At 43.7% G+C, this 119,422-nt stretch overlaps 1 protein-coding gene and 3 pseudogenes across 1 annotated transcript; 1 reads left to right on the top strand and 3 right to left on the bottom strand.

The window, feature by feature from the left end:
- Positions 1–17,278: 17,278 nt before the first annotated feature.
- LOC134968330 (5S ribosomal RNA) lies at positions 17,279–17,396 on the bottom strand (annotated as a pseudogene).
- Positions 17,397–17,545: 149 nt separating this feature from the next.
- LOC134968322 (5S ribosomal RNA) lies at positions 17,546–17,663 on the bottom strand (annotated as a pseudogene).
- Positions 17,664–21,220: 3,557 nt separating this feature from the next.
- LOC134968239 (5S ribosomal RNA) lies at positions 21,221–21,338 on the top strand (annotated as a pseudogene).
- A 1,240-nt stretch (positions 21,339–22,578) lies between these two features.
- On the bottom strand, positions 22,579–81,898 carry LOC134965341 (indolethylamine N-methyltransferase-like). The gene is made up of 3 exons (XM_063941812.1): positions 81,748–81,898; positions 47,943–48,150; positions 22,579–23,002 (listed from the first exon to the last, which is right to left on the bottom strand). Exons 1-3 carry the CDS (start codon positions 81,896–81,898, stop codon positions 22,579–22,581), a joined length of 783 nt encoding a protein of 260 aa, XP_063797882.1.
- Positions 81,899–119,422: the final 37,524 nt, after the last annotated feature.

The following is a 119,422-nucleotide window of genomic DNA, read 5'->3' as shown; positions in this document are numbered from 1 at the left end:
GTCCTATGGCCCCATTTATTTCATACCCTAGAAAAATTTGGCTTTCCTCCCCATTTTATTAATATTTTACGTACGTTATATTCTTCCCCAAAATCACAAATAGCATGTAATGGGCTCTTGTCGTCTGCTTTCACCTTAGAGAGGGGGACCCGTCAAGGGTGTCCCCTATCACCTCTCCTTTTCGCTATTGCTATAGAGCCCCTTGCTGTAGCTATACGTACTTCTCCCCTGATTCATGGGATTAAAATTGGAGAGGAGGAGCTGAAGATTGGACTATTTGCGGATGACACTCTTTTATTTATTTCTAATCCTACCCACTCTTTGCCTTCTCTGTTGCATTTACTTGATTCCTTTGGGGTGGTTTCCGGTTTCAAAATTAATAGATCCAAGTCGGAGGTTCTACTGCTGGGAAATGCTAGTCCGGACTTTTTGAGATCTGTACACTTACCGTTTTCTATAGCGCCATCACGGTTTAAATATTTAGGGGTCCATATATGTTCGGATTTATCCCAACTATATTCAACAAACTATTCTACTACAATCACAAAAATTGCTACAAAACTTGAGTCATGGAGGGATCTACCTCTCTCTTTATTGGGACGCTTAGCTATAATTCGGTCTATTGTCTTTCCGAAAATATTTTATTATATGCAGCAACTGCCGGTTGCTATACTTAAATCCGATATAAAGAGATTAGAGGCATTATTTTCTAAATTTATCTGGCAAAATAAGCGCCCGAGAATTGCAAGGGTTAAATTAATTACTCCTAAAAATAAAGGTGGTCTGGGATATCCTGATTTGGAGGCATACACTCAGGCAGTTTTTTTCCGCTATATAAGCGCTTGGCTACTTAATAAGGACCAATACATAGATTTATCTTTGGATTTAGCAGTTTTTTCCCCATACTCCCCAAGTGCACTTTTACAAACCAAATGGCTCTCTATTCCACTACATATTCGGAATCATATTTTGTTTACAGATACATGTAAGGCATGGCTTGGGTTAAATAAGAGATGTAACTCCAATCCCTATGTTACCCCCTTTATTCCTTTATGGGGGAATCCATCATTTCCCCCCTCGCTTTCAAATTCATTATTTGATGGTTGGAGAGCAAAGGGGTTGGATGTATCATGCAAGGTTTTTGATCCAGGAGGCTCTTTGTATACCTTTCAGGAGTTATGTCTCAAATTTTCGATACCAAGCTCACAGAGGTTTATGTATTTTCAAATGCGACACTTTTTATTTTCTATTAATGCACCTAAACTCCCTACCAAGATCCAAAAGTTTAATGTGGCTCAGATTAAATCTATTGATGCATTGTTATACTTTCTCCTTGCGAAGGATTATAAAGTGAAATATTTGTACAATATTTTAGTTGCTTCTGTGGAACATGTACAATGGCAGACACTGTTAAAAAAATGGACTCAGGATATCCCATTATTAACTGAGATTCATGATTTAACTGGATTATACTCTTATTCATTGAAAGTATTACAATCAGCTTATTTACAAGAGGTTTATATCCGAATATTGCATAGAGCATATATAACTCCATATCAAAGAAGGCATATGGTCAAGGAGGAGTTGGGACATTGTATAAAGTGCGGAACGGTAGTTGCTGATTTTTACCACTGTATTTGGGACTGCTTTAAGTTACGTAAATTTTGGTATAAGATACTGAATTTTATTAATACTTTATTTGGTCTTGACTTACAACCTGATCCTTTGGCTTGCTTGGGGTTCAGTTTTAAAAATTGGACTCTACTAGGAAATAAAAAACGTACTCTTCCATTGTTGATCACAATATTAACGGTATGTAAAAAATGTATTTTGTGTCATTGGATCAAGAAATCTGTACCTAGTGTTATGGAAGTTAAACAAAAATTACTTCAAATACTTTATTATGAGCGGAAATATGCAGATGTTGACTTACTTTTAGGGGCTCAAAAGTTTTACTGTAAATGGGCTCCATTTATTAATATTTTGGAAAGAGAGACCCGATTACATATATATAAATCTTTTGAAAATTTTAACTTCGAAGAGCATAAGGTATTATATAATACATGACTTGGTATTGGGTGTGTTCTGAGTATTGGGTGTGTTCTGAGAGTCAGTTAATTTATGCCTTTTTGCTTTAGAATTTAGATACTGTGCAAAAAGTACATTATGAATATTATGTATATTCTCCTTCCTATTCCCTTCTTTCCTTACCTCCCTCCTTTGTCTATGTCTTTTGTCTTCGTTAGTGTTTTAAGCTTGTATTGATATCCCTGTATTACTTCAACCTGTGGTTTTGTTGCTCTCTCCTTGGGGAGATTAAGTACATGCATAGTACTAACTATGTTGTAATATTTGGGATTACTGTGCTATTGCCTTATTGTATGATGTCTTTATTTCCTTTTTGTATGTGGAAAATCGTTAATAAATATATATATAAAAAAAAAAAATAATAGCGCATTAAGAAACCTGCATCAACATATATATATATATATATATATATATATATATATATATATATATATAGATAGAGAGAGAGAGAGGGCTATCTCCTGCATGTTCCTTTGTGTTCAGCTTCAGCTGCAGCATAATGAGGAGTTTTGTCTGTGTGTGTAGCTGAACAGGCGCATTGAGTCTCCTCATCAGAGGGTCTGGTCTCCCTGGCTGCCCTGATTGGGTATTGCCTCCAATATATGTGTTTCCTGTCCCTCATTCCATGGTGGTCATATGAATTGATTGCTCGCTAGAAACTTTTTGCAGCCGTGCAAACCAGTGATGTGCGGTGACGTCAATGGCTGGGGAGGCACTGGGATGGGAGGCACTGGCTTCTCAAGTACATCTCCAGTCGCACAAGAACACAAACCTCAGCTCACTTTTATATAAAAGCAAATACATTAGAGTAAATGGGGGGTGGGCTGGTACTGCAGCAGCTGTGTATATACTGTAATTACAGAACAGATCCCAAGGTACCCAGACAGCAGCCAGGGCTGGGTCCAAAACTTCTGGCACTCTGAGCAAGTTGTTTTGAAGCACCCCCTCTCCCTCAGTGTGCACAATGAAGGCGCACATACTCCTAGGAAAGTGGGAATAGCCTTGCAATTATAAATTGTTATCAAAATTTAAATATATACATACCGTCTTATCACCACCACCTACACACACAATTGGCAGTCTTACACATAATACCCATAGTAGTGCGCCCTACACTTAATGCCCACAGTATAGTGTCAGTTACACCTAATGCCCCAGTATAGTGCCAGTTACACGTAATGCCTCCAGTATAGTGCCAGTTACACGTGATGCCTCCAGTATAGTGCCAGTTACACGTGATGCCTCCAGTATAGTACCAGTTACACGTAATGCCTCCAGTATAGTACCAGTTAAACATGATGCCTCCAGTATAGTGCCAGTTACACATGATGCCTACAGTATACTGCCAGTTAAATGTAATGCTCCAAGTATAGTGCCAGTTGCACGTAATGCTCCAAGTATAGTGCCAGTTACACGTGATGCCTCCAGTATAGTGCCAGTTAAATGTAATGCTCCAATTATAGTGCCAGTTATACGTAATGCTCCAAGTATAGTGCCAGTTACACGTAATGCCTCCAGTATAGTGCCAGTTACATGTAATGCCCCAGCATAGTATCAGATACATTTAATGCCCCAGTACAGTGCCAGATACACTATATGCCCCCACAGTGCCATAAACACATTATATGCCCCCACAGTGCAATAAACACATTATATGCCCCCACAGTGCCATAAACACATGCCTCAGTAGTGCTGCTGACTTTGATGTGCTGTTGCCACTGACCTCTCCATCAGTTGCAGTGATGAGAGTGCTGAACAGAAATGAGCTGCTCCTATAATAGAATAACAGTGCTGCCACTATACCGGGGACACCCCCGCACAGAGTTTATGTGTTGCAGTTTTCCTCTATGTTTCATATATTATACACTATGGGATATGAGGCTCCTGCACACCTGGTAAAAATATACTGAGGTGGGATGATACAGCAATGCAGTTAGTCAAAGTTGTAGCTAATGCCAGCTCTTATTAAATGAACATTTACACAATTAATTTGACATCAATTGATGTAACATGATAATAAAATATTGGAATTGAAATAATCCCATACAAACAGTCATAATAAATTTGTAAATTCACTTAGAGTATCCCTAAGTAATAGGAACTGTACGTTGTTTGTTTACAATGTAATTCATTATATACTAAACTAATACTAATATACAGTGTATTGATCCTGACCTCTGTGTGGTGATGCTATACATGGCACTGCAGACTCCTGCACATCTAAACTCAGTGACCTGTGGAACCGCACCCACCGCCGGGAGCCCTGTGTACTTACTCCCCATGGAAATCGTGATTCTCCCAAACTTCTGCCTCGTGAATCCACAGCCAGCAGCAGCCACTGGGATATGGCATGGACCCTGTGAAGAGAGGAAGTCTCTGTGCTGCGCTGGCCGCTATGGGTACTGATCAGAGTGTTGGTGGGATGATAATTAGGAGTGACAGGCAGGCCGGTTCCCGGCTGTGTGAAGTGTTTGCACCGCAGCCTCCTCCGTCCTCCTGTGAAAAACCCTGCCTGGATTGGCCCTACTTCTAGCTGTAGATCACCAGGTTCTGGCCGATGCGGTCATGGGGATGAAGAGAGGGGAGCTCTGAGTCCCTTCCTTGTCCTGCCGCTGCGTATTGGTGATTGGGCCAGCGGATCCAGCACTGGATCCGCTGTCCAATCACATGTGCCTTGCTAGCAGGGGCATGCTTTCCCTGCCAGCGAGACACTTGTAGAAGTGCCACTTTCACAGTTTTTTTGTCATGGGCTTTTACAGCCCAGCGCTTGGCCCCGCCCCCAGCTTTATCACCATTCCCACTGCCTATGGGAGGCACTAGCTATCAGTGCCTCCCAAACTAGTTTAATACACTAAAATGATTAGAATAATATAAAGAGGATACATATGACATAATATGTGTCATATGTATCTTCTTTGTATTATTTTAATCATTAATGATAGGGAAGGCACTGCCTCCCCTGACTGCACATCCCTGGTGCAAATGCATAGCCGCCGCCCACATGGGAGTGTATTTTAGCTTTGCAAGTGTGCGAACGCCTGTGCAGCCGAGCACCACAAAAACAGTTTGTGCAGTTTCTGAGTAGGATTGAACTTACTCAGCCGCTGCGATCACTTCAGCCTGTCCGGTCCCGGAATTGATGTCAGTCACCCGCCCTGTACACGCCTGGACATGCCTGTGTTTTTCCAACCACTGTCAATCTTCTTGCGATCAACTGTGCGAATAGATTCTTCGTTAAATCCATCGCCCAGCAATGATCTGCTTTGCACCTGTATGACGCACCTGCACATTGCGGTGCATAAGCATGCGCAGTGTTGCCGAGTTTTGACCTGATCACAGCACTGCAAAAAGTTGCTAGCGAGCGATCAACTCGGTATGACCCCCATAGTTCCTGGTTGTTGCTGGAGCCCTCATCATTGTGTTCCAGTCATCGACTGCCGAAATCTCACCAGCCTCCCAGCTCTCACTTACAATGTCAGCTCTAGTGTCCAGCCTCAGCTTCGTACCAGCTTACTATAGAAAAATCCTGCAGTATATTTACCCTTTGTCTTTAAGTATTAGTTACTACTCGCTGTTAGTGTTAGTACTGCTCCTCCGAGCCCGGAGGTTATCTCCAGTTAAGGATATCTTTTGTGCTAATCTCCTTAGTATTTCCTCTCCCTGGCCTGGCAGTCCCTTATCCTCTCAGTACTTTAGTTCTAGCTATTTAGCCATTGTTTGCCTTCCCTTCTTCCTGTTCATCTCTGCTGTCCACTAGTTATTTTAGGATTCAGTTCCTGCCGGCTTTGATTCTGGTCACCCAGGGGTTGAGCTCATACTACCACCAGTGGCATAAGTCCTGGTGGGCATCCCCGTACCGGTAGACGCATACAGCCTTATGGGAAAAGCTGATCTTATAGGCGAGAAGACCTGCTGTGTGCATTCCATAAGTCTCAACCTTGGGTGTACAGGGGTCACTGCCTGAAGACTTTCAAGCAACTCTGAATCCTGTATGAAAAACTCCATTCCATTGTAACAATATATATATATATATATATATATAATTATTTCAGTAGGGGAGCCAAAAATGTGGTATTTTGAATTTTGGATAAGGGATACTCAACCTGTACTTTGTAGTGGAACCACAACTATCTCCCTGACTATTCTTTCTATACTCTGTAGTAGGACTCCATAGATTGACTCTGCATATAAATGATCACTTAAAAGTTCATGTGTGGTTTGCAGGTTCTTGTGTTGTGACAAGGTTGTCAAGTTCACAAGCAAAGCACACACAGTGCTACCATCCCGGGCACTCTCTCTCCTATCCTGCTCCAAATTTTTTCAATTAAAAATGTTATGAAGTTACCATAAAGTAAACCATGAACAATTATAACTATACCTCTTTTTATCTGTGTGTCAGGTTTCTGATTTTGGGGGTCATTCTTAGTTGTTCGCTCGTTGCCGATTTTCACAATGGAGCGATTAAGGCAAAAATGTGCATGCGCATGGTACGCAGTGCGCATGCGCTAAGTATTTTAGCACAAAACTTAGTAGATTTACTCACGCTTGAACAAAGAATTTTCATCATTGAAGTGATCGGAGTGTGATTGACAGGAAGGGGGTGTTTCTGGGCGGAAACTGGCCATTTTCTGGGAGAGTGCGGAAAAATGCAGGCGTGTCAGGGAAAAACGCGGGAGTGTCTGGAGAAACGGGGGAGTGGCTGGCCGAATGCTGGGCGTGTGTGTGACGTCAAACCAGGACGAAACGGCCTGAGCTGATCGCAATCTGTGAGTAAGTCTCAAGCTACTCAGAAACTGCTAAGAAATTTCTATTTGCAATTCTTCTAATCTTTTGTTCGCAATTCTGCTAAACTAAGATACACTCCCAGAAGGTGGCGGCTTAGCGTGTGCAATGCTGCTAAAAGCAGCTAGCGAGCGAACAACTCGGAATGACCCCCTTTGTCTGTTCCCAGAGGGGGCACTAAGTGGGTCAGTGTTGGTATGATATATAAAATGTGGAGGCAGAATAAAAGTCGTGCGCTGATGTTTCACACATACAGAGGTCACAGAGCAAGGATGTAATAACAGGTGGTACTCAGCATCGGTAATGACAGTAATGGAATAATAAACGGTAACTAAATCCAAAGTAACAGTCTCTGGCAACACAATATATATTGAGGAGAACTTGATAGTTGAATGCAGAAGGTTTAAAGCAATAAAAGTCTCTGATAACAAAACATGGAATAACTTGATGAATGAATTCAAATGACTTAGGAAACAGAACTCCGGTAATACTTGTAAAGCACACAGTCTCTGAAAACAAAACGTGGAATAATTTGATAAATGGATGCAAATGATTTAGAAGGCAGAACTCCAGTAATATTTGCAAAGCACACAGTCGCTGTATAGTTCAGTTCTTATTAACACACAGGGACACAAGCAGGAAATAGCCCCAATACAACAAGCTTTGTATGCGCTGATATGAAGCTAATGAGGTGCACAGGTAAAGCAATGGAATAAGCACTTGAGGAGAGTCTCTTACTGCTGATGAACTGCGGCTGGCTGTGGCTGGAGTCTGTAACTGAATGGAGGAAGTGCAGGAAGATGAAGTGAAGTGAGGAGAAGAATCACAGGAAACCTCTGGAGAGAGGAACATGAGAACCGGGAGAACTTGAGACACCAATGTGACTCGTTGTCCGAGGCGATGTGACTGAGCCACATACTGGAACTTATATCCCTTGCTCTGCGGTGATTGGTGGTTCAACCTCTGGGGGCAAGCACAGCGCTGGATTGGATGCCTGGGTCATCTGAGTGCAGGTATCATGGCGGCACCCATGCAAGCCGGACACCGGCACACAGCAAGACGCAAATGATGCTCGACTCAGGGGTACTCAGCGACACTGGAGATGACGCACGCAGTCAGCGCATCCACGCAGCCACGACTGGGGCCATGACCTCTGGAGGCCTTCACACCAGCGCACTGGTAAGTAAGACGCTGCTGAATGCCAATTCCTGACAGTACCCCCTCCTTCATGGGTGGACACCGAACACCCACGAGGCTTGGCAGGGATAAGTCTATGGAAAGACTGCACCAACCATGGAGCGTGGACATCTGAAGCGTTGATCCAACTTCTCTCCTCAGGGCCATGTCCGGACCACTCAAACAGATATTGCAAACGACCGTAATGATGCCGGGAGTCCAGGATCTTTTCCAACTCATACTCCACACCCCGATGAGTCTGCACCTTTGGACCTGCCGAAAGAACTCTCTGGAAACGATTGAGAATTAATGGTCTAAGGAGAGAAATATGAAATGAGATAGGAACTTTCAAAATAAGAAGGCAGTTTTAACTTATAGGTCACTGGATTGATAACACACTCTACTGGAAATGGCCCAATAAACCGTGGAGCAAATTTCATTGAAGGAACTCTAAGACAGAGATTCCGGGTAGACAACCAGACTTTGTTGCCTGGTTTTAAGCTAGGAACTGCTCGTCTTTTCCGGTCAGCAAAGACTTTGTGCCTACGGGAAACTGTCTTAAGAAATAAATGAATCTTCTTTCAAATTTGAGTAAACTGTTGGAGAACTGAGGAAACCGCAGGCACATTAACAACGGGCAAATCCTGAAAATCCGGCACTCTAGGATGTTGACCGTAGACTGCGGAAAAAGGAGTAGTGTCTGTAGAAGTATGATAGCGAAACGTACGTCTTCTTCCGGTAAGCCGGGTCTGACTTCTGGTTGCGGACCCTGGACGCCGGAGGCTTCCCAGCGCGCGCGGACCATCAGATGCCTGTTATTGGTACCACACCAGCACTTTTACCCACAGATAAGTAGTGCCAGACACTGCATGGCAGCATTATAGCCAGCAGTAATTTTAGTCCGGTGCACCACATTTATACTATATATTTTCACATCAATGTGGGTACAGTACAGATTTTATGGTAGATTCCACCTTATGTCCTACATTTGTGTATTGGATATTGTGTGGTAAATACAAACACTGCACGGGAGTATTGTAGCAAATAGCTATTTCAGACTGGTGCACCACAGGTACCACATATTTTCAGATAAACATTGTCACAGTATATTTTCTGTTCCAAACTCTACAACTCAGTAGTATAAACACGGTTTATCAGCCATTTCCCTATATTTTAACATAGAGAGACTTGTAGAATCATTTTCATCTTATTTAGCTCTCTGTTCATCTTATTTATATAGGTACTCACTCTCTCATTCCAGCAGCCGGGCTACTCTGCAATGTCATGTAGCAACAGAGGGCTCTGAGCAGCAATATTGGAAAAGCAGAAGTGAGACCTCTACTTTTCTTATTTCATACCGAGGTAAAGGGAACGGGCCCCTCTCATCCAGATTTTCGATGCTAGTAGCAGATATTGGGACAGTAGAAGGTCTTACCCTTCAAATACCCCGGTACTAATCCTTTTTTCTACCTAAAATTAATAACTGTGTGATTTCTTTTCTATGCATGCACTCTCTCATTCCAACAGCCGGGCTACTCTGCAATGTTTTAGCAACAGAGAGCTCTGAGCAGCGAGATTGGAAAAGCAGAAGTGTATACCTCTATTTCTCCTATTCAATACCGTGGTGAAGATGACAGGCCTCTCTCATCCTGACATTCGATGCTTTAAGCAGATGTTGAGACAGTTGAAGGTCTGTACCTTCCAAATACTCTGGTATTCTTCTCTATCTTATTCAAAAATTCTGTGAATCATTTTAAATGCTGAATCTAAAATATTGATATAGGGTATTAAAAACTGTGCATTATTTCCTGCTGAGTTGTACTTTCCATGAAGGAAGTTTATTGTTTCACTGATTTTCAATTGTGGTTTGAAGCACATACAAACTCTACAGAGTGATGAAATTAATTATGAATGACATGCGATGCTATTCATTTTCTCATATTGTGGTGTACAGATTGATATGAACTCTGAATTGAAATTAATGATGAATGACATGTAGTGCTTTCTAACTACACAGTAATGAAATCAATCATGAATGACATGTAATGCTATCCATTTATTTATATTGTGGTGTATAGATCGATATGAATTCTGAACTGAAATTGATTATTAATGACATGTAGCACTTTCTATTTATCTACAATATACTATGCAGATGGATACAAATTCTGAATGACGGTCTGAAGTACATAAAAACCCTACACAAACAATAAAGTGTGCATTATTTTCTGTAGAGCTGCATTCTCCATGAAGGAGGCCTATGGCTCTATTTATTCACAATTGGGGTTTGAAGTATATAGATTTCAACCTCACCTGCATTCATGATATGTGGCATATATGAATTGTGTGTGGATGTTTTTGAAATCATATCTGGTGGTTTGGAATCGCGCACATTGAAGCCTGCTCTCTTCATTATTGTGGCAATTTGGTTATAGACCATGGGAGAGAATAGAATTCAAACATTGGTGCTCACCAATTTTTGTGGTAAACCAGCACACCTATACATGGTATCACAGATATGTGCTATGGGCGTTTTAACCACATGAAAACTTAGAGCATTATTACCGACTAATATTTTTGCTCATGGCAGAGAAAGGTCTGCCACATTAATTAGTATTTACCTTCCAATATATTTCTATGAATGGTCTTGTGGCCTAATATTTATGTATTAATATTGCCTTATACTATCACCTAGTGATTTTGTGTAACTTACAGTTTTATCAAGTAATAATAAAAGTTACATTTTAAATCTATAGATACAGAAAGCGTGCTCCGGGTCAGACTTTTAGTCTTCTTTTGTCCTGCTCCCTTGCAGGTCTACCCTTTTCAGTTTGTCGTACTAATTTCCTGGAAGCACCACCAACCCAGTGCCATAGGTATCACACTAATTGAGCCTTTATGTTGGTTTAGACATTATTGAGTAACTCCTAGAGAGTTGAAATTATCTGTGGTTACTTTCCACAGGTCTAGTGCAGTTTCGAAATCCTTTGTTAAACTCCGTCCAATTAAATAAATCTACCCAGTCATCTTGTGAGGACGAAATATAAAGTCTTAAATAGGTATCAAGCTCTTGATTCACCCTCTCCATCTTACCATTTGTTTAAGGATGATAGGCCGTGGAGAATTTAAGTTTAACTTGCAACGCAGAACACAGAGCTCTCCAAAACTTTGCCACAAACTGTACTCCTCGGTCAGATATTATTTGTGTTGGAAGTCCATGTAATCTAAAGATTTCATGAAGAAATAACTGTGCTAATTTTGGAGCAGAAGGCAACCAAGAACAAAGTGAGCCATTTTTTAAAATCTGTCGACTACTACCCAGATGGTATCATACCCCTTGGAGGGAGGGAGATCTGAAATAAAGTCCATTGACTGATGAGACCAAGGACAACTTGGAATGGAATTTGGTAGCAATTGGCCTGCAGGAGCTTGACGAGGAACTTTGTGTTGAGCACACTTAGGACAGGACACTATAAATTCTTGAATATCTGTTTTCATGTGAGGCCACCAGTAGGTCTGGGATAAGAACTTAATAGTCTTTAAGACTCCTGGGTGACCGGTAAATTTGGATTTATGAGCCCAGGACAAAAGATTTGGTCAAAGCTCAGGAGCAACAAACATCTTGCCTGGAGGTGGATCTTGAGACACACTTGTAGCTGCAAACACCACAGGATTAAGTACTGGTCGAGAAGTTTGTTCTGCTGGTTCCTCACTTGAGCACATAGAGTGAGATAATGCATCTGCCTAAACATTTTGTGAGCCAGGTCTAAACATTAACTTAAAGTCAAATCGAGAGAAAAATAAGTCCCACCTTGCTTGCCGAGGATTCAAACACTGCGCTGCTTTCAAGTAAAGGAGGTTCTTGTGGTACGTGTAGATGGAAATAGGGAATCTCGCACCCTCCAACATATACCTCCATTCTTCAAGAGCCAATTTGATTGCTAACAACTCCTGGTCTCCAACGGCGTAGTTCATTTCAGCGGGCAAGAATCTACGAGAGTAAAAACCTACAAGGGCGAGTCTTACCATCAGTGCCCACCTGGAACAAGACTGCGCCCACGTCAACCGTTGAGGCGTCCACTTCCAAAACGAAGGGCTTGTTGACATCTGGCTGTTGTAACACAGGAGCTGAAATAAAAGCCTGTTTAATTTTATGAAAGGCAGACAGTGCTTCTTTAGACCACTGAGAAGGATTTCCCCCCTTCTGAGTAAGGCAGGTAATTGGAGCTATTGATGTAGAGAAACCTTTTATTAAACTTTCTGTAGTAATTGGCAAAGCCAATAAAATGCTGAACTGACTTGGGAGTTGTTGGGAGAGACCAATTCTCTATAACTTCTAATTTAGCTGGATCCATTTGAAGGTCAGTTCCTGAAATAATATATCCTAGGAAAGAAATTGAAGATGCTTCAAACGTGCACTTAGACAATTTACCGTACAGATGATTCTGTCGAAGACGTCAAAGAACTTCTTTCACCTGCTGATGGTGGAAAACCAGGTTACAAGAAAATATTAGGATGTCATTGAGGTAAACTACCACACACTTATACAGGAGATCTCCAGACACCTCATTAACAAAGTTCTGGAACACATCCGGGGCATTACTCAAACCGAAGGGCATCACTAGATATTCGTAGTGGCCATCACGAGTATTGAAGGCGGTTTTCCACTCATCGTCACTTTGGATCCTGATGAGATTATAAGCCCCACAGAGATCTAATTTTGTGAAGATGCAAGCACCTCTGACTCTGTCGAACAATTCTGTAATAAAGTGCAATGGGTAGCTGTTTTTAATCGTTATGTCATTTAAACCCCGATAATTGATGCAGTGGTGTAATCCTCCATCTTTCTTCTTAACAAAGAAGAATCCTGCACCGGCTGGAGTGGAAGACGGATGGATAAACCCCTTCTGTAGATTCTCCTTTATATATTCACTCATTGCTTAAATCTCAGGGACTGAGATAGGGTAAGTGCGCCCTCTAGGTGGCTTGCTGCCTGGAACCAAATCACTAGGGCAAACCCACTCTCGATGAGGAGGCAGGATATCTGTGGCTTTTTCACTGAAGACGTCAGCAAATTCCTGGTAGGCCTCTGGAAGACCAGACTGAAGTTTTACACTTGATGATCTCCTTGGCTGTACTGAAGCTAGACATGAATGAAAACAAGAAGAACTCCATGCTGTTAACTGTAATGTAGACCAGTCAAATTGTGGGTTTTGCAATTGGAGCCAAGGCATACCCAGCACGATTTCATATGTAGCTTTTGGTATAACCAGGAACTCAATGAGCTCGGAATGAAGAAATCCTACCCCCCAACAATACAGGCTCGGTTTGCTGAGTGATGGAACTTTCAGCAATACGACTTCCATCCTCGGCAGTAAGAAAAACTGGACAAGACAGCTTTAGGACTGGAAGACGAAATCTATCCACTGTAGCTTGCGTGATAAAGTTCCCAGCAGCTCCACAATCCACTAAAGCAGATAGAGACTGGAGACCATTCTGCATTTCTAGAGTAACAGACAATATCAGATCTTGAGATGAAGGACTTTATCTAAGGCCCCTAACTTGACTCCTCCTTTACAAGTTAGGACCTGGCGTTTCCCAAACAAGCAGGACAGGATCCAATCAGATGACCAGCAGCAGCACAATATAGACACAGCCTTTTCCTTAGCCGTATTGACCGCTCCTCAGGTGTTAAGCGAAACTTATTTACCTGCATGGGTTCATCAGCAATAATGGAAAAGACTGTACAAGAGGCATAACTCGATGCTTGCGAAGATCACCTCAGGAGCGTTCACTGGCCTGCTCATGAAAACGTAAGTCCAACTTAACACATAAGGAAATCAAAGCCTCCAGTTGCTCTGGGAGATCTCAAGTAACCAACTCATCCTTTATGCGATCAGAAAGACCAAGCCAGAAGGCGGCAACCAGCACCTGGTTATTCCGCTTCACCTCTGTTGCCAATGTCTGGAACTGGATGACATACTGACCGACAGTACGCGTTCCCTGGCGGATCTGCAGGAGGTTGTACGCCTAGGTTCATCAAACATGCATCAAAATGCGGCAACAAATTTTGTGTATTCAGCAATGTGTCTGCTAGCTCCCATAGTGGGGAGACCTAATTCAGGGCAGGGCCAGACAACAAGGAAACAATGTATGCAACCTTCGCCCTGGGTGTTGGAAAATTCTGTGGCAGCAATTCAAAGTGGACTTCACATTGATTCAGGAATTCACAACACATTTTAGGATTACCGTCAAATTTACTTGGCGTAGGTAGATGAATGTGAGACATTGAAGCAGGAGCAACTGGAGAACTGAAGACTGGAATGGAAACTGGAGTTGACACTGGAGAAACAGAAGTAGAAAAGGACTGTTGCAAAGTGTCCAAACGGGAAGACATTCCTTGTAGAAATTGTATTATCTGCTGCTGTACAGCCTCTTGACCATCTAGTCAGGACACTAGATCTTGGAGCGCCTCTGACCCCACACTCTGACCACCGTCCGGGTTCATGGTCCTCGGAAAAACTGTCAGGTTTCTGATTTTGTCTGTTCCCAGAGGGGGCACTAAGTGGGTCAGTGTTGGTACGATATATAAAACGTGGAGGCAGAATAAAAGTCCTGTGCATATGCGCTGATGTTTAATACATACAGAGGTCACAGAGCAAGGATGTAATAACAGGTGGTACTGAGCATCGGTAATGACAGTAATGGAATATTGGGGGTAATTCTGAGTTGATCGCAGCAGGAGTTTTGTTAGCAGTTGGGCAAAACCATGTGCACTGCAGGGGAGGAAGATATAACATGTGCAAAGAGAGTTAGATTTGGGTGTGGTGTGTTCAATCTGCAATCTAAATTGCAGTGTAAAAATAAAACAGCCAGTATTTACCCTGCACAGAAACAAAATAACCCACCCAAATCGAACTCTCTCTGCACATGTTATATCTGCCTCCCCTACAGTGCACATGGTTTTGCCCAACTGCTAACAAAATTCCTGCTGCGATCAACTCAGATTTACTCCCAATAAATGGTAACTAAATCTAAAGTAACAGTCTCTGGCAACACAATATATATTGAGGAGACCTTAATAGTTGAATGCAGAAGGTTTAAAGCAATAAAAGTCTCTGATAACAAAACATGGAATAACTTGATGAATGAATGCAAATGACTTAGGAAACAGAACTCCGGTAATACTTGTAAAGCACACAGTCACTGATAACAAAACGTGGAATAATTTGATAAATGGATGCAAAGATTTAGAAGGCAGAACTCCAGTAATATTTGCAAAGCACACAGTCCCTGTATAGTTCAGTTCTTTTTACCACACAGAGCCCAAGCAGGAGATAGTCCCAATACAACAAGCTTTGTATGCACTGGTATGAAGCTAACGAGGTGCACAGGTAAAGCAATGGAACAAACACTTGAGGAGAGTCTCTTACTGCTGATGAACTGTGGCTGGCTGTGGCTGTAGTCTATAGCTTAATGAAGGAAGTGCAGGAAGATGAAGTGAAGCAATGAGAAGAATCCCAGGGAACCTCTGGAGACAGGAACACAAGAACCAGGAGAACTTGAGACACCAATGTGACTCGTTGTCCGAGGCGATGTGACTGAGCCACGGACTGGAACTTATAGGTGTCATGGCGGCGCCCATGCAAGCCGGATGCCGGCACACAGTAAGACGCAAATGATACTCAACTCAGGGGTACTCAGCAACACAGGAGATGACGCTCGCGTTCAGCGCACCCACGCAGCTGCAACTGGGGCCATGACCTCCTGAGGCTTTCACACCAGCGCGCTGGTAAGTGAGACGCTGCTGAACGCCGATTCCTGACAGTGTGGCATCAACTCTCATATTATCCTTATACTTATGTCAAATAAAAAAAATCAGTGGGATGATAAAATATGTGGGATGTTGTCAGTGACGGAACTTGTGAGTGGTTGGCCCAGGTGCAAATGTATAATTTGGGGCCCCCGTCCTAAACCCCAACCAAAGGTCACAATATGCCACACATCACTAAGTGACAGGGATATACAGAGAGAGTCAGAGATTGACACAGAGAGGCAGGAGGTGGCAATGGAAAGCAATGGGACGCAGAGAGTGACAGCAAAAGGCAGGGGGGGGGCAGAGGGTGACATGGGGAGGCAGAGGGTGACATGGGGTGGCAGAGGGTGACAAGGAGAGATAGTGGGTGACAGGGGTACAAGCACAATGTCTTGTGTGGTGTGGAGAACAGGGGGCATGTACTGTACCATGGTGGAGGCAGGAACACATCAGCCTCTGGTCTGTCTGTGACAGGGGACCCCACCTCTTGTGCTTTCCTCAGTTTGGCCCTTAGTCAAACAGACTCTGACAGGGCATGTTACACCGGGTGTGAATTGCCTGTAATTTACAGGCAGCAGTGAATAAGAATTTTTTTTACAGCTGTCTGTTAGAGGCTGTGATTATTAGCACTGATGGGTGGCAGGACTCCTCTATCAGTCCGGCACACAGAAGGTCAACCTTGTCTACCCTAGTTAAGAAGCATATCTCTGAGACAGTGGTGCCCACATTGCTCTCTGCACTGGGCCATTTACCCGATTTTGGGGATAACTCATTGCTGGTCTGGTCAGCTGTAGGCTCCTTAGTTTTCAGGGGCCCCAGTGCAATGCAAGAATGTATTTAGTGTGGAACCACACTAGTCTGACAATCTTAGCGAAGTATAGAAATGACATCAAAGATGAAATACCAATATACATGCAGTTAACAAGTAAATCTTAAACTGCTAATGATTGGCGGTGCTCCCAGGAATTTTGCAGATTAGACTACAATTGGAGAGGAGAGAAAAGACAAAAAAACCTTGTTTGGAAGCACTCATTTGTAATAATGGATATGATATATATGAAACAAAAATGATGAAATAAAATAAAACTTAACCTTTAATTGTTTCTTGAATAAAAGAACAAGTGGAAAATAAATTTGAGACTCGTGTCTGCTGTTTTGACTAATAAAACTTGTTTAACCGTTTTAGCAAATGAGGTACAAGATAATTGAAAAAGGTGAAAATATCAGAAAAAATATTTGTGGAAGCCATATGGTTCTATTGAAATCAAGGTATCCAGAAGAATCACTGTACATGCCTTGGAATGTAGGTTTGACTGGTAGCGTAATGTAGTAACAATGATAGTCTAAAGATTTAGGTATCAAAGAAGATAGAGGAAAGATCAACTGGATGTGTTGAAAGTTTTCCTTTAGAAAAAAGCCCCACTGCACCTGGTATTCTCAGGAGGTTTCCCTTCCTAATACTGACCAGGCCATGCCTGCTTAGCTTCCGAGATCGGACAAGATCGGGCATATTCAGGGTAGTATGGCCGTGGGCCGTTAATTAAGGAAGAAGAGAGAAAAAAGGGGGAGAGGAAATTCACTCCTATTATCTGTACTGTACATATATCAGAACCATGAATAGTCCGAGAAGGTTTTTACAGAAGCAGGAGTGTGAAAAATTTATGATAATGCATTTCCTTAAAAGTCCCACTGCACCTGGTCTTCTCAGGAGGTTCTCCTTCCTAGTACTGACCAGGCCATGCCTGCTTAGCATCCGAGATCGGACAGGATCGGGTGTATTCAGGGTAGCATGGCCGTGGGCCGATGTAAAGGAAATATGAATGAAATGGAGAGACACACACTCTCTTCTTTCTGTACTTCGCATTCAATCAAGGCTACAGTCTGAAATGGTATTTCCAGATAAGGGTGTGTCAGAGTAATTAAGGGTGTCTGAAGAAATGTGAAAAGATTTAAATCTTTTTAGTGAGACACTATAATAAATATGTTAGCAATGAATGTAGAATATTACAGATAATATGCTCACAGGAGAATAATGGAAAGATTGTGTACTGCATATGCAAATCTACTCCTTAGATAAAGAGACATCAATTGATAGATGAATTAAGAGCTCAAGGCTGGCTCATGGATGGTTAAATGACAATTGAAACTCTGATTGCTCGTTCCCTGAAAGGGAGCCAGATTTATGAATAATCGTATGTTAGTTTAGAGCTCAAGGCTGGCTCGCATATAATACATAAAGTCTTATAGTATACTTTTAGAGAAGACAAAAAAATATAAATAAAGAAAAATAGAAATAACATTGAAATCAAATTCTACCATACACACACTTATATAACGATATCAAGGTTAAATAACTTAATCTAGTATTTGAACATTAGGGCATGAGCGGGGAAATAGTACAGTAAAAATAATTTGTAGTCCTGTTAGGACAATGCTGTACAGGTTATTTCTGCAGGTATAATATAGTTGCTGCGGAAATTGACAATGTTCTAAGAGAGAGGAAAACACAGTGAAACCCTGGTGGTCTAGTGTCTGTTACCACTGCCACAGGGTATGCGGTCAATACTTAACAAAAGATAAACACAAGTTAAACCCTGGTGGTCTAGTGTCAGTTACCACAACACAGTAAAACCCTGGTGGTCTAGTGTCAGTTACCGCAGCCACAAGGTATGCGGCCAATGCTTGACAAAAGATAAACTCGGATTAAACCCTGGTGGTCTAGTGTCAGTTGCCGCAGCACAGTTGAACCCTGGTGGTCTAGTGTCAGTTACCGCAGCCGCAAGGTATGTGGCCAATGCTGTCCTGGTCTCCTCTTCCGAAGTCCCGCTACAGTGGTGATCGCGGCCGCCCGCTTCCGGACTGGGCGTTGCCGCGATGACGTCACGGTGGACGTTCTCTTGACATACGTTTCACCTGATTAGGCTTGGTCACGAGAGCCTCTCTCTGCTGCTCTCCTGTGGCCAGTATTTGAGTATTAAGATGACCTATCATGTTGCCGCTTGGTTTGACGGACTGGTAACTAAACCTATTAGATCACAGTTGGATTGATTATAGGAACCATATTGAAAGAGGGAAAGGGAAACAGGAATGAAAGGAAATGGATAAAAGTAGAAAAAGGGTGAAAAACGTATTAATAATGGAAGAATAATGTATAAATAATTAAATAAAAAAGGTTACAGAAATGAAAGAAAAGGAAGGGAGGAAAGGGGGGAAAGGTTGGAGTAGTGTGCAGCAGAGTGGTGAGGAAAAGGATGTGAATGTTGATTAAAGGTTGGTGAGAATGAGAGGGTTATAAAGTGAGTGTGAGGAATGGAAGTGGAGGAAAGGAAAGAAATGTAAAAGAAGTGATGTATGGGAATGGTAAATGATATAATAAATGCTCTGTTTGATATGAGTGTTAATTAATGAAGGGATAAATAAGAGATGTGGATGAATGTGGTGCTGTGGGCGATAGGATTTGAATTGTTTATAATGGTGTGGTGTGTGAACGGGAGGTGTGAAAGATGATATTATAGTAAATGACTTGAGTGAACAGATGTCAGGGGAGGGGCTGGAAGGGAAGGGAAAGGATTTTGGGAGGGAGGGAAAGGATGAAAAAAAGGGGGCGGTGAGAAGGGTTAAATGTATTTTAAAGGGCAGGAAGGAAAAAAGAAAAAGAATGAACAGAAAGGGGGAAAGAATGGAAGAGGGAAGGGAGAGGAAGAAAATTTATTAATTGAAAGGGGTGAGGACAGAAAAAGGAGTAGCAGAAAAAAAGGGGGGTAGTGGAAGAAGGAAAGGAGGTGAAGGGGGTGAAGGAGGAGGTGAGCTGGAATAATGATTATCATGGGGGGGCAGAGAAAGAAAGGAATTAATAAATCTTATAATTAAGTGGGTAGAAAAATGCTGTAGCTGATGTATTCATTTAAGCCTTTAGGCATAAGAGTGTCCAGTTTGAAGATCCATTCGGATTCCTTTTTCTGGAGTGCCATGCTGTAGTCTCCTCCTCTCAATTCCATTTTTATGTGTTCCAGGCCTGAAAAATTTAAATCTTCTATTCGGCTGTCGTGAAAACGTAAAAATGTCTGGCAACTGTAGTGAGCTTCTTGAACTGAGCTGAGTGATTTGGCATTCCTCACTGTACTGATGTGTTCAAGTGCCCTCTCATGACCAAGCCTAATCAGGTGAAACGTACGTCGAGAGAACGTCCACAGTGACGACATCGCTGCAACGCCCAGTCCGGAAGCGGGCGGCCGCGCTCACCACTGTAGCGGGACTTCGGAAGAGGAGACCAGGACAGCATTGGCCGCATACCTTGCAGCTGCGGTAACTGACACTAGACCACCAGGGTTCAACGGTGCTGCGGCAACTGACACTAGACCACCAGGGTTTAATCCGAGTTTATCTTTTGTCAAGCATTGGCCGCATACCTTGTGGCTGCGGTAACTGACACTAGACCACCAGGGTTTTACTGTGTTGTGGTAACTGACACTAGACCACCAGGGTTTAACTTGTGTTTATCTTTTGTTAAGTATTGACCGCATACCCTGTGGCAGTGGTAACAGACACTAGACCACCAGGGTTTCACTGTGTTTTCCTCTCTCTTAGAACATTGTCAATTCCTGCAGCAACTATATTATACCTGCAGAAATAACCTGTACAGCATTGTCCTAACAGGACTACAAATTATTTTTACTGTACTATTTCCCCGCTCATGCCCTAATGTTCAAATACTAGATTAAGGTTTTTAACCTTGATATCGTTATATAAGTGTGTGTATGGTAGCATTTGATTTTAATGTTATTTCTATTTTTCTTTATTTACATTTTTGTGTCTTCTCTAAAAGGATACTATAAGACTTTATGTATTATATGCGAGCCAGCCATGAGCTCTAAACTAACATACGATTATTCATAAATCTGGCTTCCTTTCAGGGAACGAGCAATCAGAGTTTCAATTGTCATTTAACCATCCATGAGCCAGCCTTGAGCTCTTAATTCATCTATCAATTGATGTCTCTTTATCTAAGGAGTAGATGTGTAAATGCAGTACACAATCTTTCCATTATTCTCCTGTGAGCATATTATCTGTAATATTCTACATTCATTGCTAACATATTTATTATAGTGTCTCACTAAAAAGATTTAAATCTTTTCACATTTCTTCAGACACCCTTAATTACTCTGACACACCCTTATCTGGAAATACCATTTCAGACTATTTATAGCCTTGATTGAGATTGAGAACCTCCTGAGAAGACCAGGTGCAGTGGGCCTTTCAAGGAAAAGCAGACTATTCATGGTTCTGATTTATGTACAGTACAGATAATAGGAGTGGATTCCCCCCCCCCCTTTTTTCTCTCTTCTACATTAATTAACGGCCCACGGCCAAACTACCCTGAATATGCCCGATCTTGTCCGATCTCGGAAGCTAAGCAGGCATGGCCTGGTCAGTATTAGGAAGGGAAACCTCCTGAGAATACCAGGTGCAGTGGGCCTTTTTTCTAAAGGAAAGCTTTCAACACATCCAGTTGATCTTTCCTCTATCTTCTTTGATACCTAAATCTTTAGACTAACATTATTACTACATTACGCTACCAGTCAAACCTACATTCCAAGGCATGTACAGTGATTCTTCTGGATACCTTGATTTCAATAGAACCATATGGCATCCACAAATATTTTTTCTGATATTTTCACCTTTTTTAATTATCTTGTACCTCATTTGCTAAAAAGGTTAAACAAGTTTTATTAGTCAAAACCCCAGACACGAGTCTAAAATGTATTTTCCACTTGTTCTTTCATTCAAGAAATAATTAAAGGTTAAGTTTTATTTTATTTCATCATTTTCTTTTCATATATATCATATCCATTATTACAAATGAGTGCTACCAAACAAGGCTTTTTTTTGTCTTTTCTCTCCTCTCCAATTGTAGCCCCAGTGCAATGCACCTGCTGCACCAATGGTAGTTCCACCTCTGGATGTTGTAGTAACTGAGTTTTCTGAGCGAATTAAAGCAATGATCCTTGGTGGACTGACAGAACTACACACAGATCACAAAGGAATCTGAGGCTCTTTAATCAAAACGTAAGCTGCAAACATTGATTCATTACTTTATGTTGACCAGGTCTTAACATCAATAAGGTCAACAAATTTACAGTTATATATTGGAATTATTTTTGGTAAGGTTTAACACTTGAATAATTGATAGGAAGATCTGTTACAGTTGTTTCATGTGTTTGTAATTCTGTGAGCTGTGATAAGAAAAATACTTTATATATTCTCCTGCATGTATGCATCTAAAATTAGTACTGCGGACCTGTATACCCACAATCAGGTTGTGTGTGCGCAATTTAGATGCATGCACAGGAAAAAACAAATTGCTCAGCTGCACCACCCAACATCAACATAGCATGCAACTCAGAACCAGGGGGTAATTCCAAGTTGATCGCAGCAGGAATTTTGTTAGCAGTTGGGAAAAACCATGTGCACTGCAGGGGAGGCAGATGTAACATGTGCAGAGAGAGTTCGATTTGGGTGTGGTGTGTTCAATCTGCAATCTGATTGCAGTGTAAAAATAAAGCAGCCAGTATTTACCCTGCACAGAAATAAAATAACCTACCCAAATCTAACTATTTCTGCACATGTTATATCTGCCTCCCCTGCAGTGCAAATGGTTTTGCCCAACTGTTAACAAAATTCCTGCTGCGATCAACTTGGAATTACCCCCCAGGCCCCTAAATGTTTCCGTGAGCTGTAATATATAAAACTGCATCATAGTCAATACGGTCACTCACTGGAGATCTTTTCTGGGATGCCCAGCAATCAATAACAAACCCTTCATTATTGAGAACTTGTTTAACAAAGTTCTCATCATATTTGAACACATGTATCTTTTCCTGCCCAACCATCATATAAGTTGTATTCAGAAGCCCAATTATTATCAGGTTTCCTTTAGGTTTCAGTAGCTTCACAATTTTCCTGAAATTCTTTCTATAATCATCTTGGTCTTTGCTGATGAGATCCAGCAGCCACACAGTGATCACACAGTCTGCTAATGGTAGCACCTCCGGGTCTGTCAGATTTTCTTTTTCAAAGTCACATTTCTTGATGTCTGCAATTGCTGTCTTTAACGTAATATCTTCGCCCTGAAACAGGTCACTGAAATATACAAACACAGTAAGGTTCATTTGGATGCGTTATTAGCTATGCATGCACACAAGAAATAACATACAGTAGTTTTGTGTAGACTGGATTTTCAACTGAGATTCAATTGGTGGGAAGGTAACATTTAGGGAGGCATTATCTGGTTTCTGGAAGGGTTCCTTAAAGGTGGTAGAGAGTCAGTTGTTTTTGGAACTTTCAGTGAGACACCCCTTTCATCTTCTGTGTGCATATTATGGCAGTAGTGGCCATTGGGTACCTTTTTTCGTGACACTAAGCTTCTTACAACTTTATTCTATTGCTCAGACTTTTTCTCTGCTTAAAACTAGAGATATTTTGTTTAGAGATGAGCGCCTGAAATTTTTCGGGTTTTGTGTTTTGGTTTTGGGTTCGGTTCCGCGGCCGTGTTTTGGGTTCGAACGCGTTTTGGCAAAACCTCACCGAATTATTTTTGTCGGATTCGGGTGTGTTTTGGATTCGGGTGTTTTTTTCAAAAAACCCTAAAAAACAGCTTAAATCATAGAATTTGGGGGTAATTTTGATCCCAAAGTATTATTAACCTCAAAAAACATAATTTACACTCATTTTCAGCCTATTCTGAACACATCACACCTCACAATATTATTTTTAGTCCTAAAATTTGCACCGAGGTCGCTGTGTGAGTAAGATAAGCGACCCTAGTGGCCGACACAAACACCGGGCCCATCTAGGAGTGGCACTGCAGTGTCACGCAGGATGTCCCTTCCAAAAAACCCTCCCCAAACAGCACATGACGCAAAGAAAAAAAGAGGCGCAATGAGGTAGCTGTGTGAGTAAGATTAGCGACCCTAGTGGCCGACACAAACACCGGGCCCATCTAGGAGTGGCACTGCAGTGTCACGCAGGATGTCCCTTCCAAAAAAACCTCCCCAAACAGCACATGACGCAAAGAAAAAAAGAGGCGCAATGAGGTAGCTGACTGTGTGAGAAAGATAAGCGACCCTAGTGGCCGACACAAACACCGGGCCCATCTAGGAGTGGCACTGCAGTGTCACGCAGGATGGCCCTTCCAAAAAACCCTCCCCAAACAGCACATGACGCAAAGAAAAAAAGAGGCGCAATGAGGTAGCTGACTGTGTGAGTAAGATTAGCGACCCTAGTGGCCGACACAAACACCGGGCACATCTAGGAGTGGCACTGCAGTGTCACGCAGGATGTCCCTTCCAAAAAACCCTCCCCAAACAGCACATGACGCAAAGAAAAAAAGAGGCGCAATGAGGTAGCTGTGTGAGTAAGATTAGCGACCCTAGTGGCCGACACAAACACCGGGCCCATCTAGGAGTGGCACTGCAGTGTCACGCAGGATGTCCCTTCCAAAAAACCCTCCCCAATCAGCACATGATGCAAAGAAAAAGAAAAGAAAAAAGAGGTGCAAGATGGAATTATCCTTGGGCCCTCCCACCCACCCTTATGTTGTATAAACAAAACAGGACATGCACACTTTAACCAACCCATCATTTCAGTGACAGGGTCTGCCACACAACTGTGACTGAAATGACGGGTTGGTTTGGACCCCCCCCAAAAAAGAAGCAATTAATCTCTCCTTGCACAAACTGGCTCTACAGAGGCAAGATGTCCACCTCATCTTCACCCTCCGATATATCACCGTGTACATCCCCCTCCTCACAGATTATCAATTCGTCCCCACTGGAATCCACCATCTCAGCTCCCTGTGTACTTTGTGGAGGCAATTGCTGCTGGTCAATGTCTCCGCGGAGGAATTGATTATAATTCATTTTAATGAACATCATCTTCTCCACATTTTCTGGATGTAACCTCGTACGCCGATTGCTGACAAGGTGAGCGGCGGCACTAAACACTCTTTCGGAGTACACACTTGTGGGAGGGCAACTTAGGTAGAATAAAGCCAGTTTGTGCAAGGGCCTCCAAATTGCCTCTTTTTCCTGCCAGTATAAGTACGGACTGTGTGACGTGCCTACTTGGATGCGGTCACTCATATAATCCTCCACCATTCTATCAATGTTGAGAGAATCATATGCAGTGACAGTAGACGACATGTCCGTAATCGTTGTCAGGTCCTTCAGTCCGGACCAGATGTCAGCATCAGCAGTCGCTCCAGACTGCCCTGCATCACCGCCAGCGGGTGGGCTCGGAATTCTGAGCCTTTTCCTCGCACCCCCAGTTGCGGGAGAATGTGAAGGAGGAGATGTTGACAGGTCGCGTTCCGCTTGACTTGACAATTTTGTCACCAGCAGGTCTTTCAACCCCAGCAGACCTGTGTCTGCCAGAAAGAGAGATCCAAGGTAGGCTTTAAATCTAGGATCGAGCACGGTGGCCAAAATGTAGTGCTCTGATTTCAACAGATTGACCACCCGTGAATCCTTGTTAAGCGAATTAAGGGCTGCATCCACAAGTCCCACATGCCTAGCGGAATCGCTCCGTGTTAGCTCCTTCTTCAATGCCTCCAGCTTCTTCTGCAAAAGCCTGATGAGGGGAATGACCTGACTCAGGCTGGCAGTGTCTGAACTGACTTCACGTGTGGCAAGTTCAAAGGGCATCAGAACCTTGCACAACGTTGAAATCATTCTCCACTGCACTTGAGACAGGTGCATTCCACCTACTATATCGTGCTCAATTGTATAGGCTTGAATGGCCTTTTGCTGCTCCTCCAACCTCTGAAGCATATAGAGGGTTGAATTCCACCTCGTTACCACTTCTTGCTTCAGATGATGGCAGGGCAGGTTCAGTAGTTTTTGGTGGTGCTCCAGTTTTCTGTACGTGGTGCCTGTACGCCGAAAGTGTCCCGCAATTCTTCTGGCCACCGACAGCATCTCTTGCACGCCCCTGTCGTTTTTTAAAAAATTCTGCACCACCAAATTCAAGGTATGTGCAAAACATGGGACGTGCTGGAATTGGCCCAGATTTAATGCACACACAATATTGCTGGCGTTGTCCGATGCCACAAATCCACAGGAGAGTCCAATTGGGGTAAGCCATTCCGCGATGATCTTCCTCAGTTGCCGTAAGAGGTTTTCAGCTGTGTGCGTATTCTGGAAAGCGGTGATACAAAGCGTAGCCTGCCTAGGAAAGAGTTGGCGTTTGCGAGATGCTGCTACTGGTGCCGCCGCTGCTGTTCTTGCGGCGGGAGTCCATACATCTACCCAGTGGGCTGTCACAGTCATATAGTCCTGACCCTGCCCTGCTCCACTTGTCCACATGTCCGTGGTTAAGTGGACATTGGGTACAGCTGCATTTTTTAGGACACTGGTGACTCTTTTTCTGAGGTCTGTGTACATTTTCGGTATCGCCTGCCTAGAGAAATGGAACCTAGATGGTATTTGGTACCGGGGACACAGTACCTCCAACAAGTCTCTAGTTGGCTCTGCAGTAATGATGGATACCGGAACCACGTTTCTCACCACCCAGGATGCCAAGGCCTCAGTTATCCGCTTTGCAGTAGGATGACTGCTGTGATATTTCATCTTCCTCGCAAAGGACTGTTGAACAGTCAATTGCTTACTGGAAGTAGTACAAGTGGGCTTACGACTTCCCCTCTGGGATGACCATCGACTCCCAGCGGCAACAACAGCAGCGCCAGCAGCAGTAGGCGTTACACGCAAGGATGCATCGGAGGAATCCCAGGCAGGAGAGGACTCGTCAGACTTGCCAGTGACATGGCCTGCAGGACTATTGGCATTCCTGGGGAAGGAGGAAATTGACACTGAGGGAGTTGGTGGGGTGGTTTGCGTGAGCTTGGTTACAAGAGGAAGGGATTTACTGGTCAGTGGACTGCTTCCGCTGTCACCCAAAGTTTTTGAACTTGTCACTGACTTATTATGAATGCGCTGCAGGTGACGTATAAGGGAGGATGTTCCGAGGTGGTTAACGTCCTTACCCCTACTTATTACAGCTTGACAAAGGGAACACACGGCTTGACACCTGTTGTCCGCATTTCTGGTGAAATACCTCCACACCGAAGAGCTGATTTTTTTGGTATTTTCACCTGGCATGTCAACGGCCATATTCCTCCCACGGACAACAGGTGTCTCCCCGGGTGCCTGACTTAAACAAACCACCTCACCATCAGAATCCTCCTGGTCAATTTCCTCCCCAGCGCCAGCAACACCCATATCCTCCTCATCCTGGTGTACTTCAACACTGACATCTTCAATCTGACTATCAGGAACTGGACTGCGGGTGCTCCTTCCAGCACTTGCAGGGGGCGTGCAAATGGTGGAAGGCGCATGCTCTTCACCTCCAGTGTTGGGAAGGTCAGGCATCGCAACCGACACAATTGGACTCTCCTTGTGGATTTGGGATTTCGAAGAACGCACAGTTCTTTGCGGTGCTTTTGCCAGCTTGAGTCTTTTCAGTTTTCTAGCGAGAGGCTGAGTGCTTCCATCCTCATGTGAAGCTGAACCACTAGCCATGAACATAGGCCAGGGCCTCAGCCGTTCCTTGCCACTCCGTGTGGTAAATGGCATATTGGCAAGTTTACGCTTCTCCTCCGACAATTTTATTTTAGGTTTTGGAGTCCTTTTTTTTCTGATATTTGGTGTTTTGGATTTGACATGCTCTGTACTATGACATTGGGCATCGGCCTTGGCAGACGACGTTGCTGGCATTTCATCGTCTCGGCCATGACTAGTGGCAGCAGCTTCAGCACGAGGTGGAAGTGGATCTTGATCTTTCCCTAATTTTGGAACCTCAACTTTTTTGTTCTCCATATTTTATAGGCAGAACTAAAAGGCACCTCAGGTAAACAATGGAGATGGATGGATTGGATACTAGTATTGGATACCTGCCGACTGCCGACACAGAGGTAGCCACAGCCGTGAACTACCGCACTGTACACTGGTTGATAAAGAGATAGTAGTATACTCGTAACAACTAGTATGACACTATGACGACGGTATAAAGAAAGAAAAAAAAATACCACAGTTAGGTGGTATATATTATAATAATAATACAATTATGGATGGACGGACTGCCTGCCGACTGCCGACACAGAGGTAGCCACAGCCGTGAACTACCGCACTGTACACTGGTTGATAAAGAGATAGTAGTATACTCGTAACAACTAGTATGACACTATGACGACGGTATAAAGAATGAAAAAAAAACCACGGTTAGGTGGTATATATTATAATAATAATACAATTATGGATGGACGGACTGCCTGCCGACTGCCGACACAGAGGTAGCCACAGCCGTGAACTACCGCACTGTACACTGGTTGATAAAGAGATAGTAGTATACTCGTAACAACTAGTATGACACTATGACGACGGTATAAAGAATGAAAAAAAAACCACGGTTAGGTGGTATATATTATAATAATAATACAATTATGGATGGACGGACTGCCTGCCGACTGCCGACACAGAGGTAGCCACAGCCGTGAACTACCGCACTGTACACTGGTTGATAAAGAGATAGTAGTATACTCGTAACAACTAGTATGACACTATGACGACGGTATAAAGAATGAAAAAAAAACCACGGTTAGGTGGTATATATTATAATAATAATACAATTATGGATGGACGGACTGCCTGCCGACTGCCGACACAGAGGTAGCCACAGCCGTGAACTACCGCACTGTACACTGGTTGATAAAGAGATAGTAGTATACTCGTAACAACTAGTATGACACTATGACGACGGTATAAAGAATGAAAAAAAAACCACGGTTAGGTGGTATATATTATAATAATAATACAATTATGGATGGACGGACTGCCTGCCGACTGCCGACACAGAGGTAGCCACAGCCGTGAACTACCGCACTGTACACTGGTTGATAAAGAGATAGTAGTATACTCGTAACAACTAGTATGACACTATGACGACGGTATAAAGAATGAAAAAAAAAACACGGTTAGGTGGTATATATTATAATAATAATACAATTATGGATGGACGGACTGCCTGCCGACTGCCGACACAGAGGTAGCCACAGCCGTGAACTACCGCACTGTACACTGGTTGATAAAGAGATAGTAGTATACTCGTAACAACTAGTATGACACTATGACGACGGTATAAAGAATGAAAAAAAAACCACGGTTAGGTGGTATATATTATAATAATAATAATACAATTATGGATGGACGGACTGCCTGCCGACTGCCGACACAGAGGTAGCCACAGCCGTGAACTACCGCACTGTACACTGGTTGATAAAGAGATAGTAGTATACTCGTAACAACTAGTATGACACTATGACGGTATAAAGAATGAAAAAAAAACCACGGTTAGGTGGTATATATTATAATAATAATACAATTATGGATGGACGGACTGCCTGCTGACTGCCGACACAGAGGTAGCCACAGCCGTGAACTACCGCACTGTACACTGGTTGATAAAGAGATAGTAGTATACTCGTAACAACTAGTATGACACTATGACGACGGTATAAAGAAAGAAAAAAAAATACCACGGTTAGGTGGTATATATTGTAATACAATTATGGATGGACGGACTGCCTGCCGAGTTCCGACTGCCGACACAGAGGTAGCCACAGCCGTGAACTACCGCACTGTACTGTGTCTGCTGCTAATATAGACTGGTTGATAAAGAGATAGTATACAATACATACAACAATATACTACTATACTGGTGGTCAGGCACTGGTCACCACTAGTCACACTGGCAGTGGCACTCCTGCAGCAAAAGTGTGCACTGTTTAATTTTAAATTAATATAATATTATGTACTCCTGGGGGCTCCTGCTATAACAACCTGCAGTGCTCCCCAGTCTCCCCCACAATTATTATAAGCTTTGCCTTTTATACATTGATGTGCAGCACACTGGGCTGAGCTGAGTGCACACAGACTGAGTCACACTGTGTGACTGGCTGCTGCTGTGTATCGTTTTTTTTCAGGCAGAGAACGGATATAGCAGAGAACGGATATATTATATTAAAATAAATAAAAGTTAACTAACAACAACTGCACTGGTCACTGTGGTAAACTCTGTCTGACTCTGCACAATCTCTCTCTCTCTTCTAATCTAATTTCTAATGGAGAGGACGCCAGCCACGTCCTCTCCCTATCAATCTCAATGCACGTGTGAAAATGGCGGCGACGCGCGGCTCCTTATATAGAATCCGAGTCTCGCGAGAATCCGACAGCGTCATGATGACGTTCGGGCGCGCTCGGGTTAACCGAGCAAGGCGGGAGGATCCGAGTCTGCTCGGACCCGTGAAAAAAACATGAAGTTCGTGCGGGTTCGGTTTCAGAGAAACCGAACCCGCTCATCTCTAATTTTGTTTTGGTTTTGGCAAAACCACTCAAGTGTTTTGGTTTTGACTTTAAAAATTTATAATTAATTAGAGATGTGTGGTGGACAATTTTCGGGTTTTGTGTTTTGGTTTTGGATCTGGATCCCTGCTTGTGTTTTGGATCTGAATTGTTTTTGCCAAAACCACCCTTTTGGGTTTTGGTTTTGGATCTGGATAATTTTTGAATTTTTTTTAAAACAGCTAAAATCGCTGAATTTGGGGGTAATTTTGATCTTATGGTATTATTAACCACAATAACATTCATTTCCACTCATTTCCAGTCTATTCTGAACACCTCACACCTCACAATATAGTTTTTAAGCCAAAGGTTTGCATCAAGGTCACTGGAAGAGTAATATGTTGTATAAACAAGACATGCACAGTTTAATAAACCCATAATTTCAGTGACAAGTGGTCCCCCTGGATAAAGCTTACCAAGATCTCCGAATCATAGCTAGCTACAAACATACCACCTCATTCTTTGATGACTTTTCACATTATGAGAAGAGGCAAGAGCAAGAGAACAGTGTCAAGGAGGTGATTAAAAATGAGAGAGGCACACGCAATCAGGAACAGCACACAGGCTTTCATTTCCACTCCTATATTGGTATGGTACAGAAACGTCTTCAACCAAGCAAATATATAATTATTAATTACCACATTACTGGACAAACTGAAAAACTAGGGGCCAAAGCCTCCAAATTTGTACCCCCTTCTCCATGTTCAGGGATTAAGATAATCTCGGATTTAATGCTGGGATACAAATAAACTTGAGTATACCACAGGATCATGATTTGATATTTTCCCCTCCATGGAGTCTGGAGACTTATTTTGTGAAAATCTTGTGGGTTTCTTTTCTTCCTTTTTTTTAATTGCATTTTTATTTACATATCTTGTGGCAGATGCCTTATTTTTGTTTTTCACAGCTCCCAGTTACATGCATGTGAGCATACTTGTGTGTCCCAGTTACACGCATGTGAGCATACCTGTGTGTCTTGTTTATTTTATCCATAAAATATTTTTCAATAAAGTAGCCCCTTAGATGTTTTAGAAGCCCCTCCTGAGCACCCACAGCAGCCCTGGATGGGGCAAGTTAAGTCCAGGTGGGTTCAGTAAAGTACATGACTGTGTAGTGAATTTTTTTGTTATTGAGCCCCTGCTCTAGTGGAGCTTACCACTCTACTGTCGAAACTCATTTCATACTATAAGTAGGACTGTGGGAGGAAACAATGCTAACCTCTGTGCCCACAGCATGCCTAACATGAAATAATTGAGAAGAACCTCTCTCTAATGCTCTGGCAGAAATTCTCACTTTTACCTCTCCAGTAGTTATGATGAATTAAGATTCAGTCTCTTCTATGTCACACTGATGTTGGCCACAAATGTGATCTCTACCCACTTTATTTAAAAACACTTCGTCAACATAGCAATTTCCATTTCCACCTTTGCGGCTATGTTTTCACAAATCTGTTTGTGCTGTTGAAGCTTGTTTCATATCTGCTCTAGGCTTTCATTTAAACCTAGGATCAAGTACAGCAGCACCCCTGGAATTATACGGCAACACTCCTGGACTTAAATAGCATAGGCAGCACCTCTGGAGAATTACACAGCACAGCAGAGAGACAACAGCACCCCTAGACTTAAACAATAGTGGGGCAGCACCCCTGGACTGATAGGGCAGAGGGGAAGCACCCCATATAGGGCAGTACCCCTGGAATGATGTGGAAAAGAAAAGACGTGCAAGATGGAATTGTCCTTGGGCCCTCCTACCCACCGTTATGTTGTATAAACAGGCCATGCACACTTTAACAAATCAATCATTTCAGTGACAGGGTCTGCCACACGACTGTGGCTGAAATGATTGGTTTGTGTGGGCCCCCACCAAAAAAGAAGCAATTAATCTCTCCTTGCACAAACTGGCTCTACAGTGACAAGATGTCGTCCTCATGCTCAGATCCCTGCCCCTTCAGTGTTTACATCCTCATCCTCACAGAGACATAATATTCAAACCAACCACACCATTAAGGTGTCAGTGGAATGCTTATGCTATTACCCAAAGTTTCTGAACTTGGCAATGACTTATGATGAATGCGCTACAGGTAATGTATAAGGGAGGATGTTCCTAGGTGATTAACGTCCTTATCCCTACTAAACATGGGTTGACAAAGGCAACAGATGGCTTGACTCCCAAAGGGGTGGCTTTTTTATTTTTTTGCCTAGGCATGACAATGAGATTTTTCATCCATGGCCAACAACTGTCTCCCCTGGTGCCTTATTCAAAAAAACCACATCACCATCAGAATCCTCATCATCAACTTCCTCCTCAGCACCAGCTACACCCATATCCTCCTCATCCTGGTGTACTTCTACAGTGACATCCTCAATCTCAATATCAGCAAATGGACTGGTGTTACTCCTCCCAGTACTTACAGAGGGCGTGCAAATGGTTGTAGTAGCCTACACTTCCCATACTGTGTTGTGAAGGGGAGGCCCAGACATCGCAACCGTGGACAGTGCCAGCACCTCTGTATTTTCACAACACCCCTGTAATTTTACAGCATACAAGACAAGGCCATTGTACATTTATTTTCACTGCACCCCTGTATTTTTACATCATACAGGACCAGTGTACTTTTATTTTAACTACAGCACCCCTTTATTTTTACAGCATACAGGACCAGTGTATGTTTATTTTAACAGCAGCACCCCTGTATTGTTACAGCATACAGGACCAGTGTACCTTTATTTTAACAGCAGCTCCCCTGTATTTTTACAGCATACAGGACCAGTGTACTTTTTTTTAACAGCAACACCCCTGTATTTTTACAGCGTACAGGACCAGTGTACTTTTATTTTAACAGCAGCACCCCTATATTTTTAAAGCATACATGACCAGTGTACACTGATTTTCAATGCACTCCAGAAATTTTACAGCATACAGGACCAGTGTACTTTTATTTTAACAGCAGCACCCCTATATTTTTTAAAGCATACATGACCAGTGTACACTGATTTTCAATGCACCCCAGAAATTTTACAGCATAAAATAGAGGGCCAGTGTACATTTATTTTTACTGCACCGCAGAATTAATACAGCATACAAGACAGGGCCAGTGTACATTTATTTTACTGCACTTCTGAATTATTACAGCATACAAGACAGGGCCAGTGTATATTTATTTTACTGCATCCCAGAATTTTTGCTGTATACAAGACCAGGCATTTATTTTACTGCACCCTAGAATTATTACAGCATACAACACAGAGCCAGTGTACATTTATATTCACTGCATTCCATAATTTTTGCAGCATACAAAACAGGGCCAGTGTACATTTATTTTAACAACGGCACCCCTTAATTTTTACAGCATACAAGACAGGGCAAGAACCCCCTGTCTTTTCACTGCATACTGGAGGACAGGTGCCCCTGCCCCCTGTACAACACAGTGACAGCCAGGACAGCAGCAACACCCATGTACAGCTGCAGCACCCCTAACAGCACATGAAACACCAGTGACAGCCAGGACAGCACCCTTAACATCACAGTTACAGGACAGCACCCCTAGAGAGCACATGCCACACCACCACCCACATAAAGAGTCAGAGGTCTGTATCCCTCACTCTCCAAGTCTGGAGTGAAAATGGAGGTGATGCGCAGCTGTTTATATGGAATCCAAAACCTGCAAGAATCTGACAGTGGGATGATAACATTTTGCCTCGTTCTTGTTTCTGAGTCTGGCGGGAAGTCCCGAGATGGACTCGAAAACTGGCTCAGAACGGGATGTTTCTGAGCCGGCTCTCTGAGAACTGAACCCGCTCATCTCTAATAATTATTGATAAATATGTATATAAACAGCTAAAATCATGTATGTTTTGCAATCCAGTTAAAATCAGAATTCCAAACAGTTGGAAGATCCCCAACAGACCTTGGATCAGATCAGATCTCCTAAGGAAATCCATATCAGGTTTTGGTTCAAATCCATAAAATGTATCTGGATTTGGATTTCTGAAGAATACAGATAGAATAAATTATAAAGTGGAGGTTTAGACTGAACATGATCAGAGCATCAGATATCTTTATTGCTAAACCGCTTTCTTAGAGTGTAAGGAATATAATTGGGCTCTCTTAGCATTTTTGGCACTTTTGGGTTAGTGGGAGATTTTAGTGGCATTAACAATTATGATTGGCATGTGGGGGAATTTTTGGGCGAGTTTAGTGTCTGAGTTGAACAGGGCCGCTTAGGATCCTCATGGGCCTATTGCTGAAAATGATCAAGGGCCTATTGTGAGAAGTTGAGGAGGTGTGGCCAGTGACATATGAGCATATACACTCCTTACACTATAATCCCCAATGTCTCCCAAAATAAGTAAAAGTAGAAAAACAAAATCACTTTGTGAGGAAATTAGAATTAGAATTTAAATTCTTATTTATGGAAACCATGTGACCAACTGGACAGTTTATCATTATCAGTCTGGAATGTTGATGGGCCTATTTTAATCTCAGGAGAAAGCTGTAGCTCTATTCACTCCAATGTTAATCTGGCCCTGGAGTTGAATATGGAAGCTATAGCAGCATATGGTTGATATGTGATGAGGAAGTCACCTGGGAATTTTTATTTTATTTTATATCTGAGATTAAGTGCATCATTAAGGATAAAGCACAGCCCCTGCAGAGCCGTCTTAACAGCAGTGTAGGCCCCTTGGCACGGCAATGCACTGGGGCCCCTACCCATCCTCCATCAGTATAGGTAGGGGGTGCTGTCAGCAGCAGCTTTGATGTCCCGCAGTGGTTTGGGGGTGCTCTATCTTCCACTCAGCATGTAGGACCTGGAGAAATAATTTCTGCTAATTACTCCTTTACTGCACAGATGGGGCAGGAAGGAAAACACTAAACTGTAGAATGGGCATTGGGCTGAATGAAGGGGCCCTGGTACATGACTTCCAGGGTGGTAGGGGGTGTTTAATATGTAGGGGAGGGGTCAATAGTGGAGTGGGCATAATATTCATTATTTTCTGGTGGCAGGGCAGCTTGCTTTACGGCAGATATCTCCGGTTCCTGGAAATAGATTTCTTACCTTTAATGGGATTTAAAAAAAACTAGAGAGTCCCACCTTTCAGGAGGTACTGGGGACACCTTTCAGGAGGTGCTGGGGACTTGGGGATCAGAGTGCAGGAGCCAGAGCAATCCACCAACAAAAATATAAAACTGCATGCCAGGTGTGTGGGGCTGGAGCAGGGACCAGTTGCTGGAAGGCTGATATCTCTGGTTCTGGGCATAGTAGAGACAAGCTGCCAGTGTCCACTGAAAGGGGATAGTCCCAGATTTTGGAGAATACCCCCAGAAAAACTTTAAGTCAGACAGAACCTGAGATCTCTGGCTGGAAAGAACAATTAAAAGGCTTCGATGGGGACCACTGCTTTCAAGTCAGATATCTCTGGCTCCCCAGGGCCGATTTTCAAATATCTGGTACCCCTAGAAAGAGGGGACCCTCAGCTATCATCCTAGGACCCTGTTATTCCTGGGGCCCTTGGGCAAGAGCCCATTGAGCCCATACAAAAAGACAGCCCTGAGCACCTGCAAAGTGTTTTTACAAGAAGACATAATTACTGTATACACTAAATTAAACCAATGATGTCACAAGATTTAACAGAGAAACACATTGCTAGTGATATTGCCAAATTATGATTTCTGCATTTTGGAAATTACTGGCATCCAAAGTCTAAAAATAAGGAGGGTCCTGACACAAAATGACTGTGGATCACTAAATAAATACCTGGGAGAAGTAAGAACTCATGCCCATTTATATGATTCACTATTAGACAGATAGGGACAGTTATTTATTGGAATTAGTACCCTAATTACAGGTTGAGTATCCCTTATCCAAAATGCTTGGGACCAGAAGTATTTCGGATATCGGATTTTTCCATATTTTGGAATAATTGCATACCATAATGAGATATCACGGCGATGGGACCTAAGTCTAAGCACAGAAGGCATTTATGTTTCACATATACCTTTGTGACATCTACAGATTTTATAATGCTAATTATTATTATCCACATAGCATTAGCTTTAATTTTGTATGTTGCTAATGTTACATAATGCAATCATATATTTTACTTATATATTGATATGAAAATGTCTTTGAAAATTTAGCATGTTTGTGAATTTACTATTGATCTTCCTCTGGTGTTTGTCTGAATATATTTGCTAAATTGGTGTGTTCCCACACTAGTAGACAATAAATCTGAGAAAATAAATATAAATATTCGTTACATTATTGTGACTATGCATCTCTATTTAGTCTGTTGGTGGTGCACTAAGGGTTCAGTAATGTCTTACTGAATGTGCATATACAAGAAAAAGAAAGAAAAACCCTTATCAGGCACACTCATTGAAGGAAAAATAAAAATGGAATGAAAGTTTAATTAAAATGTAGCTTTTATTGGTGTAATTAAAATGAAGGACCCCTGAGAGACAGACAAATCACAATTAAAGCTAAAATAATAAGATAAGCTGAAGGCTGCATAAGCCTGAGGCCATATAAGAGATCAACTTTTTGTGATTGGTTGTTTAATGTCTAAGCAGTTGCTAGGCAGATCAGTTTTTCCCTGTGGTTTTTTCCTATTGGATTAGAAGGTTGTACATCAGGCTTAAGAGGTGGGTCTTGGGATAGTATATAGGGCAGGGCCATTTTCCTAGACTTCCTCTTGCCATTCATTGCATGGCCCAGGAAGGATAAGTACCTGTCACAGCACTTGATTTGATTCCTGTTATACTCTCCTTGCTGTTTCTGCACCCTCTCCCCCCTCCATTGTTTCCCACTGCTGCATAATTTGTTTCCCACTGCTGCATAAATTTTATATTTATCCGCGGTTCACCCCCCCCTATGATGCCGCGTCCACGCCGCTCTGCCCCTCCACCCAGCCGCCTCATGGAGGCTGTGGGCACCCCCCGCTCCCGCAGTGCTCCCCCCCGGAGGTTGCCTACAACGGCGGCTGGCATGCGGCGGGGTCGGGCCGCGACGGCCCGCTACCCTGCCAGCGGGAGACCGGCGGCCTCCCGCCACGTGGCGTCGGGACGCGCGGCTCGACCGGGCCTCGGTCGCCGGCGCCCCCTGCACCCTCGGTTGCTCCTGCGGCTCCCTTGCCCGGCGCTTTAGGCAGCGGCGGCTCTTCCCCACCTTCCCCGCCAGCGGCTCTCGTTGGCGGCTCGAGCTCCCACGTGGTGCCGGGCGGCCGCGGCGGGAGTGCGGAGGGGGATGGAGGGACTGGCTCAACAGGGGGTGATATGGTTCTGGGGCAGCGGGGTGAGGTGCCCGCTGTCCCCAGTCCGGCTTTGATTGGGCATGTACCCCTCCCTGCGGAGGGGCCGGTGGCGCCCAGGTATAGAATAGTGCATGGGGTGTCAGGGGCGATGTCGGGGTTTCCCGCGGCGGGGGGCGGGGCTGGGGCTGTTGCCGCGTACGCTCCTCCTGCAGTTCCATGGCAGGCTTGCCCAGAAGGGAATCCCGCAGCGGGGGCATTTTGGCTGGGCCCTCGGTCGCCCGTTGTGCGGCTGCCCGTGGCGGCGTCCCCGTACGTCAGGTTTCAGGGCCCCCCCCCCCCCCCCCCCCGGCCCGGCGGGGGCATTGCAGATGGTGGCAACTCAGTCGTCCATTGCGGCGACTTACCACCTACCCGGCCCTGCTCCCTCGTTTGCCACACCGCAAGGCTTCGCCGGGGCCATTTTGTCTCTGGTGGCCTTCCTTGGCCCCTGGCGGCGGCGTTCCCGGCAGCTGCCGGGGCGTCCTCCATGGGCCTAACCGTAGCGCCCGCTCCGCAATTTTTCCCGTACTTTTCCGGCTCGGGCGCAGGCGTCCAGACCACATGGTCGGTCTGAGGCCCCCGGGTTACGGTTCCTCTCCCTGCTTTTGCGGGCTCGCAGCACAGGCCGTCCCTGTCTGGAGCGAATCAGTTGGCGCACATTTTGCCGCCCCTCCCTGCCCCTACGGGGTCCCTCCCGGTATCGGCCGGACTTGCGGGGGCGGGCGATTACACGCCGCATGCGTCATGGCGGCCTGCTTACTCCATGGGGGTCGATTCGGGGGTCGGGGCTGTTTTTCCCCACGCCGTTACGTACCCCTCAGGCGGGGGTCCTCCCCTGCAGCTTCCCGCCGGCCCTCCGCCACAGGGCGTATGGGCTTGGCCTCCTCCCCCGCAAGTTCACCCCATTGCGAATGATGCGCTGGTTTCCCCCGCGCCTGTTGTTCCCTCTGTTTCTCCCTCACAGGTGCTGGCTGCTTTCGGGACTACGTCACGTCGGGGAGGAAGGCCGCAGGGGGCCACGGCTGCGGCATCGACGGGAGAAGTTAGGCCGCCAACGGAGTCGGGTGCACCGGACGACGCGGTTCCTGGGCCTTCTAACGCTGGTGAGCATGCCCTTCCTTTACACAGTTCATCCTGTAGTTCTTCCTCATCTAGCAGTGTTTCGTCAGGTTCGCCACGGCGCCCGCGTAAATTAGCTAGACTTATTGCGCGGCGCATGGCGAAGGAAGCGCAGAAAGTGACAACGCCAGCGTCAGCAGTTCCCCTGGACCCCCCCGTTATGCGGAGATGGTGCATTGCGCCAACACAGCGGTGTCGCGGGGGGTTCGTAAGCGTATGCAGGAAAAAATCCGCAAGGGGAAGTACGTTGACATTTTCACCCTTACGGATGAGATGCGTCAGGGTTTTGAGGCAGCCAAGAAACCGGGTGGCATGGGTGAAAAGGCTTTCCGCAATTTCCACCAGTGGTTGCGAGGTTTTTTGGTTTTTACTGCTTGCTACACGGAATCGCGTCCTGCGGAGTATCCCAACTTAGTAAAGTATTTGTTTTTAGTACATAACATGTACTTAAAGTCCAAGGGTTCCGCTTGGCGGGATTACGATGAGAAATTCCGTCGCAATCAGGATGGAAACCCCATCCTGCCCGCGGGTTTTAAGGATGTCGAGGTGTGGTTGGAGGTCACGCAGCAGTTTAAGCCCACCCAGGACGTCTCGGTCAAGAAGCCCGGGGCGGCCGGGGCTCCGGGTTCCCGCTTGATAGGGAAGGGGAAGTGTTTTGCCTACAACGAAGGCAAATGCGTCAAAGGGGCGAATTGTCGTTTTCGCCACTCGTGTAAGTTGTGCGGGGCAAGTCACCCGGCCAAGGATTGCACCGCCGCAACAAGCGGTAAGCCCTCCGCTCCGGCGGAGGCCGGGGGAGTTGGCAAGTAAGGCCTTCTCCCCGATTCTAGTTCCCGAGTTGCGGAGCTGGCTTAGCTTATACCCCGACGAGTCGGCCGCGTCGTTCCTTTTGGAGGGTTTTCGGCACGGGTTTCGTTTGCCCATTTCGGATTCGGGGCACGTGGTGGCGCGCCAGAATTTGAGATCGGCTCGCGAATTACCGCAGGAGGTCCGTCGGAAAGTGGACGGGGAGATCAGCCTGGGGCACATGGCGGGGCCCTACGCCTTTCCCCCGTTGCCCTCCTTGTGCATTTCCCCAGTAGGGGTGGTGCCCAAGAAGGCCGTGGGCAAGTTTCGCTTGATACAGCACTTGTCGCACCCTCCGGCTTTGTCGGTCAACGATGCTATTCTGGAGGCAGAGTGCAGGGTACGTTATCAGTCTTTTGATGACGCTCTGCGCTTGGTGCGAGATTGTGGTCCGGGGGGTCTGTTGGCAAAATTGGACGTGGAGTTGGCCTTTCGGCTACTCCCGCTTCACCCGGATTCCCTACGGTTTCTGGGCTTCAAACTAGGGGGCAAATTTTACGTAGATCGGTGTCTCCCCATGGGTTGTTCGGTCTCCTGTGCCTACTTTGAGAGTTTTAGCACATTTTTGCACTGGTGCGTCCAGACCGCCTCCGGCCAGCGGGGGGTGGCTCACTACCTGGACGACTTTCTCTTTGTGGGGCCGGGGGACAGTTCGATCTGTGGGGATATTCTGTCGGTAGCTAGATCATTATTTGACGATTTAGGGGTGCCGGTCGCGCAGGACAAGTGTGAGGGCCCTTGCACTTGTCTTAGCTATCTAGGTATCGAAATAGACACGGTGGGGGGTTGCTGTCGCCTACCCGAGGATAAAGTGCGTAAGCTTTTGGGTTTAATTACGGACTGTTTAGGCAAACGCAGGGTGCGACTTAAGCAGGTGCAGTCTTTGCTGGGTTCTTTCAATTTTGCGTGCCGGATTATCCCCATGGGTAGGATTTTCTGTCGCAAACTTGAACGGGCCACGGCGGGGACGGTCCGGCAGCATCACACAGTGTACCTTTCCCGCGAGATCAGAGATAATTTGCGTATTTGAGTCTCTTTCCTGGTGTCCTTCAACAGGGAGGTTTTGTGGCCGGCGCCTTGTTGTTCCAGTAAGCAGCTGCAATTGTTCACGGATGCCTCGGGCAGTCAAGGTTTTGGCGCGTTTTTTGCTGGGGCATGGTGCGCTGCTGCTTGGCCGGCCTCGTGGGTGACGCGTGGGTTTACCAAGAATCTCCTGTTGCTGGAATTGTTCCCGATCATAGTGGCACTTGAATTATGGGCCTGCCAGTTCGCAAATAGGGACATCTCGTTTCGTTGCGACAACTTGGGGGTGGTACATGCGATTAATAATCAGCGTTCCTCCTTGCCGCAGGCTCTGAGGCTGCTCCGGCATCTAGTGTTAGTTTGCTTGCGGCACAATATTAATTTCAGTGCCCGCTACGTTCCCGGAATTGACAATGGAATTGCGGATGCATTGTCGCGGTTCCAATTTGACAAATTCAGGGCGCTGGTTCCGGGAGCGGCGGCAGAGGGGTTACAGTGCCCGCCTTCTGTCTGGCAGATTGTCGAGTCGGGTTAGCTGCTTTAGCCAGGTGTGCTCTGGCTCCCTCCACTCTCAGAGCGTATGATGCAGCCTGGCGGGATTGGTCGGTCTTTCAGCATAGGTACGGGGTAGCAGGTGAGTCCTCAGCCGACACCCTGATGACCTTTGTTTGGGAACATTACCAAAACGGTAGGTCAAAAGCGGCCATGGCATCTGCCCTTGCGGGCATTTCTTTTCACTCGCGGCTCCACGGGATGACGGACCCCACGGGGTTTTTTGTCCTTTCCAGAGCGCTGAAAGGTTGGGCTAGGTTGCGCCCGGCGCCCGCGGACTCACGTAGACCCATGACGTTGCAGCTACTAGCAGAGTTACTGCGTGTGCTGCCCCAAATTGCGACCTCAGATTTCGAAGTGGCGTTGTTTAGTTGTGCGTATGCCCTGGCCTTTTTTGGGGCTTTCCGGGTGAGCGAGTTGGTGGCATGCAGCAAGGCGTCACGGGAGTCGGGTTTGCTTTACGAAAATGTGCGCTTGCAGGAGGGCCTGTTGCTCTGTAGGATTGTGCGATCCAAGACAGATCAAACAGGTCGGGGTCGCTGGGTGTCCTTGGAGGCTCAGGGGGAAACGGGTGTTTTCCCGCTGCGGTTGACGCAGGAGTATATACGGTTGAGGCCTCCGGGGGGCGACCAGTTGCTGGTGCACGCGCAGGTTGACCCGCTGACAAAGTTTCAATTTGCTGCTGTGTTTAAAAAATGTTTGGCGGCATTGGGCTTGCAGGGGGCGGACTTCGGTACCCATTCCTTTCGGATTGAATCGAGGGTGTGAAATGAATTTTTTAATTTTTTCCTCTGAGGGGGCCTAATTTCAATTGGCTGTTCTATCAAGGTTCACGGGAGGTTTTTTGATTTTTCTCCTTCACTTGGGTTCTTGTTAAGTTGTGCTTTATATATGTATTATGTTCACAATTCTGATGTTAGGATGTTTTCTTTTACAGCTATCGACAATTTTGGGGAACATGTATGGCTGGTTGGCCATTCCTATATTTTTTGGGCGGCAAAGCATCCCATGGCGCTTAGGGCAGCTGAGGTTTTTGGGTCCAGGCAATTGCGATGGTTAGGTGTTAGAGGTATGTTGTGGGGTGATTTGTTGCGGCTCCTTTTTTCTCGGGAGCGCCGCTGGGGTCGCCCTAGTTGTATCGTCCTTCATTTAGGTGGTAATGATCTAGGTTGAGTGAAGGGCATAGATTTGATCTTGTCCGTTAAGGCGGATTTGGTGGCGATCCGTTGTCACTGGCCGGTAGTCTGCATTGTTTGGTCGGAAATAGTGCCCCGTTTTCATTGGCGTGGTGCGGTGCGTTTCTCGGCGCTGGAGAAGGCACGCAAGAAGGTGAACTCGGCGGTGTCTCTTTTTGTCAGGGCCATAGGTGGAGTAGCGATCAGGCATCCTCTACTTATGCTAAGGAATAGGCAGTTCTACAAGGAGGATGGGGTTCATCTTTCTCCGGAAGTAGTGCAGATGTTCCTGGAGGATATTTTTGGTCCTTTGCGGTAGGGCTATTTAGTTGTTCTTAGGTGGTTATTGTTGCTGGTTGCGGATGGCGGTGGCGGTTTTTTGTAAACCTTGGTGGCGGGAAGTTGCTACCAACCAGCTGTCACACAGGCATAAGTGGTCATTGTGGGGCTCCCTCTTTAGAAGGACGGCAGGTGTGTCCTTCTCTTGCGGTTGGACATTTAGACGTTCCCCTGCGGGAACCGAACGTTTGCCAGAGAAAAGAGGGGTGAGGCCAGCACAATGCATGTTATGCGGGAAGGAGGCGGGGTCAGGATACTCCCCTCCTTGGTTTGGTGGTTTTTCATCTAGGTGACTGGTGCTGGTGTTTGGTAGCGACTTTCTGTTTGCCATCCTCCAAACTAAATTTAAATCTATATTCTAAATCAATTCTAATTCGATCACAATTATAGTTTAAAGAGTTGGTCAGCGATCAATAAACATTGTCTGACCTTTAACTCCAGCTACCGTGACCGTGTCTTTATTTCAGTGTGTGGTGTTGTTTATTTTAGTGATAAGCTAGCTTAAAGAAAAGGTTTATGTAATCACAATAAAGTTATGAGCGCCTTAGATAAGCTGAAGGCTGCATAAGCCTGAGGCCATATAAAAGATCAACTTTTTGTGATTGGTTGTTTAATGTCTAAGCAGTTGCTAGGCAGATCAGTTTTTCCCTGTGGTTTTTTCCTATTGGATTAGAAGGTTGTACATCAGGCTTAAGAGGTGGGTCTTGGGATAGTATATAGGGCAGGGCCATTTTCCTAGACTTCCTCTTGCCATTCATTGCATGCCCGCCCGGCCTCCCGGACTGCATCTAGGGGTTTTGTTCCTGCAGTTGGCTATTGAAAGTCAGATTGGCGGGAAGTCGCTACCAACCAGCTGTCACACAGGCATAAGTGGTCATTGTGGGGCTCCCTCTTTAGAAGGACGGTAGGTGTGTCCTTCTCTTGCGGTTGGACATTTAGACTTTCCCCTGCGGGAACCGAACGTTTGCCAGAGAAAAGAGGGGTGAGGCCAGCACAATGCGGGTTATGCGGGAAGGAGGCGGGGTCGGGATACTCCCCTCCTTGGTTTGGTGGTTTTTCATCTAGGTGACTGGTGCTGGTGTTTGGTAGCGACTTTCTGTTTGCCATCCTCCAAGCTAAATTTAAATCTATATTCTAAATCAATTCTAATTCGATCACAATTATAGTTTAAAGAGTTGGTCAGCGATCAATAAACATCGTCTGACCTTTAACTCCAGCTACCGTGTCCGTGTCTTTATTTCAGTGTGTGGTGTTGTTTATTTTAGTGATAAGCTAGCTTAAAGAAAAGGTTTATGTAATCACAATAAAGTTATGAGCGCCTTATAGAGCCTCATGGCACTGTTAGAAATGTTACAGTTTTAATATTTTTACTCCCAACTTGGGTAATAGGCAGCGGAAAAATTAATTCATAATTGATCCTAGATTGGATTAAACAACAGAGTCCCCTGATGGACAATTCTTAAAATAATGTATAGAGGTAATTGAACAGATTAAATATTGACATCTGGAACTCCAGTGTAGACTCAGCATATAATTAGTAACAATATATCATTAGGTTGATCGTACAAATTTCTGATTTCTAAGCAAATCTAAAAATATTACTGAAAAATGCAGTAACAGATACTGTCAAAAGATTGCAAAAATAGACAGAAAAGATGGTAGTGATTCTGCTTTCAACGTTAGGGTGTGTACACACGGTGAGATTTTTTCTTAAGATTTTGACTATATAGTCAAAATCGTAAGAAAAGTTAGTGCAGATCGTAAGGTGAAAGTCACCTTGCGATCCCGATGCGCGGTCCTGGTCGGCATCGCAAGAAAAGATAGACTGTGCAGGCAAGTCAATCCTTGCTAGATCTGTGTACTATCTAGTTCATCTCAAATGTCAATGACATCTCACATAAGCCAAAATCTCACATAAGCCAAAATCGTAAGCACACATAGTACAGATCTCAAGAAAAGTTAGTCAAAATCTGTCCTATCTGGCCTCCGGGGAGTTCAAAGGAAATCGCAAGTAAAAATAGGACATAGCAAGGATCTCACCGTGTGTACACACCCTTAGACTTGAATAATTCCGTTAGCCTTAACCTACTACTTTGGGGATTCCCCTCCAGGTACTGACCTGGCACTACACGTCATAGCTTCCTAGATCGGACGAGATTGGGCAAGGACTGGCATACCCACTCTTAGCTTCTCTGCATGCTGTAATACTGACACTATTTCTTTTAATGCCACTATCTTGCACCATTGCTCAAACCATCACCACTTGCATGAACCTCATGGTAGGTGCAGGTTCTCTGCCTGACCATGGCCTCCTATGGTTGCGGCTGTGTGTCTATAAATGTGGCCGGTTGCATTGACACAGGCAACTACCATAACAACCCCTAAGGCAATTACTATACTTAATGTTTTAAATACAGATAGGACTGTTATACCTGTCCATGTGTTCATTTCTGTTCTTATGGCTCGTTTAAAATATTTTATGGTATTGTTCTTTTGTGGTATTTATATTTTTGTGGTATTTGTATTTGCTTACATCCAAATTTCATTGATTGTTCATATGTTGAATATTTAATTACAATAATCCCAAATCAACTAAACCAAAGAGATTAACTTTTTTGTGTGCACTTCTAGCCATCTCCCAATTACTGACCATCACTTGCTCTGTGTCTAGTCTGGTATCCAGTCTCTAGGTCAAAAAGACTTAGGTTGACAGTGTTTAGGTTGACCACTATTGGTCCACAGTAACTAGGTCGACATGATTTCTAGGTGGACAGGGTCTCTAAGTCGATGTGTTCTATGTTGACAGGTCAAAAGGTCGACATGGGTTTTTTACTTTTTTTACTTTCTTTTAACTTTTTCATACTTTACGATTCACGTGGACTATGATAGGGAATGGTAACCTGTGCCGAGTGCAGCGGTAGTGGAGCGAGGCACCTTGCCCAAAGCATGGCGAGTGAAGCGAGCCATGCGAGGGGACGTGATGCACTAATTGGGGTGATGCACTAACTGGGATTTCCAGTCACTATACGGTGAAAACGACACCAAAAAAGAATAAAAAACTCATGTCGACCTTTTGACCTGTCGACCTAGAATCTCTGTCAACCTAGTTACTGTCAACCAATAGTAGTTGACCTAGACACTATCGACCTTCAATACCACACCCGTCTGGGCTTGGAGTATATACATATTCTTTGATGCAACAAAGTATTTCTGATAAAAATATACAGGGAAACAGACATTTTAATTTATGTTCTGTGCAGATAATTAGGCCATGTTTTCCTACATTCTCAGTGCATTTCATATTCCTGCAGGTTTTGTGTGTGTGTGTGTGTGTGTGTGTGTGTGTGTGTGTGTGTGTGTGTGTGTCTGAACAGATCCTCATCAGAGGGCCTAGTCTTCCTGGCTGCTCCGATTGGCAATTGCTCCTAATATTACCCAGCCAGCACTGAATCTGACGCCGGTTATAGCTTAAAGCTTATGATTCCTGATAGTTCCTGTGTCCGGTCCCTGTTCCTTGGTGAATCTAGAATCTGTACAGTCATGCTATTAGATCACTGGTGATACCCAGTTCAGTTAGAATCATGTATACTCAGTTCTGCCAGAATCCTGAGTTCATTACATGTCACCTGAGTTCCTGATTGTGCATGTGAGACCAAGCCTGGAAGTACTTTCAGACAGCTCCAGCCTACCTTGCCTTGTCTTGCTTTGTCCTGCCTTGCCTGGAATCCAGGGGTCTCATACAACTAAGTAATCTTGTTATCTGTACCTTGCCTTGTTCTGCCAAGCTCTTTTAGGAACTCACTGCTGAATTATTTAAGATTATATTCCAACCTGTTGCACTCATATGCATTTGTTTATTTCTGTGTGTAGTGCAGCGGCATCTAGATAGGGTTCAGTGTACGCCTCACCGTACTGCAACTTACTCTTGCCCAGCCTCCAATAGTCGCCTTGTCTATACATAAAACCTGGGGGAATCTGAGTATGGGGTGGACCTAATCTGTCCTGGAATGGCAGCTGCTATAGGTGGTCTTTGGCTGCAGGAGGCTAAAAGACTGCTGGGCAAGGGTAATTGTGTGAGCATCACCAAGAACCATCAGATAGCCCATAGCACACTGTAGTCTGCATAACATGCAGCCGATGCATTTGCATCCAGCAGCTGCACCAATCGGGTCTCCACATGCGCACTGGCGATGGTACACCTGTGCGAGCCTTCACCATGCGGCCCCTTTCACAGAAGGATGCGGCCGCAAGGTGGTTAATGTGGCATCATTTCCTGGGCGTGGTGCTGCCAATGCAGGCGAGTCTGAACCATTTTTGGGGCAGCTGATGGCACACGCAGCTGCTCCAAGACAGAAAATGGTGTCGGACCGCTGCCAGTGGATCAAGGCTGCGCAGTCAGGGCTTGACCCCATATCGATGCATTCACAATTAAATTGAAAATGCATCACGGGATGGTGCCTCACACATGCTGGGCGGCCTTGCCCTGTGCTGGGTGGACCTCAGCATTTAAGTAGATTGATGCAGATCTTAGTAGATTGATGACAAAGCAAGATCTAAGTCCATCTCTGAATAACCCCCTAAGGCTGGACGTACTACAGTCAAAATGTGCCCACAACTCTGGATGCCTATGGGCTTCTTTTCACAGTATTCCCTGGGAGGGATCCAATAGAATCCATCAGTGTCCCCATGACTCACACGTCAGAAGGCGCATGCCCAGTAGAACTCCAACATCATAACCCCCAGAAGTCCTGTATTTGCAGAAGACAGCTTTTTTCAGAACAGCTGTCCTTTGTGATTTTAATCATACTTGTACAGATTGAGCCACGCTAATCGTGGCTCCGTCTGTGCCTGGGCGCACCCGCCTAGGTGTGCCTATCATCGTGTCTGGGACGCGTGCACTTCCAAGATGCGCATGCACCCCATTCACTTTAAAGGGAGTATCTCTGTGCACTCCCATTGCGGGGCTAGGCGCCGAATTACCTAGTTCCACCTGGAGTGCACACCTGCGATGAAGTCGCACTAGATGAGTTCATCTCCATCTGTACATTATACTGGCATTACTGATAAGTAGCGGAACATATTGTGTCCAGTATGCAAATCTTGAGAATAACACCCTCAAACAGTAGAGGATTTAGTAGTATTAGCTAAGTATGCTGAACTACATATACCAGCAGACTACGACATGTACTGTACAGCGGGGGGTATTTTGTGTGTAGAGCATTTGGAAAAGCTTTGTGGGTACTAACAATGGGTTTTCTCCTGATAGATGTTTGTGCAGATCCATTACCTTTTTCCTTCTAGGGCTTTAATATGTAAAAATGTGTGAGACCAATCAAATGCTCCTGTATGTTTGTGAATCCATCTGTTCAGTTCCATGATGCATTTATCAGCACACTTCAGCACGCAGATCTGTTTGAAACATCCACTGGCTGAATAGAGATGATGAATGATGGATCCACCACTGACGTCAATCAAAAGGTCGCCCTTAATGAAACCTGCAGGCAAAGATAACAGTAATTACAAAAAGTAAAATGCCATGTAACATCTATTCTATGCAACATAATTTACTGTCATGTCATTGTAAGCAGGTGCCTCCCAACACTACTGTTACAGCTATAGAGTACTACATGAGGGATGGAAATACTTAGCATACAATAAATTAAGGTAAATCTGAAAGTTTCACAAAGTACACCGATCAAAGATTTTTTTTGTTTCAATAATTTTTTGCTTTATTGAATCATAAATAATGTACAGAAGTTACATCCACAAGAAGAGCTGTGTAGCATTACTGCAGCAACAATGAGAGAGGACACATACAGTACATAGACTTCACATGAGAAAAAAATGCACACATGGCACTCTCCTTGGCAGCTTCATTCACCTTAATGTTTTAGTATACATCTGAATAAACAATGGGGTGTTGGTTTATGAATTGTACAATGCATGTAAGCTTGCGGCCCACGCCATGGGACCCCATTTCACTGCAAGTCCTACTCTATCACAAACTTTCACATAGATTTTTTAGGGACCTGGCTACTGCTGTCTCAAAGGGGAAAATGTGCTTACCTGGTTTAAAGCTTACTTGCCACACTTATGTTTTTTCAAAAGATAAGACAGTCCCCAACACAACTACACAAGTGTGCTTACCTGGTTTAAAGCTAACCTGCCAACTGACTTCTTCGCTTTCAAAGTGAGACAGTCACAAACACACCTAAACAGCAGCTGACCCAGGTTAAAAGTAAATGAGCTTAGGGGTGCATGAGAAAGAGATGATCACAAGTGGACCAATTCAAAATTAACCCTATTATACAAATACGAGGATCCACTGCACTCTCCATTCCCAGGTGAGGGGTGCACTCATGTACTCCCCACCCCTAGGTTACATGCATTGTACAATTCATAAACCAAAACCCCATTGTTTTTTCAGATGTACAGTATACTAAAGCATTAAGGTGAATGAAGCTGCTAAGGAGAGTGCAGGGTTCTGTATATTTATATTTGAGTTTGGTGGTCGCAGCCCATTGCACTGCAACCTAGGGGTGGGGAGTACATGAGTGCACTCATTTGGCTATGAAGCATTCTTTATTACCCAAATTAATTATCATTAGTCAATAGATTGTTCTAGATGTTTTATAGTAGTATGATCTGCTTTTTGAGAACATCATTTTGATGTATCCCTTTAATGTAACACTATACTTCATACAGTTACAGTAAATGTGAAGTGTATGTCAATTGAGAGACTGCTAATTGGTTAAAGAGTTGACTACTATGGGTCATTATGAGGATTTAGATATGTGTATATCGCTTAGTAGGGGTTGTTGTTGGCACATTGATTTTAAAATAAAATAAAATGAAAATTAAATCAAAACACATTCACTAACAATAATAAGAAAACAAATAAACATGCTCACCTACACACACTACATTAAATAAAATAAATAATAATCTAGGTCAAGTCACAAAAACATAAGGACCCTATAGTTATAGAGATTTCACTTCATGGAGCACAAATTAAATATAAAGAGAACAGACGGGATGTGCATGCGCCCTATGGCTCCCGGGACATTAGGGCTGCTGGCGTGGAGAGACCGGGTTGCCGTTACCAAAGCAATGCAATCTCCCTATCACATACCACGACTTGGAGTACATCACCACATCTTGACGTGGTGATGTCATGTGTGTGATGATGCCGCGCACTGAATATGAGGGCTGGAACGCTGCCAGGAAGTGTGATACCCTCTACTGAAATGCAAACGGGCTGTTAAGTCTGTTATACAGGTTATCCTCCATTTTACAGACCACCAAAGGTAATTTCAAAAACTGTTATATATAAGAAAACTGTCACAAGTAAAAGTTTCTAACTAAGGCTAATGATAGAGTTAAACTTCTTAGGTTTTATCAATTAACAGGAAATTATGTAATCTCTCTGGAGGCTTCAATAGAGAGACAGGGAGAACAATGAATCACTTCACATTTGAACTCCAGACCACATAGAGATGACTGAGCGCTGCTGGTAAGCTTTCTCATAATGGAATACTTCCGTGTATACTATAGTATCATACATTAAAGTCTATCCTACATGTATGGCTAATATTGAATTTTCAATAGGTTTATGTAGGATCTTTGGAAAAACCATTAGAAAACTATAAACATACCGTATTCATTAAATGATTCTGAAAAAAATGACTAAAATGTTATGTCTTCAGTAAGTATTTTTTTCTTCTCCTCAATCTAGTGATCAGTCAACCCCGTATGGTTTATTGGCCCTCATTCCGAGTTGTTCGCTCGCAAGGCGAATGTAGCAGAGTTACACACGCTAAGCCGCCGCCTACTGGGAGTGAATCTTAGCTTCTTAAAATTGCGACCGACATACGCGCAATATTGCGATTACAAACGAGTTAGCAGTTTCTGAGTAGCTTCAGACTTACTCTGCCTGTGCGATCAGTTCAGTGCTTTTCGTTCCTGGCTGACGTCATAAACACACCCAGCGTTCGCCCAGGCACTCCCACCGTTTCTCCGGCCACTCCTGCGTTTTTTCCGGAAACGGTAGCGTTTCCATTCACACGCCCCTAAAACGCCGTGCATCCGCCCAGTAACACCCATTTCCTGTCAATCACAATGCGAACGTCGGAGCGATGAAAATGCCGTGAGTAAACTTACTTTCTTCATAGTAAAGTTACTTGGCGCAGTCGCAGTGCGAACATTGCGCATGCGCACTAAGAGAATTCTCACTGCGATGCGATGAAAAACTCCGAGCGAACAACTCGGAATGAGGGCCCTTAATTGTTGTTGTTTTTTTTAAAATATATTTATTGAGTTTTCACAATGAAGCAAAGAAAGATACATACATTTGTGCAGTCCCAGAAAAAGAACAAAGAAGACATCGAGACTTTGCAAAAGATAATACTGACATAACATGATGTCTCTTACTAAGAAAAGTACAATTCAATGTTCAGTCAAGTAAGAAAGTGTATCTGCACAAATAGCCTATGGAAGAAAATTAGTAAAATAGAGAAAATAAACACAGAAAGAACAAGAAGGACGTACTGGAAAGGGAGGGAGGGGAGGGACATTGGGGGTAATTCTGAGTTGATCGCAGCAGCAAGTTTGTTAGCAATTGGGCAAAACCATGTGCACTGCAGGGGGAAAAGATATAACATTTGCCGAGAGAGTTAGATTTGGGTGGGTTATTTTGTTTCTGTGCAGAGTAAATACTGGCTGCTTTATTTTTACACTGCAATTTAGATTTCAGTTTGAATACACCCCACCAGTAGCGGCTCTTGCTACGGGCAAGCAGGCTTTTTGCCTGGGGCGCCGCTACCCTGAGGGCGCCGCCGCCGCTGTGGCAAGAGCTGCTACTAATCTACCCTCCCTCCCTGCTCCCCGGCTGCAGCGAGCGCCGTGTGTGCCCGCTGCATCCGGTGTCACTGACAGACACTAGAGGTCATAATTGACCCCTAGTGTCAGTGCGGCGCTGCTATGGGAGAGACGTCAGGACGTCTCTCCCATAGAGAGGAGCCGGCGCCCGGAGGCGGCAGCAGTGGTCCGGAAACAGGAGCGAGGCTGGTAAGTATTGTGATTTTTATTTTTTTAAGGTTTAAAAGCAGCGCTACTAAAGGGGGCACTACTAATGGGTCCACTACTACAGGGGGCACTACAAATGGGGGCACTACTACAGGGGGCACATACTGGTGGCACTACAAATGGGGGAACTACTACAGGGGGCACATACTGGTGGCACTACAAGTGGGGGCACTACTACAGGGGGCACATACTGGTGGCACTACAAATGTGGGCACTACTACAGGAGGCACATACTGGTGGCACTACAAGTGGGGCACTACTACAGGGGGCACATACTGGTGGCACTACAAATGGGGGCACTACTACAGGGGACACATACTGGGGGACTACAAATGGGGGCACTACTACAGAGGGCACATACTGGGGGCACTACAAATGGGGGCACAGCTGCTGGGGGTCAGATATACAGAGGGCACATACTGGGGGCACTGCTACAGGGGGAATAGCAACTAAGGGCACAACTAATGGGGGCACTGCTACAAGGGGCACTGCTACAATTGGCACTGCTACAAGGAGCACAAATACAGGGGGCACTGATACAGGGGGAACAGCTACTGGGGGCAAATTAACTGGGGGCACAACTACGGGGCACAGCTACTGGGGCAAATCTACAGGGGGCACAAGCACTGGGGGCACAGCTACTGAGGGCAAATCTACAGGGGGGCACAACTACTGGGGGCAAATCTACAAGGGGCACAAGTACTGGGGGCACAACTACTGGGGACCCAACTACAGGGGGCACATACTGGGGGCACTGCTACAGAGTGAAAATCAACTGGGGGCACAGCTACAAGGGGCACCGCTAATGGCACTATTATAAGAAGCACTATTACTGGGGGCACAACTACAGGGGGCACTACCAAAAGGGGCGCTGCTACAGGGGGAACAGCCACTGGGGGGAAATTAACTAGGGGCACAGCTGCTGGAGGCACAAGTACAGGGGGATAACTGTGGGCACACCCCTTCCCTATGAAGGAGCCACGCCCCTTCCCTATGAAGGAGCCATGCCCCTGTTTTGGGGCATGCACCAACTGTATTTTACTTGGAGGGGAAGGGGGGGGACGCCACAGGAAAATTTCACCCTGGGTGCCACAAGGTCTAGAACCGGCCCTGCACCCCACCCAAATCTAACTCTCTCTGCACATGTTATATCTGTCCCCCTGCAGTGCACATGGTTTTGCCCAACTGCTAACAAATTTGCTGCTGCAATCAACTCAGGATTAGGCCCGTAGGGCGCTGAATCTGTGTGGGCAGGTTACATATAAAAGCTTTTCTGTGACAGGTATGTAACAGAATGAGAACAAGAAATATAAGGGAGTTCATGAGACAGGTTTGGAGACAAGCATTGATAGAGTAAACAAATAATTTTAAGAGTCAATTGCAATGCGGCGCAGTAAGAACCATTTTGTTGAATCAAATAAAGATATCACATGTTGTTGCTGAGAAGAATCTAAAGTATCTATAAATGGGTCCCATTTTTTGTAAAAGTGTATAACATTACATTCAACATTGGGTAGAGTGGACTGGCGATCTAAGTGTAAGGTACGAATAAGGCGTGAACATAAATAGGGCCGATTCTTGCCCTTGTGGTGCCCCGGGCAAAAGTTAGGGGCATGGCTTAATACGAGGCGTGGTCAGTCATGCCGCCATTTGTAGCACCGCTGAAAGGAAATAAAGAAAAAAAAAGTATACTTACTATACCCCGCTCCTGATTCCAGACCTGCAGATCTCAGCCAGCGCCGCTCTTCTCCTCGGTCATGACGTCTCTCCCATAGCACAGCATAGGCACTAGAGGTCAATTATGACCGCTAGCGTTTGTGCCACAATGCTGTGCGGTGCGCAATGACATCATCGCGCACAGCACAGCAAAGGTCCTCTCCATGAAGGGAAACTAGACGCTTAGCATCTGACTCCCTTCACAGCGGGGGGGGATCAGCGCCACGAAGGGAAACTAGACGCGTAGCATCTGGTTCCCTTCTCACAGCGGGGGGTAGGGGGCACAGTGGGCGGGGGGCACTGCTGGGTGGCACACTGCTGGGTGGCGGATCTTGCCATGGTGCGGCGCCCTCCGGATGGCGCCGGCGCCCTCCGGAAGGGGGCACCCCGGGCAAAAGTCATGCTTGCCCGTGGCAAGATCTGCCACTGAACGTAAAGTATAAAGCCTAGGAGGAGAATTGACAATCCAAGTAGTAAGAATCAACTTTTTCCCTAAAGTTAGAATAACATATAGTAACGGTATAAGGTGTTTATGTTGTGATGGGATGCCCCAATCCTTGAAGATCAGGCCAAGCATTGCTTTGCAGTCCAACTTTAGTTTGAGATGGAATATGGAGTTGATAAAGCACAATAATTTCTTTATTTTAATGCAATTCCAAAAACAATGTAAAAATGGAGCATTGGAAGCTCTGCATTTCAGACAGTCCCAGATTCAGAAGGGACCATATGTTTTCGTTGGCCTGGTGTAATATAGTCTCTGTGCGTAAATTTAACATGTGTCTCTTGAAGTTGTGTTGAATGAGTGCTTTAAGAATATTAGCAAAATTATCTGTCAATTCTTTGTGAGTTATGGGAAAAGGTAATCTGCCTCCTAACTCCAAACAATCGAAGCCCATAGTTTTGTTTCAAACCCTAATAATATATCCCAATAAAGGTAGGAGGTTTTATAAGGGAAGAGCGAAACTAAGGCAACAATATGTGAGAGAGTTTCAATGTCAAGGGTCGGGTCATATGATGGGGTAAAGAGAGGACATAGTGTCTTAATTGTAGGTACATAAAAAAGTCAGCCCGTGGGATCAGGTTTTTGTCAATTAAGTCAGAGAAGGACATTAATACACCTCCAGGATCAAATACATCTTTAATTAATGCAATGCCCTTATGTTGCCAGTGAAAGAACCTTGTATTGTCCATCGCTGTTGGAAAACATGGGTTGCCACAAAAGGATATAATTTTAAAGTGAGCCGGGTTTATTTTAAGTGATTTATTTACAGACCACCATGCCAAATAACCATCCCAAAAGAAAGGGTTAGTGCGGGCAGACATAGGGAGAGCAGATTTAGGGGTGTGCAATAAAGCACGAAGATCATATGGAGCACATAATGTTGGTTCTAATGTGTAACTAGAGTAGGTAGAATGAGAGAGCAACCAGTCAAATATATATCTAAATGCTACAGCTTTGGTAAAAGCGGATACATCTGGCACAGCCAGACCACCCGCACTTTTGCTTAGTATAAGTTTGGCCAAAGCCACACAAGGTCTCTTACCTGACCATAGAAATTTGGTAAATAGTTTATCACAATATCGGATGTCTGATTTCGTTAAAGCGTATGGTAGCATCTGGATAAGATACGAAAGTTTAGGAAAAATAATGCTTTTCAGCACAGCAACTCTGCCCATAAGGGACAAGGGTAAAGGAGACCAGGCATCTAACTTCATGGCAATGTTCTGTAGAATTGGAGTGTAGTTAAGGGCATAGATATTGGATAAAGAGGGTGGTATATAAATGCCCAAATATTTTAACCTGGACAAATTGTGTTTAAAAATATATATAGGACAGGAGAAGAGGGAGAAGTGAGAAGAGCAGACGCAGAGGAGGATAAAGGGAGGAGCTCAGACTTGTCATAATTGATTTTAATACCCGAGAAAAGACCAGATGATTTAATAGAGTGAGGAATGGCTGGGATGGAGGCGAGAGGGTCAGAAAGAAATAATAACATATCGTCCACAAATAGCGCCACTTTAAGGGAGTGGTGAGCGATATTTATGCCGTGAAAATCAGGGAGGGTGCGAAGAGTAATTGCTAGGGGCTCAATGGCTAATGCAAATAAAAGTGGGGAGAGAGGGCAACCCTGTCTGGTGCCTCTGCCTAAAGGTATAGGTGCTGACAGGTATCCATTACAAATAATTCGGGAATGGGAGTTGGTATACAGTTTGTGTAAAATCAATTGATTAGGAAAATTGAATTTATTAAGAGTAGTAAATAAGTGTTCCCGGGAAACCAGGTCAAATGCTTTCTCAGTGTCAAGCGATAGTAAAAAAGGGCCGGAAGAATCTGAAGTGGAGCTTAGCCAATGTGAAGCCGCAATAATCTTGCGGATATTAGTTGTGGAATGTCTACCGACTATGAAGCCCATCTGGTCTGAATGAATTATCCCAGGCAGTAGAAATGTTATCCTCTCTGCCAGAAGTTTGGTGAACAACTTATAGTCCACATTGTGTAGAGATATTGGTGTGTAAGAGCCAGGCAGGTGAGGGTTCCTGCCCGGTTTTGGTAGAAGGTGGATAATAGCGTCTGTAAAATATTTGGGCATAGAGGGAGCAAGGAGCAGGGCATTAAAAACTGAGACCAATGGGTCTATAAGTTTAAGTAGGAGTATTTTATAATACTCTCCCGAGAACCCATTCGGACCAGGGGACTTCACAGGCTTAAGCTGTTTGATGGCGGCTTCTATTTCCTGAGGTGTGAATGGCGCGCATATAGTAGCTCTGTGAGTCAGTCAGAATGGAAGGGGTATCAATAGACTCCCAAAAAGAAGATTCACCAGAGATATCTCTGGGGGGTTGGGCATAGATATCTATGTAAAAATCTTGAAATAAAGAGGCAATATCTCTACCTGCGAAGGCGTAAGTGCCATCAGGGCGCAGTATAGAGGGTATAAGAGACAAGGGATTTGAGGATTTCACTAAGTTATGGAGCAAGCAGCCGACTTTGTTACCAAACCTATAAAACCTGTGGTCCCTGAAAAAGTATGGTTATCACCTATAGAGGCGAGGAGGCCATTAAATCTGTGTTTAGCTAAAACAAAACTAGATTTATTACTAGGAGTCGGGGTAGTTCTATAAGTTTGATAAGCTGTAGTTAATTGAGATTGTAGCAGTTTATATGAGGAGGCACATTCCTTTTTTGTCTGGGAGACATATTGAATTATGCAACCCCTAATCACAGCCTAAGAAGTCTGCCAGAAAAAGATAGGGTCTGATTCCAAAACGGAAAGGTTATCAAGTCTGAACTCCTCCCAAAATAAATCAAGCTTATTACGAAAGCCCAAGGAAGAAGCGAAATAAGATGGAAAGCGTCAGAGTTTATAGGAGCCTACATCTAAGGAAGAAGAAAAGGAAACCCAGATAAGAGAATGATCAGAAATAAACATTGGCTCAATGTGTGCATCAATTATACTATAAAATAAGGGGTCGGACAAAAAAATATAATCAATTCATGAGAGCGACTCATGAGCGGTGGATAGACATGTGAAGTCCCTATCAATGGGGTGCAAAGCTCTCCAGGCATCGGTTAGCATTAACTGTTGCAAAATAAAAGGGATACCAACCTTAGGGGGTGGCCTTTTGCGAGCAGAAGAATTAGAGTCCATAAACGGGGAGGAGACCAGATTAAAGCCACCCCCCAAAAGTAAACTACTAGACATAAAGGGGGTCAGTTTGCGTTACATTATACGAAAAAATGGAGCAGAGTGGGAATTAGGGGCATAGATATTGCAAAAAGTATACTGAGTTAAAAAGGGAAAGATTAACCAGTACATATCTACCATCAGGGTCAATATTAGTGTGGAGTATTTCTGTAGGGAGTCACTTCTTTGCCAAGAGAGAAACTCCCCTAGCTTTGGAAGAATAGGGAGCAGCTGCAAGATCTGTCCACCCTAGGGTGGATAACTTCAATGTTTCTGAGAGTGATAAGTGTGTCTCCTGCAGTAGTATCAAATCCAACTGTTGTTTATTTAAATAGAGGAGTAATTTCTTACGCTTAATCGGGGAGTGGATACCTCCCACATTCCAAGAGCCCACCTTAATTGATGCCATATATGACAAAATACATGTAATAAACAAATAACACAGATTCAGCAAAAAACAATATAGAAAAACACAGGAGGGCAGAAGGTGAAAGAGAAAGACAAAAAAAAGGAGTACAAAGAGTACTCCAATAACTATTGAAAGAGAAATAACTTCACAATTCACATATTTGAAATAAAACAGGATGCGATTTTGTCAGGAAGGCGGAGCTCCCAGCTGAAACCACCCTTTTCAAAACATGAGTGAGGGAGGAATAGTCCCTTCTAAAATCAAACCAATGAACATTTTATACTGTACGTAACAGATAAAGGCAATTTTGCCACAGCAATATCTGAAAAGGAACAAGAAATATGGCAGAGCAATGCTATAAAAACAAGGAGAGGAGAGAACATGGCATGTGGTACAAAAATTTGTACAGAAAATAATAGCAGTGAATGTGGCAATAAGAAAGGAGATAAATAGCAAAGACAAATGTGTTATCGATACATCACCACAATGAAGACTCTCCCAATTTTTGCAGCAGCAACACGGCGTTAAAGAACCAGGAAACAAGCAAATTTGCAGAAAACTTCTCCGGAGGAAAAGTGTAGAAGCAGTAGAGTTCCAGAGAACATGGCATATACAGTAGGGAATGTCCAATAAGATATAATATGGAGATGCAGACTCCTCAGGCATCATCCTCTGCCAGCGAGCATGATTGTTCTCGTAAATGTTCCATTGCATCGTCGGCTGAAGTAAAATCTTTGAAGGCCATTTCATTGAGGATTCTCAGACGAGCCGGATAAAGGAGGGCGAATTTCTTCCCTTCTTGAAATAATTGTGTCATATGTTTTACAAATAAACATTGTTATTTTTTACGTTGGCTCTCTGTACATTGTGTTCCGTTCCTGATATTCAGCGCAGCCGCTTGTTCTTTTTCTATTGAAATAATTGTGAGCATACTGGTGTAAAGGCTTTACGAAGCTTTGTCAATTCAGGGGAATAGTCCTGAAAAACAAGAATTTTTGTGCCATTCCACATGAGATCTCTTTTCCGTCTAGAGGTGGACCAGATGGTTTCCTTGTGAATACAGTTCAGGCATTTGAACAAAACGACTAAGGGCCTAGAGGAGGAGGAGTCACGCAGTTGGCCCGTCCGATGGGTCCTTTCAATCACCAGATCTGAACAAGCATCTTGGATGTAAAGTAATTCAGGTAGGGTCTGCTTTAATAAATGGTATAGAGCTGACCCTTTAAGGGATTCAGATAGCCCCACTACCCGTAAGTTGTTTCATAGAATCTATTTTCCAAGTCGTCCAACTTAGCCCGCACCTGCATGTCAGATTGTTTCAACTGCGCAGTTAGGTCTTGTAGAGAGGAAATAGCTTGGAATTTTCACAGACAGTGTGTTCTACTGCCAAGACTCATTTGGCAAGCTGTTTTCATTGGCTCTTAATGTCAGTAACTGCTTGTTGGAGAGCAGCTGCATTAACTGCAGCTTATTCCTTTAGCATAGGCTGCACTGTCTCCCGCACATCTTGCACCACATCAGCATATGTAAGAGGAGAGGGGGGATAGCATCTGAGGGGAGATGTGCCTTAGCAGGGGCTGTAAGAGGCTATTGGTTCTTAGAGGGAGTAACAGTAGGCAGTGATACATGAGGGAGGCTAATGGTGGTGCCCATGTCGGTAGCCATCCTGGTGGCCATTTTGGAGGATGCAGTGTGGTCTGGGCATGGATGTTTGCCAGGCATTTGTCTGGACAAATACTTGTCCATAGGATAGCGTGAGGCAAGAGGGTGCCAAGCCCAGTAAAGTAGAGAGACCCCTGTGCTTGTAACGGGGCTAGTAAAAGCTACAAGCATTACAGTCAACGAGTCAGCGTGCAGTGGGGCAGTGATGAGGCAATTCCAATGCTCTGGATGTGCTCAGCAGGAGATCCCACAAGTGCAAGGCTGGCCTCAGCTGTCTGCTCCATTGTAGGAGGCAGAAATGTGAGGAGAGGCACTACAGATCCCGCCACAGCCAGGGGGCAAACGTGCAGCAGGGCAGCAGTGTAAGAGCCGCAAAGAGTGCTCCGGGTGCGTCTAGCGTGAGAGCTCTCAGCGCGTCCCACAGCAGCGATGTGCAGGGGTCCTGTTACCAGAGCTCTGGAGCGCCGAGGGGAGAGCGCAGGAAGGTGCGCAGGTGTAACTGTGGCACTGTGGGGGTCACTGGAGAGATTGGGTGGGCAAATAAAGCCCTAGCAGGGTATAAACGGGTGGCCGGCACCAGAGCTGAGGAGAGAGCCGACTCACATGAGTAGTGCCGGAACCGGAAGTCGGTTTATTAATTGTTAACTATTTCAATAAATCTATTTTTGAATAGTACAATATATCTATAACTCAACATATGTGGTTTAAATTTAAATATAGGAGTGCTGCTAATATGAAATCAGGTTAAAATCACCCAATCTGGAGAATCCAGTAAAGATCACTCTATAAATTCTAGAAAGTACTCTACCAACTATAGAGAATATATTATTCCTTAATAGAAAATTAACATGGTAACAAAATTTAAAATGATGGTCTGATTATTTCACTATTATTTAACTAGGCACAGTTGTCTGCACTTGCTATTGGTGCACTAATTGGGGTTCCTGGTCACTTTACGAAGATAACGACACCAAAAAAAACCATGAAAAACTAATGTCGACCTTTTTTTCATGTCGACCTAATTGCAGTGTCTACATATTTCTAGTGTCAACCTAGCCACTGTCGCCCAATAGGTGTCAACGTAATGGGTGTCGACCTAGACACTGTCGACCCTAAGTCCCATACCCAGTGCTAGGCACTGTGGACGTTGACTGTCCGAGGAGAGCGTGACGGATGATGGCTGCAGGATTTTAATAATAACTGATATGCACAAAGAGAACTGGGACCTTTATGTTTGTTTATTTTTAGCTATGTATCTGTGTTACCAGCCCCAACGCTGTGTATGCTATTCGCAGTGTTTGCTGCCAGTAAAAGACACTGGCCAGTATTTACTAAAAATCCGAGTTTGGTCGAGTTGTGTTTTTTTTTCTAAGTCCCAATCCGGGAATTTACTAAGCACCAATCTCGGCAGTGTCTGGTTTATTCGTAATGGTTTGACTGACAACGTCCCGAAATACGAATGAATAGACCATCGGTCAAACGCGGCTGTTATTTCAAAGAATACGGCCATTCACTATTCATTCGTATTTGGGTGTTAGTTTCTGAGTGCTCAAGTGCGGGTCTTTTTTTTCCGAATCGTTAAAAAAAGCCGCAAAAAAGTAGACCTGCTTTTTCCAGTCAAGTTTGGATAACCATGCACGGATCAGTGAGATCTGTGCATGGTTATCTATGGAAAAGGGTCTGTTTAGTTTAAAATCTGAAAAAAAAATTGCGTGGGGTCCCCCCTCCTAATCATAACCAGCCTCGGGCTCTTTGAGCCGATCCTGGTTGAAAAAATATGGGGGAAAAAATGACAGGGGTTCCCCCATATTTAAACAACCAGCACCGGGCTCTGCGCCTGGTCCTGGTTCCAAAAATATGGGGTACAAACAGCGTAGGGGTCCCCCATATTTCTAAAACCAGCACCGGGCTCCACTAGCTGGGGAGATAATGCCACAGCCGGGGGACACTTTGATATCGTTCCCTGCGGCCGTGCCATTAAAACCCCAACTTGTCACCCCTGGCTGGGGTACCCTGGAGGAGTGGGGACCCCTTCAATCAAGGAGTCCCCGCCTCCAGCCACCCAAGGGCCAGGGGTGAAGCCCGAGGCTGTCCCCCCCATCCAAGGGCGGCGGATGGGGGGCTGATAGCCTTGTTGAAAAAATGTGAATATTGTTTTTAGTAGCAGTACTACAAGTCCCAGCAAGCCTCCCCCGCAAGCTGGTACTTGGAGAACCACAAGTACCAGCATGCGGTGGAAAACCGGGCCCGCTGGCACCTGTAGTACTACTACTAAAAAAATACCCCAATAAAAACAGGAGACACACACCTTGAAAGTATAAGTTTATTACATACATCCACACCTCCAAACACACATACCTACCTATGTTCACACGAAGGTCGGTCCTCTTCTCCATGTAGAATCCATGGGGTACCTGTGGGAAAAATTATACTCACATAATCCAGTGTAGATCGGTCCGCTTCTGTTCTCTGTATAATCCACGTACTTGTCAAAAAAATAAAATGCAAACCACGACCACGCACTGAATGCGACCACGCACTGAAAGGGGCCCCATGTTTTCACATGGGACCCCTTTCTCCGACTGCCAGGACCCCCCCTGACTCCTGTCTAAGAGGGTTCCTTTAGCCAATCAGGGAGCGCCACGTCGTGGCACCCTCCTGATTGGCTGTGTGCTCCTGTAGTGTCTGTCAGGCAGCACACGGCAGTGATACAATGTAGCGCCTATGCGCTCCATTGTAACCAATGGTGGGAACTTTGTGGTCAGCAGTGAGGTTACTTTCGGTCAACCGCTGACCACAAAGTTCTGAACTGCGCATGCAACGCAATGCGCAGGCACGATGGACCGCAGCAACGGGGATCGCAGGTCAGTGACGGGATGGTGCAAAATTTCCGAACGCATAACTTTATTACATACATGCCAACACACATACTTACCTATGTTGACACGCCGACTCTGGCCACGTCTCCAATGTCGACGTCCGGGGTACCAGAAAATAAAATTATACTCACCTGATCCAGTGTCCATTTCTTTTATTGTAATCCACGTACTTGGCAAAACAAAAAAATGCATTTACCCGAACCAGACGGACTGAAAGGGGTCCCATGTTTACACATGGGACCCCTTTCCCCGAATGCAGAGACCCCCCGTGACTCCTGTCACAGAAGGTCCCTTCAGCCAATCAGGAAGCGCCACTTCGTGGCACTCTCCTGATAGGCTGTATGCGCGTCGGCGCTGTCAGACGCGCATCGCACAGCCCCCTCCATTATCTTCAATGGTGGGAACTTTGCAGTCAGCGTTGAGGTCACCCGCGGTCAACGGCTGACCGCGGGTAACCCCACCGCTGACCGCAAAGTTCCCACCATTGAAACTAATGGAGGTACTGTGCGATGCGCTGTCTGCCAGCTCAGACGCGCAAAGCCAATCAGGAGAGTGCCACGAAGTGGCGCTTCCTGATTGGCTGAAGGGACCTTCTGTGACAGGAGTCACGGGGGGTCTCTGCATTCGGGGAAAGGGGTCCCATGTGTAAACATGGGACCCCTTTCAGTCCGTCTGGTTCGGGTAAATGCGTTTTTTTGTTTTGCCAAGTACGTGGATTACAATAAAAGAACTGGACACTGGATCAGGTGAGTATAATTTTATTTTCAGGTACCCCGGACGTCGACATTGGAGACGTGGCCAGAGTCGGCGTGTCAACATACGTAAGTATGTGTGTTGGCATGTATGTAATAAAGTTATACTTTCACTGTGTCTGTGTCCTGTTTTTATTTGGGTATTTTTTTTGCAGTAGAACTACAGGTACCAGCGGGCCCATTTCCCCCTGCATGCTGGTACTTGTGGTTCTCCAAGTACTGGCTTGCGGGGGAGGCTTGCTGGGACTTGTAGTTCTTCTGCAAAAAACAATATTCTTACATTTTCAACAAGGCTATCAGCCCCTCATCCGCAGCCCATGGATGGGGGGACACACAGCCTTGGGCTTCACCCCTGTCCCTTGGGTGGCTGGGGGGGACCCCTTGATTGTAGGGGTCCCCACTCCTCCAGGGTACCCCGGCCAGGGGTGACTAGTTGGGTATTTAATGCCACGGCCGCAGGGCGCTGTATAAAAGTTACCCCCGGCTGTGGCATTATCTGTCCAGCTAGTGGAGCCCGGTGCTGGTACAAAAAATACGGGGGACCCCTACTCTTTTTGTCCCCCATATTTTTTGCACCAGGACCAGGTGCAGAGCCCGGTGCTGGTTGTTAAAATACGGGGGATCCCCTGTCATTTTTTTCCCATATTTTGGCAACCAGGACCAGCTCAAAGAGCCCGAGGCTGGTTATGCTTAGGAGGGGGGACCCCATGCATTTTTTTTTCTGATTTTTACCCCATTCCATAATATATATATATATATATATATATATATTTATTTATTTTTTTAAATATATAAATAATACTTGTGCCTCCTTAATAGACAAACCAAGTACCTAATCTCTTCTAATATAAATAGATATGCTATTACCAATAAAAAAAACACAAAAAAAAACCATGTTTTTAAATTTTTTTATTAGATTCCGCCAGCAAAGTGTGGCGGATTGAAAATGACGAATTTACTGTCTAAAAGCACTGTTGTCGAATTTACAATCTTCAATTGAATATACTTTTGTCGAAATGCCGCATTTGTACCATTGCAGAAATGTAAAATTTGACAAATGTCGAATTTCAAAAAGTCGAATTTGGAATGGCCGTTTTTTTTACGAAAAGTATTGAATTGCATTGTCGATTCTTTTGGGGGGGGGGGCGAAAATGTCCCGTTTTTCGACATTTTCGGGAATTCGACCGCAATTGCATATTCCCCTATGTGTTTCTGCCTTTCACAATCCATAATTCCCCATTTATATTACTAGCTATGTACATTCCCCATCCCTATAGTCCTGGAATCCTTGTTAAGGCATGCGCCTTTATGCAAGACTTCCTCACTGCTCCGGTAATCTGTATTCGGGACTTTAACACTGTTACGTATGATTTCATGGATAGGTGGAGACCAGACCCATAGTCTATGCATGGTAGTCTTTCTGCCTTTGCATGCTTGATTACTAAAATAGGCATTGTGGATATTTGGCGCCTTCACTTTCCTTCTGTCTGCTGCTGCTATTTTCATGTACTGATATGGCCCTGTTATCCCGCATTTTGCTCTTTTCAGTGTCTGCTATGAAATTTTTGTCCTGCGGGATCTCTGGTCATTCCCCTATTTTACTGTTTTTGCATTTTGACATACCCAAATGAGCATCCGTTTGGAGGTTTAACCATTGCTGGTTATCACATACGGGTGTGGCCTCTGGAATCCTTGTTTGTTTGTTGTTTTTTTGCAAATAACCCTGTAAATGATGTGGTCCCTTTGGTATGGGATTCTTTTAAAGCCTTTCTATGTTTGTCATTGATTTCTATGGTCGCACACTTGAAGGTCTTTAACAAGAAATCTGAGGAGTAGTTGGAGAGGAGGAGTGGGGAACTTGAGCAGGTTTATGTATGCAGTGGTCTTCCAGCTGACTGGGTGGAATGGTTGATCATGCATAAACAGTGGACAGATCTGCTCCTTGATAAGTCTAAAGGGTACTTATTATTCCTTGCTCATGATTTCTATGTTCAGGGTGATCACACAGGTAAGTTACTAGCTTATCTGGCTAGAGAGGAGTAATTCCCCACTACTGTGCATAGTTTAAGAAATAATGTAGTTTAAGGAATACTGTTTGTGATATACTGTATGTGTGGATACCCCTTCTATAGCTTCCATTTTGTATGCTAATTTTAGAGATGTGTATAAGTCTAACATGCAATACACATACTCCATTTTATCTTCTGATTTGGATAGGACTGATCTCCTCCTTTTCGATCTGCCAACTCCCGTCAATTTCTGGATATACCACTTACATTAGAAGAAGTTGAAAATCCTATTAAATCCTTTCCGAATAATAAGGCTCCGGAAGTGGATGGTCTTCCCATCAAACTGTATAAAACTCACTTACACTTTTTTGCCCCTAAACTTTTTTTTTCAATTTTTGAGACACTGATGGATGATAGGACCTGTCCCCCTTCCATGGCTGAAGCCTTAGTGGTGCTAATCCCGAAGTCGGGTAAGCATCCCCTCTTCCCAGACTTGTATTGTCCCATCTCGCTGATGTCAACTGACATTAAAATACTTGCTAAAATCCTGACCCTCTGCATAACAAAGTGGTCTTTGAATTGGTATACTCCGACGGGACCGTGTTTATGCTGGGCAGATCGACTGCTATTAATCTCAGGAGACTGGTCACTTATTTGCAGTTGATGGATGGTTAGATGAATGATGTGATAATAGTATCCCTTGATGCTGCATGTGCCTTTGATTCTGTGGAATGGGCGTATCTTTGGGTAGTTCTCACAATGTTTGGGATTCGTCCTCATTTTTTGTAATTGATTAAACTATTGAATTTGTGTCCAGCTGTGAAGGTCTACGTTAACGGTTTTAATACTGACTTCTTGTATTTCGGGGAGAGGGACTCTACAAGGGTGCCCCCCATCCCCTCGGCTCTTTGCACTAGTAATTGAACCCATGGCTTGTGCTATTAGGGCTTCTACTGCTATTAAAGGGATTCATACTACAGGTCATGAAGAAAAAGTCTTGACAATGCTAAATTCCTTTTGTCGTAATTATAACCCTTTATGAAGTCTAAGAACACTGTACGCTGTTTACTTAAGAAGTACCGTAATGGTACGCTATTTGCGTAACGATCGCTCAGCAGTAAGCGAGACGCTCAAGCGTCACGTTCGCTCACGGCCCAGTGATCACAGGACACGTTATTGGTTATCACTAGAGTAATGATTCGCGGTAGCGTAGCGTACGCTCGAGACCACGAGGAGGTCACCAGCGATGCAGACGCTCACAGCGCTATACCTTTATGTATAAACCTTATACCAAAGAAATACACAGAATACCTTAATGTGAGTACAGGGTGTAAGTGCAACCTTGTGTAACCTGACTAACTACAAAGCTGCTTGAGCGTCACCGACGCTCAAGTGAACACTTAATACTATAGAAAATACACAGATACTGGTTTAGGGTCCAAAGCCTATTAACTGTATTATATCTAATATACTTGTAAAAAGGGGATAACAGTACAAATGATACACTACAATATAACAGAGACTTCCTAACCACAGAACTAAACAATAAATACAAAAAGACAATACTACACTGACCTAAATGCAATACAATACAATACTATAATACTATGAGAGATATAAGAGAAAAGAGGAGAGAGAGAGAGAGAGACGGGGAGAGATGAGAGAAATTGGCTCACAGAAAGACAATGATTACGGAGAGAAACTTACGCACAAAGGGTATGATCGCCTGCGCCTCGATATCCAGCTCCCGGCTATCAGCAGATAACCGTTGATGAGAGAGTGAGAGTTGGATATGGTCGGCCTGCCTATTTATGCCCCACACACAATGCAATCTCATAGTCCCTACAATCCCATTGTCCATTGGATGAAGGAATTCGACCCTGTATCACAACAAAAGGTCATAGGGTGATTCATACAGGTGGGCTGTGACGATTTCCAACAGCTCAGGTGGGTGGGAAACTGGGTTTCCCGCCGCATACCTGAGTATGTGTAAATAATAGAAATGGACATAAACTTCTTATGTCCATAACTATTCGCACGAGCGATTAATACGCTCCAAACCAACACCGGAATATTACTAATTAAATACTCTTCCGATGGGTACCAAACACTGCTGTATGATTCCTGTTAGACCCTTCGTACAATACAAAGAGGGATTCCTTTAAACAGGGACCTTCTATATTAACCAAACTTTCAGAAACTATCAAAGGGATCATGATCTATAAACTACATTAATTGTGAAAATATGTAACGAATGAGTCGCACGCTACGACTACATAAACTCTACCGTAAATACGCATATCGCGCCTGCGAGTGCACGCTATTGCGGGTATGCGCCTTCACGGGAGAGCGTACGCATGCGCAGCGCGGACCAGTGTGCGGTGCAAATATGGCAACGTGCATAGAGACATTTTTCTGACTTTGACAGTCCACCCTTTGGCAGTCAATAATAACTGCCACCTTCTAAAATATTTAAGGAGAAAAATGTAAATCAGGGGTTAATTGATTTCCATGGTGGGGTAAGGAAGAAGAGAGGAGTAGGTGTGAAAAGGGTATGACCTAGTGAGAAAGTAGAAGCATGTGTGTATGAGTCCATGTTTGGAGGGTCATGTATCATCGTGCCGTACGTGTGGTAAATCAAGCTTCGAGGTATTGCGAAGTATACATTTGAATTCCTTCTTATCCTGTGGTACAGGTCTGTGGATGGGCTGTCAAACTCTACCGAGCTCATTTCGGCTATGGTTGTAACAAAATGGGGATGCACATTTTAGTTGATGATACATGAATGGGGGAGGTATGTGGTTGCTGATATCTGTGCCTGTATTCCCTATCGTCTATGTGTGTCGTTACCTGAGGGTTGTAGGGATGAAGATAAAGAACACTTACGAAAAATGCAATGATATTCTATGTCAGGGAAATGTACATCTGTTGTTGAAGTTGTGTTCGGTATCTGTTGAGAGTCGTCTTCTTTGCGCTGTATTGCTCCTTGGGCATGAGCAAATAGCTTTGTCTGAGCCATCAGATTTACAAAAAATGTTGGGCTAGCGTGAGTTTAAAAGTACTAGGGAAACTGGGGATCCATGGCAAAGTTCATCAAGTGTCCATATTTAAAGTTGTCAAATCTTCTTCTTTGGTCAATCCGTTGTCTGTATACATCTCGTCTCGTCAGCTTCCTCGTCCAAGGGGGTCTTTGTATCTGGGAGAAAAGCAGAAAAACAGGTGAAAGAAACGGACCGTATAATCGCATTTTCATCACATTCTGGTTTCTATCATTGGGTCATAAATCAAATCCAGGTTAATTACGGTTTCCTCACTCCTCAAGCTCATCACTTTTGTACTTTGTTTGCACCTCATTAAAGCCTGCCCGCATCTAAATATCAATCCAATCGATATAATGACACCCAAGATACATAGTAGAAACTTTCCAACATCCATTATGACTCCTTGAGCCCAGTCTCCTAAACCGGAGAACCAATTTCGCGGGTTCAACCATGACACCCAACCAGTCAGCTCATTACCTACAGCAGCAAGGGTGAGATTGTGTTTTCGACGAAATTCCCACTTCAATTGGAGAATATCGTCCATCTTTTGGTCTATGACCTCTACCGGATCCTCGGTGCTATTTGTGATATACGTGCAACACTTTATGCCGTACTGTGTTGCCAATGTAACACAATATCCGCCTGTTACTGCTGTAAGATAATTAAGAACCATCCTATGCTGAACTAGTTCTGTTTTGTAAGCTTGAAGTTCTCTTCCAGTGTATCTAAACGTGTCATCATACATTTCAGTGATATTATCTAACAAATTGGCGAGTGCGGAAATGTATCTATAATTCATCACTCCTCGAGCGGTACGAGTGAAATCTAACGCTACCAGAACCTGAATCCCGGTGGATTCATGGATAAGATCAGAGGCCGGATGCTCTAACCTTTCTGACAGTTGCCTTTTAACTCGGTGCTCGTAATGAGTGTGAGTATAAGGAGCTTGGGCACCACGGTGTATGTCCTTCATTTTATCATGTGTTACAGTCATTACTTCAGGCAATACTCTTCCAATATAACACAATCCTTCAGAGTTTGGGGCAAGCCACTTGTACGCCTTTCTCCCGCATATGAAATATGCATCATCGGGGAGAACATAAGGGACGGAGAAGGACATGACCATGTTACAAACCTTCCAGGTGAAATCTCCTGACCCTAATTCTTCCATCTGCTTAATGCACGTATCAGTTTGTACGATATGTGCACAGTATCCTGGTGATACCTCTCCAACTTTAGTAATCCTATTTCCTAAGGTATATCGATACCGGTAAGATTTTCCTCTACTGGCTATGTGGCGTACGAGCTCTGTATCTGTAGGCATTCTATCTGCTCTGTGTGAAAAGGTCATGGTAAGGTTGCTCCATGACACTTCCCAATTTCCCGGTTTTCTGGGATTGGAGATATTAAAACATAAGAGGGACCTATCCACATGGTATTGGTGGAGCTTCAAACTAGGAGGGCTGGAGATGTTAAACCTCCGGTCCACCGGTCTCCCACCACTTAGCTCAAGTACCTCCCCTAACGTTAAAGGAAATGGTACTAGCCCTGATTTGCTGTGACCCTGAGGTACTTGAGAGCATACCCAACAATCTGTTTGGTTTAACACGTTACCCACTAAGGAGTGATAGTCACTCAATGGATGCCGGTCCATATGGATATTAAAACTGGATTGGCATTTCTTTATGCATCCATCTTCAACCAGATTATCACAGAGCCTACAGATACAATTTTCTTCAGCTAACAATCCATCACAATTTCTTCTATCGGATCGTTTTCTGATACTCGCCTTTGCTTGTTGGTTTGGTTGATCTTGGAAAACTACGCCTCTATCATCATAATCGGAACCCATTCCAGAACCTCTTTCGACCTCTATGGTACTCTCGCCGGAACAGACTGCTCTGGTCAACATCATGGTTAACATCAAAATCCGGATCTCAGTCTCTTGGGGCAAGTCCATCTTTGAGGAGGAAATAGAGAAGAATGAGAAGGGGGAAAAAGAAATTTTAAGGGAGAGGGGCTGGGAAGTGGAGAAAAACAATAAAAGGGAGAGGGGAGTCGACAACTGCTTCCGGTCTTCAAGGCTCAGGTGCCGCCTCAGTCCTCCTGGAACAGACACTCCAGTGATACAACCTCTACCGTCTGTTCCTTATCACGGGACTTCTCTGGATCAGCAACCTTTTTGCAGTGGGATGAATGGACCCAAGTCTCTCTCTCAGCAACCTTCAATGCTGTGGTGCTAGTCAATAAGACCTGGTATGGTCCTTCCCATCTATCAATAAGACAACCTGAGCGTAGAAAATTTCGTATCATTACATAATTCCCAGGTTCAATGTCATGACAATTACTATCTGGTAAATCAGGAATCACCAACTTCAGATTATCATTTTGATTCCTCAACTGTTTACTCATGTTAATTAAGTATTTTACAGTTACTTCATTGTTACATTTCAAATCATCCTGAGGGTTAATCATGACATGCGGTTGTCGACCAAACAAGATTTCAAAAGGAGACAGATTAAGAGGGGACCTGGGAGTGGTTCTGATGCTATACAAAACAATGGGTAAAGCTTCTGGCCACGTCAATCCTGTCTCTGTCATTACTTTACTCAATTTATTTTTAATAGTGCTGTTCACTCTTTCGACCTTCGCACTCGCCTGTGGACGGTACGGAGTGTGCAGCTTACTATCAATTCCCATCAACTTACACATTCCTTGAAAGACATCACCTGTAAAATGGGTACCCCTATCACTTTCAATGATTCTAGGGATACCATATCTACATACAAATTCCTGCACAATTTTCTTAGCTGTAAACATAGCGGTATTTGTAGCTGCTGGAAAAGCTTCGACCCAATTCGAGAAAACATCTATACAAACAAGTACATATTTCAAATTTCGACATGGGGGTAATTGAATGAAGTCAATTTGTATTACCTGGAAAGGGCCGCCGGCAGGTGGGATATGGGATGGTTCTGTAGGTATTGCTTTTCCAATATTCTTTCTCAGACAGGTAAGGCATGACATTGCTCTTTTACTCGCATGAGAGGAGAATCCTGGGGCGCACCAGTATGCTCTTACCAATTTGCACATCCCCTCCTTGCCTAGATGAGTCAGCCCGTGAGCTGCTTCAGCCAGACATGGAAGGTATGCCCTGGGGGCCACCGGTTTACCATGTCCATCCGTCCAGAGCCCTGAGGACTCCTGGCCATATCCCTTTGCCTTCCAGACTGCTCTTTCCTGTGTGGAACACAAATTCTGCATCTCACACAACTTCTGTGTGTTGATGGTATTAAATACCATCAGTTGTGTGGTGTCTGTCTGTATGGGGGTAGCAGCTGCAAGCTTTGCGGCTTCGTCTGCTCGGCTGTTACCAAGGGATACTGGGTCTTGGCTATATGTATGTGCTTTACATTTGATAACAGCCACTCTGTCGGGTTCCTGTATCGCTGTTAGAAGCCTTTTTATATGAGCTGCATGCGCTATCGGTGTGCCAGCTGCCGTCATGAAATTTCTGAGCCGCCATAGGGCTCCGAAATCATGGACTACCCCGAACGCGTATCTGGAATCGGTGTAGATATTGGCAGACTTACCCTTAGCCAATTCACATGCTCTGGTTAGGGCGACCAGTTCAGCAACCTGGGCTGAGTGAGGTGGGCCTAGCGGTTCCGCTTCTATGGTGTCTTGGTCATCTACGACTGCGTATCCAGTACACAAGTCTCCCGAGTCTGACTGTCTATGACAACTACCGTCCGTGTAGAACGTGAGTTCTGCATCTTCCAGTGGATTGTCACTGATGTCAGGCCTTGCGGTAAAATTTTGGGTCAAATATTCCATACAATCATGTGTATCTTCCTTTGCATTAAATCCTCCTTCCCCATCACTCTCACCTCCCACCCTTTGTGCCTGACCAGGCACACCTGGGAGAAATGTTGCAGGGTTTAATGCGCTGCATCTCCTTATGGTGATGTTTACTGGGGCCATTAATGCCAATTCCCATCTCGTAAACCTTGCTGATGAGACGTGTCTGGTTTGGGCAGAATTCAATAAGGCAGATACCGCATGCGGTGTATGGATTGTGAGGTTGTGGCCTAGCACGACATCTTCGCTTTTTGTCACTAGCAATGCTATCGCCGCAACGCTACGCAAGCATGTGGGGAGGGATCGCGCTACCGTATCTAGCTGAGCGCTGTAATATGCAACTGGCCTGCTGGCATCACCGTGTTTTTTGTGTTAGTACACCTGCTGCGCACCCAGCACTTTCTGTTCCGTATAGTTCAAAGGGTTTCCCATAGTCTGGCATACCTAGTGCTGGTGCCTGCGTTAGGCATTGCTTGAGTCTCTCAAATGCTGTTTCAGATTCGTCTGTATGCGAAATCCGATCAGGTTTGTTTGAAGAGACCATTTCCTGCAAAGGTAGCGCCAATATGGAAAACCCTGGGATCCAATTACGGCAATACCCACACATTCCTAGAAACGTCCTGATCTGTTGCTGGGTTTGTGGCAGTGTCATGTCTCTAATGGCTTGGATTCTATCAGCGGTCAGGTGTCTCAGTCCTTGTGTTAGACAGTGTCCCAAATATTTTACCTTAGTTTGGCATAATTGCAACTTGTCTTTGGAAACCTTGTGACCTGTGTCTGAAAGATGAAACAGGAGCTGTTTCGTATCTTTCAGGGAAGCTTCCAATGAATCAGAACACAGTAGTAGATCATCCACGTACTGTATCAACACTGATCCACTCTCCGGTTGGAAAGACTGTAAACAATCATGCAAAGCCTGGGAAAATATACTTGGACTATCTATGAAACCTTGGGGTAACCGAGTCCACGTGTATTGGACTCCTCTGTATGTGAATGCAAACAAATATTGGCTGTCAGGGTGCAGAGGTACCGAAAAGAATGCGGAGCAGAGGTCAATAACAGTGAAAAATTTGGCAGTGGGAGGAATTTGCATTAGGATGACAGCTGGATTAGGCACTACGGGGAACTGACTCTCAACTATTTTGTTAATCCCCCTTAGATCTTGCACTAGCCTGTAACCCCTCCCCCCACTCTTTTTAACAGGGAAGATGGGACTATTTGCTGTGCTGGACGTTCTTACTAGAATGCCCTGTTGTAGCAAGCGCTCTATTACGGGAAAAACTCCTAACTCCACCTCTGGCTTCAGAGGATACTGTGGGATTTTTGGAGCTATCCTACCATCTTTTACTTGTACAACTACTGGAGCTACATTTGCCATTAATCCAGTGTCCTGTCCATCTTTTGTCCAAAGTGACTCTGGTATCTGAGATGTCATCTCTTCTACTTGGGATGGATTCCTATTTGTCATAATGGAATGTGACATTAATTTTGATGGGGAGTCTAACATGTCTCGTACTTCCTGAGCGTGATTCTCAGGGATGTCCAAGAATACACCTTCAGGAGTACAATAAATGACGCAACCCATTTTACATAGTAAGTCTCTTCCCAGGAGATTAGTTGGTGCCGATGCAGCCAGCAAAAAGGAATGCTTGGTATGCAAAGGCCCTATTGTAATCTCGGCTGGTTTGCTAACAGGGTAGTGCTGGACTACTCCTGTTACTCCCATGGCTGGAATTGTCCTACCAGTGGTTCTCATGCCCACTGTCGAATTTATCACTGACTTGGCCGCCCCTGTGTCTACAAGAAAGTTTAAAGTTTTTCCAGCTACATTGATTGCAATCTCTGGTTCACTTCCAAGGCTGGCAATCAACTTAACTGGCTGCAGATTACAGGTATGGCCACACCCCTATTGGGTATGCTGACCTCCCTGAATCCCGCTGGCAGCAACTACTTGTGAGGGAGTTAGCTGGGAACTACCAGAGGCATGCCAATCTCTGTTCGGGGGGTATCTTTTTGTTTCCCCTGTATGTGGCTCAAAACTCCGCCTCTGTGGACCCTGCTCCCAATGTCGTGTGTTGTGTTGTTGTCTAGGGGGTTGAAAAGATCTTTGTACATTCTTTGTTCTACATTCTCGTGCAAAGTGTCCCGGTCTGTTACAAGAAAAACATGTTATTACACTTGCCTTACCCACAGGATTCGGTGGTACATACGCAGGCTGCCTTGTGGTCAGCGCCTGTATACTTACTGACATCAACTTATCACTTTGCGACTCCCTGTGCCTAGTGATATTTCTGTCGTGATCAATAGCAGCCTCTCTCAATGTGGACACTGACAGACCTCGCCAGCATGGTTGCGTGGTCTGTACCCTAGCTTTTAATGTTTCTTTCAAACCATCCATCAGTACAGATACTGCTACTTCTCGATGGTTTGGGTTGGTCTTAATGTCTTCTATACCAGTGTACTTTGCCATTTCTAATAGTGCCCGGTGAAAATATTCTGTTGCCGTTTCGGACTCCTTTTGCTTAATGGAAAATATTTTATTCCATTTAACAACGGCTGGGAAATACTCCTTTAGCTGTAAATTTATCCTTTTTACATTATCCTTGTTGTACACGTCTGTAAGCGGTACATCTTTATCCAATGCACAGTCAGCTAAAAATTGAGTTGCGTCAACATTGGAAGGTAAACAAGCTCTTAGCAGTATCTGCCAATCCTTGTTGTTGGGTTCTACAGTGTTACCTAGATCCCTGATGTATTTTTGGCTAGCAACTAAATCCTTCCTGGGGTCAGGAAATTCGGACACTATTGTTCTTAATTCCATTCTGGAAAATGGAGTGTACATGGCAATGTTCCTTATGGGAGTGGCTCCAGACACATCTGTTTTTCCATTGGGAACTGCTATTACCCTTACAGGAGCAATTCTAACAGCCTCTTCCTGTGTAGATTCTACAGCTTGTTGTGGTACAATTGTTTCAGTGTAGTGCATGGTGCCGTACTTACCCGTTGACACGACCTCACCTATCCCTCCGCTAGGGGCTTTCACTAATCTCGTGGGTGTCGCTGTGCCTACTGTGGTCTCTGCTATGGTGGCTGCAAGAGAGAGAGCTGAAATTGTTGCTGAATCGTCTTCTTGATCACACTCCTGAGGAAGGTTCAAAACAGGGTACATCTTGCACGGGTTAATACTTGCATGAGTTATTTGGTTAACATCATTAACATTTACAAGGTTACTAAGAGTTTTTGTTTTATAACCCAGTGCGTTTCTCTCCGTAATCAACTTCTCTCCTGCAATGTATGGTGGAGGAGGAGCTGTGGCTATCAGCTTCCTGACTGCCCCAGATCCTGCCGCCAGAGCCAAACCTCTCTGTATCTCACCTTCCTGGTGCCATAACTGTAAATAATCATGATGCTGAATTCGTCTCTTTGCTGATTTTACGAGACATATCCTCCTCCTTAAATTTTGTAACACTTCTGGACTAAAGCTACCTATTCTTGGGAATTTGTCCCTGTCTTGTACAGTCATTCTCTCCCATTCATCACATAAAGATTCGGTGTGACTTCCATATTTTTCACACATTACATATCGTGCCGACCCAACTGGTCGGTTCACAGAATCAACCTGAACCAGGGTTGATCGCCCCCTACCTGAGCAACTGGCCCCCATAGTCTGCAGGTGTTGCTTAGTCCTCCTTGGATCTCTGTATCAAGGTTTTCAGCAAGCCTTTTCAGACAACCAAATTACTCCACAGTAGGCCGGCGGTGGCGGTTTACCGAGTACCCCACTCACTCGCCCACCTCGACCAATACGACCTGATCACACCGACGTGGTGCTGGCGTACTCGATACAGGGCCCCTATGGAACCTTCAGTTTACTGGAACATATGAGGGTTACCCGCAGGACACTTACTCTTTCCAGTAAAGTTGGGGTTGTTAGATAGTTCCTGAGTGACCAGCGAACTTCCCTTCCAAAAATAAAAAATTACACAAATCACGTCAGAATGTACAAATAGCGTTTGTGACCACTTTACTCTAATGGTATTAGGTCAGATTACTAACTACTGCACACAATTACGTGTGGTCCAATCGTTCAGTACACAAGCACTACTTGTTATGTACTGAAAGATCAATGGAATCGATGTTTCCGGCCGCGATTCCTTCAGCACGAGCTTGTATGGCCTATATGGGTTCTGCACCAACGCCCCCAGGGGTTGTGCCACTGGACTTTTATAGCGGACCTTTTACCTTACGACCTCCTGGTCTTGTTACCTTATGACCTCCTGGTCTTGTTACCTTATGGTCCGCTATACTCTAATGCTCAAATATTATTTAACCAGGGATGCCTCCCTAGCCACCGTATATGTCACTTACATGTATGTCCCTTGACGAGTACCCGGCTTTCCTTTTGGTTCCACCTTAAAGTTGTATAAACTTATGTATACAAAACCACACTCACTCAACACATGTACACTTTGTTTCTATATCTATTTCTGCGCAGAAATTGTCTTCAGTCCAACAGTGTTACCAATTAGGAGCAGGATCTGTTAAACTAAATTTCAGATTTTTCCAAAAATAGATTTGCGTTATTTACCGCTTCGCGTTATCTACCGCTGTGCGTTACTTATCGCTTTGCGCTAATTATCGCTTTGCGCTAATTATCGCTTTGCGCTAATTCAACTTTTCGTGACTTGAGCTACGTGGGCGTAACCGGACGCTACGTTGCGTAGTGAACGCTGCGTGCGTCTGCCTTTGGATTGCGTACGCTAGTCTTTGTTAGCGACACGTGTACGCAATGCAAAGATCCACCGTAACACAATATATACTTTTATCAATGTAAATGATCCCTGATCATCTACCGCAATCCACACTGACTGCCTTGTATCTCAGACAAATCGTGTGTTGTTCTATACTTTAACTATTACCTCTACTATGAAATAACAGCAAATCTCTTTTAGCACTTTCTATCAACTATAAAAATTGGCAAACAGGAATAGTGATATACGAAATTGAAAAAAAGAAATGCAGATAAATGTATGCGTGCGTGTATACGCAAGACAGAAGAGAAATAAAACAGTTTTAAAAGACACAAGCGTTTTGTTCTTACTTCCGGTTCCCGGATTCCTTCAGCACTCTTTATCTAAGCGAAGCAGACGCTTATCCCGTCAGCACTGCGAGACAACCTCCCACTCTTTGCTGGAGGGATAATGTCTGCTGATCTACCTAGTGCAGATATGAGAAGGATCGGACGAGTCCCCAATTGACAATGCTAAATTCCTTTTGTCGTAATTATAACCCTTTATGAAGTCTAAGAACACTGTACGCTGTTTACTTAAGAAGTACCGTAATGGTACGCTATTTGCGTAACGATCGCTCAGCAGTAAGCGAGACGCTCAAGCGTCACGTTCGCTCACGGCCCAGTGATCACAGGACACGTTATTGGTTATCACTAGAGTAATGATTCGCGGTAGCGTAGCGTACGCTCGAGACCACGAGGAGGTCACCAGCGATGCAGACGCTCACAGCGCTATACCTTTATGTATAAACCTTATACCAAAGAAATACACAGAATACCTTAATGTGAGTACAGGGTGTAAGTGCAACCTTGTGTAACCTGACTAACTACAAAGCTGCTTGAGCGTCACCGACGCTCAAGTGAACACTTAATACTATAGAAAATACACAGATACTGGTTTAGGGTCCAAAGCCTATTAACTGTATTATATCTAATATACTTGTAAAAAGGGGATAACAGTACAAATGATACACTACAATATAACAGAGACTTCCTAACCACAGAACTAAACAATAAATACAAAAAGACAATACTACACTGACCTAAATGCAATACAATACAATACTATAATACTATGAGAGATATAAGAGAAAAGAGGAGAGAGAGAGAGAGAGACGGGGAGAGATGAGAGAAATTGGCTCACAGAAAGACAATGATTACGGAGAGAAACTTACGCACAAAGGGTATGATCGCCTGCGCCTCGATATCCAGCTCCCGGCTATCAGCAGATAACCGTTGATGAGAGAGTGAGAGTTGGATATGGTCGGCCTGCCTATTTATGCCCCACACACAATGCAATCTCATAGTCCCTACAATCCCATTGTCCATTGGATGAAGGAATTCGACCCTGTATCACAACAAAAGGTCATAGGGTGATTCATACAGGTGGGCTGTGACGATTTCCAACAGCTCAGGTGGGTGGGAAACTGGGTTTCCCGCCGCATACCTGAGTATGTGTAAATAATAGAAATGGACATAAACTTCTTATGTCCATAACTATTCGCACGAGCGATTAATACGCTCCAAACCAACACCGGAATATTACTAATTAAATACTCTTCCGATGGGTACCAAACACTGCTGTATGATTCCTGTTAGACCCTTCGTACAATACAAAGAGGGATTCCTTTAAACAGGGACCTTCTATATTAACCAAACTTTCAGAAACTATCAAAGGGATCATGATCTATAAACTACATTAATTGTGAAAATATGTAACGAATGAGTCGCACGCTACGACTACATAAACTCTACCGTAAATACGCATATCGCGCCTGCGAGTGCACGCTATTGCGGGTATGCGCCTTCACGGGAGAGCGTACGCATGCGCAGCGCGGACCAGTGTGCGGTGCAAATATGGCAACGTGCATAGAGACATTTTTCTGACTTTGACAGTCTGGATACAGTATATACCGATTAAATGCTGTTATTTTTAATGGACATGTGTCATTCCCTGCCTGCTCTTCGTGTACTGGTAAAAAATGTGGCTATTACTGAGGTATTAATTTTAGCTGGGACAAGTCTGTGGTGTTTCTGCTACTTTCCTCTATGCCACAACCCCTCTTCTATGACCTTCTCTTTAAATGGTGTACTCACTTTAAGTGTCTACTATAGGTATCCAAATTTGGTTACTGGCCTTGTAAATCTTATTAAGATGATTATCCAGCCTAAATACCTGTATGTCCTCCAGAATGTCCCGGTTTATGTATTTAGGGACACAAAAGAGCAGTATTGCATATTAAATGCTAAATAAATCTAGAGGGGAGGGCAGTTTTGCCCTGCTTGATATTTGTCTCTATTATGTAACCACTCAGTTATCACAGTTGAGTGAATAGGTCTCCCCTGGACCTTTCTGTGCCCCTCTTAGAAAAAGTGGGATTAACATTTCCCCTATACAGTTTCTTCTGGCATGCACCCTACTCTCTTCCTTTACTCCGCTGCTAAAACAGGCTCAGAGAGTGTGGAAGGCAGCTGAGAAATTGTTAGGAGACCTCGCTATAGACCCCTGTTCTCCCATATGGAATAACATGACTTTCCCTGAAACCCATAGTTTAGAGGTTAGTTCTGGTTGGATTTCTTTTGGGATATCCGCAATTGGACAATGTTATTAGGATGGGCTTATCCATCACTTTTGATTATTTTTTTTCCAATAATTACAACTCCGTCATGCTTGTCTACACAGTAGAAGGGCCCTGCTTCACAAATGACTGAAACCACTGTACATATGCTGGTTCATACAATGCCCTGTCATAGAACAGTTTCTGTAAGGCATCTATCAATTATTGTGATTGCTCTTACCTTAACAATATACTTAAAATAGCTTATCAACTAAAAATAATGACACGGACACCAACTGCATTAGATTTTAAAGGTCATTGTATTTATTAATTTGATGACCCTAAATGACGGGATGACAAGGAAGATGCTACAATTACCAGCTCCAGTCAAATATATCATACAACTTGGTGGCGACTAACATGCCCCAACTGTAATGGCAGCAACTGACACGCCCCAACTATATATATAAGCAGCTCCTGCACTGTGGAAGACTCATCACCCCTTACTGGCACGGTACAGACCTCCTACTGGGAATGCCCATTGTCCGCCCTCAGGTGTAGGACAACACTAGCCATCCATCAAAGGGGTAAGTGCCCCACAGCAACCACTTATGCTACATATGACCACTGGCCGTAGCGTCTGCCCGCCTGCTGCAATTTAAATATTTGCAGATCGAATGAGTAATTGAAATGTAGAACACAAATAAAATAAAAAATTCGGGGGAAGGGTGGTTGGGCTTCCAAAACAACAAGAGGAATATTTTCACTCAAAATCCTCCCTATAAAGGCTGCCAAAGCCCTCCTACCCTCCACTTGCTGATAGGCCAAGACTAAACCAATAATAACAAGCTGATATTCTTGATCTGCCTAGCAACATACTGTAGCTTAATCTAACCAATCACAAAAATCAAAGACCCTTATAAGTTTTCGTGCCTCTCTCGCATTTTTCTATTCTCCTCTTCTCCTCTGGGACTGATGCTCTAGGTGCCCTTTGTGTTAAATGGGAGGCAGATTTGGAAGCAGTTTTTGATGAAATTTGGGATTATGTCCTTGGATCCCCCAGAGTCGCCACAGCATATGTTTGATTTCAGGAGAAACAACAATATATTTTACACAGCATCTACTAGGACCCCGAGCAAACTTTTTAAATTTGGAGGATCGGTGTCATGCTGTATATCTCCCCATGTCAGCTGCTAATTTCTGGCATCTCCTTTGGCTTTGCCCCGGGGTTTCTGTTTTTTTGGAAAAGAATAACGGCTTGTGTATGCGTAACATAGGTATCCAAATTGCTCTAATGAACCCACAAATTTGAATTTTTAGCCCAGATATGCAGGATTCCCTCTCTGTCCACCTTTGTCTTAATGTTAATAACCCTCTTATGCAATCCTGTGTGTGTATTCCTTGTACCTGGGTGGCCCCTGATACTCCCTCCTTCTCGACCTGGTTGACATTAGTCAATACTACACTTTCACATGAATGTTTTATGTACACTAAACTTAAATGTCCGGTGAAGTGCAAAAAGGCATAGGGGCCTCTGGCAGAACTCTCACTATGCTCTTGCCTCTTGATTCCTGTACTTTATGGATCATTCACAAACGTTGTTTCGGGACACACCAATCTGCCTACACATACCTCTGACAGCCGGCATACTTTCATAAATTTTGACGTACACATCTATATTTGATTATAGATCCTAGATTGTTTATAATGGTTATACTTATCCTTATCCGAACTGTATTCTCATCACTAATACCCCATTCACCCCGCACAAATAAACCGGTATCAACCTGGTATATTGCCGGGTCGAAACGGGTCGCTGCGCGGTGTGAAAGGGTCACTGCCAAACTTCCGGGTCGCCTGACCTGATAATTCAACCTAGAAATAAAGAAGGGTTATTCTCAGGTTATTACCGGTTCAGGCGCAGTGTGAACAAATTACCTGGGTCGATGCGACCAGGTACCCATTCACAGCATAGGGAGAGGCTGCGTGAAGATGATCTCATCTACAGTCCTCAACCCCGATTCTGCGGTGGTCCCCACCCCCGGATGGCAACCTGACCCAGCCAGGTTGGGAAACATATTCTCAGGGTCGCACCCAGGAAAGGACCCGTTTCCAATTCCCTGGTGAGACCCGGCAATTGCGATCTGAATGGGGTATTAAAGTACTCTTCCTCTTAATATATTATTTTCATGTCTGCTATACTTTCAGATGTTTTCATATTTGCAAATGCTGATTCTATGTGATACCACTTGAAATGCACTTCTTTGTTTTTATGTAATTTTTTCTATGCCTTTTGAAAAACAATAAAAAATACATGATTGAAGGGGAAAACAAGAAATATATAATCTTAGTTCCAGCATACAGTATTACTGTCATCATTACTTTATATAGTACCAGCATTTTATGCAGCACTGTACAGATAATATATTTTTAATGCATATCAGTCCCTGCCCCATTGGAGAATACAGTCTAAGGGGTCTATTTACTAAGCCTTATATGGAGATAAAGTCCACGTAGATAAAGTACCAGCCAATCCGCTTCTAACTGACATGTCACAGACTGGGTTTGAAAAATTACAGAATAACATACAACCATGCACATAAACACACTAGAGCTAATATTGCCATTTTAGTATACAGTACATACCCTCATTAAAAGTACGGAATAAATTCTCCACTGGAAATTTAAGTGAATCATCTCCAAAGATCATTTCTTCTTTGTTAGAAAAATATGATTCCAGAGTCTCTCTAGAGTCATAGCCATCTACACGATAGAATTTAGTAGAGCAGGAATCCATCTTGTATTATTGTATCACAGACTGGCTGACTCTCACGTCGTCGTTCCTCTTTTATTTGACTGGCACAGAATTTCCGTTTATATAATCCAGGATATGTAAATGGATATGTATATTCATCAGTAGCAAGAAAATCATTATTATCACATGATGGTTTATCAAAGTCATGATGGGTTTGCAGGTTATGGTATTATGATAAAAAAAAACAAGATTACCATAAAACACATTTTTAATTTTCTTTTCAAATATTGTAAAGTCAATTTAATTAGAATTTTCTAGTGCAAACACATATGAAAAAAATGTCCCCCTTCATACAACTGGCACAACTTTTCAATAGAGAAAAATTATGTGTCCATGGCTGTCCATTGAAGTTGTCTCTGATCAACGTGTACAGTTTGTGTCGGAATTCTGGAGGTCCTTGTGTAAAGCTAGCCATACACCTAAAGATTTATTGTCCATGTATGGGAGCAAATGACAACTGACCATTGCTCTAAAATGCCGAAAAACTGACAAAATGGTTGTTCAGAAAAATGTATTAAATAAAAATGTATTAAATCAAACAGATTTAACCAATTTGTGTGATTGACCTTTTTTGTCTCTTTTTCAGTGTTTGGAACCAGATGGTCAATTGTCATTTGCTCCCATACATTACAAGATTTTTATTCCAACCTGCCAGATTGGACAATAAATCTTTAGATGTATGGCCAGTCTAAAGGGGCCCATTCATCAGCAATTAATTTGGACAATCTGACATTTTGCAGATGATTGTGTCAATAAATCTGCACTGTAAGGGGTTGACAAACCAAAGATTTCAGTCACAAATCGATTGGGACAGTTAAATCAGGTTTTTCAACATGTTTAATTTCACAGATCAGTTGGGACTGTAGATTGCTAGTGTATCGGTAACAATCTGCAGATTTGCAGACCGTTTCTAGAAACTGAAGCAGAGGCGTCACTGTCTGTGGTGAAGGGATGTAGTTATGTATACCGACCCCTGCATCCCACAAGGAAGAAATTACATTAGTCAGCATGCTGACTAGCATGGACTATTCCCAATCATGGGTGTCCACGACACCCATAGAGTGGGAAAAGAACCTGTGGTGAGTGCCGGTAACCCATACCCGACACGTGGTGACACACGGTGGGCACTGTGCACTACTGCCCTCATGCTGTAGGAATGGTCATCCGAAAACGGTGGCGTGACATAACAAAAGGGTGCATGGCCTCATGGGATTCCCATTCAGTCACTCCAGGGGTGTGTCTAGCATCCCCAGAGAAGCTGGCTGCCATCTTGGTTCCAGTCAGCTGACTCTCTACTTACCAATCCTTTCCAGTCTGGTGCTCAGCTGACACTTCCGGCTAATACAGAACAACCCAGGAGTATAAAGCTTCCGGAATTACAGGGCCAAGGATACCAGTTCCATAGGTCACACAGCTCTGTGATTGAGCATTGTAACTGTGCTCCCGTGCTGAACCAGACTACTCCTGATGACACTTCCCGTGACCTAGTCTTTCTAGTGTTAAACCTGGTGTCAGTATTTATCCAGCGTATATTCCAGACAATCAGAGCAAGTCTGATATTCCAGACAATCGGTGCAAGTCCAGTATTCAAGACCATTGGTACCAATCCCAAGTCTTGGGGAGTAATTCAGATCTGATCGCTGCTGTGCGGTTTCACACAGCGAGTGATCAGATCCGAACTGCGCATGCAACGCAATGCGCAGGCGTGATGGACGGCTGCAAATTGGATCGCCGGTCAGCGATAGGTTTGTGCGAAGGATCCATTCACATGGGCATTAGCAAAGAGATTGACAGGAAGAGAGGGGTTTGTGGATGACAATTTATCATTTTCAGGGAGTGTCTGGAAAAACGCAGGCGGGACCAAGCATTTGAAGGTAGGGTGTCTGAGGTCAAATCCGGTCCCGAACAGGCTGATGTGATCGCAGTAGCTGAGTAAGTCCTGGGCTGCGCAGCGACTGCACAAAATCAATTTGTGCAGCTCTGCTACAACATGCGTTTGCACAATTAGGCGGCGACTATCTGATCGCAGGACATCAAAAATCACCTCCTAGCTATCAGATTTGAAATACCCCCTTAGTCATCAGAACCAGTCTAATATCTCTCGGTTATCGGTCCCAGTCACACCTTCTAGTGCTAGCACAATTGTCCCAAACAGGGGGCCACAACTAGCCTGTCGGGTGTAGCTGAGCCCAAATTTCCTTGCTGAATTCCCTGGTAAACACCTCCAGCAGGGTAAGATTATGCAAGGGGCAAAACTAAGGTTTTTGTCACCAAGGGCAAGTCCGTAATCCCACCACCCCCCAAAAAGACAAAAAAAAATATCTCACTAATGCCACAGGACCCCCTCCACCCAACACCTGAAACCCCTCCCCAATGAGAGCAATCCCCTGGCTGTGGTTGGGCCGTATAAGAAGCCCAGACCAGGGTACATACCCCACCTAGCTACAGCCCTGGGTATATGGTTGATGTGGGTGGGAGGAGGCTGTAAGATTGGGGGTGACTAGTGTAAGGTGGCAGATGGCAGGGAGCAGGATGTGCAGGGTAGGTGGGAATTGGGGTGTGTGGCAGGCACAGGATCTATGTTACAGGATATCTGTATAGTGATATCTATAGTGTTCACAGTCACCCTTCCCATGTCACCACCACTCTGGCACCACCCTGCTGCAGCCTCTCTGGACACCTTTCCTCCTCATCTTCTGGCCAGTGCTCCCATGTGTTGCTCCCACCAGCTGCACTCACACCCCGACTCCTGCACACATAGTGATCCCCAGGGAGATGGGTTATTATTGCAGTGTGTCTCAACGCCCCCACGTGCATACTTTCCTCAATGTACATGCTTCCCCCTCACAATCTTCTGACATGCCTAATGGGAAATTCACAACTGCATTCAATGTGAAGGTTGCTGTCTTCATTTATGTTTAAATATGACTTCTTTTTGTTTGAATTGCGTGCAGGGGCTCATCTAGATAGGAGGAGGCTCGTGTGCAGGCTACGTCTGGGCCCACTCCTCTTAAGCCGGCAGCGCTGTATCTTTTGGCACTAGTGTCACTAGCGGACCCTAGCGCTGTTTCAGAGTTGAGTGTGTATGTGCAGGTCTCTGGTAAAATGTGAGGCAAACCATTTCCCAAATTGATTTCCTTACTGTGCATGAGCAAAACGCCGGGGAAATGGCCACCGCTGGTGATTTCTGAAGTGCTGTTGCCAACACGGGACTCTGGAGGGTAAATAATGAAAAAAATATGTACAGGGTGTACGGTGTGGGCCCCCCGCACACATTGTACCCATTCTAAACATGCCAGTCATCTTACACAGTTTAATTTGATCTTGGCTTTACTATATTTTTTTTAATAATAGCGTGATGTCTGTGTATTTTCCATGCCAGCTCAACTTTTCCGCACAGTGGAGATGCTTTGCAAGCCAACATGCCTGCAGACTGATGAAACCCTCTCCCAGGCAAGATGCAACGAGTTTGCAAACTTCTTTGCAGATAAAATATCCACCATCCGGGCTGGAATCTCCACAGTGCCATCAAAGGAGTGCCAAACTACAAAGCCTGCCAATATAAGCTACCTGCCTTCATGGACTAGCTTTAACCCAGTGGATGTAAAGGACACTGCTGAAATTGCTCGGATTTTGCGTCCCACCATCTGTGATCTGGACCAAGACTCAACCAAGCTTCTAATAGGTTGTATGGATATAATTGGTCCTGTCTTTGCAAAAATTGTTCAATGCTCTTTGCAGACAGACATTTTTCCTGGACCCCTAAAGGAAGCAATTGTTAGACCGCTTCTTAAAAAACCTAATTTAGATACCGACTGCATGACCAACTACAGACTCAAACCTTCCTTTCCTAGGAAAGATTATTGAGAAAGTGGTTGCAAATCAACTGGAAACCCGCCTGACAACCCATGATATCTATGATCTATTCCAATCAGGATTCAGGAGAAGACAAACAGCCCTGGTGTGTGTGTTAAATGATCTTCTGACAGAGGTGACTGTTCAATATTAATCCTTCTGGTTCTCTCAGCAACATTTGATACCGTGGACCATGGGCTTCTGATTGAGCGACTGATACATTTCTGTGGTCTGGATGGCACAGTCCTAAGCTGGTTCAAATCATTTCTCACAGGCAGGTCACAAAGAGTATCGTCTGGATTATACTCATCACCACCAGTGCCATTGCCATGTGGTGTCCCACAAGGTTCTATACTATCCCCAATGCTTTTTGCAGTATACATGCTCCCATTGGGTGAAATAATCAGGCACCATGGCCTGGTCTACCACTGCTATGAAGATGATACACAACTGTACTTGTCCTTTAGTCCGGGCACTGATAACCCAATAGCAACCCTAAATGGCTGTCTAGCTGAGCTACAGGAGTGGATGAGCACCAGTTGGCTGTGACTGAACCCAGATAAAACAGATGTCCTTATGATATGACCGCAACATCAAAGGACAAGACTGCAGCATAGCCAACCAACTGGACTTGCACTCGGGGATTCAGAATTACAGACCAGTGATCGTGTGCAGAATCTTGGCATTGTCCTGGATGGTGGCTTGACACTTAAACATCAGATATCAGCCACAATCAAATCCTTATTCTTTCACTTGAGGAACACAGCAAGAATCAAGCATTTAATTCCCTCAGATGATCTGCCAAAAGTCATACATGCATTTGTATCATCTTGATTAGACTACTGTAATGCCCTCTACTTTGGTCTCCCAGCAAGAGAATTGCACCGCTTACAGCTGGTGCAAAACACAGCTGCCAGGCTGTTAACCACCAGCCCAGTTCTAGCCACATAACACCCATCCTCTACTCTCTTCACTGGCTGCCTGTAAGATGGCGAATCATCTTCAAGATTGGCTTACTGAGTTTCAAAGCATTACATGACAAGGGCCCAAGGTACCTGAAGCAGCTTCTGACCCCATACTGCCCCACTCGATTACTGCAATCTGTAGATGAAGGACTTTTAGCAGTACCTAGAATCTCCCATAATTCATCTGGGGGTCGAGCTTTTAGTCATGCGGCTCTGACTCTATGGAACTCACTTCCCCGCACAGTGCGAGAGGCCCCAACTATAGAATCCTTCAAAAGTAGACTCAAGACTTTCCTGTTTACTCAAGCATTTCCATAATGTCCCTTTTTAGTATCTTCATGCTTCTGTATTTTATGAAAATGTACTTCATTATTTTCTGTACTATATTATGCTATGTATCTGTTAAGCGCCTTGAGTTCTATTGGAGAAAGAGCGCTACATAAATAAAATTATTATTATTATTATTATTATTATATATATAATATTATATATAAATGTGAAATATTTTCAGGCACAGTAGTTGTTTTCAATTGGACTTTTGGATTTGCAGTGTAATAAGACTCGTTTTTTAATGACAAACTGTGCATTTGTTTTACAGCGTTTGCATGTTTGCATTTGTTTGTCACTTATTTGGTAACAGTTGGGTGTCGGCCCATAAGGTTTTATAACAGTGTTTCTCTATCAAATGTCATAAGTTTTCTTTTCTTGTTATGGGGTCAGGTTTTGGTAGAGTCTGCATTTATTATTTTTATTTTTTCAACTTTTCGCTGGCTTGTTTTAAATCCCAAGTTATTTACATTACATGACTGTTTTTTTTATTAAATGTGACTAAAACTATATTAATAAGCAGTGTTTTTAAGTATGTCCAAAGAATGTGATGACAGAGAGCTTCCTTATGCAAACATAGAAGAGACAGAGCAGAAGACACAGTGGGGGTAATTCCAAGTTGATCGCAGCAGGAATTTTGATAGCAGTTGGGCAAAACCATGTGCAGTGCAAGGGAGGCAGATATAACATGTGCAAAGAGAGTTAGATTTGGCTGTGGTGTGTTCAATCTGCAATCTAAATTGCAGTGTAAAAATAAAGCAGCCAGTATTTACCCTGCACAGAAACAAAATAACCCACCCAAATCTAACTCTCTCTGCAAATGTTATATCTGCCCCCCTGCAGTGCACATGGTTTTGCCCAATTGCTAAAAAACTTGCTGCTGCGATCAACTCAGAATTACCCCCAGTAGACCAACATTAAAGAGGAGACAATGGCATCATCTCAGCCTGTAACTGTGTCTGGAGCACCTTCTGAGACAACTCGGGACCTAGAGGAAAACAATGAAGATGTAGCAGAAGGAACATGAATGAGAGCAGCAAATGTTTTTAGAAGAGGAATTCAGGGCTCTCATCGATGAGGTAAGAAGACACACATGTCATCTGTTTGGTCCAAAGGCAAGGAATCTCAGCATGAAGTTGGAGACTTCAACATGGGAGCAGATTGCCAAAGTTGTACCAAGCACTAGAGGAATAGAGAGGAGTGCAGAGAGCTGCAAGAAGGAGATTGCAGGTGGCAGTGCCGTTTCTTGCGGCGGGCGAGCCGTGCAACCGCACGGGGCGCCCGCCGCGGCACTTTACGGGTCTCAGATTCCCCCCTCCTCCCTTTTCCCGAGTACTCCTGCTCGGGGGGGGCGGAGTTTCACGGTATGACGCGGTTGCGTCATGACGTCACGACGCAACAGCGTCAATCCATGAAACTCCGCCCCCCGAGCAGGAGTACTCGGGAAAAGGGAGGAGGGGGAGTCAAGCAAGCTGTTAAGAGGAAGCGCCGGCGGCCGGCGCGAGGAGCGGGGAGATCTTCTTCACATGTAAGTTGTTCATCTCTCTCCCCCCCTCCCTCTCCCTTCCTCCCCCCCCCACTTGACACTTGCCTGCCGTACTGCATAGAATAGGGACACTTTCCTGCCGTACTGTGTAAAATAGGAACACTTTCCTGCCTTACTGTGTAAAATAGGGACACTTTCCTGCCGTACTGTGTAAAATAGGGACACTTTCCTGCCGTACTGTGTAAAATAGGGACACTTTCCTGCCGCAATGTGTAAAATGGGGACTCTTGACTGCCGCAATGTGTAAAATGGGGACACGTGCCTGCCGCAATGTGTAAAATGGGGGCACGTGCCTGTCACAATGTGTAAAATGGGGACATGTGCCTGCCGCAATGTGTAAAATGGGGACATGTGCCTGCCGCAATGTGTAAAATGGGGGCACGTGCCTGCCGTACTGTGTAAAATGGGGACACTTGCCTGTTGTACTGTGTAAAATGGAGGCACGTGCCTGTTGCAATGTGTAAAATGGGGGCATGTGCCTGCCGCAATGTGTAAAATGGGGGCACGTGCCTGCCGCAATGTGTAAAATGGGGACACATGCCTGCCGCAATGTGTAAAATGGGGACACGTGCCTGCCGCAATGTGTAAAATGGGGACACGTGCCTGCCGCAATGTGTAAAATGGGGACACGTGCCTGCCGCAATGTGTAAAATGGGGGCACGTGCCTGTCGTAATGTGTAAAATGGGGACATGTGCCTGCCGCAATGTGTAAAATGGGGACATGTGCCTGCCACAATGTGTAAAATGGGGGCACGTGCCTGCCGTACTGTGTAAAATGGGGACACTTGCCTGCTATGCTGTGTAAAATGGGGACACTTGCCTGTTGTACTGTGTAAAATGGGGGCACGTGCCTGTTGATATGTGTAAAATGGGGGCATGTGCCTGCCGCAATGTGTAAAATGTTGGCACGTGCCTGCCGTGCTGTGTAAAATGGGGTCGCGTGCCTGCTGTAATGTGTAAAATGAGGACTTTTTTTTATCCTGTGGTGGCTGTGATGATGAGATCAGATGAGGACACGCCCACCTTAACAAAGCCACGCCCATTTTAATGAGGCCTGACAAAGCCTATATGTTTATCCTATTTAAAACACTTTAAAAGGTTAAGAGACACAGTATGCAATTGGCGCAAAAGGTACCGCAAGGGTACGCCCTTAGTGTAGCAGACGCTGTGCACAGGGTGTGAGCACAGGCGTCGCAGACACTTACAGAATTAAACTTTAATAACTATACCATAAACAATGTACTTATACTGTAAACCCTTGTGCAGTGATAAGGTGTAAATGCAACACAGTGTAACCTTGTTAGTTTAAAAGCTGTATGAGCGTATGTGATGCTCAGAGAACCCCTTAGCAATATAATAAACAGTCAAATACCGGTCTAAGGGTCTAACGCCTTTTAAGGAAATGAATGAACGTTCAATTGCAAAAGAATAATACAATACAAGTTATACACTACCAAGATAACATAAAATACCTAACCGAATCACTACACATAAAATACAATAAAGATACAATTACATTTAAGGGGGAAGGAGAGAGAGAATGGCTTATAACATTAAATAAGAGACAATATGTCTGCAGAGAATTTACACATGTGAGAAACAATCGCTACGCAGTTAGTCAATGCTGAGACCCTTTGTGGAGAGAAAAATTGAGCTCACCCAGGCTGGCTGTCCCTATATACACAACACCCAGCAACAACACAATGCCGCATGGGACAGAAGCTAGACTCCATTTTGGGAAAAACTCCCATGATTCCAAAGTCTGTAACATATGATTTAAAAGGGAATGCTAGCAGCCATTTTAGATTTGCAAGTCCAAACACATGGCATTCTTTAATTGACAAAGCCTATACCATAATCACATAGCAGAAGACATAAGACTCCACTATATTCCAAAATGTCTAAGCTTCAATATAATGCATATGTTCTGATTTTACAATTCCAAACCATCTAAATCACCTTTCACAATTTCAAGCCAACACAGTATCTCAATAACCAGGTACCCTCAAGTATCAGCCTGCTATTGCTACAAGCACATGACTACAGTAACAAAAGGAAGTATGTTTTGACTTCTAACCTTCAGCATGATGTATCATGTAAAACTACTATAATCTGTTATAAATCACCATCCATAAATGTATACCAGAGATGCTATGCTACAGATTGTCTACTGTTCCAATTCATTACAGATTTCATAGAGTATCATCCCAAACACCCAACAATCACACAACTGCACAAGCATCATTAACCTTAAGCCATTTGTATCTCCAAACTAACTATTCTATGCCATTATTTCACAACTACATTACCACAAACACATATTTAAACTATTCTATGCCATTAAGCCATGAGTATACACTACTTAGCCTTTCGCTTGGAGCCTGGTGATAAGCAAGCCATGCTTCTGGATGCTTGCTTGGTTCTGAGTGAGTCAGTGAGCCCTGTGATTTCCAGTGGATAATCTCATACCTGCATTCCAGCTGTGGGGGTGTGTCAACCACAGGAAGTGTGTGTCTTTCACAGCATGTGGGCTAGCTGTATCAGTGAGCAGAGCTGACCATGTGATCTTGGTTATGCACTTGTTTCAAATTCCTGTCTTGTGGGAAGCTATTGTTTGGCGAATACTGTCTCACTGTCCACTTTCAGTTGAGACAATGACATCCCAGCAATCATTCTTCTGGAGACAAATCCAGCCCTATTCGTAAACACAGGTGTTGGCCCTCCTCATTGAATCTCAAAGCTTAGTGTAATTAAAGGCTATTGTATTCCGTCTGCGGGACAGAAACTGACTATTCTTAGGTGTAATTTATTCGGAATACAATTAATCTTCAATTACTATTCCTGTGCTTAACTATGCATAAGAACATGTGAAGCCCTTTTAACATGCAAAGGGGAATCTCTAAGGTCTAAGAGCCATCTTGAGACCCACTGATACCTGTTGAACTCAGGGGAATATTAACTTATAAAATACATTATTTTGATTAAATATGCAGCGTGCACACGCATGAAGTGCATATATGGCAACGTGCAGCGTGATATTTTTCTGACTTTGACAGTCCACCCTTTGGCAGTCACCAATAACTGCCACTTCCTAAAACATTTCAAAAAGAGAAAAATATATGTCATATGTAAATACATTTCTATGATTGGGTAAGGGAGGAGAGAAGAAGGTGGGAAAAGGGTATGACCTAGTGAGATAGCGGAAGCATGTGTGTATGAATCCATGTTTGGGGGGGTCGTGTATCATCGTGCCGTACGTGTTGTACATCAAGCTTCGAGGTATTGCGAAGTATACATTTGAATTCCTTCTTATCCCGTGGTACGGGTCTGTGGATGGGCTGTCAAACTTTACCGAGCTCTCTTCGGCTTTTGGTTGCAACAAAATGGGGGAGCACATTTTAGTTGATGATACATGAATGGGGGAATATGTGAGTGCTGATATCTGTGCCTATATTCCCTATCGACTATGTGTGTTATTACCTGAAGGTTGTAGAGATGAAGATAAAGAACAATTATGGTAAATGCAGTCATAAACTATGTGAGTTTAATATACATTTGCCGATTGAGGTCTTGTCTTGTGTCTTGCCTTGTCTTGTCTCGATGTACATGTTGACTGTAGTCTCCCGATGCTTTTGCTATAAACGGTGTGCAAAAAGCTTTTTCAATGTCCATAGACTTACAAAAAGTGTTGGGCTAGCGTAAAATTAAAGGTACTAGGGATATGGGGGTCTATGGCATAGTCCATCAGTTGTCTGTGTAAAAGGTTGTCAAATTCTACTTCCAAGCGAGTCCTTGTACCTTGGAGGAAAACAAAGGAGAAACGGGTGAAAGAAACAGGTCGTGGAATCACCTTTTATCACAGCGTGGTTTCAATGGTTGGGTCGTAAATCAAATCAATTTTGTTATGCGATACAGTCATTACTTCAGGCGGTACTTTTTCAATATAACATAATCCTTCTGAGTTTGGGGCAAGCCGCTCATACGCCTTTCTCCCGCATATGAAATATGCATCATCGGGGAGAACATATGGGACTGAATATGTCATTACCATGTTACACATTTTCCATATGAAATCTCCTAACCCTAATTCTCCCATCTGTTTAGTACACGTATCAGTTTGTACGATATGTGCACAGTATCCTGGTGATACCTCTCCAACTCTCATGGTCCTACTTCCTAGGGTATACCTATATCGGAAATATTTTCCACAACCGGCTATGTGGCGTATGAGCTCTGTATCTGTAGGCATTCTATCGGCTCTATATGAAAAGGTCATGGTTTTGTTATTCCATGACACTTCCCAATTTCCCAGCTTTCGGGGATTGGAAATGTTAAAACACACTAAGGACCTATCCACATGATATTGGTGGAGCTTCAAACTAGGAGGACTAGAGATATTAAACCTCTTGTCCACCGGTCTCCCACCACTTAACTCAAGTACCTCTCCTATAGTTAAAGGGAATGGTACTAATCCTGATTTGCTATGGCCTTGAGGTACTTGAGAGCATACCCAACAGTCTGTTTGGTTTAACACCTTACCCACTAATGAGTGATAGTCACCCAATGGATGCCGGTCCATGTTAATGTTAAAACTGGACTTACATTTCTTGATGCACCCATCCTCAACTCTACTGTCACAGTGTCTACAGATACAGTTCTTTTCAGCTAACAATCCTTCACAATGTCTATAAATAACATGGCTGCTGGATCGTTTCCGGTACTCGCCTTTGCTTGGTGATTGTGTTGCTATTGGAAATTTACACCTCCGTCTCAGTCATCAGAAACCTATTCTGGATCCTTTCTCGACCTCACTGGTACTCTCACCGAAACAGACTGCTCTGGTCAACATCATGGTCAACAGGAAAATCCATATCACAGTCTCTTGGGGCAAGTCCATCTTACAGGAGGAGAAAAGGAGAAATTTGTAATGGGGGTACAGGAAAACAGTTTGAGGGGGAGAGAAACTTGTTACGATAATTAGTTCTCTAGTCTTGTTGTTCTTCTTGTTCTGCTGTCATCTCAAAGGTGCTGTCTCTCAGTCTTCCAAACGATCACTCCGGTGATGCAATATTCCTTCCAAATCAGCGATCTCTCTGTAAGGAGCAAAAATCTTGCATTAACATTTGTCTAACTGATGTGTGACATACCATCTTTAAAACATGAAAACATGAGTGAGAAGAGAGAGAGGAAAAAAAACAAACGAGAGAGAACAATTCATCACATTTTTCATTAAGCAACAAACAAAAAAAACATTATCAGATCTTCCGTTCACCCTCAGGCTGTCACATCTACATGTCCAATGGTATCCCTGCATAGTCTCTCCCACCAGTATTTCCATACCTACCCTTTGTATCTGGCCAGGATACATCGATGCTGGTAGGTCATACTGGGGTTTGGTAGACTTCTGCAAGGACCAAATAGCTATGTGATATTTGGGTCCTGCCGATGAACGTCAGAGATGGGGAAAAGAACATTTACAGATAAATTACAACGTCTACCCGGCCGTCCTTGTGCCTGCAAGGAACTGACCTCCCATTTCATTAACTGTAACCTCAGGCTTACTATCAGTCCTAATGATCACCTTTCCTGATTGCATGTTACAGGTGCGGCCCAAACTCCTTCCTATGTGATCCCTGATTACAATTTGGTGTGTCATAACTTTGCTCATATCTTTGTCTAGGGGGTTTATATGAATTTGGTCTACTTCTTGATCTACAATCTCTTGCAAAATGACCTTCCTTCTGGCAATTATAACACCTTTTCACCTTTGACTTACCCACAGGGATCTGGGGCTTCTTTGTTTCCCTGTGCTTGATGATGTTTTGCTCATGCCCAACAGCGTAGTTCCTTAATGCAGTTACTGAGTTATTTCTCCAGTTAGGTAGAGAGGCTTGTATACTCGTTCTTAATACTTCCTTTAAACCATTTATTAACACCTAAACTGCTACTTTCCTGTAGTGTACATTTGTTTTAATATATTGTGTTCACCCTGACAGGATTTTGTTCCATTATGCTATTTTGTGTTAACTCTTTGGTGTAAGATGCATTTGTCTGTGAGTAACATACAATACCGTACTTACCTGTTGACACGACCTCACCTGACCCTCCGTTAGGGGGTTCTACTATTGCCTTTACCAACTTGGCCGTGTCCCTCTGGGTGTCTCGTATGATGACTGCTGGGTAGAGTGTTGACATCGTGTTGGTTTCACCTTCTCGCTGGTAATCCTGAGGGGAGTTTAACATGGGGTGCGACTTGCACAGGTTAACATTTGTAATTTTGACACTTTCATTTTTATAAACATTATTACATTTGTTACTTTCATTCTTAATACAGTTACTAAGTGCATTTTTATCGTACACCATCGCGCCATTCTCTGCAACCATAATCCTCTCCATTGCCATGTCTCTCTTCCCAAGATGAGAGTCAGATATGTAAGTTAAATTTCTTTGCATTTCACGTTCCTGTTGCCATAACTGTAAACAATCATAATGTCTAATTCGTTGTTTCCAGGATTTTATGAGACAGATCCTTCGCCTTAAATTATGCAATACCTCTGAGTCAAAACTACCTATCCCGGGAAATGGTGCTTTATCCCCCACAGTCATTTGTGTCCATTCGTCACAAAAGGTCTCAGTGTGGGGACCATACCTCCCCCACATTACTAACCGAGCAGACCCTCGGGGTCTGCGAGCCTCTTCAGTCTGAACCCTGACTGCTGAACGTCCCTGTGTTGTGCACTTGGCTGCCATTGTGGACCTTTTTAACACAGAAAAACTTCCTAAAATGCACCAAACACAGAAGTCTACGGTGGAAGTTCTCCAAGCTCTACCACCAGCTTCTTCTGCTCCAAGTACACGGATCTGCCCCTTTTAGCAGACACACGTAATCGTTGCAGGCCCTACCAGCGAAAATTCCTTATTTTTACACAAATCAAACTTGCATGTGCTCCCTACAACACGCATGGGGGCAATTTAATATATGACCTCATATCACGTTGCGTTATTGGTCACACATACAATCGTGCGGTCCAATCGTACCACTTATAGACACTTGTTGCCCATAAATGGTAGGATCATTGGAGTCTCCCTACTGTGCCCCAAAACAGCCAGAGCGCAATACAACGAAAACTTTATCACACTCCGTCGCACGTTTTCACTTAGACCGTGCTCATCACATATTCACCTTGACCGTGATTCACCAAGACTTACTTCACCAAGATTTACTTCACCAAGATTTTCTTCACCAAGATTTCACCAAGACTTCACCAAGAGGAGTTCAATACACTCATACCGTTTTCAACCCACTATCATTCTATAGTTTTCTGATCAGAAAAATCATTTACCGTAATCTGATAGCTCTCCCAGAGGCATTACAGTAAAGTAAGGTATTTAAACTAAGTTTTGGAAACTGAAATCAATTTGTGCTATTATCGCGTGGCTATACTATACCGCCCCCACTAAAACAATGCTATTGTGCGATTTGAGTTTCGGTGGGCGTACACAGACGCTCCGTTGCGTAATATACGCTCCGTGCGTCGACCCTTGCGTCGCGCACGCTAGTCTCACCCTTTTGTTAGAGACACGTGTGCGCTGGCCAGATATGTTCACAGAAATACAATTAGCACGTTTATCAATGTAGATGATCTTTAACTGTAATCATCTACCGAGCACCACACAGGTCTCTCCTTGTATTTTAGGCAAAGCTGTGTGTGTGTTTTACAAATTACCCCTTAATGTATTATTTTTGCTCTTTAACTACCAATAGCAACAAATCTTTCTCAGCACGTTATCAATTATGTGGCAATCAGGAGAATGAGATGTGAAAATACACAGATGAAAATGCAATTCTTAATTTAATCTAATAACATACATTGATGTTAGCACACGCATATAGATATTACATATATGTACCAATCATTATTACTTATGTGAGACCTTATTCAGTGCTTCTAATTTGCATATGAAAGGCGATTTCTTTCACTGCTGGGAGAGAAAAAAACAACAACAAATCAGTCACACAGGTTCATTCGCATTTAAATGGCCATCCTACAAGTAGCAGAGTTAAAACAGGTTCTTGAAGAGAGACAGTGACCAAAAAAAAAAAAAACGACTTTGTTTGATTTGTGTATTTCTTAAATCAAATATTTAATGTATTATTAATTTTTTTTTAAAACTCTATCTGAACCACTTATGATTGACTATGATATGGACTAATCGAATGCATTAAAAAAAACTCATTAAATGATGATTTCTTTTTGACAATGGATGGCTGATTATTTCCTGAAAATCAGCCATTTTAGAAAAAAAAATTTTTACCTTCCCAAAATGGCCGCTGCTCCTCCCCTTCCACATACATGAGGTTTACACAAAATGGGGGACAGACCTTTTGTCACAAAGAAAATCATCATGCCAGCTCCTTTTAGTTATCATGCTATGCAGAGCGATTAAAAATCATTTTTAAACCTATTTAAACAGACACCATCCAATCTGCGTGTGTAGTTGGCACCAAATAGAAATAAAAACCAGATTTACAAAGACAATAACGTACTGTGCCTACCTTCCAGTTCCCGAATTCCTTCAGCACTCCTTACCAAGCGAAGCAGACGCTTATCTGGTCAGCACTGCGAGGGATAGCACCTTCCCGCCTTTTGCTGATCGATAATGTCTGCTAAAGTTACCTAGTGCAGATATGTGAAGACCGGAGGAGCCCTCAATTGACAAAGCCTATATGTTTATCCTATTTAAACACTTTAAAAGGTTAAGAGACACAGTACGCAATTGGCGCAAAAGGTACCGCAAGGGTACGCCCTTAGTGTAGCAGACGCTGTGCACAGGGTGAGAGCACAGGCGTCGCAGACACTTACAGAATTAAACTTTAATAACTATACCATAAACAATGTACTTATACTGTAAACCCTTGTGCAGTGATAAGGTGTAAATGCAACACAGTGTAACCTTGTTAGTTTAAAAGCTGTATGAGAGTATGTGACGCTCAGAGAACCCCTTAGCAATATAATAAACAGTCAAATACCGGTCTAAGGGTCTAACGCCTTTTAAGGAAATGAATGAACGTTCAATTGCAAAAGAATAATACAATACAAGTTATACACTACCAAGATAACATAAAATACCTAACCGAATCACTACACATAAAATACAATAAAGATACAATTACATTTAAGGGGGAAGGAGAGAGAGAATGGCTTATAACATTAAATAAGAGACAATATGTCTGGAGAGAATTTACACATGTGAGAAACAATCGCTGCGCAGTTAGTCAATGCTGAGACCCTTTGTGGAGAGAAAAATTGAGTTCACCCAGGCTGGCTGTCCCTATATACACAACACCCAGCAACAACACAATGGTCTCTACAATACCGCATGGGACAGAAGCTAGACTCCATTTTGGGAAAAACTCCCATGATTCCAAAGTCTGTAACATATGATTTAAAAGGGAATGCTAGCAGCCATTTTAGATTTGCAAGTCCAAACACATGGCATTCTTTAATTGACAAAGCCTATACCATAATCACATAGCAGAAGACATAAGACTCCACTATATTCCAAAATGTCTAAGCTTCAATATAATGCATATGTTCTGATTTTACAATTCCAAACCATCTAAATCACCTTTCACAATTTCAAGCCAACACAGTATCTCAATAACCAGGTACCCTCAAGTATCAGCCTGCTATTGCTACAAGCACATGACTACAGTAACTAAAGGAAGTATGTTTTGACTTCTAACCTTCAGCATGATGTATCATGTAAAACTACTATAATCTGTTATAAATCACCATCCATAAATGTATACCAGAGATGCCATGCTACAGATTGTCTACTGTTCCAATTCATTACAGATTTCATAGAGTATCATCCCAAACACCCAACAATCACACAACTGCACAAGCATCATTAACCTTAAGCCATTTGTATCTCCAAACTAACTATTCTATGCCATTATTTCACAACTACTTTACCACAAACACATATTTAAACTATTCTATGCCATTAAGCCATGAGTATACAATACTTAGCCTTTCGCTTGGAGCCTGGTGATAAGCAAGCCATGCTTCTGGATGCTTGCTTGGTTCTGAGTGAGTCAGTGAGCCCTTTGATTTCCAGTGGATAATCTCATACCTGCATTCCAGCTGTGGGGGTGTGTCAACCACAGGAAGTGTGTGTCTTTCACAGCATGTGGGCTAGCTGTATCAGTGAGCAGAGCTGACCATGTGATCTTGGTTATGCACTTGTTTCAAATTCCTGTCTTGTGGGAAGCTATTGTTTGGCGAATACTGTCTCACTGTCCACTTTCAGTTGAGACAATGACATCCCAGCAATCATTCTTCTGGAGACAAATCCAGCCCCATTCGTAAACACAGGTGTTGGCCCTCCTCATTGAATCTCAAAGCTTAGTGTAATTAAAGGCTATTGTATTCCGTCTGCGGGACAGAAACTGACTATTCTTAGGTGTAATTTATTCGGAATACAATTAATCTTCAATTACTATTCCTGTGCTTAACTATGCATAAGAACATGTGAAGCCCTTTTAACATGCAAAGGGGAATCTCTAAGGTCTAAGAGCCATCTTGAGACCCACTGATACCTGTTGAACTCAGGGGAATATTAACTTATAAAATACATTATTTTGATTAAATATGCAGCATGCACACGCATGAAGTGCATATATGGCAACGTGCAGCGTGATATTTTTCTGACTTTGACAGGCCACACACCCTTGTCGGGAGCGCGTGCACGCCTTCGGCGCGCGCATGCTTTTCCTCTTTATATCTATGGGGGGGGCGCATTTTTTTTTATGTGAATGGGGGGGGGGGGGGGCGCATTTTTAAATCCTGCACTGGGAGCCACATTGGCTAGAAACGACCCTGGCAGGTTGCTCACCCAAAATATGATCAACTCAAGGCCAAAGAAACTGTTGGACTGGGAGAAGTTTCGGGAGTACTTAATGCTAGTTGAGGGAGAATCAATTCTGAAGATCAGCAAACGAGGTAAAAAAAAGTACTGTGTTCTAAATTTGTAACTTTTTTATTTTCCATTTTAGTTTTAATGAAAAATGTATTGGGATCTATATATTCTAGAGATGTGCGGCGGGCACTTTTCATGTTTTGTGTTTTGGTTCTAATTCCATGCTCGTGTTTTGGATCTGGATTGTTTTTTCCAAAACCACCCTTTTCGTGTTTTGCATTTGGAACTAGATGATTTTTGAAAAAAAAACCCATAAAACAGCTAAATTCACAGAATTTGGGGGTAATTTTGATTCTACAGTATTATGAACCTCAATACCATTCATTTCAACTAATTTCCAGTCTATTCTGAACACCTCACACCTCACAATATTGTTTTTAGGCCAAAAGGTTGCACCGAGGTGGCTGTATAACTAAGCTAAGTGACACAAGTGTCCAGCACAAACACCTGGCCCATCTAGGAGTGGCACTGCAGTGACAGACAGAATGGCACTTAAAAAAACTAGGCCCTAAACAGCACATCATGCAAAGAAGAAAAAGTGGTGCAATGAGATAACTGTATGACTAAGCTAAACGACACAAGTGTGCAACACTGGACATGCTGGAATTTGCCCAGATGTAATGCAGGAACAATATTGGTGGCACAGGAGAGAATACCCCTAAACCACATAAACATGGCAAAGCCTGTAAAATTAATTTGGATAATAATAACCCTTTTATTTGGAGCTATTATAATAATATGCAGTAGAGGCGAGCGTATACCTACACCACACAGGGCAAACCCTGTAAAATTATTTGGATTATAATATACTGTAAGTAATGTATATAACCCTTTTATTTGGAGTAAATAATAAACAGCACAAGAAACCACCTCTGGACTGATGCAGCACAAGACAGCACCACTGGACTGGACTTATACGGCAGCACCCCTTGACTTATACGGCAGTACTCCTGGACTTGTACGGCAGTATCAGACAGGATGGCGCTTTAAAAAACTAGTCCCCAAACAGCACATGATGCAAAGAAGAAAAAGAGGTGCAAGATGGAATTGTCCTTATGTTGTATAAACAGGAGAAGCACACTTTAACAAACCAATCATTTCAGCGACAGGGTCTGTCACACGACTGTGCCTGAAATGACTGGTTTGTTCGGGCCCCCACCAAAAAAAATGCAATCAATCTCTCCTTGCCCAAACTGGCTCTACTGGGGCAAGATGTCCACCTCATCCTCATCCTCCGATTCCTCACCCCTTTCTGTGTGTACATCCTCCTCCTCACAGAGTATTTATTCGTCCCCACTGGAATCCACCATCACAAGTCCATGTGTACTTTCTGGAGGCAATTGCTTGTCAAGCTTTTCCCGAAGAAATGTATAATTCATTTTGATGGACATCATCTTCTCCACATTTTGTGGAAGTAACCTCCTAGCCTGATCACTGACAAGGTTACCGGCTGCACTAAACACTCTTTCAGAGTACACACTGGAGAGGGGGGGGGGGGGCAATTTAGGTAAAATAAAGCCAGGTTGTGCAAGGGCATCCAAATTGCCTCTTTTTCCTGACAGTATTCATACGGACTGTCTGACATGCCTACTTGGATGCTGTCACTCATATAATCCCACACCATGCTTTCAATGGTGACAGAATCATATGCAGTGACGGTAGACATGTCAGTAATCATTGGCAGGTCCTTCAGTCCAGACCAGATGTTAGCACTCGCTCCTGACTGCCCTGCATCACTGTCAGCGGATGGGCTAGGAAACCTTATCATTTTCCTTGCAGCCACAGTTGCGGGAGAAAAAGTGAAGGAGGAGCTGTTGATGGGTCACGTTTCACTTGAGTTGACAATTTTCTCACCAGCAGGTCTTTGAACCTCTGCAGACTGCTGGAAAGAGAAATACAACGTAGGTTTTATACTTAGGATCGAGCACGGTGGCCGAAATATAGTGCTCTGATTTCAACAGATTGACCACCCTTGTATCCTGGCAAAGCGAATGAAGGGCTCCATCCACAAGTCCCACATACTTAGCGGAATTGCTCTATCTTAGCTCCTCCTTCAATTTCTCCAGCTGCTTCTGCAAAAGCCTGATGAGGGGAATGACCTGACTCAAGCTGGCAGTGTCTGAACTGACTTCACGTGTGGCAAGCTCGAAGGGTTGGAGAACCTTGCGCAAGACAGAAATCATTCTCCACTGCGCTTGAGTCAGGTGCAATCCCCCTCCTTTGCCTATATCGTAGGTGGATGTATAGGCTTGAATGGCCTTTTGCTGCTCCTCCATCCTCTGAAGCATATAGAGTGTTGAATTCTACTTCGTTACCACCTCTTGCTTCAAGTGATGGAAGGGCAGGTTGAGGAGTGTTTGCCGGCGCTCCAGTCTTCGGCACACAGTGGCTGAATGTTGAAAGTGGCCCATAATTTTTCGGGCCACAACAGCATCTTCTGCACGGCCCTGTCATTTGTCAAAAAACTCTGCACTACCATATTAATTGTATGTGCAAAACATGGGACATGCTGGAATTTGCCCAGATGTATTGTACGCACAATATTGGTGGCATTGTCTGATATCACAAATCCCCAGGAGAGTCTAAGTGGGGTAAGCCAGTGTGCGATTATATCCCTCAGTTTCTGTTAGAGGTTGTCAGCTGTGTGCCTCTTATGGAAAGCAGTGATACATAGCGTAGCCTGCCTAGGAACGAGTTGGCGTTTGCGAGATGATGCTACTAGTGCCGCTGCTGTTGTTGCTGCAGGCAACAATGCATCTACCCAGTGAGCAGTCACAGTTACATAGTCCTTAGTTTGCCCTGTTCCACTTGTCCACATGTCCGTGGTTAAGTGGACAGTGGGTACAACTGCATTTTTTGGGACACTTAGAACACTTTTTCTGATGTCTCTGTACATTCTCGGTATCGCCTGCTTAGTGAAGTGGAATCTAGATGGGATTTGGTACCGGGGACATACTACCTCCATCAATTCTCTAAGTCCCTCTGAATGAACTCATGGCAAATACCGGATGCACGTTTTTAACACCAACACATCTGTCAAGGCCTCAGTTATCCGCTTTGCAACAGGATGACTGCTGTCATATTTCATCTTCCTCGCAAAGGACTGTTGGACAGTCAATTGCTTACTTGAAGTAGTACAAGTGGTCATCTGACTTCCCCTCTGGGATGACGATCGACTCCCAGCAGCAACAACAGCAGCAGCAGCAGCAGCAGTAGGCGTACCACTCAAGGTTCCTCTGGAGGAATCCCGGTTGTGGAGTGTATTCCTCATCCTTGCCAGTGACGTGGCCTGCAGGATAACTGATGTTCCTGACTGAGGAGGAAGTTGACGTTGAGGGAGTTGGTGGTGTGGCTTGCAAGAGCTTGGGTAGTAGAGGAAGAAGGGTTTTAGGTGTCAGTGTACTGCATATGTTCTTACTCAAAGTTTCTGAACTTGACAATGACTTCTGATGAATGCGCAGCATGTGATATATAAGGGAGGATGTTAGTAGGTGGTTAACATCCTTACCCCTACTTATTACGGATTGACAAAGGCAACAAATGGCTTGACACCTGTTGTCCGGTTTTGTGGAGAAATAATTTCATACCGAAGAGGTGGATTTTTTGGTATTTTGCCCAGGCATGACAATGGGCTTATTCATCCCACGGACAACAACTGTCTCCCCTGGTGCCTCATTTAAACAAACCACATCACCATCAGAATCCTCATCATCAACTTCCTCCTCAGCGCCAGCAACACCAATATCCTCATCCTGGTGTACTTCAACAGTGACATCTTCAATTTGAATATCAGAAACTGGACTGTGGGTGCTACTCCAGCACTTTCAGAGGGCGTGCAAATGGTGGAAGGAGCCACCTCTTCCCATCCAGTATTGGGAAGTTCAGGCATCGCAACCGCCGAAACACTTGGGGATTTGTGATACCATCTTAGAACGCACAGTTCTTTACTGTGCTTTTGCCAGCTTAACTCTTTTCATTTTTCAAACAGGAGGATGAGGGCATCCATCGTCATGTGAAGCTGAACCACTAGTCATGGACATAGGCCAGGGCCTTAACCGTTCCTTGCCACTCCGTGTCATAAATGGCATATTGGCATGTTTATATTTCTCCTCAGACCATTGAAATTTATTTTTTGTTTTTTTTACTGAACTTCGGATATTTGGATTTTACATGCCCTCTACTATCACATTGGACATCAGCCTTTGCAGATGATGTTGATGGCATTTCATCATCTATGTCATGACTAGTGGAAGCAGCTTCAGAACTAGGAGGAAGTGGTACTTCATCTTTCCCTATTTTATCCTCAAAAAAATTTTTCTCCATTATTTTTCTAATACAATATGCGGCACAGGATGGCGTACCCCTACACCACACAGGGCAAACCCTGTAAAAATTATTCAGATTAAATATAAATAATCCCTTTATTTGGAGTAAATATTATACAACACAGGACAGTACCACTGGACTTACACGGCAGTAACACTGTAATTATACGACAGTATCACTGGACTTATACGGCAGTACCACTGGACTGGATTTATACGACAGTACCACTTGATTTATACAGCAGTTCCGCTGGATTTATACGGCAGTACGACTGAACTGTATTTAAACGGCAGTATCACTGGACTTATACGGCAGTACCACTGAACTAGATTTATACGGCAGTATAACTGGACATATACGGCAGTATCACTGGAATTATACGGCAGTACCACTGGACTTTTACGGCAATATCACTGGAATTATATGGCAGTATCACTGGAATTATACGGCAGTACCACTGGACATATACCGCAGTACCACTGGACTAGATTGATATGGCAGTACCACTGGATTTATATGGCAGTACCAGTGGACATATATGGCAGTATTATTGGACTTATATGGCAGTACCACTGAATTTATACGGCAATATCAATGGACTTCTATGGCAGTATCACTGGATTTATACAACTACAACTGGATTTAAATAGCAGTTCCACTGGATTTATACGGCCGTACAACTGGACTACATTTTTACGGCTGTACCACTGGACATATTCGGCAGTATCACAGGAAATATATGGCAGTATCTCTGGACTTATACGGCAGTACCACTGGACTGGATTTATATGGTGGTATCACTGGACTTATACGGCAGTACCACTGGAATTATAAAGCAATACCACTGAACTTATACTGCAGTACCACTGGAGATTTTCAGCAGTATTACTGGTATTAAACGGCAGTACCACTGGACATATACGACAGTACCACAGGACTTATATGGAAGTATCTCTGGAATTATACGCAGCACCACTGTACTTATACGGCAGTAACTCTGAACTTGATTTATTTGGCAGTATCACTGGACTTATATGGCAGTATCACTGGAATTATACTTCAGTTCCACTTGACTTATATGGCAGTACCACTGTACTTATACGCCAGTACCACTGGACTGGATATAAATGGCAGTACCACTGGACTTATACAGCAGTACCACTGGAAATATATGGCAGTATCACTGGACTTACACAGGCGTATCACTGGAATTATATGGTAGTACCACTGAACTGTTTCTATACGGCAGTATCATTGGATATAAATGGCAGTACAACTGGACTAGATTTATATGGCAGCACCATTAGACTTATATGGCAGTATCACCGGATTTATAAGGCATTACAACTGGATTTATACGTCAGTACAACTGGACATATACCGCAGTAACACTGTACTACATTTAAATGGCATTACCACTGGATTTATACGGCAGTACCACTGGACATATACTGCAGTATCACTGGACTTATACGGCAGTATTACTGAACTTATACAGCACCATTGGACTTATACAGCAGTACAATGGAACTGTATTTATATGGCAGTATCACTGGATTTATACGGCAGAACCACTGGACTAGATTTATACGGCAGTACCACTGGACATATATGGCATTATCACTGGAATTATACGGCAGTACCACTGGACTTATACAGCAGTTCCACTGGACTTAAATGACAGTATCACTGGATTTATACAACATTGCAACAGTACCACTGGACATATACCGCAGTACCACTGGACTAGATTTAAATGGCATTTCCTCTGGATTTATATGGCAGTACCACTGGACATATACCGTAGTATCACTGGACTTATACGACAGAACTAATTGACTGATATGGCAATATCATTTGATTTATACGGCGTACAACTGGATTTATATGGCACAACCACTGGACATATATGGCAGTACCATTGGATTTATACGGCAGTACCACTGGACTTATATGACAGTATTACTGGAATTACACGACAGTACCACAGGACTTTTACAGCAGTATCACTGTACTGGATTTATACGGCAGTATGACTTGACTTATACAGCAGAAACACTGGAATTATATGGCAGTACCACTGAATTTATTCGGCAGAGCCACTGAATTTTTACGGCAGTACCACTGGACATATACGGCAGTACCACTGATATTTATACTGCAGTAACACTTGACTTATACGGCAGTATCACTGGAATTATACGGCAGTACTACTGGACATATATACGGCAGTATTACTTGACATTTCAGGCAGTGTAACAGGAATTATATGGCAGTACCACTGGACTTTTACGGCAGTACTTCTGGAATGGATTTATAAGGCAGTATCACTGGACTTATACAGAGTATCAGTGGATTTATATGGCAGTACCAATGGATTTATTCAGCAGTACCATTGGACTTATTTGGCAGTACCACTGGACTTTTATGGCAGTACCAATGGACATATACGGCAGTACTATTGGATTTATACGGCAGTATCACTGGAATTATATGGCAGATCCACTGGACTTATACGGCAGTGCCACTTGACTTATATGGCAGTATCACTGGAATTATATGGCAGAACCACTGGACTTTTACGGCAGTACCACTTGACTTATATGGCGGTATCACTGGACTTAAATGGCAGAATCACTGAAGTTATAAGGCAGTACCGCTGTACTTATATGGCAGTACCACAGGACTGGATTTATTAAGCAATATCACTGGATTTATATGGCAGTACCACTAGAAATATTTGTCAGTATCACTGGATTTATAGGGCAGTATCACTGGATTTATATGGCAGTATCACTGGACTTATACAGCAGTACCACTGGACTGGTTTTATACAGCAGTATCACTGGTTTTATACTGCATTATCAATGGATTTGTATGGCAGTACCACTGGATTTATATGGCAGTACCACTGAACTAGATTTAAATGGCAGATCCACTGGATTTATACGAGAGTACCACTGGACATATATCATAGTATTACTGGACTTATACGGCAGTTCCACTGTTTTTTTATGGCAATATCACTGGGTTTATACGGCGTACAACTGGATTTATATGGCAGTACTACTGGACATATACGGCAGTACCCCTGGACTAGATTTATGCAGCAGTACTACTGGATTTATACGGCAGTACCACTGGACATATATACGGCAGTATTAGTTGAATTACACGGCAGTACCACAGGACTTTTTTGGCAGTACCACTGGACTGGATTTATACGACAGTATCACTGAACTTATACAACAGTAATACTGGAATTATACGGCAGTACCACTGAATTTATACGGCAGTGCCACTGAACTTTTATGGCAGTACCACTGGACATATACGGCAGTACCACTGGACTTATACTGCAGTAACACTTGACTTATATGGCAGTATCACTGGACTTTTCAGGCAAAATCACTGGAATAATATGGCAGTACCACTGGACTTTTACGGCAGTACCTCTGGACTTGATTTATACGGCAGTTTCACTGGACTTATATGGCAGTATCACTGGAATTTTACTGCAGTACCACTACACTGGATATATATGACCGTACCACAGGACCTACTGTATACGCCATTACCACTAGAATTATACGACAGTATTACTAGAATTATATGGCAATATCACTGTTCTTATCCAGCAGTACCACTGTACTTATACGGCAGTACCCCTGAACTGGATTTATATGTCAGTACCTCTGGACACATACAGCAGTACCACTGAAATTATACAGCAGTACCACTGGTGTTATACTTTAGTATCACTGGACTTATACGGCAGTATCACTGGATTTATATGTCAAGACAACTGGATTTATACTGAAGTACTACTGGACATATACAGCAGTACCACTGGACATATATGGCAATACCACTGGATTTATACATCAGTACCACTGGACATATTCGGCAGTACCACTGGACTAGATTTATACAGCTTTACCACTGGATTTTATATGGCAGTACCACTGGACATATATGATAGTATCACTTGAATTTTATGGCAGTACCGCTGAATTTATTCAGCAGTATCACTGTAATTATTCGGCAGTATGACTGGACTTATATGACAGTATCAGTGGATTTCTATGGTAGTATTACTAGATTTAAACGGCAGTACCATTGGACTTTTACGGCAGTAACACTGGACATATATGGCAGTACCATTGGATGTATACGGCAGTATCACTGGAAATATATGAAAAATCCACTGGAATTATACGGCCGTGCCACTTGACTTATATTGCAGTATTACTGGAATTACACGGCAGTACAACAGAACTTTTTATGGCAGTACCACTGGACTGGATTTATATGGCTGCATCACTGGACTTTTACAGCAGTAAATCTGGAATTATTTTGGACATATACTACAGTACCACTAGACTTATACTGCAGTAACACTTGACTTATACGGCAGCATCACTGGAATAATATGGTAGTACCACTGGACATATACAGAAGTATAACTAGACTTATACTGCAGTAACACTTGACTTATACGGCAATATCACTGGAATTATATGGAAGTGCCACTGGACATATACAGCAGTACCACTAAATTTATACGGCAGTGCCACTGAATTTTTGCGGCAGTACCACTGGACATATACAGCATTACCACTAGACTTATACTGCAGTAACACTTGATTTATACAGCAGTATCACTGCAATTATACAGCAGTACCACTGGACATAAATGGCAGTACCACTGGAATTTTCAGGCAGTATCACTTGAATTATTTGGCAGTACCACTGGACTTTTATGGCAGTACCTCTGGGCTGGATTTAAATGGCAGTTTTACTGCATTTATGCAGCAGTATCACTGGACTTTTACGGCAGAATCACTGCAATTATTCGGCAGTATCACTGGATTTATATAGCAGTACCATTGGATTTACACGGCAGTACCATTGGAATTATATTGCAGTGCCACTAGACTTTTACGGAAGTACCACTGGACATACAGTATACGGCAGTACCATTGGACTTATATGGCAGTTTCACTGGAAATATATGGATGATCCATGGACTTATACAGCAGTGCCACTTGACTTATACGGCAGTTTCACTGGAATTATACAGCAGAAACACTGGACTTATTCAGCAGTAACAGTGTACTGGATTTATACGTCAGTACCACTTGAGTTTTACGGCAGTACCACTGGACTTATATGGCAGTACCACAGGACTGGATTTATACGGCAGTATCACTGGATTTATATGGCAGTACCACTAGAAATATATGGAAGTATAACTGGATTTATACGGCAGTATCACTGAATTTATTTGTCAGTATCACTGGATTTATATGGCAGTATCATTGGAATTATGAGGCAGTACCTCTGGATTTATACAGCAGTACCACTGGACTGGATTTATACAGCAGTATCACTGGTTTTATAGCAGTATCACTGGATTTATACGGCAGTACCACTGGATTTATATGGCAGTAACACTGAACATATATGGCATTATCACTGGAACTATACGGTATTACCACTGGACTTATACGGCAGTACCACTCAACTTATATGGCAGTATCACTGGATTTGTACGGCATTACAACTGGATTTATATGGCAGTACCTCTGGACATATACCGCAGTACCTCTGTACTAGATTTAAATGGCAGTTCCACTGGATTTATACGACAGTACCACTGGACATATACCGTAGTATCACTGAACTTATAAGGCAGTACCATTGGACTTATATGGCAATATCACTGGATTTATATGGTGTACAACTGGATTTATATAGCATTACCATTGGACATATATGGCAGTACCCCTGGACTAGATTTATTCGGCAGTACCAGTAGATTCATATGGCAGTACCACTGGACATATATATGGCAGTATTAGTTGATTTACACGGCAGTACCAAAAGACTTTTATGGCAGTACCACTGGACTGGATCTATATGCCAGTATTACTGAACTTTTACAGCAGTAATACTGGAATTATACGGCAGTACCACTGAATTTATATGGCAGTGCCACTGAACTTTTATGGCAGTACCACTGGACAGATACTACAGTACCACTGGACATATACTGCAGTAACACTTGACTTATATGGCAGCATAACAGGACTTTTCAGGCAGTATCACTGGACTGGATTTATACGGCAGTATGACTGGACTTATATGGCAGTATCACTGGTATTTTACTGCAGTACCACTACACTGGATTTATATGACGGTATTTCTGGACCTATACGGAATTACCACTAGAATTATATGACAGTATTACTAGAATTATATGGCAATATCACTGTACTTACATGGCAGTACCACTGTACTTATACGGCAGTACCACTGAACTGGATTTATACGGCAGTACCTCTGGACATATACGGCAGTACCACTGGGCTAGATTTATTATTATTTATACGACAGTATCAGTAGATTTATATGCTAGTACAACTGGATTTATATGGCAGTACCATTAGACATATATGGCAGTACCCCTGGACTAGATTTATATGGCAGTACCACTGGATTTATACAACAGTACCACTGGACATATATACGGCAGTATTACTGGAATTACACGACCGTACCACAGGACTTTTATGGCAGTATTACTGGACTGGATTTATACGGCAGTATCACTGGACCTACTGTATACAGCAGTAACACTGGAATTATACGGCAGTACCACTGCATTTATAGGGCAGTGCCACTGAATTTTTACAGCAGTACCACTGTACATATAATGCAGTACCACTGGACTTATACTGCAGTAACACTTGACTTATATGGCACTATCACTGGACTTTTCAGGCAGTATCATTGGAATTATATGGCAGTACCATGGGACTTTTACGTCAGTTCCTCTGGGCTGGATTTATATGGCAGTATCACTGGATTTATACGGCATTATTACTGGACTTTTACGGCAGTATCGCTGGATTTAAATGGCATAATCACTGGAATTATTCTGCATTATCACATGATTTATACACAGTATCAGTGGATTTATATGGCAGTACCACTAGATTTATACGGCAGTACCATTGGAATTATACTGCAGTACCACTAGACTTTTATGGAAGTACCACTGGACATACAGTATACGGCAGTACCATTAGACTTAAACGGCAATATCACTGGAATTATATGGCAGATCCACTGGACTAATACAGCAGTTCCACTTGACTTATACGGCAGTTTCACTGGAATTATACGGCAGTAACACTGGACATATATGGCAGTATCACATGAATTATACAGCAGTACCACTGGACTTATTCAGCAATACCACTGGACTAAACTTATACGTCAATACCACTGGACATATACGGCAGTACAACTGGACTTATATGGCGGCAACACTGAACTTAAATGGCAGAACCACTGAAATTATACGGCAGGACCACTGTACTTATATGGCAGTACTCCAGGACTGGATTTATACATCAGTATCATTGGATTTATATGGCAGTATCACTGTAAATATACGGCATTATCACTGGACTTATACGTCAATATCACTGGAATTATATAGCAGTATCAATGGACTTATTTGGCAGTATCACTGGACTTATATGGCAGTATAATTGGACTTAAATGTCAGAATCACTGAAATTATATGGCAGTACCACTGTACTTATATGGCAGTATCACTGGAATTTTACTGCAGTACCACTACACTGAATTTATATGACAGTACCACTGGACGTATACAGCATTGCCACTAAAATTATATGACAGTATTACTATAATTATATGGCAATATCACTGTACTTATACGGCAGTACCACTGTACCTATACGGCAGTACCACTGAACTGGATTTATACGGCATTACCTCTGGACATATATGGCAGTACCACTGGAATTATGCAGCAGTACCACTGGTGTTATACATTAGTATCCCTGGACATATACGGCAGTATCACTGGTTTTATATGGCAGTACAACTGGATTTATACTGAAGTACCACTGGACATATACAGCAGTACCACTGTACATATACGACATTACCACTGGAATTATACATCAGTACCACTGGACATATATACGGCAGTATAACTTGACTAGATTTATACGGCTTTACCACTGGATTTTATATGGCAGTACCACTGGACATATACGATAGTATCACTGGAATTATATATCAGTACTGCTGTATTTATTCGGCAGTATCATATAAGGCAGTACCACTGGACATCTATGGCAGTACCATTGGATTTATACAGCATTCTCATATGGCAAATCCACTGGAATTATACGGCAGTGCCACTTGACTTATATGGCAATATTACTGGAATTAAACGTCAGTACCACAGGACTTTTACAGCAGTACCACTGAGTTTATATGGCAGTGCCACTGAATTTTTATGGCAGTACCACTGAACATATACGGCAGTACCATTAGAATTATACTGCAGTAACACTTGACTTATACGGCAGTATCTCTGGAATTATATGTCAATACCACTGAACATACATGGCAGTACCACTGGACTTTTCAGGCAGTATCACTGGATTTATATGGCAGTACCACTGGACTTTTACGGCAGTACCTCTGGGTTGTATTTATATGGCAATTTCACTGGATTTATGCAACAGTATCTCTGGACTTTTATGGCAGTATCACTGAACTCATATGGCAGAATCACTGGAATTATTTGGCAGTATCACTGGACTTATAAACAGTATCAGTGGATTTATAAGGCAGTACCACTGGATTTATACGGCAGTACCATTGGAATTATACTGCAGTACCACTAGACTTTTACTGAAGTACCACTGGAGATACAGTATACGGCAGTACCATTGGACTTATGTATTACTGAAATTATATGGCAGATCCACTGGATTTAAACAGCAGTGCCAATTGATTTATATGTCAGTTTCACTTGAATTATACGTCAGTAACACTGGACATATACGTCAGTACCACTGTACTTATACGTCGGTATCACTGGAACTATACGGCAGTACCACTGGACTTATACGGCAGTACCACTGGACTGAACTTATACGGCAGTACCACTGGACTTTTACGGCAGTACCACTGGACTTATAAGGCGGTATTACTGGATTTAAAATGGCAGAATCACTGAAATTATACGCCAGTACCACTGGACTTTTACGGCAGTATCACTGGAATTATACGGCAGATCCACTGGAATTATACGGCAGTGCCACTTGACTTATATGGCAGTTTTACTGGAATTATATGGCAGTACAACTGTACTTATATGGCAGTACCACAGGACTTGAAATATACAGCAGTATCACTTGATTTATATGGCAGTATCACTGGATTTATATGGCAGTATCACTGGAATTATATGGCAGTACCTCTGGACTTATTTGGCAGTGCCACTGGACTGGATTTATAAAGCAGTATCACTGGTTTTATATTGCAGTATCACTAGATTTATACAGCAGTACCACTGGATTTAAGTGGAAGTAACACTGGACATATAAAGCATTATCACTGGAACTGTATGGCAGTACCACTGGACTTATACAGCAGTACCACTGGACTAGATTTAAATGGCAGTTCCACTGTATTTATATGACAGTACCACTTGACATATACCGTAGTATCACTGGACTTATATGGCAGTACCACTGTATTTATATGGCAATATCACTGGATTTATATGGGGTACAACTGGATTTATATGGCAGTACCACTGGACATATACGGCAGTACCCCATGACTAGATTTATATGGCAGTACCACTGGATTTTTTACGGCAGTACCACTGGACATCTGGACATATATACGGCATTATTCGTTGAATTACACGGCAGTACCACAGGACTTTTTGGCAGTACCACTGGACTGGATTTATACGACAGTATCACTGGACTTATACAGCAGTAACACTGGAATTATACGGCAGCGCCACTGAATTTATATGGCAGTGCCACTGAACTTTTACGGCAGTACCACTGGACATATATGGCAGTACCACTGAACTTATACTGCAATAACACTTAACTTATATGGCAGTATCACTGGACTTTTAAGGCAGCATCACTGGAATTTTATGGCAGTACCACTGGACTTTTAAGGCAGTACCTCTGGACTGGATTTATACGGCAGTATCACTGGACTTATATGACAGTATCAATAGACTTATATGTCAGTATCACTAGAATTTTACTGCAGTACCACTACACCGGATTTATATGACAGTACCAATGGACCTATATGGCATTACCACTAGAATTATACGACAGTATTACTAGAATTATATGGCAATATCACTGTACTTATAAAGCAGTACCACTATACTTATACGGCAGTACCCCTGAACTGGATTTATGCGGCAGTACCTCTGGACATATATGGCAGTACCACTGGAATTATACAGCAGTACCACTGGTGTTATACGTTAGTATCACTGGACTTATACAGCAGTATCATTGGATTTATATGGCAGTACAACTGGATTTATACACCAGTGCGACTGGACATATATATGGCAGTACCACTTGACTAGATTTATACGGCTTTACCACTGGATTTTATATGGCAGTACCACTGGAAATATACGATAGTATCACTGGAATTATATGACAGTTCTGCTGGTTTTATTCGGCAGTATCACTGTAATTATTTGGCAGTATGACTGGAATTATACGACAGTATCAGTGGATTTCTATGGAAGTACCAATAGATTTATACGGCAATACCACTGGACTTTTACGGCAGTACCACTGGACATATATGACAGTACCATTGGACTTATAAAGCAGCATCTCTGAATTTATATGGCAAATCCACTGGAATTATATGGCAGTGCCAATTGACATATATGGCAGTATTACTGGAATTACACGACAGTACCACAGAACTTTTACAGCAGTACAACTGGACTGGAATTATACGGCAGTATCACTGGACTTATACAGCAGTAAATCTGGAATTATACTGGACATATATGGCAGTACCACTATACTTATACTGTAGTAACACTTGACTTATACGGCAGTATCACTGGAATTATATACCAGTACCACTGGACATATTTGGAAGTACAACTAGACTTATACTGCAGTAACACTTGACTTATACGGCAGTATAACTGGAATTATACGCAAGTACCACTGGACATATACAGCAGTAACACTGAATTTATACGGCAGTGCCACTGAATTTTTACAGCAGTACCACAGGACATATACGGCAGTACCACTAGACTTATACTGCAGTAACACTTGACTTATACAGCAGTTTCACTGGAATTATACGGCAGTACCACTGGACATAAACGGCAGTACCACTGGAATTTTCAGGCAGTATCACTTGAATTATTTGCTTTTATGGCATTACCTCTGGGTTGGATTTAAATGGCAGTTTCACTGGATTTATACGGCAGTATCACTGGATTTTTACGTCAGAATCACTGGAATTATTCGGCAGTATCACTGGACGTATACACAGTATCAGTGGATTTATATGGCAGTAACACTGGATTGATACGGCCATACCATTGGAATTATACTGCAGTACCACTAGACTTTTAAGGAAGTACCACTGGACATACAGTATACGGCAGTACCATTGGATTTATACGGCAGTATCACTAAAATTATATGGCTGATCCACTGCACTTATACAGCAGTGCCACTTGACTTTTAAACGGCAGTTTCACTGGAATTATACAGCAGTAACACTGGACTTATTCAGCAGTACCACTGGACTGGACTTATACGTCAGTACCACTGGACTTTTACGGCAGTACCACTGGACTTATTTGGCAGTATCACTGGACTTAAACAGCAGAATCACTGATATTATACGGTAGTACCACTCTACTTATATGGCAGTAACACAGGACTGGATTTATTAGGCAGTATTACTGAATTTATATGGCAGTGCCACTGGAATTATATAGCAGTATCACTGGATTTATTCGGCAGTATCAGTGTATTTATATGGAAGTATCATTGGAATTATAAGGCAGTACCACTGGACCTATACGGCAGTACCACTGGACTGGATTTATACAGCAGTATCACTGGTTTTATACTGCATTATCACTGGATTTATATGGCAGTACCACTGGATTTATATGGCAGTAACACTGGACATATATGGCATTATCACTGGAACTATATGGCATTACCACTGGACTTATACGGCAGTACCACTGGACTTATATGGCAGTATCACTGGATTTGTATGGCATTACAACTGGATTTATACGGCAGTACCTCTGGACATACCGCAGTACCACTGGACTAGATTTAAATGGCAGTTTTACTGGATTTATACAACAGTACCACTGGACATATAAAGTAGTATCACTGGACTTATATGGCAGTACCATTGGACTTATAAGGCAATATCACTGGATTTATACGGCGTACAACTGGATTTATATGGCAGTACCACTGTACATATACAGCAGTACCTCTTGTCACTGGCCTAGACTGAGGGTGTTGTGGACTCGGGGATTCTTCCGATGGTTGGAAAGAGGAACCTCATACAGGACGCTGACAGTAAGGTTTAGTGAAATAGTGAAGATCTTTATTGCAGGAAAAGAACAACTTAAAGTCATATATCATAAAGAAACTTATGAGGGAATGTCCAGACCCATTGGAGGGTTTTGTGAGCTATATTAGAGATGTTGGTGACTGAAGGAACTGTGGGTGATGTTTAAGAGTCACTGATAACTTGAAGAACTTGTAAATGGTGGTTAGAGACACAAATGGTTAAAGGAACTTGTGAGCGGTGATTAAGACACTGGTGATTTGTAGAACTTAAGTGTAGTGGTTTTAGATGCTGTTGATTTGTAGAACTTGTGAATGGTGACTGAGACGCTGATGATGTGAAGAACTTAAGTACAGTGGTTTAAGACGCTGTTGATTTGTAGAACTTGAGAACGGTGACTGAGATACTGATGATGTGAAGAACTGAAGTGCAGTGGTTTAAGACGCTGTTGATTTGTAGAACTTGGGAACGGTGACTGAGACGCTGATGATGTGAAGAACTTAAGTGCAGTGGTTTAAGACGCTGGTGATTCGTAGAACTTGAGAACGGTGATTTAGGGCCCGCAGCCCACGCTGATTCCTAGGAGCACTGGTGACTAGACCGCAGAGAGATACACCGGCTGCTGAATACACTGGAACCGATGCAGCGAACTGGCACCTGGAAATGCCGGAGACACTGGAGTACAACTTCAGAGATCTTTGCCAGGAACAGGAGCGCTGGCATCCACGTCAGGGAAAGACGATACTCAGGCGCTGAGGCTCTGTCCGGCGTCTGACTTTGAATCTCCCGCCACCGCTGTATTGGCGGAGCAGTCTGATGACGTCACCTGCCCCCGTTCTCGTGATGCTGGGTGTCATGGCGGCGCCCATGCCCTGGAGAACCGCCGGGAGCCGCGCCAGCCAGACGCCGGAGCCCGTGGTCCACCGAAGGCGGAGGCCGCAACACAGACCAGCAGACATGCAGGGGTAAGCGCGGCGAACGCCGCCTCTGGCATGTGACAGTACCTTCTCCTCCAGTAGTGGCCCCTGGACACTTTCCACGTTTTGTTGGATGTCTGGAATGCACCAGTCGGGGAGCCGTAACTTCAGTAGCTTTGACCCAGCTCCTTTCCTAGAGGCCAAAACCTTTCCATTCCACTAAATACTGTAGGTTCTTGTGAAGATAGCGAGAATCAATAATAGCTTTGATTTTAAAGTCCGTACCCTCTTCAGCCTCTGCAGAAGTTGGCCTTGGGGACTTGGAATGAAACCGGTTCAAAACAAGAGGGCAAAGAAGAGGTACATGGAAGGAATTTAGGTATCCGGAGATGGGAAGGCAATCCAAATTTGCAAACAACCGGATTCAGGACTTGTAACACGGGATAAGGACCAATGAACCTTGGAGCGAACTTCATAGTGGGCACCTTCAGACGGAGATTGCGGGTAGAGAGCCATACCCTGTCACCAACCTTGTATTGAGGAGCTGCCCGTCGCTTCCTATCCGCAAAGAACTTATAGCGGCCAGAAACTCTATTGAGGTTGGCATGAACTCGACTCCAGATTTGACTGAAGTGCCGGAGAGTAGAGGCTGCAGCAGGAACTTCTTCCGGAGGACAAATGGGTAATTCTGGAACTTGGGGATGAAATCCATAATTTATGAAAAATGGAGACTCACCAGTCGAAGAGTGATATAGATGATTATGGGCGAACTCGGCCCAGGGCAACAACTCCACCCAATTATCTTGCGAGTGGGAGAGGTAAACACGGAGAAAAGTCTCTGAATCTTGATTGACGCGTTCAGTTTGCCCATTGGTCTGTGGATGGTAACCGGATGAAAACTTGAGTTTTATTTGTAAGGCCGTACAGAGGGCTCTCCAGAATCTTGCCGTAAACTGTACCCCTCCGTCAGAGACTATTTCCAGAGGTAACCCGTGCAGGCAGAAGTGTTCCCGAATAAATAACAAAGCCAACTTAGAAGCTGATGGTAACCCGGTCAACGGAACAAAATGTGCCATCTTAGAGAATCGGTCGATAATCACCCAGACGGTGTTATGACCCTTAGAGAGAGGCAGTTCAGTAACAAAGTCCATAGAGATATGAGTCCAAGGCCTCTTAGGAATGTACAATGGGTGCAACAACCCCGCAGGAGGCAGATGAAGAATTTTGTGCTGAGCACATTGAGGACACGAGTTGACATACTCTTGAACGTCCTTCTTCATAGTGTCCCAACAGTAAGATCTTCGTAGAAATTCCCACATCTTTTGAACTCCAGGATGGCCAGAAAACTTGGAAATGTGAGCCCACTGCAACAATCTTGGTCGAAATTTAGCTGGCACAGACATTCTTCCAGGAGGAGGACCCAACGTGGTGGGAGCCGCTGAAATAGAAACTGGACTGAGAATCAAAGCCTTTTCAACGGAATTCTCCTCATCCAAAGCCATTAAGGAACGGGATAGGGCATCCGCCTTGGTGTTAAGTGTTCCAGCCCGGTACTTAATGACAAACGAAAATCGGGCAAAGAAGAGCGCCCATCTTGCTTGACGGGGATTCAAGCACTGGGCTGTCTTGAGATACAGCAAATTCTTGTGATCCGTGAAAATCGTTATTAGGTGTTTAGTAGTGATGAGCGGGTTCGGTTTCTCGGAAACCGAACCCCCCTGAACTTCAGCCTTTTTACACGGGTCCGAGGCAGGTTCGAACCTTCCCGCCTTGCTCGGCTAACCCGAGCGCGCCCGAACGTCATCATCCCGCTGTCGGATTCTCGCGAGGCTCGAATTCTATCGCGAGACTCGGATTCTATATAAGGAGCCGCGCGTCGCCGCCATTTTCACACGTGCATTGAGATTGATAGGGAGAGGACGTGGCTGGCGTCCTCTCCGTTTATAGAGAAGAGAGTAGAGAGTTAGAGACACTATTTAGTATTTACTAATTTTGGGGAGCATATTAGGACTGGAGTACTACTACTTGCTGATAGTTTGACCATTGACCACCAGTTTAATTAATCCGTTCTCTGCCTGAAAAAAAACGATACACAGTGTGACACAGTCACATACCA

This window comes from Pseudophryne corroboree, chromosome 10 (genome assembly GCF_028390025.1).
Source record: "Pseudophryne corroboree isolate aPseCor3 chromosome 10, aPseCor3.hap2, whole genome shotgun sequence".
Lineage (NCBI taxonomy): Eukaryota > Metazoa > Chordata > Amphibia > Anura > Myobatrachidae > Pseudophryne > Pseudophryne corroboree.
This window is presented reverse-complemented; position numbering and strand designations above follow the sequence as displayed.

Coding starts and splice junctions, on each gene's coding strand:
- LOC134965341 (XM_063941812.1), bottom strand. CDS start 81,898: ATGGATTCCTGCTCTACTAAATTCTATCGTGTAGATGGCTATGACTCT. Junction 48,151..81,747: donor ATTCCGTACTTTTAATGAGG/GTATGTACTGTA, acceptor CTTTGCCTGCAG/GTTTCATTAAGGGCGACCTT. Junction 23,003..47,942: donor AAAGCCCTAGAAGGAAAAAG/GTAATGGATCTG, acceptor TGTATATTTCAG/TGACCTGTTTCAGGGCGAAG.